The sequence below is a fragment of the Nicotiana sylvestris genome, chromosome 1 (genome assembly GCF_000393655.2).
Source record: "Nicotiana sylvestris chromosome 1, ASM39365v2, whole genome shotgun sequence".
In the NCBI taxonomy this organism is placed as follows: domain Eukaryota; kingdom Viridiplantae; phylum Streptophyta; class Magnoliopsida; order Solanales; family Solanaceae; genus Nicotiana; species Nicotiana sylvestris.
The window spans coordinates 110,957,930-111,102,108 of record NC_091057.1 but is presented as its reverse complement, the minus strand read 5'-3'; the positions used below and the strand labels follow the sequence as shown (position 1 = coordinate 111,102,108).

General features: G+C 35.7%; 10 protein-coding genes and 1 long non-coding RNA gene across 17 annotated transcripts; 4 read left to right on the top strand and 7 right to left on the bottom strand.

Moving 5' to 3' along the window:
- The first annotated feature begins 33,893 nt into the window (after nt 1-33,893).
- LOC104245085 (calmodulin-binding transcription activator 2) lies at nt 33,894-46,786 on the top strand. Of its 4 annotated transcripts, none has more exons than XM_009800647.2 (14): nt 33,894-34,055; nt 37,197-37,316; nt 38,010-38,125; nt 38,255-38,343; nt 38,720-38,762; nt 40,160-40,337; nt 40,485-40,607; nt 40,728-40,853; nt 40,927-40,985; nt 41,541-42,101; nt 42,419-43,110; nt 44,049-44,628; nt 44,926-45,249; nt 46,502-46,786. In XM_009800647.2, the coding sequence occupies exons 1-14, from the start codon at nt 34,016-34,018 to the stop codon at nt 46,514-46,516; spliced, it is 3,066 nt and encodes a 1,021-aa protein (XP_009798949.1). In that variant the 5' UTR covers nt 33,894-34,015; the 3' UTR covers nt 46,517-46,786. The 4 variants fall into 4 exon arrangements, with proteins under 4 accessions (XP_009798949.1, XP_009798950.1, XP_009798947.1 ...); XM_009800648.2 differs by having other exon boundaries at nt 46,487-46,786; XM_009800645.2 differs by lacking the exon at nt 46,502-46,786 and adding an exon at nt 46,117-46,434.
- A 428-nt stretch (nt 46,787-47,214) lies between these two features.
- On the bottom strand, nt 47,215-51,693 carry LOC104245084 (ubiquitin carboxyl-terminal hydrolase 3-like). Of its 2 annotated transcripts, XM_070166838.1 has the most exons (7): nt 51,441-51,693; nt 50,996-51,112; nt 50,069-50,167; nt 48,764-48,946; nt 48,033-48,214; nt 47,868-47,959; nt 47,215-47,762 (listed from the first exon to the last, which is right to left on the bottom strand). In XM_070166838.1, the coding sequence occupies exons 1-7, from the start codon at nt 51,555-51,557 to the stop codon at nt 47,557-47,559; spliced, it is 996 nt and encodes a 331-aa protein (XP_070022939.1). In that variant the 5' UTR covers nt 51,558-51,693; the 3' UTR covers nt 47,215-47,556. The 2 variants fall into 2 exon arrangements, with proteins under 2 accessions (XP_070022939.1, XP_009798946.1); XM_009800644.2 differs by having other exon boundaries at nt 47,215-47,959.
- A 4,275-nt stretch (nt 51,694-55,968) lies between these two features.
- LOC104245086 (leucine-rich repeat extensin-like protein 3) lies at nt 55,969-57,255 on the bottom strand. Its single transcript, XM_009800649.1, has one exon. The coding sequence runs from the start codon at nt 57,253-57,255 to the stop codon at nt 55,969-55,971; it is 1,287 nt and encodes a 428-aa protein (XP_009798951.1).
- Nucleotides 57,256-57,526: 271 nt separating this feature from the next.
- LOC104245083 (tobamovirus multiplication protein 1-like) lies at nt 57,527-64,673 on the bottom strand. Its single transcript, XM_009800643.2, has 11 exons — nt 64,438-64,673; nt 60,632-60,722; nt 60,487-60,539; nt 59,719-59,811; nt 59,476-59,547; nt 59,296-59,368; nt 59,166-59,211; nt 59,001-59,064; nt 58,313-58,366; nt 58,151-58,228; nt 57,527-57,723 (listed from the first exon to the last, which is right to left on the bottom strand). The coding sequence occupies exons 1-11, from the start codon at nt 64,564-64,566 to the stop codon at nt 57,631-57,633; spliced, it is 846 nt and encodes a 281-aa protein (XP_009798945.1). The 5' UTR covers nt 64,567-64,673; the 3' UTR covers nt 57,527-57,630.
- A 19,459-nt stretch (nt 64,674-84,132) lies between these two features.
- On the top strand, nt 84,133-92,996 carry LOC104237563 (probable protein phosphatase 2C 10). Its single transcript, XM_009791734.2, has 6 exons — nt 84,133-84,412; nt 84,561-84,679; nt 88,548-88,787; nt 89,305-89,581; nt 92,348-92,502; nt 92,597-92,996. The coding sequence occupies exons 2-6, from the start codon at nt 84,641-84,643 to the stop codon at nt 92,735-92,737; spliced, it is 852 nt and encodes a 283-aa protein (XP_009790036.1). The 5' UTR covers nt 84,133-84,412; nt 84,561-84,640; the 3' UTR covers nt 92,738-92,996.
- An 18,967-nt stretch (nt 92,997-111,963) lies between these two features.
- LOC104237564 (uncharacterized) lies at nt 111,964-114,170 on the top strand. Its single transcript, XM_009791735.2, has 2 exons — nt 111,964-112,846; nt 113,477-114,170. The coding sequence occupies exons 1-2, from the start codon at nt 111,997-111,999 to the stop codon at nt 113,821-113,823; spliced, it is 1,197 nt and encodes a 398-aa protein (XP_009790037.1). The 5' UTR covers nt 111,964-111,996; the 3' UTR covers nt 113,824-114,170.
- Nucleotides 114,171-114,889: 719 nt separating this feature from the next.
- LOC104237565 (metacaspase-3-like) lies at nt 114,890-117,011 on the bottom strand. Its single transcript, XM_009791736.2, has 5 exons — nt 116,515-117,011; nt 115,867-116,197; nt 115,663-115,777; nt 115,235-115,393; nt 114,890-115,151 (listed from the first exon to the last, which is right to left on the bottom strand). Exons 1-5 carry the CDS (start codon nt 116,936-116,938, stop codon nt 115,092-115,094), a joined length of 1,089 nt encoding a protein of 362 aa, XP_009790038.1. The 5' UTR covers nt 116,939-117,011; the 3' UTR covers nt 114,890-115,091.
- Nucleotides 117,012-121,277: 4,266 nt separating this feature from the next.
- LOC104237568 (metacaspase-3-like) lies at nt 121,278-123,974 on the bottom strand. The gene is made up of 5 exons (XM_009791739.2): nt 123,088-123,974; nt 122,415-122,745; nt 122,212-122,326; nt 121,653-121,811; nt 121,278-121,569 (listed from the first exon to the last, which is right to left on the bottom strand). Exons 1-5 carry the CDS (start codon nt 123,515-123,517, stop codon nt 121,510-121,512), a joined length of 1,095 nt encoding a protein of 364 aa, XP_009790041.1. The 5' UTR covers nt 123,518-123,974; the 3' UTR covers nt 121,278-121,509.
- Nucleotides 123,975-124,016: 42 nt separating this feature from the next.
- LOC104237567 (uncharacterized) lies at nt 124,017-129,943 on the top strand. 2 transcript variants are annotated; one of them, XR_011404925.1, is made up of 5 exons: nt 124,049-124,138; nt 124,221-124,297; nt 126,734-126,869; nt 129,101-129,259; nt 129,448-129,943. It is a non-coding gene; the product is annotated as an uncharacterized lncRNA (long non-coding RNA). The 2 variants fall into 2 exon arrangements; XR_011404924.1 differs by lacking the exon at nt 129,101-129,259 and having other exon boundaries at nt 124,017-124,138.
- Nucleotides 126,322-129,441, bottom strand: LOC104237566 (metacaspase-1-like). The gene is made up of 5 exons (XM_009791738.2): nt 128,809-129,441; nt 128,209-128,527; nt 127,121-127,232; nt 126,777-126,953; nt 126,322-126,633 (listed from the first exon to the last, which is right to left on the bottom strand). The coding sequence occupies exons 1-5, from the start codon at nt 129,212-129,214 to the stop codon at nt 126,577-126,579; spliced, it is 1,071 nt and encodes a 356-aa protein (XP_009790040.1). The 5' UTR covers nt 129,215-129,441; the 3' UTR covers nt 126,322-126,576.
- A 1,014-nt stretch (nt 129,944-130,957) lies between the features above and the next one.
- Nucleotides 130,958-136,428, bottom strand: LOC104237569 (uncharacterized). Of its 2 annotated transcripts, none has more exons than XM_009791741.2 (4): nt 135,494-136,428; nt 132,869-134,409; nt 131,450-131,894; nt 130,958-131,266 (listed from the first exon to the last, which is right to left on the bottom strand). In XM_009791741.2, the coding sequence occupies exons 1-3, from the start codon at nt 136,321-136,323 to the stop codon at nt 131,884-131,886; spliced, it is 2,382 nt and encodes a 793-aa protein (XP_009790043.1). In that variant the 5' UTR covers nt 136,324-136,428; the 3' UTR covers nt 130,958-131,266; nt 131,450-131,883. The 2 variants fall into 2 exon arrangements, with proteins under 2 accessions (XP_009790043.1, XP_009790042.1); XM_009791740.2 differs by having other exon boundaries at nt 132,864-134,409; nt 135,494-136,427.
- Nucleotides 136,429-144,179: the final 7,751 nt, after the last annotated feature.

Sequence of the window (144,179 nt, the reverse complement as noted above, 5' to 3'; positions counted from 1 at the left end):
ATCTCATATGTTGTTCACTTTTATCTTACTTACCTTAAAATCTCGCATCGTATCTTTTATCTCTTTCATGACCACCCTCCCACCTAGGTGTAATTCACGTTCATAACTTGAAGCTCTTGCACCTCTGGTGCATACACAATATAGTAGGAGCTTCGTACTGACTTCTTATGAGGCTGGTACTTTTCTAACCGGCTTTATCGTAGAGCCGTAATAGAATATGGTTGTTGTACTATCTCTCTTGTACCTCTAATATTAAGAGTGATCCTGTAATATGCTCAATCACGATTTCTATACTTTTCTGGGTCCAATAATCAGATTCCTGATTTACTTTGTTGATGTAACTCTTTAGTTTCCTCCTTCTTCTGATCAGCGTTTATGTAGGCTTATGCTATCTCATGATCTGTGGTTCATGGTATTAGTTATTATGTTTAGCCTTTTATGGGCGCTACGGAATACCCATGATATAATCCTTTAATAATTCAATCCTTCGTCTACGACCTGGGCTCAATTCTTTCTTTTAACTTATACCGGAATCTTCTACGGCCGTATATGTTGCATGTATAAAACTCCAAACTCTTAAGTGTGTTCATAACGTAACTAACTTTGGATCATGAATCGAATAATTCTTTTTGTTCCATCTCAACTTTCTTCAAACATAAGCAATTACTTTTTCTAGTCTTTCTGCCCCTTTTTTGCGTGCATACTTAGCTTATCTTGGTTCCCATGCATATTGAAATTCCACACAACTCATACGATCTTGAATATCACTTCTGATTTTTTTTCCCGTTTATTAGCCACAGTAGGTGCCATTTTCTTATGAAGTGCATACAATGTTATTGTGAGACTGTTGTTATAAGACCATTTCCTCCGTAGGTCACCTAGCTTAGGTTAAAGCTTCATTCCTTATTTTCTCAGCTAGTCTTTTAGTGTAATATTTAGGGAGGATTCTCTGACTCATGTAAAGCTGTGAGCTAATTACACCGAATACTTGACAATTTTGTTTTGATGTCCTTTTTCGCCTATAATTATTCGTAGTTTACACTCATGTGCTTGTAGGGTTGCTCCTGAACTTGATATTTTGACTGTCTTCCTAGTGGATTTCTTTTTTTTCAGTAACACTCATATGGTACTTTTAACTACCCCACATCCTATCCAAATATTTCTCAAGGATCATGATGTCATATCTGCGAGACTGAATTCACCATATTGGGTTTTACTATGTTTATCTTGCACGATCTGCTAACTCGTCTGTAACCTCCTATTTAGTCATAACTAGGCTCTTCCTGAATCAATTACTGACTACTCGTTGGCCCATTCTTATATCAATATTCCGCGTAATCTTTCTTGGGTTATATCCTTTGTCTTAACTTACGTCTCGCACTGACTCCTTATCTATCAATAACATCTTGGGAAGGGACCCTTACTTCCTTTCCTTGACGTCGTTCTTACATAATGTTCTTGAATTGTAGCATATCTGTAAGATTTGAATAAGTGCAATCTTTTCCCTTTTCTCAATCTTATCGCATTCTTCCTTTATTATTCCATAGTTACTACAACCACTTAATTCTGATTTGATGCCACATCACTCCATACTTCTCCCCTTTAGGGGAGTACTAAGATTTAGCGCTACAATGATCTACATATAGATGTTTTACCTCTTTATCTTTGGCGTCTTCTCGCATAATCGATGACCCTTACTCGCCTTGCGATAATCCTTCGAGGGTGACACTTAGTATAACTGGCACATACGGTCCCTTAAGCTTAACTTTGCTCACATTTCTTTCTTTAGGGAAGCGCCTTCCTAAATGGCCATTCTCGGATTTTTACACGAATCTTATTTTGTTGTCCATTCTACTATCGCCGGAACGAAATCTAAAATTCTCACGATACCAACTATTATCAAATCACTCAGCCCCTACTTCATATTTAGTTTATCTGGTTCATCAGCTCATATTGATTAATGTTAGGCAACCCGAAGAGCCAATATATGGAGAAAGAGGAGCTAAAAGCAAAAGAATGTCCTGTTGAAATTTTCAAAATAAAGTGTTAGACAGACGTGTTAGCAGGAAATGAGAAGAACATTAATGAAGCATTATGAGTAAGATGTGATGCAAGGATGACAACGGGAGAAAAAATAATAATGATATTATAGGATATATATTCAAGTTAAGGAAAAAATGAGAGGAGTTAGACCTTGAAACAACAAAAGAGTATAGGCCATAAAGTCATGTCCGCATTTCGAGAAATAAGTTCGTGACTCCAACGCAACTACCAGAAGGAACAGTTAATCCCTTGAGTAATTTCTTTACTAGGGACGGGAGTCATACTAAGGTAACATTTATCCTTTCAAGGCTTCCAGTTCCTATCTTTGTAGTACTCATATCCCGCTGTACTATTTTAGAGTGCACCATCTGGATGTTTCACAAGGAGATATATTAGCACATTTGCAATATCCTTCAGAAATGTCAATTAATGCAAACAATCCATTCACCATTTTAGGTTACTCTAAACCCAATCAGATCCTGCTATCATGTCCTTCCCTTAAACCATATCTGTTAGCTCCCATAGGGCATAACTGAGATAGGTATGGCCGATTGTACGTACATCTATTACTGTTCAAGGTAATTCAAAATGCGTATATCTCCCTTTCTAAATGGTAAATAATGATAATCTTTATTAACTGGGTACCTCGTACCCTTCTTTACCTTGTTTCTTTTACTTGCTGTAACTTGTGTCTAACTTTCGGTTCCGCTATTCCTTTTTACCGTAACAGTGGATAAGTATTCTTTCCTAAAAGCTCAATATCAAGAACCGTACACCTTTTAGTACACGTATGATCTGCTGAAAACCTCACATTTACTCATCATAAGAAAGATGCAGAATCAAGTTCCTCTAACTCAACACTTCCAAAGCTATATCTCTTATCAACCGTCTTACTAGATGTAGGCATCGTTGTATTATAAATAAGATAGAGTTTAGGAAATTGAGTTCTTACAATTGAGCTCTACCACACGATCTAGAGTAAGAAGAAAGAGTGACAATCCTAAATGCTCGTAGCCTCTTGCTTATAAGTGTGGTGCACGACACACCCATAAACAAGACTCTACTAGACACGGTGTATACTCCCTAGGACAGAGTTGCCTTGATACCACTTTTGTCACAACCCAAATCGATGGGCCGCGATGGGCACCCGTTACCTTACTCAACCGAGTACCAGCATAATGTATGTCTTCACGTCATACTTTATAGATAACTGAGCTGGAAGGCTGCCGTGAGATAAGTAGAATACAACATGTGATACCAACTTATACATAAAACATACAGGCCTATAAGACCAAAATAACCACTCGTATATTGAACATAGGCCGCCAAGGCTATATAATATTTTACGTACATGACATCTATCTACAAGCCTCTAAGAATACATAATTTTTATAAAGGTCAGGATAGAGTCCTGCCATACCAAACAATACACGTCTAAATCATACTAACCAAACAAGTAACTCCGAAGCAAATGGAGAGCACCAATATCTTCTACTGAGCTGATAGCCTATTTGGAGGGCTCTCGACGTGTCTATCGGGACATGCGGGCATGAAACACAACGTCCCCAGGTAAAAGGGATGTCAGTACGAATAATGTACCGAGTATGTAAGGCACATAAATAAGTACATAACAGACATGGAAGAAATATAGAGTAAATGACTCAACCTGTAAGTCTGGATAACTCTGTAAATCATGGAATAATTATAGTGCCATGCATATGCGTATGAATGTCATGTCGTGCATAGGTACATGTTTCATAACATCATCAGGCCTCTGAGGGCATCCCATCATATCATCTCGGCCACTGTGGGCAAAATCATCAAGGTATACCAGCTGATCAGGTGGTGGTGCGTATATGACGTCGTAACCTTTTCCCATATCCCATATACATATAATATACATATATACGCATATATAACGCCATCTGATCATGGGTCAATGTACATGTATAAATACATGAAATGCATAAGAAATACGTTAATAAGATTTTCTCGGAATGCCATAAAATCAATATGTCTTTCGGATAAACTTTATCAAATACGAATTTTTCTGAGACCCATGAACAGAAGATATAATAATAATTAACATTGGGAATCAAGAATATAGACACCTCTAGTATTTCTATGAATAGAGTCATTTATGAAAGTTGCGTATTTTGCTCATTTCATTTGTATTATTTGGATCATGCCAAAAAGAAAGAAGAGATAGCCTTAACATATCTTAACTGATTATCTTAGAATTTAGAATTCACGCTTTACAAAATCAATCAACCAACGTTATCAATTTTTTTGGTACGTATTTGTTTTGCTCTTTAAAGAGCTCACGATCAGCCTTCTCTATAAGATATTCAATTTGGTTAGTAAGAAACATGAATTTCCATTGCCAAAATGTGAAGTAAGTGATAGTCTTATTAATTATAGAATGCTTTTGGGGGTGTCCTACTTGTTGGATGACTAAGTTATCCTAATCCCTCTAACTATGCCATCTATCCAAGTTTTTAACGAGTCACTTAATTAGGATTGGGGTGCTGCCACATAACCTCTTAGTTGGGGGGGATGGTTTAATCATTATCCAATAATTCTTTAATTGTTTCCCATTACCCAATAATAAACTAATTACCCACATAATTAAGAATTATTTCAAATTATTTATAATACTACTCACTTTTAACATACCTTATACACCTTACTATCATGGACGTGTGGTACCTTGTATGGTACTAGTCCATAAATAATGGGTATTTTAGCTCAGGTAGTATTTTATCCCAAAATGTCAAACTTCGACCAAATTTATTTTCTTCGATTTGCTTACCCTCTCACTTTCACGAATTTACTCATTACTTATTTGAAATAGCATAAAATGCTTATAATCTTAAAATAATCTCATTCCCGAACTTACGTCGATTAACTTACGATGAAATATTAATGTACGAAAATGAGGAATGTAACATCTAATTTCCGAAAACATGGGATTAATAGTTTTGTGCCCGTAGGTCCCGATAGACAGGTCAAGAGACCTCCAATTAGGCTATCAGCTCAGCGGAAGATGTTGGTGCGCTCCATTTGCTTCGGAGTTACTTGTTTGGTTAATATGATTTAGACATGTATTGTTTGGTATGGTGGGACTGTATCCCGACCTTTATGAAAATTATGTATTCTTAGAGGCTTATAGACAGATGTCATGTACATAAAAGATTATATGGACTTGTCGGCCTATGTTCAGTATACAAGTGGTTATTTTGGTCTTATAGGCCTATATGCCTTATGTATAAGTTGGTATCATATGTTGTATTCTACTTATCTCACGGCAGCCTTCCGGCTCAGTTATCTATGATAGTATGATATGAAAAGATACGTTATATTGATACTCTATTAAGTAAGGTATCGGGTGCTCGTCGTGGCCCATCGGTTTGGGTCGTGATAAAGCATCATCTCTTCATCAGGACTCACTAAAGTAGTACTTTAACGCTCATTCAAAGGAGCTGAACTTGGAGGACGGGTAGCTTCATCATCTAAAATAACGTGTCTCCTAACATGAGGTCTACGAACTAGAGAACCTTCCTCTGGTTCTTCTTCTCCTTCCGAGCCGCGGGTTCCATCAACCTTCCTCTTTGAAGAAGAACTCAGAATCCTTTATTGAGCAAGACTCACCGTAAGTCTTGCAGATGAAATAGAAGCGGGACTAACACCACGAATGAGAAATCCCAACAAAAGAAAAGAGTCACGGTGAGAAACTCTTAAGTTAGCAAAAGAGAAAAAGAAGAAGACTAAGCGGGAAAAAGTACCGTGTGTTTTAACTTTCCACCCAAATCTCTGAGAGTGATACTTTCAAAATCTTCTCTCCATAGGGGCAACAGATAACAACTTTCCTACCCAAGCACGGAATTGGGGATTTCCTGAAAAACTTCCATAGTTGCTGAAAAAGTAGGAATGATAATACATGAGAATCAATTTTGAGAAAGGAAAAAGGTAAGATGCAAATACTTACATGCAAAAATTCATTTTTTGGAAAAGGCATCCTTTCTTTACCCACCAAAGCACTAGTGGGAACAGCAACAAAGCGAGCATACCAGTCTCGATCTCTATCATCCTCAGGGCTAACTAATACTCTCTTACTTTTGGCCACAAGAGAAAAAACTCCTTTACAAAATAGTTTGCGAGAGTAAAGATAGAGTAGGTGACAAAAATTAAAAGGCATAGAAGCCAAGTTTGATAAATAACGGAGGCATGCAACAGTTTTCCAAACAATAGGACCAATCTATCCTAAACACACATTGAAGTAACGATAGAACTCAATGATTACCGGGTCAATAGGAGGTTTAAAACCTAGGGTAAAAGGATATGTATAAACGAAGGAATAGCCAGTTTGGTATGAAGTTATCCTGTGGTTAGAACCAGGGACTAAAATTGGGAAGTCGGGTTTCCAATTACATTCTCTTAGAACCAGAGCGAGAAGACTAGTGGTAATCAGAGTTGGGTAACGATCAGCACGATCAAGGGAAGCATCCATGGAAGAGACTTGACTCTTCATGGATTCACTATCAGTCACAAAGGATGGCTCTAGAGGAACAACTCCATCAACAGTGGGTTCACGTAATGCTTCAGTTGAATTTTATCTTTAGAAGAAGATCTTGGGGTTACAGAAGCCCTAGGTCTAGAAGAAGATGGATTGGCAGTACTACTTTGATAGGGGGAACCACGCTTAGAAATAGAACCGAGGCTATGCAATCTACCACCTCTTCTACTTCTAGTAGGTACATTGGAGGAAGCAAATTCATCGATAATGATGACTTTGCGAGGATCAAGGGAAGCCATGATTAACCAAAGAAATACAAGAAAAACAAAAGTAAGACAAGAAGACGAAAAAGGAAAGGGTATTTATAAGAAGACACGACTATTGAGGTCATTATGAAGTGTCATAATGGAACCGTTACTTTGTGACTGATGCGGTTGCAGGAAAACCCTGAAAGACGCAAAAAACTGAAGGACCAGTTGATAAAATCCACGTGGCATGATCATTAAATGAAAGTGATGAATGTCATATCGGTTTAGAAAAGGGTATGATTATATTCGAAAAACGATAGCAAAGAATTCCCGCCATAAAAAAACTTTCCACTTCCCCGAATATTCAGTGGAGAATATTCAAGAAAGTGGGGAACTATCTGTATTGGTGGTGAAAAAGAACTACATGTGAAATGCTAGACCGCTGACATGGCATAACACGTGGAATAATAATACAACAATACGTGACAATCTTATTCGATGGAAAAAGAAAAGGCATGGGGAGAAATGCCCACGAAACGACACTGGGCCTAACAGTTGGCAAAGAATGAATAATTAGTACAAAGAAGGAAAGATACATGGACCGTAAAGAAATAAGAAAGGGGAATCATAACAGATGTAAGGCATTTATAACAATAAATGCATCGGTTATGAGAATCCAAAATAATGGGCAATCAATATCATTAATGCCGATAATTAGCCCAAATTATGTGAAAAATCCGTTACTATTGTATACTCCTATATAAGGGCGCAGAATTCTATTTGTAAGGACACATCTGAAACATTCAATATTGAAATATACACTTTACTTTTCTGTTTTCTCGAAATTCTCTACCTTGACTTTGCAATCAATTATTTCATTGGTTACTCTTGTTATTTTCCTTTGATATCATTGAGAAAGTAAAGCAAAACTTGATTATCAAGAGCCCATTTTCTTCTAAAATTAGACTTTGATAACTCCTTGGGATTTAGAGGAAACCAATAACTACTTCCCATTAGAGAAATCATACTTAAAACCAAGTTCCTAAATTCAAGCCTCTCTTTTGGCATTTGTTAGACACTTCCACTAACTAAAAGATATCTTCTTTCATTTTTGCCCTTTCCTAAAAGAATTCAAGTTAATGATTAATGTTATCGGTATTTACCTCTTTGCTTAATGAAAGAGGTATATGCTCAGCATAGTAATGATCATGTTTCCGCTCTCCTTTAATGGTTGAATTAGGTCATACTTATATGCGCTCTCGAAATATAATCAAATGTTGGTATCCTTTTTTCTTCTGAGATAAAGATGCTGACTTCTATACTTAAAGTTTGTATTATTGTTAATGTGCAGAACTGATTCTTGTTAACAGAGATATCGTCCAATAATTTTGCTTTTATCTAAACTGTAATGCTTGATTTTGCTTGAAATTCAACCGGATCAATGCAATCAAGTCAATTGCCTTGTGGTATTCTAGATATCCTACTTTGAACAAATGGAGAAATGATGTATTCATGACAAGTATTTCATGACATCACCCTACTTGTAATTTAGAGATTTTATGGTAACTCAAATGTATGGACAAGGCTCCATATAATATCCTATTTTCGTTATCTAGTTGCAGTATTGTGATGACAAGTCACACATTAAAGATGCAGTTAGGATGGCTGAGGTAACCATTACTTTTTATATTTAACCATTGCAGTGCTTGACCAGTACCTAATAGTTATGCTAAGCCGTCTCTGCTTTCAGATAGGACTGACATCAACCTCGACGCTTGAAAATTTTAAGGTTGCAATTGCAAAGGATATTAGCTCTCCACCGATATCAGATACCAACTTAAAGGTCTAATTATGGCTAAGACATTATATACTCTGTTCACATAATTAATAAAAAGATTATTTGTTTGTCCAAACCTATAGCTGAATTCGAGATTTCTATAGAATTAGTTTCAATAATAATCCAAAGAACTATTCTAGAACAAGCTATTAACCCCCCGTTTTTCTAATATGAAAATGTTTATCTAGCTCCAAAGGGTGTTAGGGACACCCGCTTTTTAGATTTTGACATGATATTGAGCCTGAATTTGTTGACTCGAAATATTTTTACGCTGTAAAAATTGCTTGGTAAACTCTTTTCAAGTTGACACAGTGGCATGCCATTTATCGGTATTGAAAGACTTGTCTCTAGATGATATTAACACCATATTCCTTTTTTCCTAAAATTAGCGATGTTAAAATTGCTATTTACAGTCTTAGTATTCGTCGGAATAATGTGGTGTCTATGAAAAAATTCTTATATCAACATAAATATTTATGACAAATTGGTAGGAGCAAACTAGCCAGAGATTTTTTTATATATATAATTATAATAATATGTAACATCTAAATAAAAACTGTTTGGAGCCACTAATAAATTACTTTTTTAAAGAAAGATAATAGTTGTATCAAAGTTGCTCTTGTACATACATATTTTTGCAGTACTCTTTTAGTCTTATTAAGATAACAAGCTAGAGTTGCATATATGAGATTTGAATATTTATATTAATTTATCGCATCAGATCAATTTGTACTGAAAATATTATATTATTAAAATAATACGCAGCAATGTGGTATATTTTATGAATAAAAAAATATTAGAGGCGTAAAATATGATCCTTTTTTTTTCCGGGCGTAAAATATGATCTTGGCCAAGCCAATTTACTTCTAGGCTCTAGTATTTTTTCAATTCCCATCCAACCTGACATAGTAATCATTGCATGATCGTGCCATATTAAGGGTGTGTTTGGTATGATTTTTCAATGTTTGGTTGGCTTAAATGTCTTAGAAAATATTTTTCTCGTGAACTCATTTTTCCTATCAAAAAAGATATACATGTTCCATAACTCTTTTTCAACCTTCTTCACCATATTTCCTATCCCCGCCAAATCACCCCTACCCCGCCCACCCCCAATCATCTCACCCGCTACCCTCATCACACCCCACCAGTGGCGAATCTAGAATTTATAGGTCGTGGGTGCTTTGCTGATTTTAGTTTAAATTCTAGATGGCCATATGTGGTCATAGTGGGTGCTCATGGTCAATTAGTGAAGTTTTTTAGGTATTATTTATGAATATATTATATAATTTGGCCAAAGCCAATGGGTGTTGATCAGCACCCATATGTCCAAAGGTGGATCCGCCACTGCACCCCACTCATCCCAACCTCGCACCACCCACGCTAAATAGAAATATTATTAAAAATACTTTCTTTTCATATTGTAAATAGAGTATTTTTTATTTCAACAAAATGAGTAAATTCTTTTCGTGGTGTAGAAAAAGTATTTTATTTCATTTTAGCAAAACGAGTATTTTCTTTTCCTGATGTAGAAAAAGTATTTCTTTTATTTCAACAAATTAAGTATTTTCTTTTCCTGAAATAGAAAAAGTATTTTTTTCAAACAAAATAAGTACTTTTTGTCATGACGTAGAAAAGTATTTTATTTCATTTCAACAAACTAAGTATTTTATATTCCTGATATTGAAAAAATATTTTCTTTCATTTTAAGAAAACGAGTACTTTCTTTTCATGATGCTGAAAAAGTATTTTCTTTCATTTCAACGAACTGAATATTTTCTTTTCATAATGTAGAAAAAATATTTTCTTTCATTTAATAAAATGAATAGTTTCTTTCCATGCCATAGAAAGGATACTTTCTTTTTTAACAAAAAAAATATTTTCTTTTCATGATGTAGAAAAAAGTGTTTTTTCATTCGACAAAATAAGTAAATTTTTTTCCTGTTGTAGAAAGGATACTTTCTTTTTCAACAAAAAATATTTTTTTTTTAGGTTATCGAGCTCAAATTTCAACGTTGTTCTTGTGTGAAAAAGTAAAGTAGCACATTAATTCCTTTAGTTTTGTGTGAATTTAAAAAAAAAGGTTAAATTCTTGAAGAAAATAGAGTCCAAGAGGATGAAGAGAGGGGGGCAGGGGTGAAGAGTCCAGGCAACATGAGGATTTTCTGGAAGGTGGGTTGATGTTTTGAAAAAAAAAAAATTCACTCACCAACCAAATATTAAAAAATAAGTGAACATTTTCCTTCGTGCCAAACACACCTTAAGTGTTATTTACGTATGTGAGGTTGTGTTTAGTTAACTTGTGATAACAAAGAATATATGGCTGGTAAATATTTTCCAAGCATGTCATTGACAAACCAAAAAGAATGTGTTTTATTTCAAGGTAAAACGGATTATGAATGTTTCTAAAATATAAATAGCATTAAATATAAATGGTTAACCCATCAATTGATGGATTATCTCAAATTAAATCCATATTTAGCAGAGCTATGAGTGTAAAGTGTTGTTAGTAATCTGACTTATTGGTAAAAATAGTACGAGCTAGCCAGTTTTTGGACTGATCATTCAAAAATAGTCAGCATTTGCAAAGTCATTGAGAAATAATCACTATTTTGTTGTAACACGAAAAGTTCCAGCATAAAATATTGGAGATCGGTGCACCTGTGTATGAACTTCTAGCATATTATGCTGGAACTCCAACACACAGAAAGTTTCAGTATATTATGCTGGGCGGGTATATTATACTGGAAATATTGCAGTATTTTTCAGGATTTTGAACAATATTTTCGTTCAGCTTTTTCTTTATATTAAAAATAACTAAATTTTAATTACTTTTAAAACTATGACTATTTTTGAATGATCCCTCGTAAATCTGATTATTTTTGAATTTCTCACCACTTATTGCTCATTAAGTTGTAATTTGTAAATGAAAAGGTATCCATAACTGGGACTCAAAAGTCAAAACCCCTGCACAATCACGTTGCATGCCACGTACTATTTAATTTTCAATTTCGTTATTACACTTGCACGATTTTTTTTTCTTTTCACTTTCTTTTTATATTTATTTAACTAAGTATTTAGTAGGGACAGCAGTAGAATACGTAGGGATGTGAGTCCGGAACCCAATTGTAGTTTTTTTGGACTCAAAATACATAAATAGGTGGAGAGAAAAAAAAGGTGATATTTTTATGTATAGCGCCACAATACTTGGTGCTATACAGTAACGTTAATTGTGTCGTTACTGTATAGCGCCAAGTATTGTGGCGCTATACTGAAAAAGCTAACACGCCCAAGTATAACGCCACAATACCTGGCTATATACATAAGTTTTATAATTCGAACCGTCTTCTTCATCTCCTCTGGTTCTCCTCTTCCTCAATTTTTTACTCCCTTGGTCCCCTCATACCCGCTGCCCCCAATTATTTTTAAAAAAAAAAAATTTGTGTCCCCCCGTTATATAATAGTTGAAGAACGTAGGTCCCACATTCGAGTAGAGCTTCGTATTATTGTTGATTCACACTTCCGGAGTCAAAATTTCAATCTATTTGCTTTCCGAAAATTCTAAATCGAGGTATTTCGGTTTATTTTAAGTTGAAACTTTGATAATAAGGCATATTATTTGATTTGTATGTGTTCTATTTTGGTTTGTGTTTTTTTTTTCAAAACTAGCATGTTAAATTTATCCGGATTTAATATTAATGTTTTATAAAAAAATATAAATTTGTCAAATAAATTTGTCTGTTAATATCCTGATTTATATATATGTGTTTACATGTCGTTTTGTGTTTTATATATATGTTTTCATGCCTTTTTGTGTTTTATTTGTTGTTTATGTTTAGTTTAGATTATTTTTTAGCGTAGTAAAATCTAGACCTTTTTAGCGTAGTAAAATTTAGAACCTTGTAGCGTAGTAATATGTAGTATTTCCCGGGCCTCAAAATATCGAGCCCTGAACCCATAAATATATTAAAAATGTGATACCATGTGAGAATGCACGAGAGAAAATATTATTGATTAATATTGACAATGATACAATGAGCCCTATATATATATATATATATATATATATATATATATATATATATATATATATAATTTGTACAATTAAGTTATTAAAAAATATGAATTTAAATTATAAAAAAATACATAATTATTAATGATAGTTTGGTGCCACTGGGCCTCAAAATATCGAGCCCGGAACCCATATATATATATATATATATATATATATATATAATTTGTACAATTAAGTTATTAAAAAATATGAATTTAAATTATAAAAAAATACATAATTATTAATGATAGTTTGGTGCCACTAGGCCTCAAAATATCGAGCTCTGGATATATATATATATATATATATATATATATATATATATATATATATATATATATATATATATATATATATAATATTTGTACAATTAAGTTATTAAAAATATGAATTTGCAGTTGACGACATGGACGCGACTATACATCCCGGCCCTCGGACGTCGGATCTATTAGCCCTACAGCCCCAGCATAGATCCGAGTATATATGGGACGGACATTTGCTTACGCAGACTTTCCGGGCCAGGAGAGTGGATCTATTGTGGGAGTTTTTGAGTCCTCCCCGCGTTCTACATCCCTGCGTGGTCCATTAGCTGGAGGAGATGAGATTATATAGGATTATAAGGATTGGCCGGATACAGCTCGACTATGCTTTGATCACTGCCTTGATTGAGCGGTGGCGACCGGAGACGCACACTTTCCATTTGCCCATCGGCGAGGCCACCATCACACTCCAGGACGCTGAGATTTTATATGGCTTGTCCGCTGATGGCTTGCCAGTTTTACTGCCTGCGACCATGAGATATTATTCGCGGCAGGCATATTGGGATATGCTGCACATGCTCACAGGTTCGGAGGACGAGGAGGTAGCGTCTGGGTCCAGCCGTATACAGTTGGTCCCCATTAGAGACCACCTGGTGCAGATCCACCATACTATCACCGACGAGTTAGCGGAGATGGATGTACAGTGATATAAGAGGTTGTTGTTGCTCCTTCTATTTGAGGGGGTCTTGTTCCCGAACACTTAGGGGAACCTAGTGAGCCTCCGTTTTCTGCACCATATTGCCCGGTTCGAGGATACAGCCATCTACAGCTGGGGTGGTGCTGTCATCTCATATCTGTACAGGCAGATGTGTCGGGCTTGCATCGGCACACAGAGAGACATTGGTGGCTTTCTGCCGCTTCTACAGGTGACAACATATTCAAATAATATGTCCATTAGTTACAATTCTACCTAGTTATAGTTAATCTTATACTTTACGTCAACTTTGTATGTTAGGTTTAGGTCTGGGAGCGATTTCTGCAGTTTCAGCCACCTCTACCATAGCTACCGGCTAATGTAGAAATTCCGCAACTCCATCTAGCTTATAGGTGGGTTATGTGTCATACTCTTGCACGAGAGTATGATGCCCATCATAATATCCCCCTCTGCAGGGATCTGTTGGATCTGCTGGAGGACGCACAGGTGACTATCTAACTAAACTTACCTGTTATAGATTAACTTAGTGTTGCGCATACTAATGGTTTGTGTTCTTATTTGATAGTTCATCTGGACGTCGTACATCGATGAGGTGATAGGTACCCTGCCAGCGTATTGCACGTTCGGTCGACATATTTGGAGGGCTTCTGTCCCGCTCATATGCCTCGATATTGTAGAGCATCATACCTCCGAGCGAGTATTTCGTCAGTTTGGCATGTCGCAGCCTATACCGACTCCGCCTGCATGGTATGCTTTGCATTATGAGAGGGATGATCGGTCCAGGGCGGACGACACATTTATGGCATGGCTTAACGAGCAGTTGGGTACTTGGGACAGGCGAGAGGACTTGACCCCACCTCCGCAACACTTTCCTATTCAACGTTATATGGAATGGTACCGCACTGTTTCCGGACTTTTTATCGGGAACCCAGTTCATCAGGCACACGGTCAGTACGTCCCATACGTCGGGAGACACGAGGCCCTGGTATGTTTTATGTTATTATTAATTATATACCTGTAATTTAGTGCCAAATATGTAGTTTATATTTTTTACTTTGTGCAGGCAATTGGATTGCATACCGTCTATCATATGGGGCAGCAGATGCAGAGTTATGTCCACGATCCTGTGGCCATGCAGGAGTATAGTCATCGATTCATGGATGTGGCTGCCCAGACATTGCAGTGAGCCTGATCGGATCAGCGTTTGGCACACGAGGCTGATTATATGGACCCAGCGCAGTACCATCGAGGTCGTGGTATCCCACGAGCTGGTGGTGCCCGACGAGCTGATGGTGTCGGACGACGTGGTCGTGGGCGGAGAGGAGGTGGTCCCCAGCAAGGGGGCATTGAGGCTCCTGCTGATGATGTTGCTGCTGATATGGCAGGTGGCATGCATGAGACGGACATGCCATCTTACAGCCTTAGAATTTATCGCACTCCAGTGCCATCGCAGGTGATCCCATCAGGTCAATTATTGATCACGGGCTCGGATATTCAAGGAGTGGATTGGGGTAGATACTTCCCAGGCCCGTCTACCACTGTTGAGGATCGACCGATGATGGTAAGACAATATAAATTGTTGTAAATTGTTATGTAGTTTTCTATATAACATTATTAATTTCCTTTTTAAGGCTTCATGCGATGCAACGACAGATGACTACATTCAGGATCTAGACACGATGATGGTAAGACAATATAAATTGTTGTGAATTGTTATGTAGTTTTCTATACTAAGCTTCATATTATTATGTAGCCTTCTACTGGAGCTGACAGCAGCACCGATACATGTCATCCTGCACCACATCCAGCTATAAGGAGACGACTTGATGATGATGATCCTGATAGCGTACCCGGGCGGGAGGGGATGTGCCTCAGGCCAACGACTGCATTGAGACACACCGGATGCGGGACACATTGACATGGTGTAAACAATATTTTTGTATATATTAACAACAATATTTAATCGAATATGCCCATTACTTTTTTTAGTTCTCCATTCGTTTGATAATTTCATAAAATAAAATTTAGAACAATACAAGCACTTAAACTTAACTTCCACTTCAAATAAAATAAAATTAGTACAACACAAGCACTTAAACTTAACTTCTACTTCAATTAAAATAAAATTTAGTACAACAAACAAGGAAAACATTACTACAACAGAAACACAAACACAAACACAAACAAAGCAGGCTAACATAATAAAAATACATGAAATATGAAAAATACACTAAACACATACATGCCAATGTTTAGCCCTAGTTGGCATTTATTCTCCGCTCCAACCACTTAAATCGTTCTTCCAGTTGTTCTTTTTCTTCTTCTACCTCTTTCAGTTTCGCCTTTACCTCCGCAAGTTCCAGTTTATATATTTTTTTACGTTCCTTTTGTGCTTCACAATTCCATTGTGTTTTCCATTTTTCTTCTCCCACCTCCTTCACTTTCGCCCTCAAGTCTGCAATAATTCTATTGCTTTCTTTTTCATGTTCACGTTGTCTTAAACACATATTATGAAGAAACTGCAGTTGTTCTCTGTAACATTCCTGACAACATGGTTCATCAATCCATTCCTCAAAATCACAAATAGGTTCGCGGGGAACCATGTAAAACGGGTTCATACAGTGCCAGTAGCAGTGTCCAACTTCACCACCGTCCCAATAATTTTGCATCAAGCATGCTTTTCCACAGTTTCACTTTGGTGGATGAAGAGGTTGAGCCATTTGTGAAATATTTGCTTTTAGTAAAAAAAAATCTTACTTTTAATGAAATATTTGCTTTTAGTAAATTTTGAGCACACAAAATAACTACAATGAGCCCGTTATTTATAGGCGAGACACACACATAACGTACTATCTAATGGCGTTATATTTTGCGTGTTAAATATCATGATGTTGACAAGACAACTTTATGTCAGCTGGTTAGCTTTTTCAGTTCGACAAGACAACACACATATAACGTACTATCTAATGGCGTTATATTTTGCGTGTTAAATATCATGATGTTGACAAGACAACTTTATGTCAGCTGGTCAGCTTTTTCAGTTCGACAAGACAACACACACATAACGTACTATCTAATGGCGCTATATTTTGCGTGTTAAATATCATGATGTTGACAAGACAACTTTATGTCAGTTGTTCAGCTTTTTCAGTTCGACAAGACACCACACACATAATGTACTATCTAATGGCGCTATATTTTGCGTGTTAAATATCATGATGTTGACAAGACAACTTTATATCAACTGGTCAGCTTTTTCAATTCGACAAGACAACACACACATAACGTACTATCTAATGGCGCTATATTTTGCGTGTTAAATATCATGATGTTGACAAGACAACTTTATGTCAGCTTTTCAGTTCGACAAGACAACACACACATAACGTACTATCTAATGGCGTTATATTTTGCGTGTTAAATATCATGATATTGACAAGACAACTTTATGTCAGTTGGTCAGCTTTTTCAGTTCGACAAGACAACACACACATAATAAATATGCAGATAATTTTATTAAAGTATTATTTAAATAGGTAAAATGGGAAAGTACAAATCATAATTAACAAGCATAATTTTATTTCATAAATCTTGCAACATAGACATAACAACTAATTATTACAACATCAACTCATGGGTAGTTAGGTACACTAGAAGAAGACCCACCACGAGCTTGATTAGTTTTGCCACCCAAACCAGCTGAAGGACATTTATGACGGTTGTGTTCTATTTGCGAGCATATACCACATTTGCGCGCATAAACGGTGTCACTAACATCCATTTGCTTCCGTATACGCGTTCTCTTCTGCACCTGTCTTTTACGCAAATAGGACTTGTTACACACCATTTTAAATAGTTCCGGAAGCCAATAATGCTCAGCACCCACTGGCTGCAACTGACCACTATATGTGTTTAGGTACTTGGAAACACTATATTGTTGATCAACATAGTTGGTCTCCGCATAACCAACACGTTGAAAACATTTGATGGCATGTGAGCAAGGCATGTGGTAGATGGACCATTTCCCACATGAGCATAACTTTGTAGATTCATTTAGGGTATGTACATTATTACCCCGATTATTATGGATAGCGGTGCGAACTTCAAAAACACCTCTTTTATTATCATACTGCAAAAATGAATGTCAATGTGCTCAAATCTCTTCATAGGCACGGGCATAAATTCAACACCCCTCTCCATTAATTCTGTTGCAGTTGTAGATCGTTCAACAAACCTCTCCGCCATCTGCTTGAACGACATCCGCACCATGGCTGTGGCGGGAAATCTTCTTGCCGACTTCAATAACCCGTTGAATGACTCTGACACATTTGTAGTAAGAATTCCCCATCGTCTGCTACCACCCGCATGCAACGTCCACTTTTCAGGGTCATGTCGCATTAACCAACGATAGGCTGCCTCGTTTTCTTGCTTGATAGAATCCATATGCCTCCGGAATTTATGTTGTTGGTGGTCTGTTGCTATCATCCACATTAAATCATGTAGATCCTTGTTGGGATGTGCCTTCTGGAAATTGGCCTTAAAGTGCCTTACACAGTAACAGTGGTATGCATAAGGTTCTTGCCATGCAGGCAAGTTCTCCACAGAACTTAATATACCACCGTGCCGATAAGATATTAGACAAATACCTGAACGTTGTTTGACAACGTGCTCTTTTAGGTGGTTCAAAAACAGCGTCCACGTCTATGTGCTTTCATTGGCACAAACAGCAAAAGCTAGAGGAAATATTTGTCCATTAGCATCCACTACCACGGCTATCAATAGCTTGATATCGTACTTTCCATAGACATGAGTTCCGTCTATGGATATTACGGACCGGTAATGCGAAAAACCATCAATTGATGGCTTAAATGCCCAGAACACGTAATTGAATATGTATTCTGGTGTTCCCGGACTCTGCTCAAGCTTCCATTCAATAATTGTCCCGGGGTTAAAGTGCTACAGTGCGGCCATATACTTTGGCAGAGATGCAAATGACTTATCCCAATTACCGTACACAATTTCAAACGCCCGTTTGCGCCCGAGAAATGCCTTTCTTTTCGTAATGGTATGGCCATATTCCTGGTGGGCTGATGTAATGCACTCTTTGATTGTATACCTTATGGACGCTTCGAGGTGCGGAATAAGTACAAGAGAAATCAAGTCAATATCCAAGTTGAAGTGATTCCCGTTGAATATGTCCATTTCGCATGTGTGGGTGGGAATGTATTTACCCATTTTCCACATACCTGTCCTCTTCTTGATCGCACGCAACATCCAATTACATGGCCAAAACCACCTGCGGAAAACAACCTTGTATACCATTGGACTTGACTCCCATACTTGCATTTCACGACATTTTTTACGTTGTGCATTTTACAAGCCCTGCTTAAGCGCGCTTTATCAGGAAAAAGCATCCCCTTTGCAAGCACCGTTGGTCTAGACTCATCCCATATTGCTGTCCGAATTTCATCAAAATCCCTTGTGAGAGCTTCCACATCCAGCACGGTTGGCAAGTTATCAATGTAAGGAATCTCCCTTGAATGAAACGACATTTCGGACTCGTACACTCTTCGTCTAGGGGGGTCTCTCTTCAAATCAGGTCCTTCCTCCTCATCCTGCTCATCACCATCCTCACAATAAAAGGGTGTCTCGTCTCCGGATTCATCGACATTGTTATCGTAATCACTGTTTTGTTCCTCACTCTGTGCATCTGCTAGATCCCGATCTAATACGTCGTTTTCGGTCAATTGAGTGAGTACGGGTGGTTCAACTTGCTCGTTTTCCCTGCATAACCAACAAAATACAAGCTACTGAAATTAATAAATGCTTTCCAAATGGCTATATCACTTCACTTACAAGTCGTAATGTAATGAAATTCTATGATGGACATTTTCAATTAGGTGATGACTACCGGATGGGCCACTTGTAAAATTCATATCTAGTCGGTACCTCCTATTAAATATATGAGCGTTAATACAAATTCAAAACGCCAAAAATATACATAATTAACACAAATGAAAATTGAAGTTTACCACTCGTCTTGTGAATTATGGAAAGCAGGGTATAAATTATTTTCTCGCTGCTCATTCGCCGGCGGTGATAAGTTTAAATCAAGGAAAACTCTTTCATCCGGAACCTGTCTGACAAAAATTGCTCCAGAATAACCACCCGATGACTGGGGGTTATCTCTACTATGCATAACCTCGTTTTTTGGAACGTCTTCGACCTTCACGTACATCTCCAACATTGTGATTACAAGAAATTCCCGGCATTCATCCGGAGTCCTCAGAAAATCACTCAAAGTTTCATCATCATCGATGTTAAACTCCGAGTAATAAGCAATCCCTTGAGGAGTGACGGAATACGGATATCTTCCGGTTACTTTAAGTATCACTGAACGTTTCCTCACACTCATTTTTTTGCATAACAACGATATCAATTTATCGTACTCTATTATAAGTGGCAATTTAACATGACACTGAGCAGGTAAACTGTAGCCCACAGAGTTATTCTCCATCACAACCTCACCCTCCCAATATAATGAAACTTTTATTCTACACTCTTCAGACATAATGAAAAAATGTTGGAGAAATTAACAACAATAAACATTTCAATAAGAGTTAAAAAAAATTTTGAATGAATTTTTATATAATCCTAACCTCTTTATATAGGAAATGGCTAGCCGAGAATTTATTTATATATATATATAGCGCCCAAAAAGTTGGCACTATACGCTTTTGAATTATTGAAGTCAGGAATTGTTGGTGGGGCTAGGAAAAAGGAGTATAGCGCCAAAATGCCAGGTGCTATATATAAAACTTATGTATAGCGCCAGGTATTGTGGCGCTATATCTGGGTGTGTCAGCTTTTTCAGTGTAGCGCCACAATACTTGGTGCTATACAGTAACATCACAGTTAACGTTACTGTATAGCACCAAGTATTATGGCGCTATATATAAAAATGTCACCTTTTTTCCCACCTATTTATGTATTTTGAGTCCAAAAGAACCACAATTGGGTTCCGGACTCGAGGGATATATGTCGCCTTGGTGTTTGAATTTATTTTTCGACTAAAAACATGCATTTACAGAAGTTAGCCATTTTTTTCCAATTTACTATTTTCAAAATTAGTTTTTTCAGAAGTCAAAACCAAAGTCAAATGACAATATGAGTAAGAACACCAAGTAAAAATTCTATATCTATTTGATATTGACAAAATCGGCGATTAGCGGAAGAGTTTGAGTTGAAGCTCAGCTACCATGGCTGAGATTCATCGAGCTTAGAGAGATTGAAGAAGCTTCGAAAAGAGAGAATTTAGACTGAGTTGAGAAAATGATCTTCATTAACTGAGAAGGGAAAATGATAGTGCTCCTACTTATACAAGTTGTTGTACAACTGTAACTAACTAAGCTACTCATCTAACTGCCACTAACTAACTACTAACAACTTAACTGACTGATTGCAACAATAGCCCTTCTTAACAAATGCGGCTATAAATTAAATATAATGCAATCCTAATCTTGATATCCCTCCCTCCCCCCGGTCAAGTTGGAAGGGAGGTACTCACTGCCAACTTGCGTAGTAAAGAAGAGTGCTTGATTCCTATTAAGGACTTGGTAAAGATGTCTGCCAAATGCTCTTTTGTGTGGACATAATGCAAAGAAATCAACCCTTCAAGTAACTTGTCCCTAAAATGGCAATCCACTTCTATGTATTTTGTTTGCTAATAAAATACTAGATTCTTTGCAATGTGTAAAACTGCTTGATTATCACCGTAGACTGGAATGGGAAGAGTTAAAGGCACTATCAATTCTTCAAGCAGCTTGGACAACCATACAAGTTCTGCAACCACCTTTCTTTCAGACTTGTACTCTGCTTCTGCAGAAGACAAAGACACAGTAGATTGTTTCTTCGACTTCCAACTAATTGGACTGTCCCCAAACAATATAATGTAACAACTAACTAACTTCTTAGTTTCAGGGCAGGCTACCCAATCTGAATCACAAAAAGCTCTCAACCTGAGTTGTCTGCATTGTTTCTATTTTTGAAGCTTTCTAGTATGCTGATGAGTCTTCCATATTGTTCCTTGCTCGATTGTTGCATAGCTCGACCTTGTTCCTAAAAGTTTCCTCCTTCATCTGCAGCACCCATCCTATCATTTGTCGTGTCAAACATATTTGCTGCTAATTTATTTTTCTTATTGCCATTATTGTACTTCAAGTTTTGAGGGTATCCATGAAGTTTGTAATATTTATCCTTGATGTGCCCCGACCTCATGCAAAAATCACAGAATGGTCTAGGTTTGTTTCCCATATAGCCTCTTCCATAGCTATTATTTCCACTAGAAGTGTTCATGTATTGGTTGTAGTTTGTCCTGAAATTGTTGTTCCTTGGACCATTTACATTTAGGGATGTGAACTCAATCATAAGTTGTTGATTATGTGGTTTGGCTTCCCTTTGCTTTTCTTCTTGTATGAGGATAGAGAAGGCTTGTGCAATATTAGGTAGATGATTCATCATCAATATACTTCCTCTCACCATTGTATATACTTTATTTAGCCCCATTAAGAACTGTATTAGTGTTCTATCTTGCTCAATCTTACGCATATTAGTTTCAGCTCCACAAATGCACTGACAACTACATTGTGTAAGTGCATTCATTGTGCAGCTTTGCACCATTCGTTTGATCATATATGTCCTCTAATTCCTGCCATAACTCCTTGACATCATTCACATATTGCAGACTATCTGCTAGATCCTTTGAAAGAGAATCAGGATCCCTGAAGTCACCATATCTTCACGTTCTCCCCACTAGTCAAAGTTGCATGTCCAATTGCTGGTTTTTGACATTTCCTTGTGATGAATCCAATCTTATTGTTCACTTAAAGAGATCTAAGCACACCTCTCCTCCAAGATATGTATCTGTATCATCGAAATCTACAGGCACCAATACTGAGTTGGCACTCTTGGATGGGTGCATGTACAGCGGACTGGTGGTGTTTAAGGTATCCTTATCCCCAGTACTTTCCTTATCTCCAGTCATTGCTCAAATTACGAATCACAGAATAAACGATCGAATCGTGAATTGAAAACAAGTGCAGAGTAGTAGAGACAACACAGAAACACACGATCCTTAGAGAATTGCAAATTGAATTGTTGTAAATCGATGATTTTAGACGAACTTATAGTAGAACACAACTTTGAATAAACCTCAAAAAAATATTGAATTACGATCTCGAAGAAAACCTAAATCCCCAAACTGAAATCATAGAGTTTTGAGGACGCAAATGAAGTAAACGATCGTGAGCTACCTCAATAGATAAAGCATATGCTCTAATACCATGACAAATTTGACGATTAGTGGAAGAGTTTGAGTTGAGCTCAACTGACATAGTTGAGATTCATCGAGCGGAAAGAATGAAGAAGCTTCGAGAAGAGAGAATTTGGACTGAGTTGAGAAAATGATCTTCACTAACTGAAAAGGAAAAATGATAGTACTTCTACTTATATAAGTTGTTGTACAACTGTAACTAACTAAGCTACTCATCTAACTGCCACTAACTAACTTAACCGACTGATTGCAACAATAGCCCTTCTTAAAAAATGTGGCTATAAATTAAATACAATACAATCCTAATCTTAACAGATATGAAGCAAATTATTTTTTAAAATGGTGCATCAAAAGCTGGTCAAAAAATAATCTCATAAATTCCAAATTTGAGCTTTAGCCAAAATGTTATAAATTTAAAATACTTTATATTTACCATATATAAGAAAAAAATTCACACGAAGAACACTAGGTATTTTTTGACGGAGAAAACTGGGTGTTCAGACACAAAGATTTGAGCTTTTGTGACTCCAAATTCAAGTTGGAGCTTTAGTAAATATGCCAGCTCTTATTTTGTTGATAAAACTTAACTATAAAAGCAAACATATTTTCTTTTAGGACACAAAATAATATTGTATTCCCTAAAAGTAAATATTTGAAAATTTTCAAGAATTTAATTACATAAAAACCTGCAATTACTATTGCACTTCTCTCTCTTTACTATTATGGTTATGCATACTTGCTTTTAAGAATGGCTTTTCTCATATTCTTGGCTGAGATAAATATTTCTCGATTCTCAAAGTGGAGTTGAATCAAACAAAAAATTCTCAACGAAAAGGATTTCTAGAAATTCTCTTCTCCTTGGCCGTCCAATTATTGTATACGTATATTTTTTTGGAACTATTACAATTACATTTAAAAAGTTAATTTTCCGTGCCCGTTGGGTTTAAATTAAATTCTAACAATTGCATGAGTTATCTCATTTTCTCTAAATCCAAATTGAAAAGTTTTACAAGATATTAATTATTTTAATTTAGTCGCAACAATTTGTATGTTGTAGCTTTTGTAATTTTCTAAATACAACTGAATTTGTTCATATCTTATTCTGTTAGGATAGAGAACCCGGGTAGTGCGGAATTTAGCCAAACAGTGTTATAATGACAATAATAAAGATAATGCAAGTTGATAAAACAGTAATTAAAGCAGATAAAGAAGACACAAATTTAACGTGGTTCGTTTAAGGAGACCTACATTCACAAGCGGAGAGAAGCAATTTCACTATACCAATAAAAGTACAAAAGAGAGTACAAAATTAGAGTAAATACTCTAACTAATCCCAAATACCCCAAGAGAATAACCTCACAACAATCGCTCCAAAGAAAGGGTTCACACAAGTATTTTCTACCACCCACTCTCTTGCTAAATACTCAAGGAAGACAAAATCTAGTAGAAATATTTCTACTTTTGTATCTCAAGGTGTGTTTGAAATGAGAGAGATGGCCTTCCTTTTATAGGACCCAAACTTGGGCTCCAAGAACTAAGAAAAAGAAAAAGGAAATTGATCAACCAATCTCTATCACACAATGATACTTTGGCTCCAAGTAAAAATATTGCCAGCCAACTCTTCTTCCAAATAAGCTTATGCCTATATAAAATGGACCCCACTACAAGATTGGTCATATTACAAATTTCCACCTTGGCCTAATTTTGACTGATATAGTAAATTTTCTCCGCCTTCTCATGAAAAGCCCTAGTGGGCGAAATCATTCTTCATAAATGCCAATCAAGTTCAGGCAAAGCTTGAACTTGGACACTAGCAGAGGTTTCGAGAACATGTCAGCATGATTGTCTCTAGTGTTGATCTTCTTAACAGAGACTTTTCCATCAACAATGATTTCCCGGATAAAATGGTACTTGATATCAATATGCTTCGACCTCTCATGATAAATTTGATCTTTAGTCAAGTGAATGGTGCTTTGACTATCACAAAAAATGATAATACCACATTGGTGCAAACTGAGTTCAGCAAAGAGACCCTTCAACCATAAGGCTTCTTTGATAGATTTATTATAAAACTTCTACATGTAGTAATGTAGCTTTCCAACTGATAGCACGACCACCAATGCAAAATACGTAGTCTATTAGTGATCTTCTTTTGTCAAGATCACTGACATAATCTGCGTCTACAAAACCAAACAAAGTATTAATATTTCTCCCAAACTCCAAACATGTGTTTGAAGTACCTCGCAAGTATCTGAGAATCCATTTCCCAGCCTGCCAATGTGCTTTACCAGGGCAAGCCATATATCGGCTCACCACACTTACTGCCTGCGAAATATCTGGGCGTGTGCACACCATTGCATACATAATACTGTCGACTGCACTGGAATAAGGTACTTGTGACATATATCTCTTTTCTTCCTCTGACTGCGATGATTGAGCAACTGATAACTTACAATGAGCAGAAAGAGGGGTACTTACTGGTTTAGCATCTTTCATGCCAAACCTCTCCAAGACTTTCTCCAAGTGCTTCTTCTGGGTCAGGAATAGCCTATTGGCTTCTCGATCTCTCTTGATCTCCATGCCAAGGATTTTCTTAGCTGCTCTCAAATCTTTTATCTCAAATTCACTCTTCAACTGACCTTTCAAATTGTGAATTTCTGTCAAATCCTTAGCAGCAATGAGCATGTCATCAACATATAATAATAGGTATACAAATGAACCATCATTTAACTTCCGGAAGTAAACATAACTATTATACATGCTCCTCGAATAACCATGACCCAACATAAACGAATCAAACCTTTTGTACCATTGTCTTGGAGACTGTTTTAATCCGTACAAGGATTTCTTCAACAAACAAACGTGATCTTCTTTTCTTTCAATTTCAAATCTTTGGGGTTGATGCATGTATATTTGTTCCTCAAGTTCGCCATGTAAGAAAGTTATCTTAACATCAAGTTGTTCCAATTCCAAATCATACATGGCAACTATAGCAAGCAAGACACGGATAGAGTTATGTTTAACAAAAGGTGAGAAAATATCATTAAAATAACCCCTTGTACCTGGCTATAGCCCTTTGCAACTAATCGTGCCTTATACCTCGCATCTTCAACTCCTGAAATGCCATTCTTTTTCTTGAAGACCCACTTGCAACCAACAATTCTCTTTCCTGATGGCGGCTTCACAAGAGACCACGTACCATTCTTGTGGAGAGACTCAATTTCTTCATTCATTGCAATTAGCCACTTGGCTGAATCAGCACCAGAAACTGCTTCTTAATATTTTGATGGTTCTCCAATTTCTTCAGTTTCTTGTGCAATCGAAAAGCAAATGAAACATAATCTCCTAACCTTAATGGTTGTTTACTTTTTCTTCTTGGTCTATGTTTGGCTATAGAATACTCCTCTTCTTCTGGTTCAACTTTAGGAGTCTCAACTTTAGAAATTTTAGCTCCTGGCTCAACTTCAGGAGTTTCAACTGTATCTTGCTCCAAAGTTGATGAGCTTGGCTCATAAGGAATGCCAATCTCAATCTCTACCCGCTTCTGTGTATTATTCCCTTTATCTGGATTAAAAGAACTAGTAGACTCTTTTCTAGAATGTAACATAGAGGATTCATCAAAGGTTACATCCCTGCTAATTATAAATTTTGGTGCCATGGGATCAGGATACCATAGTCGGTATCCTTTCACCCCAGATGCATACCCAAGGAAAATGCACTTTTTAGCCCTTGGCTCTAATTTTCCATCATTTACATGCATGTATGCAGGGCAACCAAATATCTTTAAATCAGAATAATTAGTAGGAGTACCTGACCACATTTCCTCTGGAGTCTTAAAGTTTTAGGGTGCAGAAGGAGCACGATTGACGATATAACAAGCTGTAGAGATAGTTTCTGCCCAAAAGGCATTTGTCAACCCAGCATTTGAAATCATGCAACGAGCCATTTCCAATAGAGTTCTATTCATCCTTTCTGTCACACCATTTTGCTGAGGTGTCATTCTCACAGTACGGTGTCGAGCAATTCCTTCATTCTTGCAAAATTCATTGAATTCATCATTACAAAATTCCAAGCCATTATCTGTTCTAAGCCGTTTAACCTATTTTCATGTTTGCTTCTCAATCAAAACTTTCCATTGTTTGAAAGTTAAGAAAACATTACTTTTATTTTTCAGGAAATAAACCCAAACTTTTCTTGAATAACCATCAATTAAAGTTAACATATACCTGGCATCACCTTTTGACGAGGTACGTGAAGGGCCCAAACATCTGAATGAATATAATCCAAAGTACCTTTTGTTCTATGAATTGCTGGAGATTTGAAGCTGACTCTTTTCTACTTCCCGACCACACAATATTGACAGAACTCCATATTTTCGGTATTTTGGCCACGCAAGAGACTTCTTTTGCTGAGGATAGAAAGACCTTTTCACTCATATGCCCCAATCGCATATGCCACAATTTGGTGATGTCAGAATCTGATTTATCTGATATCGAAACTGCAACAACACCTGTAACAGTAGATCCTAATAGAGTATACAACGTACCGGATCTGCGTACTTTCACGTTCATAAGAGCACCATGAGAAACTTTCAAAACTCTACCTTCACCTGTATACTTGCACCCAAGAGATTCTAGAGTGCCCAAAGAGATGAGATTTTTCTTCAAGTCGGGAACATGTCTAACGGTGAGAGTTCTCACCACACCGTTGTGCATTTTGATTCAGACTGTACCTTTTTTAATAACTTTGCAAGCAACATTGTTGCCCATCAAGATAACTCCACCTCCAATAGATTCATATGTGGTAAATAAATCCTGATCGGGACACATATGATAAGAACAACTCGAATCTAAAATTCACTCATTGTTAGATTTGAAACTATTATTAGTTGCTAAAAAAATAGTTCCCTCAGTCTCATCAGCAACTACACTTGCTTCGGCAATGTCAGTAATTTTGTGCTCATTTTTCTTTTTTGTATGCTTTTCTTTGTTTTCAACTTAAAGCATTCAGAAATAATGTGGCCTTTCGTATGACAGTATTTGCACATGACATTTCTGTATCTGGATTTTGACCTTGATTTAGGTCTCTCACTACTTGAATCTTTCTTATTGGATGAATCTCCTACAAACAAGCCTTCTCCTTGGTTCCCGCTCGTTTCCCCAGTAATATCTCTATCTATCTGTTCTTTTGATTTCAAAATAGATTTGATATCTTTATAAGAGATATTATCATTTCCATAAAACATAGTATCTCTAATATGCTTAAACGATTGGGGTAAAGAAACAAGCAATAATACAGCTTGATCCTCATCTTTGATTTCAACATCTATGTTACTTAAATCCATAAGAAGAAAATCAAAAGTATCAAGATGTGTAAGTATAGAGGTACCTTTAGCCATACGAATAGTGTAGAGTTTTTGCTTTAGGTAAAGCTTGTTTTCTATTGTTCTTTTCATATATAGGGTTTTCAGCTTTTCCCATATGCCTTTGGCTGAGCTTTCTGCAGCAACTTCACACAAAATCTCATTTGAGAGATTTAAAATGATACATGCTTTTGCCTTTTTGTCAATGATGGCAAACTCCTCGTCCGTCATTTTTTCCGGCTTCTTCTCCTTTCCTTGTAGTGATAAATCTAAGCCATCTTGAATTAGGATAGCTTCCATCTTTAATTTCCACATTCCAAAGTTTGCACTTCGATCAAATTTCTCAACATAAGTCTTTGCTAGAGTCATTTTGGCTATTTAAACTAACCTAGTTAGATCCAGCTCTGATATCAATTTGTTAGGATTGAGAACTCGGGTAGTACGGAATTTAGCCAAACAATGGTATAATGACAATAACAAAGACAATGCAAATTGATAATAACGGTAATTAAAACATATAAAGAAGGCATAAATTTAACATGGTTCAGTCAAGGAGACCTACATCCACAAGCAGAGAGAAACAATTTTACTATACCAATAAGAGTACAAAAAAGAGTATAAAATTAGAGTAAATATTCTAATTAGTCCCAAATACCACAAGAGAATAACCTCACAACAATCACTTCAAAGAAAGGGTTCACACAAGTGTTTTCCAACACTCACTCTCTTGCTAAATACTCAAGGAAGACAAAAGCTAGTAGAAATATTTCTACTTTTGTATCTGAATGTGTGTTTGAAATGAGAGAGATGACCCTCCTTTTATAGGACCCAAACTTGAACTCCAAGAACTAATAAAAAGAAAAAAGGAAATTGACCAACCAATCTCTACCACACAATGATACTTTGGCTCCAAGTAAAAATATTGCCAGCCAACTCTTCTTCTAAATAGGCTTATGCCTATATAAAATGGACAACACTAGCCAAAAAGATTGGCCATATTACATATTCCATAGTTAGTTAATTAGCGCAACATGAAATAGTGAAGGTGGGAATAACATGGCGATAATGATGATGAAGAAACGTTGAGTATGATGTCGGTGACATCATTCTACGGTAAAGAAAGAGAGAAAAAAGAAAGAAAAATTACGTCCCTTATCACTTGGTCCAACAACCCAATGAAAAATGGATCGGGTTTGAAGTCCTTACTAGATTTGACCCAAGTGTTGCAATGTGTGTGTGTGGGTTGTACGTGAAAATAGCACGGGCTAGCTAGTTTTTGGACCAATAATTGAAAAATAGCTAGCGTTTGCAAAGTCATTGAAAATAGTCATTATTTTGTTGCAACACGGAAAATTCCAGCATAATATACTGGAGATTGGAGCACCTGTGCATTAACTTCCAGCCTATTATGTTGGAACTCCAGTATATTATGCTGAAACCCAGTATGTTATGTTGCAACTCCAATATATTATGCTGAAAGTTCAAATATAAAAAATTCGAACTCCAGTATATTATGCTGGAATATTTTTCGGATTTTGAATAGTGTTTTATTTCAAATTTATCTTTACATGAAAAATGGCTAAATTTGTATTACTTTTGAAATTGTAGCTATTTTTTTATTATTACTTGTAAATCTGAGTATTTTTAAATTTCTATTGTATTTATGTGTAATTCTCTCGAAAAAGAAGTAGTTGTCGCCGTTGGCTCGTTGAGCAATTAGTGATTCGTGAGCATGTAGGTGCATTGTCATGTGCAAGGTATTTTTAATATCACGACCTTGATTAATCAATATTAAATCGTGTCATCTAGATAGATATACAAATATCAGATGCATTACTGAATGTATGTTTATCTTAAAATCAGAATTAAAATATATATGCGGAAGTGATCGATCATTGGTTTGTTTTTGTATTGTAATTAAATATCTTATTAATTAAATTCTGCAATGTTACTTGTTTCATTGATGGGAAGTAAACATATATTTAGGCTTAAGCGTTTCTATTTAAGTTAGAATTAGTAATAGAACTATCTGTAACCAGGACTTACAATCAATCATAGTAATCCGAAGAATATTCTGCAATGTTACTTGTTTCTTCGATTGGAAGTCAACATATATTTAGGCTTTAGCTTTTTTGTTAAGTTAGAGTTAGTAATGGAACTATCTGTAGCCAGGACGTACAATCAATCGTAGTAATCCAAAGAATTGGCGTTTTCAACTTTTTATCACCTCTTAGTCATCCCTTATATTTTCTAGAATATAGACAATTAACTAGATTAATTCGGAGTGAAATATCCTTCGTATGTAGTGAGGTAACCCAAGAGAAATTTTCATAAAGCACTATTTTCTAGTGGTAATTAGCTATCTATAGATATTATTTCCTATATTACGGATTGTAGATATCTTTTCTGTTGTTTTAGATGTATTTAAGCTACTGTATTCAGGAATACAATAGCAAAAATAGGCGTGAATCAGGGAAGTCCACCTAATCAATTGTTGTATTCGAGTGTATTCGACCATATTCAAGGCCTGAAACATGGGATTACAGCTGGACAGACTATTGTATTCAACTGTATTTGACTGTATTCACAGCATGAAACAAGGGATTAGATTGTTTTTAAATAGAAAGTGAATCAATTAACATAATAGACTCCTAGTATAACTCAACAAACTCAATTACAACACACAAATTTTGTATTTCCAGTTATAAAAAAGATTCTCAACCGAAAAATACCCCAAAAACATAGCAATCTTCAGAGAAATTATATAATACATATGAATACATAAATTATATTAATAAAAAAAATATATGAATACATTCATAGAATACAACGAGACAGTGAATACAATGAAATACATGGAATACGACGAGATACATTGAAATACAATGGAAAAAAAACAATGAATACAATGAAATACATGGAAATACAGCGAGATACATTGAAATATATTAACAGAAAATTCAAGTTGCTCAGTCCCAAACTTCGTCGTCTTTGTTCAAGAACAAACCCTAATTTCCGGTGAATCCACCGTCGAGCAATGGTGGCAGAATAAGGACTATGTTAAAACTTGAATCTTGTATTGAAGATGACGGAAGTTGAGAACCTCGAGTTTATCCAATATTAGGGCTCTTCTTTCTCCAGAAGATGAACCTCGAGAAGATGACGACGTCTACAAATAAAAAAAAAAAGATTTTAATTAAAGGCCCTAAAAGAATTTTGTTAATGTTAGATTGTTATACAGAAGCTTAAACTGGAAAACGAATTTAGGGACAAAATTTGAAAAGCATCTTGCGGTTGAGTGTGCAAAAAAAGATTTAAGCCAAAAGATTTAACATTCAAATTAATCCAATCCTCCCATTCAAGAATTTGACATACATCACACATTCAATTCCCATGCCAACAACTAGTTTTCTTCTTTTCTTAATTTGGATAGAACAATTTAGAGGATTTGAGACATTTTTAAGCCATTAAAATTTTGATTCTATTCCAGATTTATCCAATATTATGACTCTTCTTTCTCCAGAAGATGAACCTCGAGAAGATGACGTCGTCGAGCAATGGTGACAGAATAAGGACTCTTTTTTCTCCAATATTAACATACCTATAGCTTTAGTAACCTCGAGTTTATTAGCGAACCATTCTTCGTTAGCTTTAGTCATGTTCCAATTACAATGGCGAAGAAGAGCCAAAGGAACGTCCGATGGAATTGGAGAAATTGGGATCGGAGAGAACGTAGGTGATGTGGGTGAGAGGAATTTTGACATTGAGCATCGTGTTTTCAGGGAATGGGGGAAGAGAATGACATGTATCACAGTAGAGAGAGAAAGAAAATAGTGTAACTGAATAGCGTATTTAGTGGCTTAGGGGTAAGAGGTAACCAAAATTAGATATTTTGTTATAAACATTAAAAGGTATCTATAGAATATAATTTTTTAAAATGATATTTATTTAAAATAAATAAGGTGTTAACCTTTATGATACCTCTAGTGCTAAGTGGCTAGCATAAACGCGAAGGCTAGTATTATTATATTATTTATATTTATAATATATAATGCTAATTATTTCATATATTTTAGAATTATTTTATTTGAGGGAACGAAATAGTTAAGTGTAAGTTGAATGGAAAGTTCCAACCATGACAAAATACATTTTAGGAAGTTCTTGTTCGTAATTCGTTCCTTTTTATTAGTTTCAAGTTCGACACCTCTTGTCCTATGTTGGATTTTGTCATGCCATCTATCTATTTTAATCTTCTGTGATGAACCCTTTTTTCTTCTCAGTTTTCATTTTTAATTAGTTGATCAATTTGGACAGATGACGTCTTATTATCTATTTTTAACCCATTTCTAAAGATAGTCTTATTTTTCCAATTGTAGTTACTTTAGTATTTTTGATAAAGTTTTATATGGTATACCAATTACCAAAAGTTAAGAAACAAAAACCTTAGGAGACAGAATTGGCATGGGGGAACGAAATTAATAGCTTTGGGAAGTGGAATAATAATACATTAGTAATTACACAAAAAACAGAAAAAGTTGAAATTTTGAAACTTAATATTACTCCCTCGGTCTCAAATTATTTATCGTAATTTCTAAAAATAGTTATCTCAAAGTATTTGTCATTTTAAAAATTCAAGACAAAATTAATTATTTATTTCTCATTTTAGATGATACATAAATAGAATAAATATTTAATGAAAAAAATTATATTTTAAGACATAAGTAAGAATAAAATAGTCAAAAAAATATTCTCATTAATGTTTTTTAAAGGTTGTGTAAAAAAGAAACAGAATAAACAATTTAAAACGAAAGGAGTACGGAGGTTTTTTCGGCCTTTTCTCTGTACTCAGAGAAATTGAGTTCATACTTCATAGACCTCCCTTTTATATGACTTTCATGGAACCATTTGGCAGTTGAAAGTTTCAACATGAAACTAGAAAGAATTTACTTCAGACTAAGCTAGCGTTTGATCATATATTTTCAATTTTTTTAAAAAAAATTAGATTTGGGTAAAGTTTGATTTGAAAATAAAATTGTGTTTGAACATATGTTTTCAAACACATATTTTCCAAAATTATTTTGGAAAAACATGTATATTATTAGTGTTTGTAAATATTTAGCCCAAAACAAGCTATTGAGCTGGTTTTGGGATTTGGAACTTGGAATTTTGCCAAAATATAAATAAACTTTATGACCAAACATGTGTTTGACAAATAAAACTTAAGTTTATCTTGACAAAATCTACGGCCAAACGGGTCCTAAAAATAATTGAGGACGTACCATGTAAATTTGGGGAAAAGAAATTGAAAACCGGAAAAGAGCAGTGAACCGAAGGGCGCTGAAGGTGGAGAACCGGACGGTTTTCTATTCGGTCCACGCGTCGACAAGTCATGCTAATATTTGAGTGGGGTCAATTTGCCTCCGACTGCTGTATCGATGACACATGTCGCAATACAATTGGTTAAGACATGTCCCACTACTTTATGAGAATTGATAGCCGTCTCAAGTCTGAAGTCTTAAATTAATTTAATGGAGAAGTAAAAATCCGCAATATTCAAATCTAATCCATCACATTCACACCAAACTTTCTCGATTCTCATTTTCATTCCCATTCATCTTCGGTCAAGTCGGTCTTGTGATCAAGTCATCATCAATGGCGGATTGTGGATCGGATCCTCCTGGATTTCGATTAGGTAAAGTAAATTTGTGTTTTCCTCTTTCCCGTCACCTAATTGTTTGTTGTTCATGCAGTTATGCTTTAAGAATTAGATGACTATTGATTGATTAATAATATAGCTCACTGGTATAACCTTAGTCGACTTCGATTGAACTGTGAACGCAAATGCACAACGGAGAGGATACAGTGATTTTAGTTTTTCTTTGAATTGATTGAATTTTCAATTAATTAAATTTCGTAAATAACTGGAGAATTAGCTACTTTTGTTGGTTCCGACGCAATTTGGTTTGCACGTCAGTATTCTCTTTCTCTGCTCTGATAATTCATGGTCAACAATATAAAAGTGTGAGTTTTATATATTCTTTATGACATTATTTGGGTGAAAGAGTTATTGCTAACTGTGATGGACTATACATGTTATGAAAACGGCTAAATATAGGAGTTTTAGCTTTTTTATTTCTCTACCTTTTGGGTGCAAACAGGCAGTTAGTACAGACTCTGAAGTTAGATTCTGGGTTTAACATGTAGCCACAAAACCTTGGGAACTTGTGATATGGAGTATATTGTAAATCATGGGGAATTGAGATGGTTAGAGCGTGTCTGATTTATCCGCAAAATTTGTAATTCAGTTTCATTTTATAGTTTCAAATGGTGTGCAGCTGTGGTGAAGCCAGGAAATTCAATAAGGGTGTTCAAATTTTGAACACCCTTTGCCACTGGGCTATGCAATGATGTTCAAAGTCTGTTTTTAATCAATAACAAGTAAAAAAATTTACGTTATAGTCTTATACGTAGTATAATTTTTCGGCGAAACCACCCTTGGGCCAACATAGCTTTGCCCCGGTGTGCAGAGTATTTGTATTGTAGCTCTAATCTCTCTCTGTAGATCAGACTTCATAGTTTGGCTTGCCCATTTCAAAACCTCAATCGTGTTTCTTAAATTTTTGTGTCATATTATAGTACCAAAGGTTGACTACATGCTAAGAAGAAATATGCATAAGAAGAAATAAAACCACGTAGAAGTTGATAACCACTGCACCCAAGGGTATGACCCATTGGTCAATGAAGTGGGTGAGAACCATGAGGTATCATGTTCAAATTCAGCGGAGGCAAAAAACACTAGGTGATTTTTTTCCTTCTATCAAGCCTTGGTGGATAGAGTCACTTAGGCCTTATTTCTTTTTTTTTTTAAGATTAAGACGCCTGAATCTGAATACACATCTGAATATTAAGATGTGTATTAAGATCTGAATATTAAATGATTTAGACTGTTCGTTTTTTAACATCTGAATGTACAAAATTTATCTTTATTTGAAAATTAATGAACACAAAATTCTAATAAAATACTAATTAATGTGATATATATATATATATATATATATATATATATATATATATTATTGATAGAATATGGTATTTGGTGGTGGTGATGGCTAACGGTGGTGCTTGTGAATGCCGACTAGAGGCGGTGGTTGATGGTAGTGGTTCTGGGTAATAGCTAGTGGTGATTGGTATTGATAGTGATTATGGTTGAGGATGGTAGTGGTGGGTGGTAATAATTAATAATGGGGGGTGGTAGTGGTGGTTGTGCTTGTGATTGAGGAAGGTGATGGTGGTAGTTTGTAATGGTGGACGGTATCGGCTATGATTGTTGATGGTGATGGGGTGGTTAGTTGTGGTAGTTGAGGTGGATAAGTATGTGGTTGAGAATGATGGTGGTTGAGTATGATGATGGTGGGTGACATAGTAGTAGTTGATAATGGTAACCGGTGGCGGCAATTAATAATAAATGTGGATGATAATATCTTAATGAAATTAAATTTTTATTATAGATCTTAAATCTTAATCATACATACCTATTCAGACCTATTAAGTGGTTGTGAAGAAAAAAAAAAAACACACTTAACGATTAAGATCCAGACTTTAAAAACAACCGCATTTAATGTCCGAGATCTGAATAATTAAGATTGAGACTTCCATTAAGTGCAAACAAATGAAGCCTTAGTACCTGTTGCTAGTGGGAGGTGGCAGGTACCCCGTGGAATTAGTTGAAGTGCGCGCAAGTTAGCTTGGTCACCACGGTTATTAGAAAAAAAATTGATAACCACCACTTGAGGGTAAATAAGGGGAATTCATTTAAAATTGAGGTATAATTGTTCTTAGCAATATTGCTCCTCATTTCTTAGATATTCTTTCTTTTGATAAGAATTACAAAGTAAATCTACTGCTCCATACCAGAACGTTAAGAGAAGATTTCACAAGATATTGCTGACCTTCCGCAAAACACTGTTGCCATAGTGGAACCAACTAAAGTGTTTTAATCTAATTGCCGGTGGTTCCATAAATACGCAGGATACTTACCCACCTGAGAGAAACTTAATGTGTTGTTTGTGTTAGTAGTTTTAGTTGGAGAAAGAAACTGTTCATATGTTGGTATAAAATAGTAGAGGATGGGTGTTTGAGAGCCAAGTCAACTTTTCTTTGGCTCATCTCTCAAATTGAAAACTTCTTAGCTTGAGTGGGCTCAAGTGTAACCATGCCCAAGTTAGTTGTTTGAGCTTGGCTTGCTGGAGCAATTAAAAAGCTCAAGACTTTTGTGACATGACGTTGCAAATAAAATGCATAAGCCAGGGAGAAGCAATCTATTTGCATAACAGCTTCATCTTGAGAAATTTAAAGCAAAGAATTGAATGAAAATGAGACCTCGTCATTAGCTTTCCTTAGCTATAATAATATTGTTGACATCTCACAGATATAATTTCAAACCCAAACACCTTCACCGATGTGTCACTAGTGATCTTTCAAGTCCAACATTATCCAAATCCATCTTATTAAAGTATGTGGAAATGAGATTTGTAGTTTATGCCACAGATCTAGAAGAGAAACTGGTTTTCAGCTATGGCTTAGCTGGAGTCTCTTTCTTATGCCTTTCTCTCAGAAAACACACAATTATTAACTATATAAAATGTATAAGGCATTGGCAAGAGTGTTTCAAGTGTTGATCCATAGCATTGGCTGATGTTACATTTGCATGTTTTGAATTAAAGGTGCTACAATGAGGTTTATTATGTCTGACTGACTCTACATAAAACTTCTTCCGAAAGTTGGACTATGTATCTTTGTAAATATAATATTTTTTGTTGATTTTGAGTTGCAGACATAACACAGATATTATCAGAAGTACAACACCGTTGGCTGAGACCTGCAGAGATTTGTGAAATCCTGCGGAACTACAGGAAGTTTCATATAACCCCAGAGGCTCCACACAGGCCAGTTAGTATGTCTTCTTCATTTTTATCCATCTATTTTCTAAACTTGTGATATTTGTTTGACTTCAGAGCAACTATGCCACTTAGTTCATCCTAACAGACACTTCTACAAAAGAAAACTTTCTGGTTCCTTGGTTTTGATGGGAATTCTTAAAGTTTGTGCATGTATGCCCTAACGTCAATGAGTACTTTAGTTGTAAGACTTACTGTCTCAATTTAAGCTAAATTAAAGAGGATTTGAGTTTTGACAAAGCAGCAGTTTCCTTTCTGTACGAGGAATCTAATTAAATTTCTTTTATTATAGTTTTCAATGAAATGATAAATATTCATTTAATAACATGCTGCTTCTCTATCTAAAAACACATAGTCTTTATGTTTATTGGTTTTCATTCTCAGTGAGACCCTAATTTGTTTAGACATTATAAATGACTTTTCTGCAGTCCTGCAAAACTCTCATCTAAGTAGGGAAATAGAAGATCCTCTGAGAATAATTGTAGATTTTGTTTTCAAAGTGACTAAAGAATATACATTATCCTCCATGTTAGACTAGCAACTCTAAATGACTGTTGATGATTGGGGCAGTCTGTTGTAGATCCATTTTATTAGCATTGTTACCTGCATTTCCTAAAAAGGAAATGATTTGATTTTCCCTCTATTCGTGCTTTTAGATGTTTGTTCTTAATGTGTGCTTTACTCTTCAGGTGGTTCTGTTTTTCTTTTCGATAGGAAGGTGCTAAGATACTTTAGGAAGGATGGGCATAACTGGAGGAAGAAGAAGGACGGGAAGACAGTTAAAGAAGCTCATGAGAAGTTGAAGGTCCGTGTTGATAGTTTGGGCATCAGTACCGTCTTTTTGGGTTGGCTAGACGAGTCTAATTTTTCTTAGCTAAAGCTAGCGAACTTTTTTATATACTTCATACTATCTGTTGATAAAATCCTTCTGCAGGTCGGAAGTATTGATGTGCTACACTGCTACTATGCCCATGGAGAAGAAGATGATAATTTTCAAAGGCGTAGTTATTGGATGCTTGAACAGTGAGTATGGACCAATAGATGTGGCATCATTGTTTCGTTTTGTATTTTCTTTTTGGACCTCTTCTCCTTTTACTTTTGTGTCCAAAAGAAGCTCAAAATAAGAAACTAAAGAACTTATTGATTGGTTAAAATACCTTCATAAAGGAGGTATTAAGCAAAAGTAGATTAGAATAAGTACTATGTCTATTTCATAGGAATTCAGTAAATAAGGGACTATACAAGAGTTCATAAGAACATACTGTTCATTCGGTCTACTAGTCCTACAAAGAGAGATTAAGCTGTTTGCACGTTCTTGTTTACTCTTTCAATCTGTTTTTTCGTCATCTCTAACCACCTCTGCACTAAAAGTTCTTTCTTTTCATTTAATTTGGTGCAGGGATCTCATGCACATAGTTTTTGTTCACTACTTGGAAGTCAAGGTTAGACTCTACTGTTTTCTTTCATTATTAGGTCATTAATCAGTTTGGTTAACTGTTACACATTCACAAGGGATTAAATCAAATTACTATCACTAAGCCGGATGTGAGAGTTCAGTTTGAGCATGATCTCCGCATCCTTCTTTCTGATCACTCTTTAGGTAATTGGAGAACCTTGGAAAATCACCGACCCCAAACTCCCACCTTTTAGGGAAAAACGGGAGGAGGAAAGGAGAAAAAGTACAGTGATAACTGGAAATTTCCAGCATCAGTTTTTCTAGTTCCATACTTTTGGTTTTGTTTGAACTAAGAAAATCTGCACCATGCCTGTTGCACATCCCTTTAACCAGACTCTGGGTCTATGACATACAACAACAACAAAGACCCAGTGAAATCTCACTAGTGTGGTTTGGGGAGGGTAGTGTGTGCGCAGACCTTACCCCTACGCCGAGGGGGTAGAGAGGCTATTTTCGAAAGACCCTCGGATCAAGAAGACGAAAAGAGGCAATATATCAGTGCCATCAATAGAAACCATAGAAGAAGAAAAAAAATAACAGCATCACCAGAATCACAAAATAGATGAAAAGCAAAACAATAACCGGTAGATAAAGCCCGTCACTAAGAGGAACGAAAGAGTAGTGTGAACTCAACATAAACCACTAACTGTCTAAATAAGACTAAGTCCTAACAGACTAGCCTCACTCTAGAGTGTCGTAGAAATATGCACAACTACCTCCTAACAAACAACCTTAATACTCGACCCCCACAACTTCCCGTCTAGGGCCACGTCCTCGGTAATCTGAAGTCATGTCATGTCCTGCCTGATCACCTCTCCTCAATACTTCTTAGGCCGCCCTCAACCTCTCCTCGTAACCACCAAAGCCAGTCGCTCACACCTCCTCACCGGTGCGTCTGGGCTTCTCCTTTGAACGTGCCTGAACTATCTGGGCCTTGCTTCCCGCAACTTGTTTTCCATGGGGGCCATGCCCACCTTCTCCCGAATATCTTCATTCCTAATCTATCCATCTTAGTGTGCTCGCACATCCACCTCAACATTCTCATTTCAGCTACTTTCATCTTCTAGGTATGTGAGTTTTTAACTGGCCAACACTCAGCCCCATACAACATGGCCGGTCTAACCACCGCTCTATAAAATTTACCTTTGAGTATCGGTGGCACTTTCTTGTCACACAGGACTTTCTGGGTCTATGACATATCTATGGAAATAGCATGTTTTTTAAAGCAAGACTGCTATATTCATTTTGAGCTGAATGCTATTTGGCTGATGATGTAATTCCCTTTATGTACTTTTCCAGTACCTTCTTGGTACTAGTTATCTTATCAAAAAGATCCATAGACTGCCACTTTTATTATAATTCTTTGTTATTTCTCCTTGACAGGGTAACAAGGCGAATGTCGGTTGCGTCAGAAGCATTAAATCAGCTCACTCAAACTATCTGAACGATTGCTCATTGTCCGATAGTTTTCCTCGGAGTCTCAAGAAACTAGCTTCAGTAAATGCTGACTCAACAAGTGTAGCAAGCACTTTAACTTCAGCACATGAAGAAGCTGAATCGGGTAATGTTGTCTGCGGTTGGTTTTAATGTGATTTCTTCAGCTGTCTTGTAGAAATATTATGGCTATAGCCTTTACTTGATTACCTAGTTGGTAAGTGCCGAGCACTAAATCTGTTGCAAAAGGTCTCATACTGAAATTTTATTGCAGAAGATAGTCACCAAGCGTGTTCTAAATTTCAGTCATATCCAGAGCGAGCATCTGGAATGGACAGGCATCTGGTGGAAAATAGGGATGCCATCTATAGTTCATATGGTTCACCTCAATCTTCAGGTGCCTTTGATGAGTTTTTGTATGAAGTTATTGCATTTTTTCATCACTGTGGTTTCTTCAAGACTTTCATATTCTTTGATTGTTTATTTTATGTTTAAAAGTTTTTAATTATTGTTGCAGTGGAGTATACATCACTTTCCAGTATAGATGGAGGTGGAAAGTGTGGTCGTGGTAATTTTGCATCTGGTCCTCAAAGAACAATTGATTTGGGATCTCAGGAACCAGTTTCTCAGCATTGTTCAAATGGTACTAAATCGCTTCAGAGCCTTTCTGGTATCATTTTCGGAAATGAATTGGGCTTTAACCAAGTATTTTGTAGGTGAGATGGTATGCCAAGATGATTTTAAGAACAATTTGTCAGTCCAAAGAAATTGGCAGGTAAAGCTGTTTAAGGTCCTTTTTTTACATTATTACATTATATTATTGATCAACATTATTGGTTTAAGTACAAAACCAATACCTATCCTCATTCTCACTCTTTTGAGCTGCTCTTTTGGAGTCATTCCACTGTTAGCTGACATCTCCAGTCAACTCATAGGTTTGTAAATCTGGATCTACTAAGCACTTGTATTTTAGAAATTAACGGAATCTTCCAGGATTCTTATGCATCCATTTTGTTTAAATTTAGAAGATTTCTATTTTGCTTTCTTAAAAAATAAATTTTTCTAATAACCAAGACTCGCATGTATGATATTTTCTTGCGTTAAATTGAATGCTGCCCGTTTCTTGTGGCAAATAAGTACCTATTTTAGACAATTTAAGAATGTGTTCATGAGCATGTGTCTCGGCAACTCCAATCTTTTACTTAGAGTCTGAATTTGGAAATTATTTATTTTATCTTCTCCTTGCCCTTGTTTCTCATCCTTTTATTTACCAGGCTTCCTTATTCTTCAATGATGTGCTAAACTTTGCTTCTTTGTTTTAATTTATCAGTATTCTTTTGGAGACTCTGCATCGCAGTTTCATGGACAAATTGTCAATCAGGATTTGATTGGAGATTCGAGCTATGATTTGGTAAATAGTTTTCACAACAAAAACCTATCTTCAGACCTATATACTGGTAGGGGGCAATCGTACTTGTATCCTGATGAGCAAGAAGAGCAGCTAACACAATTGAATATTCAATATCTGAATTCACTCGTGGAAGTTCAAGGTGACTTCAATCAAGAAAATAGTATGGATATGCTAGGGCTTGGAGACTATTATACGATCAAACAACCTCATTTGAACAGTGTAAAAATGGAAGAGGGCCTGAAAAAAGTTGACAGTTTCTCCCGATGGGTTGTGAAAGAGCTTGAGGATGTTGAGGAGTTGCATATGCAGCCTACTAATCGAATTTCATGGAATGTTATAGATACTTTGGATGATGGTTCCTGTCTACCCACCCAACTGCACGTGGATTCAGATTCACTGAATCCCTCACTTTCCCAGGAGCAGGTCTTCAGTATCATTGATTTTTCGCCTAATTGGGCTTATTCAAACTTGGAAACGAAGGTAAATTATGAAGCATTTGGCTTTTATGTTCTCTAGCGTGAGTGCTAGATTGCCACTGCTTGCGCCTGTTGTCTGAAATCTCTATTGATTTGCAGTAGTTTCATGACTTAGTATCCACTTTTTCTATCAAATGCAATTACCTCTCTTGACCTTCCTGCGTACTGTTTATTGCCACCCAAGCTTTCACAATCATGCAACCAATTATTCAATAGCCTAGATTATGCATAATCTCATTATTTTAGCTAAGGAATTGAAATTTACTTACTGAAAGATATTAGATGACTTTTCAAATTCTGATTTTTCGACACACAAAGCAGGTATTGATTACTGGTAGATTTCTTAAGAGTGAAGGCGAGCTGATAGAGTGCAAGTGGTCATGTATGTTTGGGGAAATAGAGGTCCCCGCAGAGGTTTTAGCAGATGGGGTACTTCGTTGTCATGCTCCCCCCCACAAACCAGGAGTACTCCCTTTTTATGTGACATGTTCAAATAGATTGGCTTGTAGTGAAGTCAGAGAATTCGAATACAGACTTGGAGCTTATCAGGAATTTGGTGCTGCCAATGTTTCTGCAACTGAGATGCATCTCCTTGAACGAATTGAAAGTTTATTGTCCTTGGAACCTCTTAGTAGTTGTCACAGTTCTGATAGTATGGAGGCTGCTAAGGAGAAACAAAGTACAGTGAATAGAATCATCTGTATGATGGAGGAAGAGAATCAGCAGATGATAGAGAGAGCGTCAGACCATGATACATCCCAATGCGGAGTGAAAGAGGATCTATTTCTTGAAAGAAAGCAGAAGCAGAATTTCTATGCATGGCTGGTTCGCCAAGTTACTGATGATGGCAGGGGGCGAACTGCTATTGATGATGAAGGTCAAGGTGTACTTCATTTGGCAGCTGCACTTGGTTATGATTGGGCCTTAAAGCCAATTTTAGCATCAGGGGTAAGTGTGGATTTTCGTGACATGAATGGATGGACTGCACTTCATTGGGCTGCATTCTATGGCAGGTAAATACTCCATAGATTGATTTTTCAGTTCCTCATTTATGCTTCACTTAGCAAGTCAGTGGCCAATTCTCACTGTTCTGTGTTGATTGTCCTGTGATTTTTGTTTCATAACTGAAATTTTGATAGTTAACATTTAACAAAAAGAGATCTTTGGCCGATAGAACTGGCCTAAGTTTTGTTGAGATCCTAACACTTTTGAATATGTCTTGGTAGTTACCTTAGAGTTCAATACAAAAAAGAAAAAAGACTAGTGCCATCCTAAAGCAATTAAGCAAACATCAATAAAGTCCATTTCCTTTTGTTTGTAGTCCAAGCAATGTAGAGTCCGCTTTTTACCAGATAAAAAGAATGTAGATTAGCTGGATTTCATTGTGATGATTGGTGGCATGGCAATCAAAACTGATTTTCTTTAATGAATTCTGCTATAGCTGTAGAAATACCCAAGTCTAAAGGATCTATTCCATATCTGCTATTGACAAGTCGGAAAGCTGAAAGCAAATTTAAATCTAAAGACTAAGTGGGCGTTTGGACATAAGAATTGTAAAATTCAAAAAAAAATTTCAAGTGAATATGGTATTTGAAAATTAGAGTTGTGTTTGGACATGAATATAATTTTGGGTTGTATTTGAAGTTTTGTGAGTGATCTGAGTGAAAATTTTGAAAAACTGCTTTTTGGAGTTTTTCAAATTTTCGAAAAATTCCAAAATGCATCTTCTAAGTGAAATTTGAAAAATTTATGACCAAACGCTGATTTAAAAGAAAAAATTTCGAAAAAAAGTGAAAAATTTCTTATGTCCAAACAGGCTCTAAGTAACTTCTTACTTTCATTTTATCTTGGGTGACATTAGTAATCTTATTAAGTAGTGCAATCATCATTTAATTCCCGTAAAAAGCTTCCAACAGAATGAGCAGCTTGCTAATAGGCTTTTATCTTACAGGGAGAAGACTGTTGTTGGTCTTGTCTCTTTAGGTGCATCTCCTGGAGCGTTGACAGACCCATCTGCTGAATTTCCCTTGGGTAGAACCCCCGCTGATCTGGCATCTGCCAATGGACACAAGGGAATATCTGGATTTCTTGCTGAATCCTCTTTGACCACTCACCTTTCTAAGCTTACTGTGACTGATGCAAAGGAAGAGCTTGCTTCAGAAGTTTCTGGAGCAAAAGTTGGAGAAACAGTTACAGAGCGCGTGGCTGTTACAACTACTGGAGATGATATGCCAGATGTACTTTCACTTAAGGATTCTCTGGCTGCTATACGCAATGCTACTCAAGCAGCTGCTAGGATACATCAAATTTTCAGGGTTCAGTCATTTCAGAGGAAGCAAATTATTGAGTGTAGCGACAATGAGTTATCATCTGATGAGAATGCTCTTTCCATTGTTGCTTCTAGAGCTTGTAAGCTGGGACAAAACAATGGTATAGCTCATGCAGCTGCCACTCAAATCCAGAAAAAGTTCCGTGGCTGGAATAAGAGAAAAGAGTTTCTTTTAATCCGGCAAAAAATCGTTAAAATTCAGGTGCATTGCTTCCTTCAAATCACAATATTTTTATACACGGGAAGTTACATATGTTTTTGTTTCTGTTGATGCCGAGGTTATCTTGCCTTTATGTTGCTTAACCGACCTCCACATGCAAAATTTTATTCATGAGTCAGATTGTGTTACATGTGATAAATGATAATCAGATTTTCATATATGGGTCCTTGTCTTTAAGCTGATACATTACAATATTACATTTGAACTATAGCTCAAGTGCTCAACATCTATTAATCCTTTTCTTTCTTCACGCTGACATTTTCACTGTTCATGGTGAAGGCTCATGTAAGGGGGCATCAGGTGAGGAAGAAATATAAACCAATTATCTGGTCAGTAGGAATTTTGGAGAAGGTGATATTGCGCTGGAGACGTAAAAGAAGTGGTTTGAGGGGATTTAGATCAGAAGTGGTCATGAATAAGCCAATCATACAAGATGACTCATTACCAGAGGATGATTATGATTTTCTGAAGGAAGGAAGAAAACAGACTGAAGTAAGGATGCAAAAAGCCCTCGCTAGGGTGAAGTCCATGACTCAGTATCCTGAGGGCCGTGCTCAATATCGTAGGCTGCTTACTGCTGCTGAAGGACTTCGTGAAGTAAAGGTATAACATTGATGTCACCAAGTATGCTTCAATATGATTGCTATTATCATAGAGTTGTTGAATGGCTTTTTATGCAATACTAGGATGTTTAGAGAAAAGGGAGAGAACTGTAGCTTCTTTTTTTTTTGGACTGGGGTTTTTGACTGAGCAGAAAATAACAACTGCTCCTTTTCCCATTATCTGGCATGCACATCTACTTAATGATTTGATCTATGGTTGTTGCTCTTAAGTTGCAAAACATAAACTATGGGTTAAGGCGAGTTCCTAGATCAAAATTTGACTGACCTTTGTAGGGAAACAACTTGGAAAAGGTCTTTTTTTTCCGGGGAAAAGTAGATGAAAAAAAAGAAAAATAGGATACTACATCTCGTTGTGGAAAGTCTAAATCTTTTCTTAGGTTGATAAGCTTGGTTTATTTTTCATGGCCAAATGCGTCTTATGAACTGTGTTAGTTGAAGTTACCCTCTTATGATATACTTACGTAATATAAAAGCAGAAAAAAATGTTTAGGACAGGTCTCTGTGTTGCAGAGAGATCTTGTGGTTGGTTGCATAGTTGGATTAGTGTACCTTGACTTTCTGAACTTAGTCTGATGGGTTGAGTATTTCAAATTGTTGATATCCTAAGCTGAACATATCTGTGACTCCTCAATTCCGCATCTGAATGTGTATTTGTCAGTATTTTTCTTGTTACCACTGCAGAGTTTTAGAAAATTACAGCCAATTCTATCGGGTTGTAGATATTGGCTCTACCTTGAACTTGAGCATTACCATTGACCATGTTTTGGTGAATCAAAGTTTCAGCTGCCTAACTGAACTCATGGTTTTGATTGGCTTTTTGTGTAATTCGTTTCTTCTTCACCTTCAGCCGGATGGTCCAACTTGTATTCTGGAGAGCCCAGAAGATACCAGCTATCCTGAAGAGGAGTTGTTTGATGTTGAAAATTTGTTGGATGATGATACTTTCATGTCTATAGCATTTGAATAAGCTTCTTTTGCCTTGATTAGCCCAATTAATAGTTGATTCATTGTATATACATAGAAAATAGTAGCTAGCTAATTCTGCACTTTTAGCTTACTTGAGGGAAACTCGATACAATGTAGATTCTTATGATTTTTGTTAACATAAAAGAAATGCTAATATGTGCAGCCATTAACTTTTACCAAAATAAGTTTTCCTTTTCAATTTTTGCTTCTGGAAACTTGTTTTCCATTTCTAAGAATTTATACTATCTTAGTAAATGGATTGGCAGGTATTAACTTGTTGATAGCATCGCTGCTCACGCCTGGGAAAACTCTTTGTTCTCAGAACCAGTTAATAAGCAGAAATCTGGGTGAACTGTTGGGAGATGACTGCTTGTAAAAAGACTAAAGCAATCTACGAGTCTAATCGTTGTACCTGTCTTTCATAAATTGAAACTCTAGCTCTAATCTTTTCTAATCCTGCTGATGGGAATATCTGCTGCTATTCTTATTTCCCCTGTTTCGTTCTTTAACCACTAAAGAGGTCTATATTTCCACTTTTCCTTTTTATATTATATCGCCGTTCCGCCTTGATCTTATATAAAGGGTCATCATTTATATTCATTTAAAGAACTGGTCTGCGAGCATCCAGGTACAGACTGCTACACAGATTTCTCAAGGATAATAAGGTAACTGATTGAATATACAAGGTCTTCAGTTCATAATCAAGAATTCCTAGAAAGGACTGCTAAGCGCAAACCACCCAACTCAAAATTCAGTATAGTCGAGACGGATGATGAGATAAGAGAGTTATGTGGTTTTTAATTAACTTTATAGCGCTAAATTCGATTTACTTCATACTCACATAGTATAAGAGAAGGGAATCAGGTACTAGGCTCAACTTATCTCAGGAAAATTTGTCAGAAAAAATTTATACCCACATAGTTGTAAGTAAAAGAATATAGTACTAGAGCCAAGGTCCATCAGTGTTCGTCTCAACCACTTGAAAACAAAGCTACACAGCAGCAGTCTATACTTTCAAATTGAAATTACACAAAGGAGACACTTATTCCTGCTTTTGGAGTTCTGCCAACGAAATGCATTGGTACTCCTTGCAGTTTGATATCTAATAATACAATATCAACATCTCGTTTGAAGTTTCTGTACCAGGATTTACATCTCTTTATTGTTAAAACAAGTCAAATGCTAGAAAACCCTCGTATGTTGTACATGGAACCATAAACATTTGTTAAGCAAGTCCAGTAAACCATGGGAAAGCTGAACATGACAGAAGTTAAGCAGAGAGAGGCAAAATAGTTAGGTCTCGACATGTGAGAACTCTTTATCAGCTCTTGCTAGCAGCAAGGCTCTCATAGAAGAGAATATAGCCATGATCTGTATTGCTCGAGTACTCTTGAGCTGAGCCAAAAAAGGTCTGAACAGCAGACTCATCAATGATCTCAGCATTCTCATCATCAAAGAACAACCAGTGGTTGTGGCTTTTCACAAGACTAACATAATGCCCATGGTTTGGCCCACTCCCAACATGAACTACAACAGCAAATAGAGAATACTCAGAGTCTGTGTTTTCAATGGTGTTGCTGAGTTTCAGCTCCAGAGGAAACACTACACGGTAAGACAATTTTTTGTAACGACCTAGTTGTTCCATATACTTGAAACGCTTCAAATGAATGACCAGGATGTGTGGCGGTTTCTTTATCTTCATCCGTTTTTGTGCTTCTTGCAAGCTGAATTCATAAAAAGAACGTAACTTTCCCTGTCATTTTAATTGCTTAAAAAGGAAAGGGTGAAGGCACCTACCTACAGCACTTGTCGCAGAAAAATTTGTCCTCCGCATTGAGGGTCTCTGTCGAACTGAAATTTTTTAGGCAGCTTGTAATTGAACTGTTCTGTTCAATATCAAGGCTCAAATCAAAAAATGTCTCATCCCTTGCTGTGACTGTCTCACACCTCAAACATCTTGTTTCATTGGTTAATATACCCTGCATTCATATGAAATAATAACCCGGTTAAGCAGCCTCTAGATCTAGAAAGTAGTAAACCATTTGCTAAGCTCTAGGATCCAAAATTTGCATCACAAGTGGAGTAAAGTAAGCACTTCTAATTTATACATATATGATTCTGTTCACTGATCCATGAGCATCAGATATAAATTCAGAAGACCAACATAGACCTTGCCTCTTATTCTTTCCAATGACAGAATAAAAGAATTTCATAGACAGATCTTTCTGATAACCTTCATTGACAGAATTTTAAGAGACAACTTCAGATTTTCCTCCTTGTCCTCCTCTAACTACTCTGAGAAACGAAGTCGAAAGACCCAATATAGAACCTTCCTCTTATCCTCTCAAATGACAATATAAAGAAGTTCATTGGCAGAAATTTAAGAGATAACTTGAAATTTTCTTCCCTGTCTTCTACTTTTACCTCCTGTGAAGCTGCAACATGGATGCTAAACTGACTGCTGTGGTTAAATTATGTATAGACAAGAATGATGAAATTTTAAATGAGTGAAGACACAGATAGTTTACCTGAAAGTTTTTGTGCACCCAGGTAACGAGTGGCTCCTTCTTAACACCATTGCTCTTACCATTACATGATCCATTTGCGACTTTTTCAGGAGAACTTGCCGTTAAACTTTTTGATGCATGTGACTCTTTCTCCAAGATATCAACAAGTTCATTTAACAAGAAGTTCAAAAACTCATGGGCATCCTAAGCAAAAGCATGAATCAACTGTATCAAAACCAAGATGAACTAGGAATTTATTTTGCATTATAAGCAGTGTTCTAATAATTCTGGATAGCACATGGAGTGTAGATCGTATACGATAATTTGCCACTTTGCTTCTTAAACCATTTTCCATGGCAGTTAAACCCTTTAGCTTTAAAAAGAATAGTCACTTAACCTTCTGTAAGTTTAACTGACATCTCTTATTTTTAAGGTCAAAATAGGACTTACAACTATCGTTCCTTCCTAACTATTTCTTTCTCCTTCTCATAGCCATTTCCCTGTGCCATTAGGCAGATGAGCATCTCAACAGTAACTCTTCTTTTTCATCCTCCTTTTTCTTCTTCTCCTCACGCAACCAACCACCCCATAAACCCCAGCGAAACTCGTTTTCCACCTCTACGTAAATGATCACAGAAAGATGGTAATCGTTTTAACAATAAAGTAGTGTGGTTTTAGCATGTAAAGCACAACATGGGTGAGTTGGATGAGTCAGAAGGTAAAAACTTCCTCTGCCTTGTCGTGAAAATAGTTAAAAGGACTAGGTATGTCTCCCAGAATAAAATACAATGTATAAGGGCAATGGATCACTACACCTTGAAGATGCTTCAAAATACAAGATAGATAACATCAATGTAACACGAAGAGTGCATTCTTTCGATGCTAAAGCACATAAGATGACTTAGGATGGACATCCGACCTGTCTCTTGTTTCAAACTGATCTAGATTAGTTAAAAATTATACATCTAAAGTAAACGTAAACATGGCACATCTCTTTGTTTGACATTTTTAAGGTATTCCCTCACTTGTTTTTTTTTTTTTTTTTGAAAAGGTAACAGATTCCAATATATTCCAATATAAAAGGTATTCCCTCACTTGCTTCAGATGATCTTTCTTTCATGTTCTTATTCTCTTTCAAAACAGGTCTCTTTCTATATGTCACCACTATGAACTAATATTTCAATTCTTAAAATACAGTGATTGCGCCTTCAAGATTCTTTTGAAGCCATCAAGAAGTTCATGTGACTTGTTCCTTTGTGATCTAACCAAAAAATGATTCTTACATAGATGTAGCAAACATACAAAAATGTACAAGGAAACACGTACCTGATGCATGTAACCTCGGAAAAGTTCATTTTGCTTCCTGACTCTTTGCACAAAGCGTCGTGGAGCAATAACACCGGTTTTCTTCTTCTGTGAACTTATCTGCATGACAACAACAAGTTTACGTGCCTACAATCTGTCAACAATCATCGACAAAGAAAAACTTTTCTCACGGATAGAAATTTTATTTCCTGATGGTAATTCTTAAATTATCAACTTTCAACAAAAAATTTAACTTGTAGACTTCATGTTGTTGAGACTGACCTGGTGGTAGACAAAAATTCCTGGTTATCGCAAAACTGGTAATACCAAATCCTCATATTCAGGCTAAAATTTGAAAACCACTACTACACGACGAAACATAACCAAGTTAAAGTTCAAGGAAGGGGAGTTTAGAAGAGAAAGCTTAAAGTTCTTATTTGTTTCTCTTATACTATCATGTTATCTTGATTTTCTTACTTCCCAAGCACTTTAGAATGACTCTTCAGTTAAAGACGCAGATCGGTCATGCTACCTCAGGTTATCAAATCTTTTGGCCTTCTCAATTGGGAAAACTAGAAAATCTCATGCTACAAAATGCTCATTCCTTCAATTTCCTCTAACCAAAATTAAGATAATAGGAATAAGGTTGCTTAACATACTGAACTAGCACTTGATTGAATTAAGTCCACAACAGTCAAATATCTTCTACTATATGTAATCCTTTTCCACTTTTCGGTTGAACGACACAGAGATAGCTGGCATTTAAAGCTAGACTTGCCAAATCCCACAATAAACTTGACACATGGAGGACATCAGACTTTTCACACGGATTCTTTTGATCAAGTAAAGAATCATAAATTCATACCAAATGGAGCAGAATATTAGTATCAAACATCAAAATACCACTTATTATACAGAAAGATCACACACTTAGATTGTATCTGGTACCTGTGAGAACAATTCAGCCAAACAAGTTAAGAGATTCTCCTCCGGTTCTGCAGGGCTTTTATTATTTGCATAATAGTCTAGCAGTTGCTCACGGAATGGTACACAAAAGTACAGCGCCTGTTTCAGAACACAACAAATTTAATCACATCGGAAAAGGCAGCAATTACTCCTAAAATAGAAGTGTTTATTGAACCTAAATTACACATAATACTGACTTAATCTGATAACGAAATCCATCATCGAAACACTAATCAAATTGCAAAACTATGTATGCATCCAGACAATCCTGACTAAACCTATAATTCGTAAACAGATAGTGAATACAAAATTCATCATAAGAAACCGTAAAAACACATAACAATTCATCGAAGCTAAACCCAGATTTTATAAAGTCAAAAGAAGGGGAAAAAATGGGAACTTTAAGAGTAAAAGAAGTAAAGGCGACCTGCAAGACGCTGTTGCAGTAACAAGTATTGCCAAAGTTTTCGAGGCCAAAGTAGCGTTCGCCTTCGGGAAATTGGTCGCCGAGGGCCTTCTCCAGCTTGGAACCCGTTGCACCCATCGCCCCTTCCTCTACAAATGGGGTCTACAGTAAGTAAACATATTACGAATTTATAGACCAGGAGCTGAATTTCAATTTGTCCTTCCTTTCAATTCTCTTGCTCTCTCCCACCTTTCACCCAAACCTCTTGCTTCTCATTTTTCTATTATTATTTATTTTTCTATTATTAGGTTGAGACACCAATTTACTTTTTTATTTTTGTCCAAAAAATTCAATTTGTTTTTTCAAAATTACTCTTATGTATGTATACCTAAAAAGTCAAGAGAACAATAACTATGCTGCAACATTTAATTAAAGATAGTTTCGTCACACTAACTATTTTTGTCTATAATTTAGTATTTTCTTAATGGATGTGTCCAAAGCAAATTGGTCACTTATTGTGGACCGGAGGGAGTATAAGACGGAGAGAATCCGTAGGCGATGGTACGAATTGAACTCATACTTATTGTGTCACTCGCGATATTTATCTAAAATTTATGACCTAATTATAATTAAGTGATATTCTTTTTTTAATTTATAATTATTATGGTTAAATATTTGGTGCGGCTAGGTATTTACCATGTGAGATGCTTCTATCATACTATTAGATTGAAGGTTTTTGTTGTGTGTTTAATCTATTAAAAGTATAGATACATTTTTTTTCATAATTAAAAGTATCTTAAAATACTCTAGTTAAAGAAAATTATTTGACTCTCCAAATTACACCAGTGTCATATAAAATAGAATATAGGAGTACTAATTTAGAAGAAAGTAACACATTTTGTGATAATTCAAGTGTTAAAATTACTAAAAATAATGTTATATTTCTAGAATAAATTTTTTTATACTAATAACATTACTAAAATAGCATTAATGGCTTCATAGCATTTATATAAAGGATAAAAAATTGATATTCCATGCCTTCTTATCCGTATATAGCTACTAACTATAGTACACAAGTATCATTTTTGTAGAGAGGCTTTTTTTGCTTGTGAGATGTTTGAGTCCAAAAAAGTCAACTTGTACATATCATTATACTCAGTTTAACCAAAAAAGGAATGATCGTTAATCTATTGTTGAACATCTTTTTTCTTTATAATATATTTGGATATCAATTTGTTCTTAGATAGACAGAGGCGTATCTAAGCCTTACGGTATGGGTTCACGTGAACCCATACTCCTTTTCCTAAACCATGTATAATAATGTTATATTTCTTGAGAATTACATAATTATACGCTTGTGAACTCGTACTCAAAGACTCCTATGGTGCAATAATCATTGGGTGCACCTCTACGAGTGAAATTGGTGGTTCAAATCTCACTCCGGACGGTCTTGTTTTCGGCACGGAGTATAAATATATATGTAAAAATCACTAAAAAATTTAAAAAAAATATACTTTTCAACCTATAATTTCAAAAGTGTAGTGGGTATATGGTAGATACTAAAGTTAAACTCGTCAAATATAAATTCTAAATTCGCATCTTCACAATAGTGCACTCATCCTCTTGAAATCCTGGATCCGCCTCTGTAGATAGATGGTGAAATAAAGTCTTTTGTACATTTATAATAAAGTTGATTAGCATTTTATTTGTTCTTTTTACACGAAACATAAGTTTTGATTATTCCTTCCGAAGTTTGGCAAATTTTCATATTTCGAGATTTGGTGAGCTTCGCATTCTTCCCTAATATATGTAGAACATTTATACATGTTAATTTTGACCTTACAAACCAACTAACTGCATTATAGATCATTTAGGAAAAGTTATATTTGGTTGTTTATCTGAGAAAAGTGGCAAAGATAGGTGACTACTACGAATAAATAAAGAGGACCGATAAATTGTCCTAAAATAATAATAATAATAATAATAATACATTTTGTTGAGAATGGGATGATGCTTAATGGTACACACGCTATTTTCCTGAAATAATTTAAAATACGTATTTTCCTTTTCTCATTGGTGACTATTGATAGCCCTTGCCTGCTTTGGCAAATAAATAATTAAACATGAAGTCAATGTAGATTTGGTGCAATGTATCTCTCTTGAAAAAAAAAATAAGCATGATGTCAAGTCCTTATAATTAAATATTACTTTCATTATTCTAAATCTTTTATTGTGGCCAAATCCATTATGATCTTCTATATAAAGGAGATAAACAAGAATGAAGAAATCTCCGTGCAACGCAAAATAACTAAAAAAAAATCCGAAATATGCCAAATTAAAAGGCATTAAAAAGTATCCTATAGTTTTTATGCATTAATAGCATTATAATTAGGCTAATGTAGAAATTTGTGGTCAAAATGTGTTATTTAACTCGTCTCAATCCGTTAGGGTTGAATTCCATAAGCCATGGTTAATTAACATTGTATACGGTCAAAATTGGACTGCTCCAATTTTGTATGGCTAACTGAAACCGGGGTGGTAGACCAAGGTTCGGCCTCGCATTGCATCGGAACATGGCACAGAGATGGATCGCTAAGCTCGTGAGCCGATGATCGATCAAGATCGAGACGAGCCGTGATCGAAACCACAACGAGATAGGGACCGAGCGTGATCGAAGAACGCCTGCTAAACCGAATAACAGAAAGTCGAGATATTCGTGACCGGGCAATCGTGGTAAAAATCTCGGCACGTATCAAGTCAAGACCGGACATTTAGTCAATCATGGGATTTCCTTTTGTATTTAAAATTGTACCATAAGTAGTATTACTCTACTATATAAAGAGGGTTCTAATCAATTTGTGATCATCATATTCACGCATAACAAAGTACTACATTACATTTTCTCTCAAGCTTTGTTGTTCAATTCATACTTTTTATAGCATACTCTGTTGGTTCGAGGGCGATCTAGCTCGAAGGCCATAACCGCTCATTATATTGGTTTGCTTTATTTTACAATTAATTTCTAATATTAATTCTCATATTTCTCAATTTGTGCCAAGTGAAATCACATATCCTTAAAAATACTTATAAGTTTAATTGTTATTCAAGGGTAAATAAACATACAGTTTCACCTTTTCAAATCACTAAATTATAATAACTTAATACAGTTTGGTATAAATACTCAGTATAGGTAAATTTTTACCATTATCCTACCTCTAGTCTCTTCCTATCCCACCGTCCTATAAATTCTCCAATATAAGCATATCTTATATAAAAAAAATAGCCTTAAAGATTATATTGCATTATATGTAACAAGGTCATTATTTGAACTTTTTTGTTATCATTATTTCCTGTTCTTATTTTTTTACTAGCTTCTCAGCTCGTTATATAATTGATTACGTTCTCCTCTATTAATGAACCTAGCAATAGTGACGAACCCAAAATTTTGTATAAGCAGATTCAGTCAAAGATGATGATATTTGTTTGTATACGGGTGTCAAATAGGACAAGCCAGGTTTGATCACTTTTTTTTTCTTCCTTTTTGCTCTTAGCATAATAGCAAAATGAAGTCATTTTAAGTCGGCATTCTAAAGTTTTAACAAAGTTGAAAATATTTTTTAAAACGATACAAGAAAATTATTTAATACTACTTATACCAATTTTCTATTTAATTTAACAAATTTTAATACAAGAAATCCAATTTAACAAAATTTATTTAACTCTAGAATGTTTCTTGTTATTACTGAGAAGTTGTTATTTGCAGAGGAAAGGGCATAATTTTTTTGTTTCATAAATACTAAATTAATTCCAATAATTAGAAAAAAGAGCTATACACCAAATCAGAAAGTTCAGTACAGTATAAAACAAAAAAACATTTCAAGATAGACTAAATAATTTAAACAAATATCTTTGCATGCTTCATCGAATTTTAAGAAAGGAAGAATCTGAATTCACTTCGTGGTGAGGAAATTTTTTGAAGCAGATTAAACTATAGAATAATTTTATTGAATTCAAGTAAAGAAAATTAATAGAATTAGAAAAATGAGAAAAGAAGAGGATACCAAAGTAATAAATTTAGAAGGGCAAGTTGGGGTTAATTTTGAAAAAGCAATTAGTCTTGGCGTACGGTAAAATAGCAATTTGAACCCTCTCTACCTAGCATCCAAAACATCTGTAAAACGGTGTATGATCCAAATAGTGATGATAAATAAATACTTTACTATTTCTCTCCTTCTTCTTCGTTTTGCTAATTAAAGGCTAGCAAAATCTACTTTTGCCTTGCAGTCACTATTGCTGAAATGTAATATCGACATGAATCAACTACATAAAGAAATTTAAGTAAAAGGTAAAGAAAGTATTTAACTCAACCACTCTTAATTGTCATTAAGCAAACTACATGAATATTTTGGTCATTTTTCTTCAGAATCCTATCAAGTAAACTAAATTTACTATAAAAAAAATACACATTAATTATCCGCTTTTTCTTTTCTATTAGGAATGGACTCGCCCAGGAAACATGAAATATGTGTTGTTAAGATCTGCTCATGCTTCAGCCTTGGTGGCTGCAATAATCCCTCACTTTTGTTTGGAAAACTGGTACCCTAAAGTGCGTGAACGCTCTCTCAAAGCAATCATCTGAAATTCTTGAAATAATTCTGCAGCAATCTGCGGATAACGAAACTTGATCCTTGAAAAAGGAAGTGATTAAATCTGATACACACCCATCCACATTGATCAGAACCGTCGAGCAATCGCTTGTTTCATCACCCCGAGGAGTCAATGAAGGTGGTGGTGACACTATAGGAGCCATGTTATCATGAACTGGTGGTGGAGATGGAGGTAGTTGAGGTGGTAGTGATGGAGCCGCGTGTGGTGGCATAAGTGGTGGTGCAGCCGGGTGCAATGGCGAATGTGAAGGAGGTGGTGGTGTAGGTGGATTAACCACCGGTGAGTGAAACGCTAGACGTGATGGTGGTAGTATAGGAGCCACATTATCAACTGGGGGCCAGGACGGAGGTAGTTGTGGAGGTAGTAATGGAGACACATGCGGCGGCAGAGGTAGAGCCGCGTGTTGTGGTGGAGGTGACGGCGAGACAGCATTATCATCAACTGAGGGCGGAGGTGGAGGCAATGGTGGAAGTGATGTCGGGTGGTGACTGCAATAGTCCCTCACTTTTGTTAGGAAAACGGGCACCCTGAAGTGTGTGAACCCTGCGTCAAAGCAATCATCTGAAATTCTTGAAATGACTCTGCAGCAATCAATGGATAATGAAACTTGATCATTGAAAAAGGAAGTGATCAAATTTGATACACACCCATCCACGTTTATCAAAACCATCGAACAATCACTTGGCTCATCACCCCGAGTTGAAGGAGGTTTATTAACCACCGGTGAATGAAATGCTGGAGCCGGTGGTGGCAGAATAGGAGCCACATTATCAATTGGGGGAAGAGAAGGAGATGGTTGCGGAGGTAGTGATGTAGCAGCGTGTGGTGGCAGAGGGGAAGGTGGAGCCATGTGCGGTGGTGGAGATGGTGGCGGAACTGCATTAGTAATAGGGGGCAGAGACGGTGGCGGACGAGCCGTGTGCGATTGCGGAGGTGGGGCCATGTGCACCGGTGGCGGAATCACATTAGCAACCGCGGGCGGAGGCGGAGGCAATGGCGGGTAGTTTGGGTGGTATACCCGCCATGGTAGTCTCCACCAAGGAATAGGCGGCCATCTTCGACCAAATAACTCCACGTTTTCACTTTTAGGTTCCCTTGCAGTGGCAGTAACCATGCCCATGCAAATACCCAAGAAAAGAACTACCCATAATGTACCACTTCTCGACATGTTTCAACAAAGAACATTAGCTTTGAGGTTTTACAAGAGAAACGATATAAATTGAAATAACCAAAGAATTTAACCTCAGGTAGTACGTTTGAGTCCCATTAAACTTATAACTGCTACTCTCTTAGGTGTATCAAAATTCTTCTCTATCTATGACACTCCGAATAGCTAATAATTTCAGGACTTCTAACAATTATGAGTTGCAGTCAAACTAGAACTCTTTTCCATAACACAATTGAACAAACGCCAACACCCACACACCCACCCACCCCACCCAAAAAAAAAGATTGTGAATATTTTTAATGACTTCGCTGCATGGAAAAGGCTTCACCCAACAAAACCTATGAAGCATTAATATCAGTGTTGCTCTTTTATCAGTTATTGAATAGGATGATATTGCTCTGATACGCGTCGTGGAGGCAATTTCCGCAGGATAAAGAGCACTAATATAGAAGGCAATATCTCCACCACCTGAATAAAATGGAGAAGAAAAAAAGGGATCTTCGTGAAAGATCTTTTACGCCTAAAAAAAAGCTTTAAGGGAGCATGAAAAGTATGAGAAGACAAATAAAAAAAAAAAAAAAAACCTAAGAATGGACTTGAAAATGGAAAAATAAAGTTACAGATGCAAATGTTCCACAAGGGCTGAATTTGGTTATAACAATGTAAAGAACATTTATAGAGTATTAAATTCAATTTCGTAAATAGAGTATTAAATTCAATTTCAGACATAACAATGTAAAGAACTTTTACGTTGTCAATTGAATTTTAATCAGTTATAGAATGGTTATTACTCTATTTACTAGATTATCATGGCTTCCCAAGAGTTGGTGTAGGTAAATTTAACCTAATGGTGTAAAAAATCTAGAAACTGAACTCTTAAAATAACTTAAATTACCATGTAATAGATGAGAATGAGAACAGGATGGTCAATGACATCAACATCAGCACTCCCGTCAAAAGCAGAAATAGCAACCTGCAAATAAATAACATGGAAATATGCATTTTCTTAATCATGCTAAGGCCGAATATGTGTATCCTGGATTTGGTGGAAACTTACCACTATACATCTGATCAAGAAACAAGTGCAGCAAATACCAGTCACAAAGCCAACCTGCACAACGATAGACATTAAAGACCAAAATAGATCACATTCTCATTGCACAGGAATAATTATCTTTCCCCTTATAATTATACAAACTACATTTAAACGCTCAAAATTTGTTACGCTATCCTTTAAGTACAATGAAACCATTTGGATTTGGTATAATACAGAACGAATCATGCACCTGAAGAGCTGACCCCCGAGATTGAGGCTCAATAGATTGATTGGCTAATATCGAGTACACGATAAATCATTTTTCCTTTATCTTTTGCGGAAAAAATAAATCAGTATATTTTGATTATTTCAGCATTTCACCAGGTACCCCATATCCTCTCATGATAACTTTGTCTACCAAAAATTAGACAGTTTCATGCTAGAAGATAGCACCTACTGTCTACACTATCAACCAAAACAAAGATGGATGGAGCTGGGAACTACATTTCTAGTTTTTAATTGGTCAAGATACTATTATGATGGCCGGAAAGACAAGGTAGGACTTGGCACCAAAGCTTCAATGAAGATGGATTTGTTTCTCTCAAGGCAAAAATAAGCACCAAAATGAATGTAGTCTTGCATCTAATTGCCATGTACACGGCAAGAGAATGACAAAATGAAGATGAAGGCAGTTACAACAGGTACAAACCTCATGAAGCTTCTTCTGACGGCCTCTAGATTCAATAGGAAAGCGCCGAAGCATTGCGAATAACCTTAAGGGAGATTAAAAAAGGAAAAGAAAAAAGATCAATTTCATGAAATGAATATAGGAAAGAGAATATGGGCACTTGTACAATACTGGGGCACCAATTACCTTCCACCATACATGACAAATCCCAGAGCAGCACAAAACGAAATAACTGCAGAAAGTGCAGACTCAGATTTTTTAAATTAAGATTGTAGACAACAATATTTTAGTAACAATTAGCATATATGTAGCCTACCTGCGAAAAAAAGTTTAGCAGTTTCAACACCAGTCGAAGTCGGGCCAAGCCTGATGAAGATCCAGATGCATATCTGCAGTCATATTACGGTTCTATAAATAGCAAGAAACTTAGAGAGGCTTCCATTGCTTATACATGGGATATATTATCTGTGAAGTGAATAGAGCTTTGATGCACTACCTGTATAAGATACACGACTGCATTAACTGCATAATATGCAGGTCGAAGTTTATCAATGGGAAGGTTTCTTGCCTGAGAAAAAATTAATAAAAAAAGAGTAAGGCCTGATCCATGATGAAAATAATTATAATAGGTAAGGCTTCTTCCACAACGAATATATTAAGGAATATTTTAACATGATTCCCTTGAAACTATCTTGTCTGAGTGATTCCTTAAAAACTTTTGAGAATCAAATAGCATTACCTGATGGTATATTTCAGCCCAAAATAGAACTAGCAGCGTATATGTGGAAAAGAATAGAAGACCAGGGAGATCCAGAAGCATCATCTCAAGTGCCTGTTTAAATGTTGATTGGTGTTAGCTAAATTGACAAAGTAAATGCCATAATGCCTGTTCTTTAAAGAAAATATGAAAACTTGGATCCCAGTTCTGATGCATGGTATGGTTAAAAATAAAAAATAAAAACACTACTGTTCTAATATGTAAACTGCAATCAAATTCAGCAAGAGTTGGAAATATCAATCTGTTAAGGTCAGAAACTTTCATATCAACTACAAAGTCATGGAATAAGAAGAGAGACAGAAGAAAGCCGAGAGTAGAAGGAACGGACGATTTGACTATTTTTGCTCTGGGACTGGGAATTGCTCACAAGACAGTTCAAACAGACAGTAAATTGATGTTAAACAAGGCGAAGTTAAGTCCATAGGTTATACACTAACCACAGGCTTGCAGCTACTGATACAGTTCTGTGATATCTACTAGGTTGGTGATGAGTTGATGCTAAACAAGGATAAATTGTTCTCAGTTCAGGCTCAAAGAATTGGAAATGATTGTTTCATCAAAATGAGACAAATGCTTCTTAAACGGTGACATTCATGAGTTAAATTCCTTCTCTTGCAGTGTAATTCCCTTGAGAGTACATTCTAGAATTTTAGGAGACAGCAGCCTACTCTGCAAGTTATTCACCGGCAAAGTGGATATTAGAATAGTTAAGGGAAAGAAAAGACTTACTTTTGGTCTTAGATAAAACACACTCCTGTAGACGCCAAATAAAATCGCTCTCACTGCCAACAAATCATGTGGTCCTTGTGAGCATCAGAATAACTTGATGCGAACAGTTTCTAGCAGAACTTTTAGAAAGTAAAGGAAATCTTACATCCACAGACAACAAAATTCATCAAGTGAAAAACCTTTTGTGTTGTCCAACCAATTCCTGAAAGACGCAATTGGATGCGGATCAGTTGTACCTGCAATACAACATGTGGAAACTTGCTGAGATGATAAATTCCGAGAATTTGGAGTAGGCCTAATCAAGACAAGCTAGTGAGATAAAGATGGAAATTTGGATAAATTTCCAAGTTTTTCAAATCCCACTGTAGTATTAAAAAAACTGCAGTGTCATCATTACTACTAGTGCCCAGACCATTAAAATAGTACAACACAAGCTTGCAATAAACAAGTGTCACCCCTTTCCACACACCCTCTCCTGCTGAGCAACATGACATACAAACACGCACATAGTCCTTCAACAGGAAAGCATAAAAACAATAATTAAAAATCACATGCAAAAGAAAAGGCGGAGATATATAATTGGGTGGCAGACCTTTTAATAAATTCCTCTTTTTTTCATCTGATGGAGTTACAATCACTGTAAAACTCTTTTGTCTACATTGTCCCTTTTGGTTTTGTGCAGGCGTACCGGGTTAGATAAAATTAGGAATGAAGTTATTCGGGATAAGGTGGGAGTGGCTCCCGTGGAGGATAAGATGCTGGAGGCGAGGTTGAGATGGTTCGGGCATGTGAAGAGGAGAAGCACAGATGCCCCAGTTGGGAGGTGTGAGAAGTTGGCCTTGGTGGGTATGAGGAAGGGTAGAGGTAGGCCTATGAAATATTGCGGAGATGTGATTAGGCAGGACATGGCGTAACTGGAGCTTGCCGAGGACATGGCCCTTGATAGGAGGGTGTGGAGGTCGAAGATTAAGGTAGAAGGTTAGTAGGTAGGCGAGCGTGTTCCCTTGATTTTCTCAAGCCGGTAGCATTTGTGTTAATATGGTATCCTTTTATCCTTAGATTGCTAGTACTATCTATTGTTTGATTGTTATCTTCACTTCGTTACCTTAATATCTTGTTGTAGTTGTTACTTGTTGCCACTACTTCTTTTCTTCTTTTCCTTAGTCGAGGGTCTTTTAGAAACAACTTCTCTACCTTCCAGGGTAGGGGTAAGGCTACGTACACTCTACCCTCCCCAGACCCTACTTGTGGGAATTCACTGGGTTATTGTTGTTGTTGTTCTTATCCCTTTAGGTTTTGTCGGATGAACTATTTGTTTTCCATTTGATTAAATTATCCTTAAAAAATGAATGAGGAATACAAGACAGTCATTGCAATGCTTAGGTCAATTATACAGAATTTAATAGACTACTACCAATAGATGTGTTAATCTTTCTTTTGTTTCGAGCCTAGAAATGCGTTTACCACTTCATGATCGTGAGTCAAAATTAAATATGTCTTGTGTTAACAAGTCTGCTTCCCTTGCATGTTGTCATTTACTTTAAGCTCATTTTTTATGGCTCTTAACCTCTTGTGAATATCTGTTGCAAAGAGTAAAGAGAGGACTGCAACTGTGTGACCTTTTTTATGATCTGCTGTCAATGCATACGATAAGTTGCTTATTCAGGCTAGGCAAAAAATCTCAGTTAAGTTGAATTCAACATATTTGAGAATATAGTTCCTGATTAGGTAAAGATATGAAGTTAAGGGGGAAACAAATACCTCAAAAGCACTTTAGAGTGGTAGCTCGACAGTTCATAAATAAAACTTAGGCAACCAAATGTCAACCCTTCAGTTTGGTAATAGTGAATAGCAGGAAAATAAGAGTATTCTGACTTCCGCAAATTGTATCTTTGAACATAACTCCTGTGTTTCCTTACCTGCCAACTAATTTATTACCCTAGCAGTAAAAAGTCTAGTGTTACTAAAAGCGATCACCTTATCTTTTAAAGCAATGGAGCAGCACAAAACGAGGGTCCATCACTTTTTATGTGTAAGGCAATGTAACTTCAAAGAAGTATTCTCAGACAGTGAGGTAAAGTGAGAGAAAAAAGCAGTACTCCTCCCTCTGTTCCATTGTATGTGCCACTTTTCCTTATTAGTTCGTTCAAAAAATAATGACACCTTTCTATATTTAAAAGCAATACAACTATAAATTTCTCATTTTACCTTTAGCATTTTTATTTTATCGTGGTGTCCGGACCAGCTTATGTGCACCTCGACTAATTTCACGGACTGCTACCTCCCACCAGCAACAGGAAGCAAGTAACTCTATCCACCAGGGCTTGGACAAATGAGAAGAAATTATCTAGTGTTTTTCTCTCCGTTGAGATTTGAACCTAAGATTTCATCATTCTCAACTCACTTAATTGACCACTAGACCACACCCCTGGGTGTTATCCTTAGCATACTTTTACCGCCACAAAAATGTAATGTCAATTTTAAGATCATAAGTTTCAACAATCTTTCTTTTTCTCTTAAACTCTGCATGGAGTCAAACTCCGCCACATAAATTGGAACGGACGGAGTAGCTTATCCAAAATTAATACGGATGTGTTTGGTATGATACAAAATCTTTTCTAGAAATGTAGTGATTGATCAAATCATTTCTCGGTATCTGATTTGATTTGTCTTGAATTATGGAAAATGCTTTTTCTCTGGAGAAGTATTTTTCACCTAAAGCCGATAAATGACTTCCGTTACTTATATGAACATGAATTGCATTCTTTTATAAAATAAAATAAAATTTACTTTACATCACTTGCCTTAACCAATCTGGATGTTGTTGTCAACATCACAAAACCGCTTTTCTGCCTATCTTATACTTAACAATAACCATAAATTGTTTACTATATAGCCAATCAAGCACGGGAAGAATGATTCAGAAAATAGTATCCGAGGTGAAACATTTCCCCACGACAAAATATTTTCTCCATACCTTTGGTTGGTGTCAACTTCAACTCCTCTTTACCTTTCTCCTAATCCTAGCAAGACTAAAACCCATGGTTTGACAAGCGTGGAGCTCTTGCCCGAGCATGCCTAGCCCATGGTTACCAACAGAGAATCAACTAACCCTTTCTTAGTGAGCATTAACACAAGTCCACTAAGCCCATGAGATAGGCCTATGGTATGCACTCGACATAATCACTAAAATTTTCTCATCATTGGTCACTGCCACGCCTTATCCACCTGCAAATCAAATGATCCCTTTGCTAAAATAAGTCAATGTCTTAACCTTAATGTACCATTTGGTTGCCATGATTCAGGAGAAAAATGGTTGAAAAGTTGATTTTCTTGCATTTTTGCATTTGATCGGAAGGGGACGTGTAGGTAAAGCCTTCTACAAATTTTCAAAATAAAAAAATCCCAACCTTAAGTCCTGCAAAAATATATAAACCTGAAGGAAAATTATTTTTATCTTATTTTGAACTTCCTTTTCCTTTCGAACAAGGGCATCCAAGAAAATAATCTCCTATGCTTCACGATATTATGCTGCAATTTTTATGAACAGGCAAATTTTCCTCCAGACATCCAAACGAAGCCAAAGGCAAATTCAACGACAAAATCCTAGATCTAAGAAATAGACCTAGGGGCATACCCCAAAACAACGTGCCCAGAAATTTTAAACAACCCAGCGTAAGTTAGGAGCTCATATTAACTCTGAATGGATGAAATAAATCCGAAGAAATTGCCCTAATAAAAAACGAGGTTAAGTAGTGATTTGGTATTATAGTAAATGTGGGTATTACAACACTTAATCAACTAGCAATAATGGTCAATCCAAATGGTAGGCAATAAATCTCGTGTCATAAAATATGGTAAAAAAGTACTACTTGGAGTTGAATTTTATAGCATAAAGTGGAAACAGAAGTATAATCCAAGAAACGTAAGTAATGATTCAAATTAGTGTACCAGGGCAATGAAGGAGACAAACGCGTAGGCAGCACAAAGAGTATAAAAAATGCCTTCTTTCCCATTATTCGAGACCTCAAGCACTCCATTAAACCAATCAAAGATGGGAACTTCAAGAAAAAAGCGCATTGAGATTAGCAGAAAAGATGAACTCAAAATCAAGCTGCGTTTGAACTGTAAAGGAAGAAAATCAGTGTTTAGTGACCAAGTGAGAAAGAAGGGGTGGAGGGGTTGGAGGGGGCGCACGTGGATGGATGGACACGTGGGAAGTTTACTATGTCTGACTTTTGATTCTCCTATTGTTTATCTCATGGTTTGTTACGATGCACGAACTTAGAAAGTTTCAAATTTAATAAAGGAAAATGTATAAAGTATTTATTAAATTTGTCCGGAAAAATTATTTATGCACTTAAATTTTATGGGGACCTTTTACTCTCTTATTCTTGATTGAAGTTTATTAATTATCCCCTTAACGATGGGCTGGGAGAAAAAGTGTTTACACTTTCTTGAAAGAGTGGCTGGCAAAACAAAATGTTAAAATGAATTAACTTTCACAAATATTATTTAAATTAAATTTAAGTTTTTCTAAATCTTTTCGTTTTATTTTTTGTTCTTTTTTCTTCTCTGCTCTTTCACTTTCTTCCTTTTCTTCTTCCCTCCAATAAAAATGATCTGACTTTATGAACCAACAAGGCAACAACAAAAATCACCTCTATCATTTTTTTTCAAAAAAGACATTTTATTGTTCTGGATCTATTTGGAACTCCCTTTTCAATAGTATTTGAGTAGATGAAAAGAAGTTAGAGTAGCAATAAAAACGGGTACGACATTTAAATGGTGAAAACTACAAAATTCTATTGTTAATGCAACCACTATATTCGGCAGCATCTTTGATGCTAAGTTAATTAGAAGGTTTTGACAGAAAAAAGAGGAAGAGAGAAAACGGGAAGGAAAAGGAAAAAAAATAAAGCAATTGGGTTTTGCGGAAAAAAAATTCGCTAAAAGACTGTCAGCAAATAAAATTCCGATGAAATAGTCTCACATAAAATCATTTACGAAGATTAAAATTTAAGATATAGAAAGAAAAATCAAGTGGATCTTGATTTGAGATTTGACCATGGATGAATGTCAAAGGATATGTGTTGATCGTGTGATGAAAAATCCCACTACTTGTGTATATTAATATGTTTCGTAATGGTCAAATTAATTTAGAGAAATGGAAAATGATGAGACGCTGGAGATTAAGAACATGAAGAAACATAAGAATTCTCAGATGGTATGGAATGACGGGGCAGTTGGGTAACTAAATTTGACATTCAAGTTTAATAATTTTAATATCTTTATGTAATAAATTATATTAGAAAAAAAAAGAAAGTCAAGAAATAAAGTTTTCTTGGGCAGTTTGAGCCTTGATGTTTCATGACGGAATATGGATGTTTGTGGGTACTATAGAAAATGAAGGAAGGTGGTGGAAGATAAACTGGAAAAATTTCAAAAGAAAAAAAAAAGGAAAACGAGTAAAAAAAGTTAGATGGCATTTATGCAATTCTGACGTGGCAGGGGCGTGTAATGCTGTATTTTGTCCCGGGCCCGGGCCTTAGTGGGCCTAACGGGCCGGGCCTCACGGTCCCGGGCTTCGTGGTCCTGGGCTCTGGCGGTCCCGGTCTTCGTAGGCTCAATGGGTGGAACCAGCCCGTGACGGGCCTAAGCCCACATGGTCCTGTGCTTAACGGGTCGGGCTCGTGGGCTTTGCGGGCCTAGCGGTTTTTTTTTTTAAGACAATTTCTTGTAGTATCATGGCTATATTAAAAATATATATGTAGTATATATGTATATCTAATTATTAAAGTGCTTGACGAAAAAGAAAATAACAAAACAATAGTAAAACACTAAATTGTCATGCATAATATATTTTCTTGTAGTATATTATATTGTATCTTATGTATATATATTCTCTTATATATTTTCTTGTAGTATATATATTGTATCTTATGTATATATATTCGCATAATATATTGTATCTTATGTATATATGTTCGCATAATATATTTTCTTGTAGTATATATATTGTATATTATGTATATATTTTCGCATAATATATTTTCTTGTAGTATATTATATTGTATCTTATGTATATATATTCTCTTATATATTTTCTTGTAGTATATATATTGTATATTATGTATATATTGTAGCATAATATATTTTCTTGTAGTATATTATATTGTATCTTATGTATATATATTCTCTTATATATTTTCTTGTAGTATATATATTGTATCTTATGTATATATGTTCGCATAATATATTTTCTTGTAGTATATATATTGTATATTATGTATATATTGTAGCATAATATATTTTCTTGTAGTATATATATTGTATATTATGTATATATATTCGCATAATATATTGTCTTGTAGTATATATATTGTATATTATGTATATATTTTCGCATAATATATTTTCTTGTAGTATATTATATTGTATCTTATGTATATATATTCTCTTATATATTTTCTTGTAGTATATATATTGTATATTATGTATATATTGTAGCTTATAAATAATTCTAAGTATAGACAAAGAAATATTGCGAAAAGAAGCTCATGGGTAGAAGCAATAAATTTTATTACCAAAAAATGGCATATCTTTCTTAGTCATCCTTCCCCCAATGGAATGAGCACAACAAGGTACTAATACCACCATTAGAAGGAAAAAAACTAAGGAAGATGTGCCAAAATACAAGTTACATATTATTCTATGTATTATCTCTAACAAATCTCATAAATCCTTCAAGGTTCGGAGGAGGTTGCGTTGGTGGTGGTGGAAAAGAAGCTTGTTCATCACCACTTCCGGGCGAAGCCGAATCCTCCGCAAGTTCCGCTATCATTTCTTCATAAGCTTCATCTATCGCCGGTTGTGCTTTTGCAATTCCAAAGTTTCTTCTTTCCGAGCGGATCCAATCTCTAAACAATACTGATTTTTAATTTTTTTTTTTTTAAAAAAAAAAAATAGCCGTTGGGCCCGCCAGGACCGGCCCAGGCCCACCTGCCGGTCCCGGGCTAAACGGTCCCGGGCTCGTGGGCTCAACCTTGAAGACCAGCCCGTGACGGGCTCAGGAGGCCCACCCAGGACCGGCCCACCAGGCCCGTTAGGACCGCGGGCCCGGTCCGGTCCGGTTCAGGCCCGGCCCACCGAGCAGCCCTATTGGCGTGTGTAACACGTTCTAGTACAAAAGTAGTTCTTTAATTTTAGGGAGATAATTAATACATTTCGATCAAGAATGAGGGGGTAAAAGATCGCCCGTAAAGTTTAGGCGTGTAAATAATTTTTTCGGACAAGTTTAAGGGGTACTTTATGCATTTTTCTCAATTTAATAGCACAAACTTTTATCCAAACTATAAAAAGGATAGAGAGGAATTCTTCGTTTTAGAAGGTGCTTTGCTTGAAGTGTTTCCATCTAACGTGAAGTAATGAGGCTATTGTATACTTTACGATTTTCACACATAATTTGTGATTTTACTTATTATCAGGTGACTAAAATAAATAATAGACTAGATAATATCTTTATTTACCTCATGCCACTTGAACTTCTCACTTTATCAATTGCAAAAACATTAATTTATCCTATTTTCTTTGCTAGCAATGTACAATGATTATAATTCCAAAAACAATATTTACCGATTAAGGATATTTTGCTTTTTTTTATTCTGCAAGACGGATTAAACAATGGGTGTACCGCTACAATCCATCTCCTAGTGTTGAAATAGAGATAAAACGAGAATAAAACTAAAATAATTTCCACGTTAACCTTATGTCATAAAACTAATATCATCAAATGTAGATATTATTTAATTAAATGAGGATTATTTATGATTTCAATTTTAGAATTTATATATTCCATTATATATTTTTGGAATTTTCTATTCTCTCCGTCTCATAATATGCGTCGTAGTTACTAAAAATAGTTGTCTCGAATTATTTGTCATTTTAGAAGTTCAAGACAAAATTGATTATATTTTTCCTTTTCTAACCTTAATAATCAATTGCATTCACATTTAGTAAAAATATGCATAATGTCATTCATAGAGATGACACATAAATTGAGAAAATATTTATAAGGGTAAAGTAATAAAAAATATCCTTTTTTAAGGAGCGTGTATAAAAGAATCACGCGAAAACGGAGGGAGTAGTCCTTTACGGTTTGAAAATTAGAGATTCATATCGTCAATCGCAGTAACTTTAAGATAGAGACATAGTCGTCGTTGTACTCTTGAAGAATCATTGGGTCCTTTTTATTTGATTTATGACAGAAGTGTACTTTTTATAAAAAATAAAAATGTATATTTGATTAGGTGTAACCATTTTTATTTATAGTTGGAAAAGGAATGTATCGGTCATCGTTCGAAATTCGATTGGCGCATAAATTACTGTTATTTAGAAATTAGCCAGTACATCCTTAATTTCAGTTTTTCAGTTCAAATTGTGTCCTGAAAGTAAGATTTTTAGTTTAAAATTTTATGACACAATAAGTACCTGTTAATCTCTAAACAGCATCTCTAAGAATGACTATTGGTCTGTGACTTATGGCTACAGCCCACTCCTTCCAACGTGGGCCTTAAACTTTATTTTGGGCCAAAAGTGTTTTTCTGATTGTCGGAAAGTACGCACTGTTAAACATATTGCTCGGAGAATATCAATCCAAGACGGAGATAAAATTGATTTGATAAATCAATACTTAGAAGGATTGAAAAGAAATCTGCTCCAATCACTAGATCAGTGCGAAAAATCAGACACTTCGATGAGAAGTGAAACGAGTGGTGATGACCTCGTAGAAGATACACAACCTATACAGCCAGAAATGATATTATCTGACAGAGATATCGACAAGGTGGAAGAATTCCTCCAACAAATGCACAATTTGGACAAAAAGAAGACTTGACAGCTTATCAGCCGCCAGGACCCACTTAAACAGTAGATACACTGTTCATCCACAGTAGAAACACTGTTTATCTACAGTAAAAACACTGTGTAGGGACCCAGATGTGGGACCCATTTTACTATTCAAGATTCTTTTTTTTGTTATATAAGGATGCTTCTTCATTTGAAGAAGGAGAGCCGAAAACCCCCCTCTCTCTCTACTTTCTCTCTCTCTCTCTCAACCAACCCCCTTTGTAAACACTTAGTTCATAGCTTAGTTTATAGTTTGTAAATCAAGTTCAAGAATTAATAAAAGTTTTGAAGTTCATCTTCAGGGCCTTGCTTCTCGGCCTACAAGGTACATATTTTTTCTTCTTTTTAGTATTTTTAGTCTCTCTCCCTAGCCGTGACTATGTCCGGCTAAACAGATTCATATCTATGTTGAAGAACTAATTTCTCTTGCATATTAACCATGAAGAATCCAGACTCTTTCAAAATATAAAAGAAATTTTAATATAGTTTCTTGATTTGGTTCCAAGATGGTGGTACAGTCGGTTCTGGTACTACTCCTATTGGCTTTGCCTTAGTGGCTACGTCTAGCCAGCTGTGACATTAAAGCCCGCTGAAGTTGTCAAAAGGGCTACCTCTTTCACAGTTAGAACTGCTAGACACATGGGCTCAGTAAGAGTATGTATCGGGCTTAGACAGGCCCCTTGCTTGGGTAAAAGGATATAGATCCTTCCATACAGTCATTAAACTATAATAGAATTTTCGTATATTTCGAATCCTTATTGGTAAAATATACTGGACCATAGGCCACTGTAGATTCTATCGAACCCATTAGAGACTGTCTGAAATTCAGATTTCTAGCATCTCTAAGAGCTGCTAAAAAGGTCTCTGGTAATCCTTTAAGGGTTAAAGGTTTAAATGCAATTTGAACCATACCAATATGCACATAATGGTAATGATGTTTATATAAATCTATATCATGCTTGTTTAACAAACGAATAGTTTGTTCAGACGAATTTAATGCTAAAGACTGTTCAGTCGTTTTTATCAATTGTTTAGAAGAAAGTTTATCAAACCAACCATAATCATAAATGGTTTTTATAGAAACTTTAGGAATTGTCCATTTATTTAATAAATCAAGGTTTTGAGGTATATCTACCTCTTCAAGTCTAGTACTTTTAGTACTTGTTTCTCCCAGATCCATTCCAAAGCTTCACATCTATGTTGAATCTTTCATATCTATTACACATTTACCATGAAAATTCCTAGGCTCTGATACCATTTTGCACCAGGATCTAGGTAGGCGGGCGGTAGTCCGCACGGCCATCCAGATCCTGGTGTAAAATGGTATCAGAGCCTAGGAATTTTCATGGTAATTGTGTAATAGATATGAAAGATTCAACATAGATATGAAGCTTTTGGAATGGATCTGGGAGAAACAAGTACTAAAAGTACTAGACTTGAAGAGGTAGATATACCTCAAAACCTTGATTTATTAAATAAATGGACAATTCCTAAAGTTTCTATAAAAACCATTTATGATTATGGTTGGTTTGATAAACTTTCTTCTAAACAATTGATAAAAACGACTGAACAGTCTTTAGCATTAAATTCGTCTGAACAAACTATTCGTTTGTTAAACAAGCATGATATAGATTTATATAAACATCATTACCATTATGTGCATATTGGTATGGTTCAAATTGCATTTAAACCTTTAACCCTTAAAGGATTACCAGAGACCTTTTTAGCAGCTCTTAGAGATGCTAGAAATCTGAATTTCAGACAGTCTCTAATGGGTTCGATAGAATCTACAGTGGCCTATGGTCCAGTATATTTTAATACTCAACCCAATCTGCAACTATCTCTTTCTGATGTTAATATTCTTGATGCTTTGACTTTAAATGTGAAAACGCATGGTTATAATTATGCGCCTGGTTCTGAACTTATATGTCTGTCCTATAGGATTTATTTCAAACTATTATCTACTTTGAATCCTAGATGTAAGTTATACGATACTTCGGATCAGACCATATTGGTCGAAACCAATTTTGCAAAGTCCAAGGTTACCACTAGGAGACCTATCAGGTGGGAGGAAATTAATTTTCCAACTACATGGACTTTAAATTCAGTCATATCCCCAAGTCAGATTACTAACGACTTGTCAAATACTGAATTTTCGCATGTTACTCAAAATCCAGATGGTAGGATTTGTATTCAATTTGATGATAAGTCTACTATTTATAATAGACATTCATTTTCTAATCATAGACTTCTACCTGCTATTCAACATATTTCCCCTGTTGAACCAGTTTACGGTCCAGCTCGCAATCGTGCGGCTTCTTTACACACTATTGCTAGTGATAAGCCTGATCAAAAGGTTAAAAGGGTTGAAAGGGTTAAGATTAACCCTCAAACAAATATTGTTCAAGATAATGACAATATTTCAGATAAGGATATTCCTTCTTTATCCGAGATGGATTTCGACCCCAATAATATTTAATGATTCCACACCAAATTGATTTTAGCCCCGGTTCTCGGGCCCGTATTTATATTCAAAAGGAATTTTTTAGTGAAAAATGGAACCAGTTTAAAATATGGTTTTTTGATACTTATAGTAAAGATGATTTAAATAATATATCTCAAGAATTTTATGAAGCTTGTGCTTTGCATAATCAAATTATGTATTTTGTTCCTTGGTTTATAACAACTTATTTACCTCTTTATATAAAGGTATTAGAAAGATCTTATAAAGACGGGAGTGGTAATATTACTAAAGCAATTTATCCTCCTCAGGCTCCCTTTATTTTACCTAATAATACTGGTATTACTTTCACTGCCTTTCAAAAATTTATTGATGATAATGTGGCAGCTATTAGTATTGCAGAAATTAATAAATTGATTTCTCAAAACAATTATTTGGGTTTATATGTTAAAATTTTAGGAGAACATATTGGTTCTCTTGATAAAAAACTTGATGATTTGACTATTTTAATAAAAGAAATGGGTACTAAGAAAGGACCAACTGATATTGCCTCCACTTCAGGAAGTAAAACAGTTGATCAAAACATTCTTACTCATATTCAAAGACCTCCTGAGATTCAGGATTTTAAATTTAAATCTCTTGATGACTTAGCTCAGCTTTTAGATAAAAAGCTTTCTGGTTTAAATATTAGACCTATTGATTTATCAAAAAAATTTGCTGATAAAATGGAGACCATTTCTGATTATAAAACTGAGACTTGGTCAGAGTTTAATAAACTCAAAGGGATTGTTAAACAAAATCATAGGTATGCTGATAAACCAAGAATGCAGACCTATTATTATCCTCGTCCTACTCCTCAAGATGTGTTGATTGAGGAACGAGACTGGAATCAGACTAATACGTCTTATAACGGTTCCGAAATTTATGAATGGAATCTTGATGGTCTAACTGATAGACAATTAACCATTCTCGTACACAGAATGCTTATGTATTCGACTATCTGTAAAAGTGTTAAAAATACAGATAGAACTATTTGCAAAATGATTATTGCAGGATTTACTGGCCAACTTCGTGGCTGGTGGGATAATCATTTATCTGTAGAGGAAAAGGCTTTCGTCATAAATGCTACTGCAACCGACGAAGGTGTTGATAACATAGGAATGGCTCTAGTAGTGGGTAGAGAAGATGCAGTTTATACCCTTATACTTACAATTTTAGAGCATTTCAATGGTAGATTTACCTCAAATCATCAGACCGTCCGAACTTTACTTAATGGACTTAGATGTAAGACCCTTAGTGAATTTAGATGGTATAAAGATACTTTTATGAGTAGAGTTATGGAACTACCCGAGAATAGATATGAACACTGGAAAGCCAAGTTTATAGACGGCCTCCCTTCCTTATTTGCTGAAAGAGTAAGGAATGTGTTAAAGGGTAGTTGCGGAGAGATTCTGTATAATAATTATACCTATGGTAAGCTTATAGGTGTTTGTACAGAAGAAGGTCTTAAATTATGTAATGAGCTAAGACTTTCTAGACAGCTTAAGATAGATAAGCTTAAAGAAAGGTCCCAAGTAGGTGACTTTTGTACCCAGTTTGGTTTACCCGGAACTTCCACTCAAAATAGGAAGAAGAAAACCAAATATCATAGGTACCCTAACCCGGATAGCCCGTATAAGAAAAAGAGGTCTAGATATAGGCCTAAGGAAGAACGTGATACTAGAAAAGCGAACAGGAAATCTACTCGATTTGCGAAGAATAGATCCAAACGTGATCTCGCTGATATTAAGTGTTATAAGTGTGGAAAGTTTGGTCATATTTCTCCAAACTGCAAGCTTCAAAAGCTAAAAACCTTAGAACTCGATGATGAGTTACACGATAAGGTTTATGGCTTGTTATACACTTCGGGATCAGAATCTGACTATTACTCAGAGACTGAATCTGAAGCTGAAGTTGAGTTAATTGATTTTTCTGATAATAATAAAAATGTAGATATTTCTTGCACTACATGCAAAAATGATATTTGTGCTTGTGATAGTGATGAATTTTATAAATTGAAATCACAATTTGATGATCTTAATATAAAAACTATTACATCTGACAATGTAATAGAACTTTTAAAAGAAGTTACTGATGAAAAACTTCGTGAAAAAATTATTACTTTAGCTGCAAGTTCAAGTTCTAGTAGTTCAAAATCTGTTGAAAAATACAAAAACGAATTTGAACACTTTGCACCATATTCTTTATCTGAAATAAATAGAAGACTTCAAAAGTCCACTACTCCTAGTCGAGATACTTCTTTTGATGATTTAAAAGAAGAAATAGAAAATTTGAAAAGAGATATTAAGTCTCTTAAGCAAAATCAAATGATTTGTGATCACCGTATTACTCAAATTGAGACAAATAATTCTCTACCTGAATCTTCGACTAAAGGATTTTCTGATTTTTCTAATGATAAAGGAAAAGAAATTTCTGATGAAAAATCTGATTTATTTTTAGGTATGATGCAAATTATTACTGCACACAAATGGTATATTAAATGTACTATTTTGATTGATAATAATTTTTCTATAACTGATATAGCTATGATTGATAGTGGTGCAGATGTAAGCTGCATTCAGGAAGGATTGATTCCTACTAGATATTTTCAAAAGACTACTCATTTGGTGAAATCCGCTTCTGGTCATGCTTTAGATATAGAGTACAAATTGCCTAATACTCATATTTGCCAGAATAAAGTCTGTATTCCACATTTCTTCTTTTTGGTAAAAAACCAGTTATACCCTCCAATCATACTTGGAACACCTTTTATTAATGCTATTTATCCGTTTAATAATATAGATAAACATAGTTTTTCTGCTAATTATCAAGATAAAAAGATAAGCTATTCCTTTGTTACAGATCCCGTAACTAGAGATATTAATGCCTTGATTAATATGAAACAAAGGCATGTTGATTCATTACAATTAGAAATTCTTAGTATGAATATATTCGATACTATACAATCTGCAAAAGTTCAGCAGAAGATTAAATTGATTGCTGAAAAAATGGCCGTTGATGTTTGCGCCGATCACCCTAGTGCCTTTTGGAACAGGAAAAGGCATATTGTAACTCTTCCATACGAAGAAACCTTCTCTGAGGATGATATTCCTACTAAATCTCGACCTTGCCAGATGAATGCTGAGCTAGTTGAATTCTGCAAAAACGAGATTGATAGTTTGTTACAAAAGGGTTTGATAAAACCCTCAAAATCTCCTTGGTCATGTTCTGCCTTTTATGTTAATAATGCGGCAGAAAAGGAACGAGGTATTCCTCGCTTAGTTATAAATTATAAACCATTAAATAAACATCTAAAATGGATTAGGTATCCTATCCCTAATAAAAGGGACTTGCTATCTAGGTTATATGACGCCAATATATTTTCAAAATTTGATTTAAAATCTGGTTATTGGCAAATTCAAATATTTAAAGAGCATACTTATAGAACTGCTTTCAATGTTCCATTTGGACAATATGAATGGAATGTTATGCCATTTGGTTTAAAAAATGCCCCTTCTGAATTTCAAAAAATTATGAATGATATTTTTAACCCATATTTGAATTTTATCATCGTTTATATTGACGACATATTAGTGTTTTCCAAAACTTTGGAGATGCATATCAAGCATCTTGATATTTTCAAGAAAATTGTTATACAAAACGGTTTAGTAATTTCTAAATCTAAGATGAGTCTATTCCAAACAAATGTTCGTTTTCTAGGTCATAATATTTGCCAGGGAAAAATTACCCCAATACAAAGATCTATTGATTTTGCCTCAAAATTTCCTGACGTTATCACTGACAGGACTCAATTACAAAGATTTTTGGGAAGTCTGAATTATATATCCCCTTTTTATAAAAGTTTGTCACGAGATCTAGCCCCTCTATACGATCGGCTGAAGAAAGATCATAAACACCCTTGGACTAACCAACATACTGAGTTAGTCAAAAGTATTAAAGGGCGTGTTAAATCTTTACCTTGTTTAACCCTTGCCAATCCTACTTGGCAAAAGATTATCGAGACAGATGCGTCTAATGTTGGATATGGAGGGATTTTGAAACAAGTAAATCCCAATAATAAGAGTGAATACTTAATAAGATTTCACTCTGGTAAATGGACCGAAGCCCAGAAGAAATACGCTACTGTGGCGCATGAAATGTTAACAATTGTTAAGTGTGTATTAAAATTTCAAGACGACTTATACAACCAAAAGTTTTTGATAAAAACTGATGCTCAATCTGTTAAATACATGTTTGACAAAGATTTTAAGCACGATGCTTCAAAATTAATATTTGCTAGATGGCAGGCTCAGCTAGCACCTTTCGATTTTGAAATACAATACAAAAAAGGAATTGATAATTCCCTTCCGGATTTTCTATCCCGGGAATATTTAGAATAGATTATGAATTATTATACCATGTTTTTTGATGATAAGGTACTGATCACTATTCTTAAAGTGATTAAATTAAATAGAGACTTACAAGAAGTTATACTTGATATTATTATGGCTGACATTATTAAAACAAGGGAAGAAGAACACTCTAATTTTCAAGAAGTTATTGATATTCTTCAGTTAATTGAAAATGTGTGTCCCTTCGGTCAAGATGATATCAGCACTAGAATTATGCTATCCTTTTTAATTAATAATGATTTGCAATCACTTTTTTAATAATGATTTGCAATTTCCGCAGAATGGACCCTTCATGGGTCACCAGGGGCAGAGGTAGGGGAAGATCTTCCCCTAGTAGGACTTATTCTCAGGGATCGTCATACGGATCCTCATCAAACTCTCCAGTAATACAAAGAGGAAAAAAGAGTTTGATAAACTCAAAGGTGCCGCATACAGGAGAATCCTCAGGACATTCTATACATCTGGAAGATATTCCAGAAGATAGTCCGTTATATGGACATCTGCAGGCTTATTTAGCATCCAAAAAGCAAAGTGATACTTTTGCTTCAATTGCTAAAGAGGAAGACAATGACGATATCAAGTCATATGAAAAGTTACCAAAGAGAGAAATGATATTTCTCCTTGAAAACTCTGAGATTCAGAGAAAAGAAGAACCGTGGAAAATATTTCAGAGATATCTGATTAATGGATTATACTATCCGGGTGAATCATATAAAACCCGCACCTATTATGAAACTATCCTGATCAGTACAGGTAGTGCAGAATTCCAGCACTTTTCGGGTTATAACACGAATGAAAATGTTTATAACTTTTCAAAAGTCATTATCAAACAGATTATATCTGTTGAAGAATGGGGTATTTCAACAATGAAAGAAAGGCAGATAAGCCTTAATAAATCACCTATGAATTTCACTTATTGGGATTATATTCAAGCATTTGATAGGGTGCTTTATTATAACAATGAGAGACATAAGCATACTTGGTTTATCAAAGTATGCGCAAAGGTATTTACAGGACCTATCCCTAACTGGTTTTTAAACTGGTGGTCATACCACGGTCCTACTACCAAGATTTTGCCCGAACCATTTCTAAAGTTATACAAAGAATGGACAAAAGCTTCGCCGTTCTTAACAGAGTTATACCACGCAGATCATATCTGCTACCTAGAAAAAATTGATCAAATCTACTTCTTTATTGAATTTTCAATCCCCTGGATCCATAAATGGACTCCGGAATTAGGTTATACGGAAGAACAAATCCCTTGTTTATATAGGGTATTCTACAATAATTTTTGGGACAAATTGATGAAGACTGATCCCAAAACAAAGACGTTATATGGACAAGAATTATTAGATTCTATTAAAACACAAGTCCATTTATATGTAACGGCCCCTCAAAAGAGGATAATAGAAGAAAGCACTGTTAAACATATTGCTCGGAGAATATCAATCCAAGACGGAGATAAAATTGATTTGATAAATCAATACTTAGAAGGATTGAAAAGAAATCTGCTCCAATCACTAGATCAGTGCGAAAAATCAGACACTTCGATGAGAAGTGAAACGAGTGGTGATGACCTCGTAGAAGATACACAACCTATACAGCCAGAAATGATATTATCTGACAGAGATATCGACAAGGTGGAAGAATTCCTCCAACAAATGCACAATTTGGACAAAAAGAAGACTTGACAGCTTATCAGCCGCCAGGACCCACTTAAACAGTAGATACACTGTTCATCCACAGTAGAAACACTGTTTATCTACAGTAAAAACACTGTGTAGGGACCCAGATGTGGGACCCATTTTACTATTCAAGATTCTTTTTTTTGTTTGTTATATAAGGATGCTTCTTCATTTGAAGAAGGAGAGCCGAAAAACCCCCCTCTCTCTCTACTTTCTCTCTCTCTCTCAACCAACCCCCTTTGTAAACACTTAGTTCATAGCTTAGTTTATAGTTTGTAAATCAAGTTCAAGAATTAATAAAAGTTTTGAAGTTCATCTTCAGGGCCTTGCTTCTCGGCCTACAAGGTACATATTTTTTCTTCTTTTTAGTATTTTTAGTCTCTCTCCCTAGCCGTGACTATGTCCGGCTAAACAGATTCATATCTATGTTGAAGAACTAATTTCTCTTTGCATATTAACCATGAAGAATCCAGACTCTTTCAAAATATAAAGAAATATATATATATATATATATACACACACACACACAAGATTCCAAAAATCTAAGCAAAAAAAGGACTTTTTTCAGTGGGTATGGTTGAAATTCATTGAAAACATATAGATGAGTCAATCTATAAAATTTGAGGAAGATTCGAGGTGATTTGGACTGATTTGGTATCAAAATTCGTAGCTAAAATTAAGTTCAAAAAATTCTTCAGCGACACATGTATCAAACATGTATGACGTCATTCGCAATTTCACAGTCTAAATATGTTCATACTTACACATGCATGGCTTAACCTTTGAGACAAACATATGAGATCACAAAGAATTTGTTTGGGATTCAGGCTTTTTGGGCACAACTGTTTATCCTGCCAACAAAGGTGATTAAATTGGTAGAGGGGATATGCAGGTCTTATGTCTGGTCTGGGGCAAATGAGATCACAAAGAAGGCTTTGATAGCCTCGGCTAGAGTTTGTTTACACAAGGCAAGAGGTGGACTTAATATAGTTAATCTAAAATTGTGGAACAAGGCAACTATTACCGAAACCTGCTGGGATCTAACTCATAAATAAGACAAGTTGTGGATCCGCTGGATTCATACTTACTATATCAAGAATCAGTAAATGAGTACAATGTCAATACCACAACAACCATGTTGGATGGTAAGGAAAGTAATTGAGGCACATGGTGTACTGGAAGTTAGGCAGTTTTTACCAAACCAGAAAAAAGCATGATCAGACAAATATACCTTCATTTGCTTGGTGACTACATAAGGATGGAATGGAAGTCATTGATGTTTCACAATGCAGCAAGGCCAAAGGTAAAGTTTATAATGTGGCTCATGATACAGGAGAAGATTTATGACATGTGACAGGTAGGGGTGTACATAGGTTGGATTGGTTCGGATTTTGCAATTACCAAACCAAACCAATTGTGTCAGGTTATTAAATCTAAAGTCCAAACCAAACCAATAAAACCCGAGTTTTTCAATCTCGAGTTTTCGGGTTATTCGGGTTTTTTCAGATTTTTTCTATTAAAATCTTCATAGCACAAAACATATAACTTGTGCTCAAAATATTTCCTTAATCCTAATAAGATACAACTATATAAGGAATTTTTCAAGAAAATAATACAAAATATGAGATGTGTCATGACATTATCCTAAAATATTCAACGATAAAGACAATAAAATTATGTAATATAAATATTGCTAATTAAAAAGCCATAATAAAAACAAACATAATCTAAAAGTTCTAAATCATGCTAAAATAAGTAGACTAATAAGAGCGTATTAATTACATGACTAAACGCTAAAGAAAAATAAAAATCGATTATGCATTTTTATCTAAATTATTGCAAAAATAAAAATAAAAATAGATATTCATTACATTGATGTTTGTAGTATTGAATTGAATGTCTTTTATTAGCATTAGTATTGATTTGATTTTGGTTTGGGCTTTTGTTAGCATTATTTAAGTTACTAATGTTAATGGCTATAAAACTTATTGGAACATTCAAAAGTTCTAAGTCCAACCTTGAAATAATATCTTAAAAGATAAAATTATGAAAAAGTTTAAGAAATATTTATAAATTACATCACAATAAGTATATTTATATATTAAATATATCTAAAATTTCTATATATGTAATGTCGGGTTGGTTTGGTTTCGGTTTGACTTTCTTTAGTTAAAACCAAACCAAACCAATTATGGTCGAGTTTTTTTTCCAACACCAAACCAAATCAAATCAAACCATAGTCGGATTTTTTCTCCATGATTATCGGGTTGGTGCGGTTTGTCGGTTTCGCTTGTACACCCCTAGTGACAGGCTAGCAAGTTAGAAGATTATATTGATACAGAATGTTTAATGTGCAGAAAAGCAGTGGAAACAAGAGACCATTTGTTTGGGCAGTGTGAATATATTACTCAAGTATGGAGTAAAATGTGTAGATGGCTTGGTAGGCAATTGGCAGCAGTTCCTAAAATGGTCAATTTCTGAAGCTAAAGGGAAAACTCAACATGCGCTGGTGTTTAGAGTGATATATGCAGAAGTAGCTTACCACATATGGATAGAGAGAAATAGACGTATTTTTGAGAAGAAAAACAGAATATGAGAGCAGATTTCAAAGGAAATAGCCTATATAGTTAGTGTTAGAGTCACTCCTAAAAATAAATCTTTTGTGTATAGCCTATGTTTCTAGGTAGTATAGTAAGATGAGTATATAGAGAAGAATAACAAGCTGTGTTAGTTATGCCATAGTTTTATAATTGCTACTTGGTGATTAATAAAATAATTTTGTTACCAAAAACAAAATATGTATGACGCATGTATCTCACACGCAGGTATACATGTGATACACATTTGATACAAATATGATATATATGTGATACACAAGTGAAACGCAATGTATTACACCAATCATTTTTTTCATGTTCATCTTCTACTTCAAATTTTCAATTCAAACCACCTCAAAACTCCACCAAATCATCCCAAAACTGATATTAAAGTTCCTTAAGATGTACCCAATCTATTACTATAATAAAACTCACTCAAAAGAAAGTAAAAATTTGACCTTTTTGGCTACACATAGTTAATTAGCTAATATTAGTAATATTTTATGAATTGGCCAATTTTTGTAATAAGCTACTTATAAATGGACATAAGTGGTATTTTCAATTTTTTAAGTTAAGGTGTTTGGCCAAGCTCTTGGAAGTAAAAAAAAAGTGTTTTTAGTAGAAGCAAAAAAAAAAAAAAATAGCTTCCTCCCAAAAATATTTGTTTGAAAAGTACTTTTGAAAAAAATACACTTAGAAGCACTTTTTGAAAACTTTGCCAAATACTAATTACTACTCAAAAGTGTTATTTAAGTTAATTAGCCAAAACACAAATTGTTTCTCACAAAAAATATTTTTTTAAGTACTTTTTGAAAAAGAACCTTTCAAAATAAACTGATTTTAAAAACTTGGCCAAACAGACTATTTGTATAGATTTCGTAACCTCCACTTTATAACTATATTTTCATTCTACTCTATTTTTCCGCTGTGTTTAGTTTTATTTATGAATTTTTCTTGTTCACATAGTTAAGAAAATAGTTTGAACTATAACTATAAGGTCGGTAAACAAAATATTTCAATTGGGAATTCTTGGTCCAATTTGTGGATTTGGTAGTTTTCAATTTGATAAATGTGAAAATTAAATGTTGTTGTCTTCATAGGATGTGAAGGCATTATTTGTCAATGGTCTTCCTAATGAAGTAAATAAATTTAATGAACAAAATCGTTCTACAATGCGCGTAGAGACAGGGCCCTCTTTTGACGTACGACTGCATTTATTTCAATGGATTTTTGACCTTCATTCAACATGCTAATCCAATTCTATTTTTGGTCATCATCACATTTTTGGCCAATTAAGACTTAAGACAACCTTAATTATTTCTTGGGTGCCCCTTTACGTGTATTTATACAATTCCTTAAGAGATGACCCCGTAAACACGTAAAAACTTGAGTAAAGCAAGTTTCTCGAACATTCAACAACTCTTTCCGAAGGCAAAACAAAGATTGTGAGACATTTAAACATGATCCATCTAATTTTGTATCGTGTAAAGCTCACTATGCAAAGTTTTAGCTCCTATGAATTTTTTTTATTTTTAGAGTTCAAACTCAACACACTAGGAAGCATATAATATTCTCTCATGAAAACTTATATTAGACTAATCCTTATTAGGAATGAGATGATGGACATAGGTCGGCAAAGCTCGACTCCATGCAATTTGAATTATTCAAAGAAAGTGTTCTTGGGTGAGATTTCAATTACTTGATCTCTAAATTAATAATTTTTCCTTTATGTATATCAACCCTTTAGAGTTGAACTTCACATTAATCGAATCTATTATTTGTCTTCCTTTTATTTTCTCTATATATAAGATAAGATATTGTTCTAGTTAACATGTACTAAATCTTTGTTAAAACTGCTAGAGAATACCAACCATCGTTCAATTAATTAAAATTATCGCTTAAAAAACATTCCAAGTGCCCAATGCCAACTCGTCAAAAAGGTGTCAGTGTGTAGTTCAAGAATCAAACTAAGATTTTCACATTAGAGAACATGTGTGACGCCCAAACTTTTGATAATTTATTCGAAATGCAATTTCATTTGGAACGCATTAATATGCATTACGCACACTATTAAACCAATTGAAGTATAAAACTGGTCTTTGGTCTATTAGTTGATTGCTAATATCAGTTGTCCTTTGAATAGCCAGTACTCAATTTGGTTGCCCAAAATTTTATTTTCATCCCTAATCCTATTCCTATTGCATGTAGTAAAAACAAAAAAAATACGGTGGAAGTAAAAGGCCAATTTTCTTGACATTTCCTATATCCTTTTTTCTTAATTTCTCACGTTTCATAGGAGTGATGGGTAAGATATGATATGCTTTAACCACCCAACGATGTACCCTAGTGATTAATAAAATGGTAATAACTTATGAAGTTTCGAGTTTAAATTTTAGTGCGGAAGAAAAAAATTACTGTAGGCGATTATTTCATATCTGCCTAAGCCTTTGGCAAAGTTATCGGTGCCGAAAGAAGATAACATGTACCTAATGCAATACTTGTCAAGATGTATGCGAGCGGTCCATACACTACTATCATGAAAAAAATATAAAATACTTAGCTTTCGTTTGGCCATGACTTTGGCTACCTTTTTTTTCAAAAAAATTAAAAATATTATTTGTTTATGAAATATGATCAATTTTGAAAAACCAATTAAGATTTTTTTTTTCAAATTAAACCAGTTTTTGGGTGATTTTTTTTTTCTTCCACTCACAAACTTTAACTTTTTTTTTCTTCAAATAAAATACATATTCAAACACAACTTCAACTGTCAAAAATTATTTTTAAATATAATTTTAAAATCTTCTTTTTAATGTTTTAACCAAATCTATATTCAAACAATAGCTTAGTGCACTTGTATAATATGCTTGGACTTTCTTGGTATAATTCAGGCCAACTCATCAAATCACGTAAACTGCAGATTCTAATTCCGTTGACAATCCTTTTGTACTTTACTTTTTGCTACAGTGATTGCAAGTGTGTAACACTACAGTAAATATTTTTTTTTGATTTCTATATTGGTCCCGACTAAATTCAGATTCGCTTCGTGAAATCCCACATTAGGGGTAAATCGCTCCCTAACAAACTCGACTCCATACCCAGGGGCTCAAACTCGAGATCTCTGGTTAAGGATGAAAAAATACTTACCACTCCACCACAACCTTTATTGGTTCACTACAGTAAATCTTGTTATAAGAAAAAGAGGTTTCAATAAAAGATCGATAAGGGTAGTGGTAAAAACTGGTGATAAACAGTGGAAAAGCAAGGTTCTTTATTAAGTCGAAATAGATTTAAAAAGTACAAGTGCTGACCAAAAAACATGGTCACAAAGTTGATGATCAGTTTTAGTACTACTTTTTGTGTTAATAAAATAAATTATAGTACTAATTCCTTAAACTGCTTTTTCATTTTACCACTTAAATTAAATATTTTCACTGTTAGAAAAGGAAACAAAACGGAAACACAGCTGTACTATAAGAAAGAAAAAAACAAGTAGTCCCCTCTGACTGGCTGTAACATTAGTACAAACAATAATGAAAGAAAATATAATAAAGACAGCAAAGTCAATAAGGGAAGCCCAAAAACCCAAGGCAAAAAGTCTTTTGACAGCCATTCTTGCCTCCACAGCAAATCCAACACTTTCACAAACTCCATTTAATTCCATCTCCAAAACTTTTCAAACTTCTAAAATTTCTTTGTTAATTTCTGATTTTGCTTCTGTTTAATTATACATCTTGCATATTTAAGTTTTGGTCAAGCCAAAAGTCAAATCTTATTGGCTATATCAATATTTATCTCTTTGGAATTTTGGAGACTGGTGGATCGGTAAGTTGAGAATTTTTTGCAATACCCAAATCTTGATTTTTGAAAAATTTGGTTATTTTTGAAGAAAGATGGATTCTTGGATATGTTTTGGTTGTTGGTTTTTTACCCCATCTATTTGACGATCAAGATTCTTTCTTTGATTTTGTAGGTTGTGAATTTCAGGAATTTAAGAGGGGTTATGGTACATGTTGCTTACTATAGTAGGCGGCTGAGGAGTGATTGAATTATATGGGTAATTTGTGTTGCTTCAATTCTCTCTTCTCGCAGGTGAGGTTTAATTGGCAGCTAAATCTTTTAGGTTTTGCTAGATGCATATTTGTTTTTCTTTTTAGTATTATCCTTAATTGTTTAGCTGTTACTTTAATTAGGTTATGTATGATAAGGCTGATGATCCTTTAGCTTTTATGATGGAAGTCCTTAAATGATGCTTTAGAAAAAAAACAAGTAGCCCGGTGCACAAAGCGTCCCGCGTTCACGCCAAAGGGGGTGTAAATGATGCTTTTCCATAGAAAACTAAAATTCATTCTTAAGCAATTATTTTAGGGGTTTAGCTAAATTATGCAGGTCTTATTGAGTTATGTCCTGGGGAAGAATGAGGAGTCTTTAATTTATCTTAATATCTACGGCTTAGGCGAAAGGGGGCTTTTGCTTTTTGTGAAAATAAGCTAACATGTATTGCTCTATTATGAAATATTTTGGATTAAATGTTGTCCTTTTCCTATGCAGTCTCTAGGATTGGCTGCAGGAAAGTGCCATCTTAGTGTCAGAGTGTCATGACTTCGCTGCCTTAACAGTTTTTACTAGTTCCTACGTATGCGCGATGCACGTAAATCTTTAGTCAACATGATACTTAAATTTAAAATGATTAGATATTGTTCGAACCTGCAAAAATGATCAACTTAATTAGGTTAGTTAAATGTTCTCGTTTATTGCTTTGGTTACTTTGCCATATTCAGAAATACGTTCTCTACTGAGAAAACATGCCGTCACAAGTATAATTCAACATTGAGGATCGTTTGAACATTTGTCATTGAAAAAGTAAGTGTACTTATTTTTATATAAATTTAAAGGATATCTTTTAGTTTTTGGAGGGAAAAGTTAAATTCATAAAATAAGCACATGTTTGTAGCCATATTGGCCCCGATCTGTATGTACATACATATGTCGTCAAAACCTCTACATACTACTATCCTTGTATGATTACTTAAGTAATTTTATTTCATAAACAATACACCTATCATGGCCATTATGTATAACTCGTAAAGATACTTTATTATATTTACTCATAAAGCAAGCTTCTACATTAATGTTACAATTGTATCTCAGCTCGTTAGTAAATAAGGACTATATATGACTCAACCCACTGATTATTCATTATCATGCTATGAACATTTTTCATTTTCCCATAAATTTTTCTCCTATAAATAAAGTATTCATTATTTTACATTGATTTATTATTACATAGTAGAGGTTTTGAGGATGGTAATTCTTACATTTATCCTTCATGGTTGACTTGTTTCACAAACTAATCTCACTTTAATTTTGAGGCTACATTGAATGTCACAAAATAACTTCATAAAGCTAAACATTTGTAGGTAAATTAATAATGAAATTAGTTCATGAAATTTGGATGACTTATCACTTTTTATTACCCTTGTTTCAAAGTACATGTAACTTATTAAAAATCTCCATACTTAGCATTATCATACATAGGATATACTTGGTCGTCTTTCTGGTGTGGATGAATCCCCTTCCTTACTTTTAGCTCTTCCAAAAAATACACATATATAGTTGCAAAACATAAATTGAGGGGAACATATAATAAAATTTAAAAACTTATTACAATTATGTCTTGGAGTGTTGGATAATACTAGGTATGTTGTTGCTGTTGTCTTGGAGTGTTGGCTTCAAAGAAATTCAAAATTTTTTACCGATTCAAAACTTCACTACTTAAAATAAGGAGGAAGCATATGGATTGGATAGTAACTTACAGAATTGTATAGCAATTTGCTTTTGTTGATTCTTGCACGGAATTATTTTTATGAGTTCGTGCAAACGCCTTACTGTAGCATAAATATTGAGTTGACTTTTCATACGGTCATTCAACTAATGAAAATTATGTAAGAAAGTCACTTTTCTTTGGTTTGTAATTGAAAAGTTACTCTATTTTGCTATTTCACTTATAAAGTCGCTTTTCTTTATTTTGAAATAGAAAAATAACTACTCCCGCTGTCCCATTATGTAAAGTGTACGGATTTCAAGAGTCAAACCAATTCTTCGTTGACCGAGATTCTTTTATATGCCTTTAAATATTTTGAGTTGTTAATTATTGTGACTTATAGTACTTTTTATGTACTTTCCAAATATATAAGTTTTATTTCCAAAATTTTAAAGATTTTATGTTCAAATTCAAGGTCAAAATTAAGAAATTTGAATTTCGATAAGCGAAAAATGTCACATAAATGGAGACGGAGGAAGTATATTTTTACTTTTTCACCTACAAAGTCACGCAGCATATTTAAGTGATATTTTTGCCTGAAATTTTCAGGTGGCTTTAGCTCTTATGGTAGCGTTTTAAGCCAAAGTTTAAAACATAAAAAGCCAACTATTAACCATTTTGCTGACATGCTCTAATGTCAAACCCACTAGCTTTTATTTTTACATGACAGAGCCTTATTTTGATAAAATAAAGTAACAATGGCTTCCTCTCCTTTTCTCCTTTTAGGTGATTTTGTGCTTTTTCTCAGTCTAGTCCGAATCTTTATTTTTGAAGATGAAATTTGATAGTGGATCGAGAAGAAAAATCAAGGAATTTAAAATAAACTCTAACCCCACATGTCGTTCTTTAATTCAAACAATAGATAGTAAAAAAGCCAAAATAAACCCTAGATGAGAATGCGGGCTCTCTTATGTAAAATTTAATAAAGCCTAGTAGGTCGAGTCACTGGAGCGAGTTAGTAAAACGATTACAATATGACTTTTTATGTTTAAACTTTGGATTCAAAAAGAATTGCCACATCAGGAGCTTAGAGCTGCTACAAAACAAAGAAACTGACTTTCTTGCACAATTTTGAGTGATATTTAAAGAAATCAACTCCATAAAAATCTACATGTAAACCCCTCCCCCCCAAAAAAAATATCAGAAAATATGACGCTTCTGAATTCAAGAATAAAGGCGCTTTTAATACTAAGTAAGCCTTGTATGAATAAGATAGGCTACAAATTTAGTTTCAAAGTCCTAACTCCTAAATATTAGTTATCCGAAATATTAATCCTTGTATAATTTAGGGTTCAATGTATAGTTCCAATAAATTAAATTACTTGTTTGCTTACTTTTTTTCGTTGTTTATATATTTCACATTAGTTATGACATTATTGTGATTCAACATCATATAGAATATTTTCGTCTCCTTTTTTTGAATGAAGTGCTGCAATTAATTGGACTCATTTAAGTTTTTGGATGATGTTTACAATTTGGTTTCAACAATGAAAGAAGACCATATTTAGAGTACGTATTTATTTAAAACTCCATATTTATCTCAATATGTTTTTTAACCAATATAACCTATTGATTTAATGGAAAGCTTGATGTAATTAAGGCTATTTTTGTCTACTAACATTATATTCGTGCTTTTATAATAATATAGATATAGATTAACCATCTTTGAACGACTGACCTTTGGCCCTTCGTAGAACACATGTTTCTAGAAGCCCTTGGGAACCTTAATCTGTTTATTTTCTTCTCAGTTGGCCTCCTAAAGTTCTGGCTTCGTCTGTTTGTCCTACCTGCATATAGTGTTTTTGATGAAATTTCCGCAATGAGAGCGTATTTGATGGGGAGTAATTCTCTGATATTTAGCATTCTATCCTCTGGTTTTGTTGGTACATGTAGTATTACAACTTTACCCCTCTCCCGCTGCAGGAATTACTATTGACATTTTTCATGATTGGTGTTCTGTTGGTCCTCTTTCTAAGAAAGCCTGATTAATGACTTCAAGAATTTTACTTCCATATCATCTGGAATTTAGTTGTTATAGTAAATTTTGGTGGGGTGATTGTTCAGTCTCAATTTATGGTTTGTCTGCATTACATATTTGGCTGGGTTCAGAAAGCTGATGTATCATTTTGTGTTTAGCTTGCAGGAGGACGGTCATTATGTAGTTCGGGAAAAGGAAGAAGCAATCAAGGGCCTACAAAGTATGGTTTCAGCCTGGTTAAGGGGAAAGCTAGTCATCCCATGGAGGATTTCCATGTTGCTAAGTTCGTCCAGTTGCAAGGGCGTGAACTAGGACTTTTTGCTATTTATGATGGCCATTTGGGAGATAGTGTTCCTGCCTATTTACAGAAGCATTTGTTTTCCAATATCTTAAATGAGGTAAATTGTGGTTTTAGGTAGATCAGCAAAAATAAACTTCTACGATTTGTGAGAATTGCTTGGCTCGTTGTGTTATCTGTGTTTTAAGTAAGATAATTTACTTGGGGCATACAATGATGGCTATGTCGTCGATTTTCATTCAAACATAGTCTAAACATGCTTCCTATTTCTCCCCTTTCTATACCTTGCATATGGTGGTTTTTATTGAAAAATGCTATTGGTGCTCTAGCTAGATCATTCAGCTCAAAATTGGTCATGGAACAATCGCAGAAGCTAAAGTTTTGTTTAGAGATCAACTCAGAATAAGGGTGTCATGCCAAGAACAAAATCCTAATGCGTTACTTTTGACATTAAATGCATCAAATGCGTGATAATTTAATCTTGGGCAGCTTTATTTCTTTACTTTCAAATAAAATGTTGGGGTTATTGTTTTACTTTTGGGTGTTAGTGGGTGGGTGGTGGGTGGGTGGGCGGTTTGCTTTGAGTTTCTCTCACCTTTTACATTTAAAACTTCTAGGAGGATTTTCGGAATGACCCTCATAGGGCAATCTTAAAAGCATATGAGAGAACAGATCAAGCTATTCTTTCACACAGTCCTGATCTTGGAAGAGGTGGCTCTACTGCTGTGACTGCAATTCTTATAAATGGTCGTAAGTTATGGGTAGCAAATGTTGGAGATTCCAGAGCAGTACTTTCTAGGAGGGGTCAGGCCATCCAGCTATCAATTGATCATGAACCAAACACTGAGCGAGGCGACATTGAAAACAGAGGTGGTTTTGTCTCCAACATGCCAGGTGCTTCTCATATGCTGTGTTTTTCTTTTCCTTTTATAAGTGCTGACATGATTTGCTCCTGTGGATATAATAGTGTTGTTGTTTTCTCTATTCAATGTATCTTTTAGTACAAATTGAAAATGGCTTGTATCAATTAGTTCTTTAAGTCGTCCTAACTTGGTTCATACATATATAGTACCTTAGTCATAGGCCTGTATGGTCCCTCTTCACTTTTTCTTAATAAAATAGATAATACCATTTTTTTTTGTAATAAGATTTCCTTTTTTTGGGGGGGTTTAACTTTCTGTTATTCCGGAATCCACTGGACTGACTAATCCAGATTCGTGCTCTAAGGCCCATTTAAGGGTGAAACGCTCCCTACTAGGAAATTCTCCATTCTTAGGGGCTCGAAACAGAGACCTGAGTGGATTAGTGCCAATTATATGCTTCTAATAAAACCAATGATATCTAGTTTAATATCTTACACCTAATTTATGTGATACTTCATCTTACGTTGTTAGGGCTCAGGATTAGGAGTCCAAATTTTGTGGTTTTATGTGATTGCAGATATTTGCTAGTGTTTTCGAGGTTAATGTGGAAAAGTCAGAGTTCTACAAATGTAATGCAAACTGTTTGGGGTTTTTCCTGAAAATTGCTTTAATAATTGTAGTTAGGATGATGTTTGAGAATTTACCTGCTATTAACTCACTTTTGAACGTGAATATTTCTGATGATAAAAAACACTTCATACGGTTTTGTTAGAAGAGGAGGAATAGACAATCTTATTAGTTGGACTAACTGTACCCAATCTTTCTGGGACAAAAAGCAGAGGAAATGGCAGCTGTGCTCAAGGACTAACCGAGTAAAGGGTAAAGGGTAAAGGGACAGGAGAACTGGATTCTGGATAATAACAATTTTTTCTGCAGAGTAAATGAAAAATGCTTCATGAGTTGGACTGTGAATTGCATGTTAAGCTTTCTTTGATGCACTGTTTCTCCAAACATTATACGAGCTAATAAAAACATAGAAGTGTGTTAACGATAGATGTTTGCCGAAGTCCATTTACCAAAATTTAGAAATAGTTGTTTACAGCCCGTTAATGAAGTCTCTATTTGGGTCAAGATCTCTAGCTAGGAAGGACTCTCCCTGCCGAATTTGACGACCAAGTTTGAAGCCTTCTTTCACTCCTTCCAGTTTTCTCCACCCCTCACCAAGCACCACCAAAGTAAAGACACCAGTTTCAAAATGGAAGTGTCTACTTCTTGAGTGTGAGGTGTCGGGTTAAAGCCGATTTTTCTGTGCTCTTTGTGGGTGTGTGGACTATGTGTTGATTGTGGAAACTACATTTGCATTTTCAACATCCACATGTCTGGTTCGGTTACATTACCTGATGAATATACCATGATCAAAACTATTTGTGAAGATGAGCCAGTGACATGAATTTGTGTCGAACAAACATGATTTTTTTTTTTTTTGCACAAGTTAGGTAATTGGGAAATAAATTAGATGAAATAATTGGTGGTTGATGTTTTTATTCTAGAGAATGATTAGTAGGTTTTTTTACAGAAAAATTCTTTTAATAGGTTCTGTAGGTTGTACACTGTGAAGTTCATTTGCAAACATTGTGTTTGATTAAAAAAAATGGATCTGCCTGTCCTTTGAGTGTTGGAGTGCGGAAGCGGGCTACAGACTTTGATTGTCAAATTTTTTAGGTGGTTTATTATGTGTTAGTGCACGAAGGATCTGAGACTATCTTTGACATGGATTGAGGAACTAATAGTGAATAGAGCAGAAGTTCTTTACTAACAAGAGCAGAAGAACCACATCCGACTAATTGCAATAAGTTTTCTTCCAAGAAGAAATATTCCAACTGCAGTGCTTGAAGCAGAAGGTGGTGGAAAGGAGTTTAAATTTTTTAATTAATTGGAATGACAAGAGAGTGTTGGCCTCGTGGAAGGAATCTCCACCTCTAACCAGGAGGTTGAGAGTTAGAATCACCAATCACTACTGTTGTTCCTGAGGGGGTCTCGGCGAGTGGTCCTTATCAATAAAAAAAGAATAAGAAGAAGAATGATTTAATTAATCAGAAAGCCCCACATTTGCTTCTCTTCACTAGACATGTGGTTTAGAGGCTATCAAAAAGATTAGAAAAATGGGAGAAGGCTTGAAATATTTAAGATCTTCTGATACCATGTAAAAAGAAATGGACATTGGACCTAACTTAACCTCAAAGAAGCTAGCAGATGAGGTGAGGTGCCGAAGACCATTAAATGAGACAACTGCCCTTTCCTTCAAATTCTTGAGAAAGTCTTTTCCTCTCGTTTTTACAACCTTTATAACACCAGGTGCTTGTTCTGATTAATGATTTGATATCTACCGCTTGTGGCTCACCAAAAATATTCTTTTTGATCGATAGACTTCCTTTTTATAGTTGCATAAGCTGGTCAGTCGTTCTTTTTTTTTTTTTGGTAGAACTTAACCATGTGTCAACTATCCTTTTTCGTTTATCTGATATGATGTTCTGATCTAAAATATCTCATTTCACTGTTGCTGGTTCACTTGTGCTTTGTGGTGAAAGGGAGAAAAAAGAAAGAAAGAAGATAGTGATCTAATATCTTTGTTTAAAAATCTACTCGTAGCTAGAGTTAGAAACCACAAGAGTCCTTCGGGGTGCCTTACATCCAAACTAAACGGATTTGATCTAGACTTAAAAGGTGTCTCAAGTATTGTTGTATTTGGAGATTGTTAATGACCTGCTTATTATATATATACTCTGTATAATCTCAGGAGATGTTGCTAGAGTGAACGGCCAACTAGCTGTATCTCGCGCTTTTGGGGACAAGAATCTGAAATCGCACCTGAGCTCTGATCCTGATGTAACAAATGCTGATGTCGATGGGGATACAGATCTCCTCATACTTGCAAGCGATGGTCTATGGAAGGTGCGGTTTGCTCCAACATTCTCCCTATTCCCTTCCCATTCTGGCACTCTGGTGCAACTTCTTGTTTTCTTGCTTCTGATTTCGGATTCTTCAGGTAATGTCTAATCAAGAGGCAGTTGACATTGTGAGGAAAGTCAAGGACCCACAGAAGGCAGCCAAGCAGTTAGCGATCGAAGCACTGATCAGAGAAAGTAAAGATGATATCTCATGCATTGTTGTCCGATTTAAGGGGTAAATCCATGGGATTTATCACCGTGTGCAGTATATATATTTATTAGAGGGGTATTTGTTAGACGAAGCGTGATTTATAGACTGACAGAAGCTCGAAGTCTCGGATAATCCCGCATAAAGTATTAAAGTGTTACCTGGAAAGAGATTATATCTGTTCCTCTTCCCCCCCACCCTTTTGTAATATTCATGTTCTTTACTTGGGCTGTGTGGTTGTTATATGTTGATTTATTCAGCTAGTAGATTCTCAGCATCATTTTTCTTCACTTGCTTGAACACTCCATTGTTGCATTTGTAATGGTGAAAATGAGTAAGTTTTTTGATGGTATAGCTGGGACATTCTAATTTTGCAGAAAGCCAATTACTGGGGGAGAAATTCAAAAATAGTCAGATTTACAAGTGGTCATTCAAAAATAGCCACAGTTTCAAAAGTAATGGAAATTTAACCATTTTTCATGTAAAGATAAATCTAAACGAAAACGCTGTTCAAAATTCGAAAAAATACTCCAGTATAAGTTCCAACATAAGTATATTGGAACTCTAGTATATTATATTGGAGTTCCAGTATAATATACCGGTCCAACATAATATACTAGAACTTTCCGCGTGTTGGAGTTCTAGCATAATATGCTGGAAGTTATACACAGGTGCATCGATCTCCAGTATATTATGCTGGAACTTTCTGTGTTGCAGCACTATATTTTAATGACTTTGCAAACACCGGTATTTTTGAATGACCAGTCCGAAAACTGGCTAGCCCGTGCTATTTTTACAATTACTGGTCACCGGTTTTGTCAAACACCAGAGCGAATAGGGAATGGGACTCAAACGACAATTTGGTAAGCTTTGTACGCGCCGTTTATGAGCCATGTTGGCCACTCTAACCGGGAATTGAGAACTAGCACCTGAATGAACACCTCAGGTTAGAAAAAGTTTACCTGCACTCGATGCTTATACGGAATCAATAAATACACGATATGTGTTTGCACATGCGAGTGTACAATGGTGAAGAATGAAGACATGCAGGTTTCATAATCATAGTATGACGTTTCCAAGTTGGAAGTCAACTAGTAATAGGTTATGAAGTTTCTGATCTTAATGAAAACATTTTTTCTTGGTGAGCCTTATAGCTTATGGTTTTTCATGATTGACTTCGACAACTATCTCCTTGTTGATATAGCGCTGATATTGTCGTCACCCTGGAAAACAGAAAAAACACTTTTCGATTTCAAGTTTTCTGGTTGACATATATATATCTACAAATTATTCTAATCACATATGTTAAAAAGGGGGGGGGGGGGATACTGCCATAGTTACACACTATCAAGAGACCGGTAATAGCTAAATTTCTTTGCCTTTTTTATTGGCTTCGTTATGTAACAACATATTGGATTTCGAAAATGGCACCAATTAAGTGAAAAAAGTTTGTTTAAGTAATACATGACTGCATTTATTGTTTTGATACTGACATAGACATAGAGTGCGCTGAAATATCCATCCTCACTCAGGCATAGTAGACTTTCTGTGTTACTTCATGTTAACATTGTAGAAGTAAATGACTGAGAGGCTAGTTCATAAAAATCTCAGACTGTACATTTACAAATGAGATGAGTCAGGATAACTAGACTGAGTATATATTGTCACTCTTGATGAAGTGGTTAAATTTTATTTACCTAATGTCACTTTTGCCATAGCCGTGTTCAGGGTGAAGTCACAAAAGAAGTTAAGGGTTCGATAAAATTCAGTAACTTTGGCATATGTATTTGTATTAAAAAATTCATTTTATACATATGCGTAATAGATTCGGGGGTCCAAGTTTACCTTGTGATATAGCAAATAAACTAGCTACTTCACCAACTCCAACATGTTTACCTTTGATTTAGTTCTATAAACAAAAACAACAACAACAACAACCAAGTAAAATCCCTCTAATGGGATCTGAGGAGGGTAGTGTGTATGCAGACCTTACCCCTACTATGAAGGAGTAGAAAGGTTGTTTCTGAAAGACCCTCAGCTCAAGAAAACAAAAAGACAAAAGGAGACAATATTAGTAATCCACATAAATCGTAAGAAAAATAAGAACAATATGAAATGTAGAAAAAAAATGCAAAGCTAAAGGAAAAGCTAATAAAAAGGTCTGCAGTGAAAAGTGAGATAGTAAGATACAACATTACCATTAACTAACTATCTTAGACTAAAAACCATACTAAACTATGACTTCCTCCAGGCTGGATTCATTGGAACAATAATCATCATAGTCAAGGCTGAGATTGGATTGTCAAATATATCATATTTAATTGAAAGTCTAGCTTTTTAAGAACACTAAAAAGAGAATAGATAGTGAAAATTCGAAAAAGAGTTCGGCACAAAGTGGAAAAGTAAATAAAGCTTTTTTCTTTATGAAACAAATAAAAGGCTGATATTAGGTAATTTAGTCAATGCTTTTCCGATAGAAGTTGCCTTATTTACCTCCATATATTATCAAGTTTGGATGGTATCAACAAAGATCGATATAAAGATTGATTAATGTAATTTATTATGTTTTTCGTTTCGTCTTTTGTGATAATGTTTGACTAGATACAAAGTACATTATAAATAAAGTTGTTTAAAAAGTTTATGATTCTAAGCACATTATAATGTTTTTGTGATTATAAGAACATATCATTAGGAATAAAATGAGAAGTTCTACACTAAATTATTTTCAAATAAAAAAAATATTATTCTTTTTTAAATAGACAAAAAAAAAAAGTGCACATGAAATATCCATATTTTCAATGTGTTGCTAATGTTATTTTTGAAAATTAAAAATAAAAAAAGAAAAAAGAAAAGAAAAGAAAAGAAAAGAAAAGAAAAGAGAGAGACAAGTTAGCTTACTACAATCATATACTAATAGTAGAGTAGTTAAAAATTAAAATCATATAGACATGCACGTGACCGTATATTTTATAGGAAAAATAAAAATGTTGATGTATGAGTTATTATTTTATCTAGCTTTAGTTCCTATGATATTTGACTTATTGCATCTAACCTTTAATTAAACAGAAAGTGTGATTTTACTTATGTCGAAATATTTTGTCATTTAAGGGGAATTGTGTCGAAATATTCTGTCATTTAAGGGGACTTATGTCGAAATATTTTGTGAAAATTCATATGACCTAAAAAAAAAATACTTTTCGTATGATTTTCTGAATATTTATCAGACAACACAAACTAAAAAATTAAATATTTTAGTCTTTTAAAGATTGGGAATGAAAAGATTGGCCATGCACCTTAAAAAAATTGATAGTGATAATGTAAAGTGTAAAAATGAGTATTAATGTTAAGTTAATATTTTACTGCGAATAACTTAATATAACAAATAATATAATGAGATATTATCATTTATTGGACTAAATGCAAATAAAAAATAATAATTCATTTATAATATATTTATCTTATACTATTTTATCCTAATTGCTTCAAATTAATCAATTTGACTCTTAGTATACTACACTATAATCGATTTTTCTCAATATTCTCTAAGAGTTTTCTCAACTTGACAAATAATTTTATTTGTATAATGAATTTTGAAAAGAATTAAATAAAATTCTTTTGCTAATTAGTTAACTGAAAGACGTAATTATTTATTTCACAATTAAAGATAGTAGTTTAATTTTGTTGATTCAAATTCTTAATGTTAGCTCATCCCAAGTTTTAAGTCTTCAAACTCGGGGGAGACATTTCAAATTTTAAGACAAGAGGGGTTGCTCTGATGGTAAGCAACCTCCACTTCCAACCGAGAGGTTGCGAGTTCGAGTCTCCCCAAGAGCAAGGTGGGAAGTTCTTGGAGGGAAGGATGCCGAGGGTCTATTTGGAAACAGCCTCTCTACCCCAAGGTAGGGGTAAGGTCTGCGTACACACTACCCTCCCCAGACCCCACTAAGTGGGATTATACTGGGTTGTTGTTGTTGTTGTTGTTGTTGTTGTTGTTGTTGATCAATGGGACTATCCTCAAAAAGACCCTTGTACAGCGAGAAAAGGATCATTTATATTTATACGCAAAAATACCCCTCCTCCCTTGAGGCCCTCCAACATGGCCACAATCATATGGCATGCCATGTCACCATCCCAACCCCATTTTATCCTCCTCCTCCTTCTTCTTCGACCACCATCTCCTCCCTCACTCAATCACCGCTGCCACATTTTTCTTTTTCTCTCTTTGAATTCAAAAAGAAATCACAAAGACCACTACCTTATTTCCATAGTTCCATTGCTGCTGCCGCATCTCACATTAATTTTGAACATTTGGCGTCTATCATATTGAAGGAAAAACAAAAACAAAAACAAAAACAAAATGCCAGCCACCGTTCTCTTACTCTATTAGCTATCAACAAATTATCCATTGGTACCACATTAAGAACCATTAAACTAGAACTAGATCCGACTATTACAAAAAGTTCCATATACTAACATAGAATAATTGTACGCAAATCCTAAATAGTAAAAAGCTAAAACCTTTCATACCTGGCTATAGTCACAGCCAAACCATGGATAAAAAGTACAATCATAGTACCAGTGTACCCACAACTTTGGCATACTGAAAAACTATGAATCACACGCAAAATGGAAAGTTAAATTCGAACCGTAGAAAACAAGAAGAATTTCTGACACAAATTAGTATAAGTTGGCATGAAAAATAAAATGCCTCTAAGAATCAGCAGAAATTAGTAATCAACAAATCTTACGTTTTCATTTAAATATTTATTTTTGGGTGAAGGGGGTGATAGTGGTGGAAGATGAAAACGTGGAGGGAGGGGTAAAATGGAGTTTGAATGGTGAGATGGCATTCCACGTGGCGTCTACCTAAGCTAAATGTCAGTATACGTGGGATGATGATGGCCATGGTGGAGGGCCCTAATGGAGGAGGGGTATTTTTGCACCACTTTTGTAACGTGAGGGTAAGGGTGGACCAAAGTATAACGGAGGGTATAAACGATCTTTTCGCATGGTAAAGAAATATTTTTGACCCATTTTTCTTTATTTTATGAGCGAATTTCCTTACCTTGATGATGTCTCTACACTTGACAGGTGACGTGTACTGAATGTGAATGAGAAAAAAGAACTGACCCAAATCATATTAAAAGACAGATGATCGACTTCTCAATCTTCCTAAGATTTTGAATGGCCTAAAACTAATCACTTACAATCTCATATTTTCTAATGGTGTCTGTTGAACCTTTCTCTGAGGTAGAAGGCAACATACACCTTACATTTTTCCTTTCAAGATACTAGAACTTTGTGAGGAATAAATAAGATCACTTGTGTGTCAAAATGTATATAGAAGATTTTGTTTTTCCTTTTGATAGGAGCAAACTTGTTGTTGCATGTGAAAGAAAGAAAAGTAGATAAAATAAAACAAAGAAAAGTCAAAGAGAGAAGAAAAATGATAGGCGAGAGAATTTATTTTTGAATTCTTTTTTTATGACGTAAGTGCTTACGTCGGCAGGTTGAATCTTTTCTTATGACGTAAGCGCTTACGTCGGCAGGGCATTCAAATGCCTATAAAAGGGGTCTGCATTTTCATTTGCATATCATGTTTCAACTTCTTCTTTCTCTTTAAATAATAAAGAGATATTCTTTGTGTAGTTGTAAAGTAAGAAAAAATTGCCGAACCACATAAATTTTGTCTTGTTTTATTTTGTGCAATTTATTGCTTTTCTCTTTTAAATATTTTTACCTTTTTATTAGTCTGACACATTTCCCAACACCTTTTACTTGCAAATCTATAAACTAGTTGTGTTGGACATTGAATTTGGGTCGCGGGTCGCCCATATGGACTGACCCGACCTGTTTTTTAAAGGAGATATAATTAAGGGAAGTTACCTAGGGAAGGTTTAACTCCTAAAATAAAACTATCGCACGTTGAGAAGTAAGGGGGAGCGTGGAGATCAACGTGGGTTAGTTTTTTACGGTGGTTTTATTTTCTCTGAGAACTTCTCCTCTCTATAAATCAACGATCCCCTTCTTCAGAGAAAAAACACTCGATAATAATCTCCCTACAAAGATAGAAACACAGTAAAATAAAAGAAAAAAGTATTTAGTTCGTGAACAAGAATTTCATTTCCAAGAGAGACGAAAACGGATTCGGGCAATTGATTGGAACAGATTCTGCAAATATCTTCCGTTGTTGTTAACAGGTACACAAATTCTATGTCTCTGTTACTCAAATTTAACTATCAATGGTATCAGAGCCAGGTTGTATTTAATTGATTCCTAGTTTGTGACAGAAAGACTGAAGAATTAAATCTGCATAAAAAAGGTTACAATATTAGGTGATCAATTTTTCTTGTGTATATTGTTAGAACAAGAATCGAGTAACGAAGATATTAGAATATTTCTCTGTTATGTACTTTCTATGGAATAACCCACTGTTAACAAACGTTGCTCTTTGTTCAATTTGTCTTTTGTCTCATTCTGACGGGAATTCTCTTAATGGGAATCAAGAGGAAACCCGATGAAACTAATTGTGTTTTCTGCTAAAATAGACAAATATTTTGTTGCGGTGGACAAGTTTAAAATAACCTAGATGCTTATCAAAGTAAACCCAGATTCCTTCTTGGTCCATGTTATTACCAATTTTTTTTGAAAAACAAAAGGGGCCATGTAAATAGCACTCCACTGAAAGGGTATATACAAAGAGGAATAGTTGTATATGGGGTGTAAACAAGGGATCATCACTTTACTGTGCAAGCAATTACTACATTTTTTTATTAAAAAAAAAGCATTATGAAAGTTTTATGTAGTATCATCAAGTTGTCACGTGCAGACATATCTTGTTGTTCAGTAATATCAGACATATGTGTTGGTTATATTCGTGGGTGTAAAGAAACCTACATATGCTAAATCAATTTTCTTGTATGTGCTACTGGTTTAGTGAAGTACATATTTTTGCCATAATGCTTGGTATAACAGTAACTGTGTTCCAGCTTTACTAAGATCATTAATAAATATATTAAGAATTGGCCAGAGGAATACGCTTGATTTCTTAAATAGAAACTTCGGTTAGACTTAATCCCTTAAATTAATATCCTTCTATAAGTAATTGTGATATATGTTGTCACATTGAATGGTTGAAGCCATTCTTATTGTTTCCTTGGTCCCATTTCAGATATGGCTGAACAAAGACAAGTTCGAATTACTCCAAGTAAGAGTTCTTGAAGTCAAGGAAGGGGACAACGTAGAAGGGTATATCGTCGCAGGACTTATTTCTATAATGATTCAGACTCGGAGCCTGAAGTCATCAGGAATGTCCCAAGGGCAAGACAAAATGCGTTAAGGGATCGAAGGACTGAATGAAGGGAAAGAGAAAAGAAATTTAGGGAGTTTAAGGAATTTAAGATGGGCCCTGATGTTTCCGTTCCTGAAAATGTACACCTCTTTAAGATAAAAAGAGTTGAATTGGATAATTACGTAGAAATTACTGATTGGGAAGCATTAGCTATTTTAGCGGACTTTCTTCGAGAGCCTTAGGGTAAAATTTTAACTGAGATTTATCATGATGTTTGGCCTAGTGCACCTTTTAGCGTATATGAGCAAGAGTTAGTGTTCGATTGGTATATGGATGTCCTAGCAAACATGTAAATTGTTATTATATATTTTATTTTAATGAAATTTATATTATGTTATTTGTCTCACTAGTTACATACATTGTTTATTATATTTTTTTGTAATGGATTGAGACTTGAAATATGTACACACTAAGAAGTGATTTTAATATTAATTAAAAATATTTAGATATAAATGATGAATGGAAACGTAGTGACCGTTCGATTCTATACTAAATATAGAATTAATATTATAATTAATTTTCTTGAGTGTGTAATCACATGCATAAATTAACTGAAGTATATATTGATGAGTTAAATTTGTAATATTGTCTCTAATAACAGACATGACATCAAAAAGTATCATTGCTGACTTGAACAAGGGTGACAAACTGAATGATGAAAATTAAGATATTTGGAGTCGTAAGATGTGGTATGTACTCGAAGAGAAAGATGCACTTGAAAGTATTAACCATGTAATGAGTTACCCAGAGGAGGGTAACACTGCCCAACACATGAGGGATCTAGAACTTACAATGTTTGGAAAAAGAAAGATTCCACTACACGTGGAATCATTGTAAGTTCAGTTGCTGATGATCTCATCCACGAATGCGAGCAATATCCTACTGCTCAAGCCATGTGGGCACATTTAAGGGAGGCATATGGGGGTACGACTGTGACTCGCCTTCGACAGCTAACAATCAAGTTTGACATGTACAAAAATCGTCATGATCACGGTGTCAAGCAACATCTAAGGGTGATGTGAAATATGATTGCTCAACTCAAAAGTGCTGGCCATGTTCTCTTTGATGAGCAGCAGGTTCAGGCAGTGATTCGGTTTCTTCCCAATAATTGGGAACATTTGAAAGTAAACTTGACCCATAATGATAGCATCAAAACTTTTGCCGATATTGCCCATCATGTGGAGATTGAAGACGAGCGACTTGGTGCTGCTAAAGCTGTACCTAATGCCTTTATGGCAGAATCAAGTGGTACAAAGAGATCAAGCTTCAAGCGCAAGAGAAACTGGAAAAATGACGAAAAGGGTAAGGAGACCGGAGAAGGACCCTCCAAGAAAAGAAACAAGCCAAATTCCAAAAGGAAAACGGTTCTACAAGAAGAAAGACAAGAGCAAGATGAAGTGTTACAATTTCCAAGTTCCAGGGCATTTTGCTCGTGAGTGCACTGAGCCGAAAAAGGTAGCATTTCAAAACACATCTCTTAGTGCTATATATGTTTCTAGCACTGTTTTACTAACTGAACCTTATCCTATGTGGATTGTAGACTCAGGGGCCACCGACCATGTGAGCCGCGATAGAGAAGCGTTTATAGAGTTTCGTCGAGTTCCACCTGAATCAAAACATGTATATGTGGGAAATAATGCTAAGCTTGAAGTCAAAGGAATAGGCACTTGCAGAATGGACATGCGTGGTTGACGATCTTTGATGTTGCATGATGTCCTATATGTTCCAGAGATTCGACGAAACTTAGTATCTGTGTCTGTTCTTCTAGATTTAGATTTCAATTTGAACTTTAGTGGCAGTGGTCTTAGAATTACTCAAGACAATGTTTTTTTTATAGTTTTGGACATCGTTATGATGATTTTATTATGTTAGATTGTAATCTTTCTACGCACAACTATTATGTTGACCGTTGTGTTATGGCATGTTATTCTAGTAACAATGATGTTGATGTTATTACATGGCATGCAAGATTAGGTCAGAATCGAATGATTAGATTGGCTAAGGAAGGATATCTAGGTCCTTTCTCTAAAATTGAAATGCCAACTTGTGAAAATTGTCTTGCCGGAAAGATTACACATAAACCATTTGGAAAGGCTAAGAGAGCTCATTTTCCATTGCAATTAATCCATTCTGATATCTGTGGTCCAATGAATGTGAGGGCTAGGTCTGGTGCTTTATATTTCATTACGTTCATTGATGATTTCACACGCTTTGGTTATGTCTATTTGATCTCTCATAAATCTGAAGCACTTAAATGCTTTAAGAAATATGTTAATGAAGTTGAGAACCAATTAGACAAAAGGATTAAGACCTTAAGAACCGACAGAGGGTGTGAATATCTTTCAAAAGAATTTGAAGGATTGTGCAATGAAAAGGGAATCACCAGACGGTTAACTATTTCATACATACCTCAACAAAATGGTATAGCAGAAAGGAGGAATTAAACACTATTGGGCATGATAAGGTCCATGATGGCGCATGCAAATTTACCTATCTCTTTTTGGGGAGATGCATTATTGACTGCAACTTATATATTGAACAAAGTCCTTCTAAATCAGTTTCTTCCACTCCTTATGAGCTATGGACTGGTCATAAACCAAACTTAAAGGATTTACGACCTTTGGGTTGTGCTGCATATGTAAAAGATTCTTTTAGCAAGTTTGGTAAATTAGGTCCAAAAGGCAAGAAATGTATCTTTATAAGATATTCAAAACACTCCAAAGGGTATGTGTTCATTGGTGAATTAGAGGATGGAAGTGTTACTGAGATTGAATCGCGAGATGTCACATTTTTGGAAAATGATTTTACAAAGAACGGCGAGGTAAAGAATGGAGAGCCTCTTTATGAAACGTTGAACTCAGATAGTCAGCAAGTGTCTTCTGACACAATTGATAATCAAATTGATCAAGATCTTATTCTTGATCCGAGTGGGAGTGGGAGTGGGAGTGGGAACTTTCAATCCCAAAATCCATCTGACGAACCTGAATTTCAACTACGAAAGAGTGCAAGAAAAAATATACCCAAACATACTTATGAAATTGAAGATTATATTTTCTTGGTATCTCCCACAGAAATGGATGAGCCAAAGTCTGTGACTGAGGCTTTATCGAGCCCTGGAAAAGATGAGTGGATGAAAGCAATGAAAGAAGAATTAGAGTCCATGAAAACCAACAAAGTCTGGGATCTAGTTGATCTTCCGCCTGGGCATAGAGCCATTGGGAACAAATGGGTTCTCAAAGTTAAACACAAAGCGGATGGGTCAATAGAAAGATACAAGGCACGATTGGTGGCAAAAGGATTTACTCAAGAAACTGGAATAGATTATGAGGAAACATTTTCACCAGTTGTGAAGTTTACCTCAATTCGCTTACTTTTGGCTACTGTTGCACGTTTGGATTTGGAATTACATCAAATGGACGTGAAGACAACTTTTCTCAATGGAGAAATAAACTAAGAGATCTACATGGAACAACCTGTAGGCTTCATCGTTAAAGGCCAAGAAAAGAAGGTCTGTAAATTGAAAAGATCTATTTATGGCCTGAAGCAATCTTCAAGGCAATGGTATTTGAGATTTCACAAGGAGGTGATCTCATATGATTTCACCATGATCAATGAAGATCATTGCATTTATGTGAAGAAGTCCAATGGGATGTTTGTAATTCTTTCTCTTTATGTGGATGATATTTTATTGGCCGGAAATAATTTGGAGTATTTAAAAACTATCAAGTCATGACTTTCAAAGTCATTTGACATGAAAGATATGGGCGAGGCTGACTATATCATTGGAGTTAAGATCCAAAGAGACCGTTCCAAAAAGTTATTGAGTCTATCTCAAGAAACTTATATAAAGAAAATTTGGGAGCATTTTCGCATGAATGGTTGCAAATCCATGGATACTCCTATAGCGAGAGGTGAAAATTTAAGCCTTGAAATGTGTCCCAAGACTGAAAATGAAAAGGAAGACATGTCTCGAGTTCCATATTCAAGTGCTGTCGGGAGCTTGATGTATGCTATGATGTGTACTCGCCCAGACATTTGTTATGCCGTAGGTCTGGTTAGCAGGTATTAATCCAATCCTGGAAGAGATCATTGGAAAGTTGTGAAGAGAATTTCAGATACCCGAAGGGAACTGCAGATTATTCACTATGTTATAGTGGAAATGATTTATACTTGAGAGGATATACAGATGTTGATTGGGCTGGTGATTGGAATGATAGAAAATCAACATTCGGTTATGCTTTCTTACTTAATGGTGGTGCTATATCATGGAAAAGTAAGAAACAAACATGTACAACCCTTTCAATGATGGAAGTTGAGTTCGTGGCTTGTGCGTCTGCAGTACAAGAAGCTGTTTGGTTGAAGAGATTCTTTGAGAATTTGGATATTACAAAGAACTCTCAGGGTCCCATGACTCTATATTGTTATAGTCAAGCGGCTATTGCATATACAAAAGATCCAAAGTGTCATAGCAAGACCAAACACATTGACATCAAGTATAACTTTGTAAGAGACATGGTAGCAAGTGGAGAGATAAATTTATAGTACATTCCTACGCGAAGCATGATAGCTGATCCTTTTACGAAAGCGATATCTAGAGACCTTTTTGAGAAACATGTTATGGCTCTAGGTTTACGAAGGATATAAATATATTTATGTATTGTAAAACAACTTAAGTATTATAATACACTCATCAATATTTGACTCTTGAATTTGTGCTTATATCTCGTATGCATGTGATGAGTATTTTGTTGATAAAGTGTGTCGAACAAGTCGCGAGATTGACTCTCTCACACGAGCAATCGCCTCTTACGTTAAGAATCATGAAGATATGAGACCTTATAGAATCTTGAATAATGTGAGGTTATATTCACTTGTAAAGGTCGGTCATGACAACTAATTAGACTTACAAATTTTACAATTCGATTATGACTTGTTTTGTAAGCCAGATGGAAGTTTCTCTAAGATGATGGTTTGAGGATTATTGAAGTGAGAAACTCAGGTTAGACATTTGGAGGTGTCTAGACCAAAATCTATATGGTGTTGAATGATTAAAAGAATAAGACACACGCGCCAATATAAGGTGAGAACACCGTAACATGTGTTTCATACCATGTGTGCTATCGACCATGGGATAATGGAAGAATGAATCCTTGCTTCTTAATTGTGTGAGATCTCAAAGAAGTTATATCAAATTTTATAAGAATACCCTTTGACCTTTTACTACACTTGAAGTACCAATTAGTGTTGCTACTTTAGCATGTCACTAATAGCCATGAGTGATTCGGCAATGCAGTGTATGTCTAGGAAAGCAGCTGATTTGGAATGGAAAGATCCAAGTAGAAAGGGAAGATGACTAAAATTTAGTAATTTAACATGTATTTATAGGTCGACCATTACAGTTACCATGAGGGTATTGGGTGTAATTGTAGATACAAAGTTAAACATGAACTCGAGTTCGCCTCTTTTCGAGGATGAGGGATCGGATAATTAGCTACTAGAATAGCCAACAATGTCTGGGGTATTGTGAGTAATAATAAGATCCTCATGGTAGTAGTGAATCCTTTCCGCATGTGATTGGATTTCTACGTAGAGATATTAAACAACCTTAAAGGGTGTAAGAATAATGTAGCTCTTAATGCTCGCAGGTCGCACGATCTATTTACCAGTATGAATTACGTGTGTTTGGGTCTAGCCCATCATGTACGAAGTGGGTGATGTTGGACATTGAATTTAGGTCGCGGGTTGCCCATATGGACTGGCCCAGCTTGTTTTTAAAGGAGATATAATTAAGGGAAGTTACCTAAGGAAGGTTTAACTCCTAAAATAAAACTACCGCATGTTGAGAAGTAAGGGGGAGCGTGGGGATCAACGTGAGTTAGTTTTTCACGGTGATTTTATTTTCTCTGAGAACTTTTCCTCTCTATAAATCAACGATCCCCTTCTTCAGAGAAAAAACACTCGATGATAATCTCCCTACAAAGATAGAAATACAGTAAAACAAAAGAAAAAGATATTTAGTTCGTGAACAAGAATTTCGCAAGAGAGACGAAATCGGATTTGGGCAATTGATTGGAACATATTCTACAAATATCTTCCGCCGTTGTTAACAAGGTGTTACTTAAATTTAACTATCAAGTTGATATGAAGGTAGCCAGCAGACAGAGAGAACGAGTTGAAAACTTGTTATGCCTTTTGCCCTTTACAAAAATTAAAAACTAAATAAAGTTTAAAATCCTAACATCAGGACGTATTATAGAGGCCATTAAAAGCAATAACAACGGAATGAATTACAACTATTCCGAATCTAGTAAGTTTCTTCTTTTTTTTCCCTTTTAAGAAACCAAATCCATTAAATTGAAGAACAATAACATTATACTCATGAATGCAAATGCTTGGACGACAGACAAACATGTGTTGGCTCATAGACCTGAGAGGTGAGTGAAACCACGAGAGACCTGCCAATAACAATTGAAAAAACTATTACAGTAAAACCTTTCTATAACAACTTTGTTTGTTCCGAATATTTTTAAATATTATAGCGAAGAGTTGTTATAAAAAACATATATTATAACATAACATAAAGATTGATTCTGGAAAAGCTTGATTTTTATAGTAAAGTGTTGATATATAAGAATATTATTATAAAGAGATCTAACTATATGGTAAAACAAAGTCATGATATAAAAATAGACTCAGAATGTGCGGTCGAATCCGCTATATATAAATTGTCTTCTCCACATATATAGGATTTGACCTCAATAACAGCTGCAATTGTTTTATGTGGCTAACTATATTTCAAAATAAGAGAATGATGTCTTTAACGTGCCAACTTGTCATAGGCCGAAACTCACGTAATAAATCGCTGTAAAGGTAAAGATCTGTCACAACTCGGATTTCTCACCCTAAGAAGTTGTGATGTCGCCTACTCATGAAAGCTAGGCAAGCCAAGTTTTACAGATTTTTATTACCCTTTTTCCTTAACCTTTTAACATTTACGAATTAACATGTGATCAACAGCGGAATAATCATAATAAACAGAAATACGGAAGACGAAGTCTAATAGTTTAACCAAATGCTAACACGAAAATTCAAAATACAACTCTACCCAGAATTGGTGTCACAATGTCATGGATGGTCTATGAATACTACATATAGTGGTCTTAATGGGAAATACAAATCTGTCTCTGAAATTCATAAAAACAGAATGGAAAGATAGAAGGGGACGCCAAGGCCTGCGGACGTCTGCAGGACTACCTCGGGTCTCCGATGGACTGAAGGCAGCAACCTCCCTATAGTCCAAATGCTCCAGAACCGGGATTTGCACACAGTGCAGAGTATAGTATCAACACAATCGACCCCATGTGCTGGTAAGTGTCGAGCCTAACCTCGGCGAAGTAGTGACGAGGTTAGGACAAGACTACTAATTAAACTTGTGCAGTTAAATCATATATGACAAGTAATAATAACAGAAACTAGCAGTTAAAGATGGGAAGTGAAACATGATGCGGGGAATATCAAGTACAAACAAAATTTCAGTAAAGAAGCATAAAGAACACCATAATTCAACTATAAGCAGGAATAAGGAGAACAATAACAAGTGCACGACATCACCCTTCGTGCTTTTACTCTCGTTCTCACCATAAGAATCAATAGATTCGGCACGGCATCACCCTTCGTGCTTTTACCTCACATAATCATGGCTCGACATTATCCTTCGTGCTTTATCACTCATATCATGGCACGGCATCAACCTTCGTGCTTTTACATTCACAATATTGGCACGACATCACCCTTCGTGCATTAACACCCACTCACAAATATCAGGCACGACATCACCCTTCGTGCTTTCCACTCATTCATACCCAAGCAACAATCACAAGCAATTCGGGCAACAGAATCAATAAAAAAATCACAATGGAATCCCGGCAAGGGAATAATGATATAACAATAATATTCCGGGAAGGGAAACAATATCATAAGCAATACATCCCGGCAAGGGAAACAATATCATAGGCAATAACATCTCGGCAAGGGCAACAATATCATAAACCTCTCCTCATTTCCACAATCACTTCACAACATAAATTTCAACTTGAGCCAATGCTCTACAATGTTCAATTACCAAGAATACTTCCATAAGCCTTGTTCCATATTGAAAATTATCATATTAAGCACGGACAATACATAACGGAGTCACAATAATCATAGTATAAGACTCACGGGCATGCTTGACACCAACGTATAGATACTCGTCACCACACCTATACGTCGTACTCAACAATTAACACATAGCAAATAAGACCACAACTCCTATTCCCTCAAGCTAATGTTAGACCAAACACTTACCTTAATGCAACAAACACAATCAAGCCTTAACTACCGCTTTACCTCTTGATTCCACCACCAACCCGCTTGTATCTAGTCACAATTTACTTAATAACATTAATAAATGCTAAATAAACCAATTTTAATGCATGAAAATAGATTTTCTAATGATTTCCCCAAAAGGTCAAAAATCGACCCCGGACCCGCATGGTCAAAACCCGAGGTTCGAACCAAAACCCGATCACCCATTCCCCCACGAACTCAAATATATAATTTATTTTGAAATCGGACCTCAAATCGAGATCTAAATCCCCAAAATTTGAAAATCCTAAGTTCTACCCAAAATCACCTAATTTACTCTTGATTTTGAAATGAAATCATTTAAAAAGATGGATTAAATTGAAAGAAATAAGTTAAAAATGACTTACTAATGATTTGGAAGAGTTGGTGCCTTTGAAAAATCGCCCAAAAATATTTTAGGGTTTGAAAAGTTGTAAAATAAATGAAATCCCGTCTGAAATTCCACTTAACAGGCCTCTAATATCGCAATTGCGAGCAGGGGTTCGCAATCAGGGGTTCGCAATTGCGAACCCTAGGAGTTTCTACTATCCTCGCAATTGCGAAGAAATAGTCACATTTGCGACCCTGTCCCCTTTCGCATTTGCGACCAAAATGTCGCATTTGTGATTATGGCTTGCCCAGGCTTAATTCGCATTTGCGACGCCTGGGTCGCATTTCCCAAGCCCGAGAACTTCGCATTTGCGAAACCTGATCTCGCAATTGTGAGATCAGAGGCCTGGGCAAACATACCAGATATCAACAATTTTTCCTAAGTCCAATTTCACTCTGTGGCTTATCCAAAACTCACTCGAGCTCTCGGGGCTCCAAACCAAACATGCACGCAAGTCCAAAAATATCATACGGACTTGCTCGTGCGATCAAATCATCAAAATAACATCAACAACCATGAATTAAACCTCAAATTCATAAAATTACTCAAGAACATCAAAATTTTTATTTTCTCAACTATACGTCCGATTTATATCAAATCAATTCCGATTTTTACCAAATTTCACAGATTCAACTTAATTATTATTTTAAACTTGTGCCGGGCTTCGGAACCAAGATACGGGCCCGATATCATCAACAATTTCATCAATTCACTTCTAAAAACCTTTATACTTTCCAGCAAATAATTTTCTTTAAAAATTCTTTTCTAGGGCTAGGGACCTCGGAATTCGATTCCGGACATACTTTCAAGTCCCATATTTTACTACGGACCCTACGAGACCATCGGATCACGGGTCCGAGTCAATTTACCAAGGATGTTGACCAAAGTCAATTTTAATTAATTTTAAAGACTAATTTCCTTATTTTATTTAGATTTCACATAAAAAATTTCCGGAAATGCGTCCGGATTGGGCACGCAAATTGAGATGAGACAAAAAGAGGATTTTAAGGGCTCGGAACACAGAATTTACTTTCAAACAAGTGATGACGCAAATAGTTTTTGCTGTAATGATTAGTTTGCTACCTATCACCGCCAATGTAAGTTTACCAAAAAGATAGGCAACATGCGTTGAATTTAATTTGTCGTAGTTTCCTTCTTTTATTTCTGCATAAGTGTATTTTAAAGGGTTATTTGGTGTATTTATCATTAATGAGCCTCACGGGGATCAAATTAAGAATCCAATATCCAGAGTGAATTTAGCATCGGTTCTTTATTCTAAAAAAATAAATAAAAAATTCACAGTTTTAAAAGCTACATAAAATGTTACTATAAAATACAAAATTTCATAATTAAAAAATAAAAAGTATATTTAAAATCAAAGTTAAATTAAATTGTCTGACTCTCTAATTAGTGTGCAATGTCGTATAAACAGGATTGGGGGAGTATATATAAGATTGTTTTAGCACGATTTTTTTTATTATTGGCAATGAAAAGTACTAAGAACTTACAACTAGCCGGCCAATGTGCAATCCGGCTGTTTTAATACTCCCTCGTTCACTTTTACTTGACACGTTTTGACTTTTTATATTTCTTAAGAAATAATAAATGAAGTGCATAATTTACCATGATATTCATATTAATTGATACATACTCCTCTGTTCACTTTTACTTGACACGTTTTGACTTTTCACGCCCCTCAAGAAATAATAAATGAAGTGCATAATTTACGATGATACCCATATTAATTGATGCATATTTTATTGGATTTGAGAAAATGATTTGAAATGAGTAATAAATACTGTGAATATAATAAGAAAAAAAATAAATACTGTGAATATAATAAGAAAAAAAAATTTGTCTTCTCTTGATATACGTAAAGTGACAAGTAAAAATGAAAATCTATTTTTAATATACTTGTCAAGTACAAGTGAACGGAGATAAAAATTGCACGGGGCGCCCTATTTGGTCGCCCCATTTAACCTATACTCATTTTTTAAAAAGTTTTAACTTATACCCATTTTTAAACAACTTCAGCCCCCTTTCTCCTCCTCAAAATTTTATCTTTTCTTTTTTCAGAAGTAAAGTTCATCCCTATTTGCTTCTTCTTATTTCTCCTTTCAATCATTTTTTCCTTTTCGCCGACACCCTCAGCTGTAAAGGTTCTATCTTGGTTTTACAACTTGAATCTTATGCACAATTTTGATGTAAAAATGGGACAGAGAAATTAATTATTAATTTTATATTGTTGTTTGTGAATTGGGTATGGCGGAAATTGGATATTTCAGTTGTCGATTGGATTGGTAATGTGTTGATGTTTCTTTGTTCCTGTTAATGTTGTTTTAAGTTACTTCGTGTGGGTACAACATGCCCCCTAGAGCTCTAGAGCTGAAGTTCGCTAGTTACAAACAAAAGTTTCAGCTCTAGAGCTTAAGTTCGTTAGTTACAAAACAAAAATTTCAGCAAATAGAGAACAAAACTTCAGCTACTATGCTTAAGTTCAGCAATTACAAACAAAAACTTCAGCACAGTTGCTACTTCAGTCCCGTCTACTAGAATACTGAAGTTTTGCGTGATTGCCTTTGATACTTCAGCCACATATGCTTAAGTTACGTGAAAAGTAGGTACGCTTGTGCACAAATTAAAATGTGACCCAAAAAACGGGTATAAATGTAACCGTCCATAAACCAATTTTGAGCACAGCTGTAGGGCCTAGCGTGTTATGTCTGTCAAGTGGTTAGTGTAAGTTGAATATTTACTATTCAGAAGAATCTCCTAGCATGAACATGGATGTAGCCCGATTCTTTGACCAATAACAAAGACAAAATCATAGGCGCTAGCCTTTTTTGGTAACAACCAACATAAATATAGACAATATTGATTACCAATTAAAGGTGGGGAGATTTACTCTCATTATTCTTCCAAATTTTGACCATTACGCTAAAATCTCGTTGCCCTTAAAAATAGCAAATAATCGACTCTATTATTCATTTAGTTTTTACCCAACTCCAAGCGCCAAGTATTCCTTTTTAACCCTCTTGGTACCATCCGCCGTTTGAAATAATTAAATTAACTGCTGACAACGACTGCAGAAAGATTTGCATGCAATGCGTGAGATGTACATTGTTTTTATGGTCCAAAATTAGTCTCCCATGATTTGTCTATAATGCGTTTTCTTGGCCCTCAAATTTCTCATTATTGTCATTTACCACCCAGCAGTTCAGGCGAATTTTCCGCCATGACGGAGAGCAGTTCTTCCTCCATAGCCCCTTTGCTTTTGAGAAACATATTAACATCTGCTTTTTTCTTCGCTGATAAACCCTTCTTCCTCTTAGCAGAAAAATACAAACTTCTCGAATTTATACGTTGGTTCCTTATTCAATCTTTTCTCTTCTTTCTTAAACTTTTTCCATCTGGAGAATATGACAACAGCTACCCTTTGAAGCCTCAAAAGGGGGAGATTTATTCTCCGGCAGCCGTGGGAGGCGGCGGTGGAGAGTCGGGGATATCGAGAGCGTTGACGCAAGTGTTGTCAATTGTGAATGATATTCCGGTGAGTTCAAGGAAATATGAGGTCGTGAGATCACTGGCCGAGAGGCTAATTGATGAGAATCTGTTGGAGGGTAACGAAGCATTAAGGGAAGTGAATTGCGCCGCCTTGTCGGCGGCTTTTACGAGGACACTTGGTCAGCTTGAATCCGCCGTGGCGGCGGAAGAAGGCGGAATTGCGTCCGGTGGGGATGGTGGCGATTACATCGGTAAGTTGGGCCGCGGATTGAGGGCGATTAGGTATTATGGTGACGTTGTGTGGCAGCGGCGTAGGGCGAGGAACCAGCTGAGACAATTCGGATGCTCGGCTGAGAAGTTGGCGGCGGAGTTGCTGTGGTTGGCTCAGAAGATGGCAGCTTGTGGTTGTGTTGATGAAGCTGTTTATATGTGGGCTTCGGCTTCACAGTTGGCTTGGCTTTCTCTTTCTGCTGAGGCGCGGCTTCAGGGGTCTCTTGTTAAACTTTCAGGTATATTTTCTATGGAATATTCTTTGATCATTTTCTAATTTTCGCAATTTTTTTACTACACATGTTTGGAAAAAATATGTATAGAACTCATCTTATGCAATCTTTTAGCGATCCATCAAAACAATACAACACAATATAATACTATATTTTACGAAACATATGTAAAAACAATCCAAAGCCGAATGCTTTTACTACAGTAGGATATTTAGATTGTAGTAGCAACTTAATAAGCCCTGGTCTAGCCCTTCCTGACCCGTGCATAGCGGGAACTTAGTGCACCGAGCTCTCTTTTTTTTAGCAACTTCATAAGCCTGAATGCTTTCCTATGCATGAGATTAAGTGTTGGTTCTACCAGTTAACTTTTTCAGTGCAGTTGGATCCAATACACTGCAATAATTCGTTCCATTCCCAACCTTAAGCGGCTACACTATTAATCTTTCATTACACAGAGAAAACTTTTATTACCTATTCTCAGAGTTTTATTGTGTACTACATCTCATCTTGAATTGCTATTCTATTTGATATTTGGTTGGCATAAAATAATCACCATCTCTCTTCTTTAATTGCATTTTGGGATAGTAAAAGTGCCATGTTCTGAATTTCTCTTTATGGTCTTGTGCTCCTTTCTAGCTTTCTTATTCAAGAAAGCCAGAGAAATAGGAAAAGATGCAGAGGATGAAGAAAGTACGAAAGAACATCTAAGGCGGACAAACATGAACATGTTGATGTCATGGCTGCCATTGCTATGCCGAGCAAGCAATGGCACAGACACTCCAGTCTTGAGCATTAGCGAAAGGGCTGAGCTTGAAAGAGTATTGGAGCAGATCATTGGAACATTGGAACAAGAAGAGGAGCAAGAAAAGGTCTTGTCCCTCTGGCTTCACCATTTTACCTATTGCCCTTCTTCTGACTGGCCAAACCTCCATGATTGCTACACCCGCTGGTGCACAGCTTCTCGTAAGCTCTTGCTTCACTGAATTTTCTAAAAAGAACTTTCAACTTGAAAATGGAGTCCCATCTTTCTGCCAAGGAAGGGGTCTCTAGGGTGGCGCAAAATGTGAAGTGGAGGAAAAGATTATATTGCTGTGTTTATTCCTCTATCTGGTCCTTTGGTTTCTGCGTTGTACCTATCGCTCTTAGCAGAAAAATGCCTATGAAGGCCCAAAGTAACATTTGTATCAGTTAGCTATGTTTTGTGATTATTTTAGTTTTTCTAGTGGTTTAATTTACAAGTCGAAAGCACACTTACATGCATATGCACGTTTGGCTGTGTTTATATAGTGCTTGAATTCACAGCAAATTGAGCAGAGTAGTTTACTTTTAATTTCAGGCCTCATTTTCTTTCATGTAGATTATATTTGACCTCTCTTTTGGTTTTCGAAGATTTCAATGTTGATCTTTTTCGAGTTCACTTTGTATCGTAAAATATCGATATAGAAACTTTCATCATAATTCTTTCAATAAAATTGATAGGATAATTACTATTGTCTGTGATCACACACAATAGTAATTAGCAGAAACATTAGCAGCAGAAACAACATAAGTCAAGACTTTGTGTTAGTTCATATATCATTTATCTAAGTGTCAAGTGCCCTTTAACTGTTATTTTCTTAGTTCTTATACAGAAATGTGACATTTGATTTCACTATTTATCCCTTTTATGTACATCGTCATTCATCAACATTAGAATCCTGCCTGGTTTAATCCAATATGGATCTTACTGCAATATCTTCCATTGGAGATTTTGACAGATAATGCTCATTTCTGATCTATCAGTTTAAGTGTGAAGTACCCTATCAAATTTATCTGATTATACAGAAATGCGACTTTAAGCTATCCATTTTAAGTACGTCAACAATAGAATCAGGATTATGTGATCCAGTAAGGATCATTTTGAACATTATTTATAGGAGCTTTTGACAGAATCTTGTGATATGGTTGTAGTATTGATATACATGGAATTAGAAAACAAATCGATATATGAAGTCTGACGAATGTGACAACATGTACAAGTAGACAATCTATTCTGAGCAAATTACCATCTGGAAGTATTGTCAGTGTTATTAAAGTTTATAGGAAAATATATGACAATGATTCACTTGAAAACATCATTATAAGAGTGAATCTACACGCAACTGAAGCTAAGTAACACATTACTTAACCAAATATAGTTAAAAGAAGTTCTGAGATTTATTATAACAAGATTATGCCAGGGAAGTTGTAGTCGGACTGGTACTTTATGTTCCTATAAAGCCACCATCTTCGAGTGAATATCAAACTGCTCAGATGCGGATAGTTGAGGCTCCTGGCAAGACCAATAAAATGCATGAGACGATGATGATGCAATGCTGCACTGATTTTTTTTTTGACAATATCATAAAAGCGTACCTGAGTTTCATTTGCACCATTCATGCCTACTCCTTTCTGTGCTTCATGAATCTTATTGTGCATACTCATAAGTAAGCGTCCATAAGTCAATTTAGTCTCTTGCTCCAATGTTTTGATGAAACTATATGTCAGGGCACCTGTCGGAAATCCTGTGAAAGCCTGCAGAAATCCAAGGTGCGGTAATTTGATGAGTGAAGGTGTTAGAAGTGAACATATCTATAATCTCTCGAAATCTGTGGTTTAGCACATAGCGGAACACAATAGAAATAAAAGACCTATACAGGCAACACAAACTAGTTATGATAACGGCTTAATCGTGTTAGTATACTTACATTAGTTTGGTGTTTACCAGGAGTCTTTTTAATTTGTTTAGAGATTTTAGTGTCAATATAAGAGTAGGTGTGCAATTTGTATATACGGATACTAACCGTTGTATCTCCAGAATTTTGATGATCATCACAGGCACTGATAGAGATTGCTGTTCCTCCTCTGGTGCCTTTGTATGTGCTGATACGATGGTCTTCCCACATAAAGTATCCCGCCCTGCTTGAAAACATTTTGACATAGTACTTTTACGATAACTTAGGATAAAGTTTCATTGCATCAAACATGAAAAAAGAAGTTCATGTAACCTGTTTATTCTGCACATAAATGGCAAATCAAGGAAGGTTCCGCTGAAGCAAGTATCAATTATGCCATGAAGTGTGGCTCCACGGGGTAAAGGCCTAACAATGGTATGATTAATCTCATCATCTAGTATTCTTCCTTCAGTCTCAAAATCGACAGGGCATAGTGATTCATCATGCCCATCAACCTCATCACCATCACGGTCACGTACTCGTGTACCATGGCCAGAGTAGTGGAACACCAGTGAATCTCCTGGCTGACAACCATGAACAAGCCAACGTAGAGCTGATCTGATATTGCCCTTGGTTGGGATTTTGCATGGATCTTTCTCATCCTCTGTAAATTTGATGTATTATATGTCAGTAACCTGATAAAGAAAGAATGAAGAATATAGGAAACAATATCTGGGAGCGGAGGGAGTAGTAACATAAACATTTATTTTCTAGACGTGAATCAGGTGAAAAGGAGCCTTGGAGCAACGGTAAAGTTGTCTCCGTATGACTTATAGGTCACGGGTTCGAGCCGTGAAAGCAACCAATATTAGGTTAGATTGTCTATATCACACTTCTTGGGGGTACGGCCCTTCCTTGGACCCTGCATGAACGCGAGATCCTTTGTGCACCAGGCTGCCCCTTTTGAACTGTAGGAGATACCTGTAAGGACAAGTACAGATGCATTGGGAAAACCCAACTTCTGAACCAGAAGATATCTCATGGATAAAACGTCGTTAATGCTTCCTTTCAGACTCTTGGAATGCCCCCGGTAGGTAATCCCACAGAGTACTGCTCGTTTTCGTCCATGCACTGCTGGAGGTCGCATACTAATCTGTGGTGACATGTTGAACTGTTGAGGCCGAGAATTATTGGCATTTGGATTCATCCTTCCTGGCCTAGCTGAAAACCCTGTGTTTACTGCGGTCATAACATTGTTAATAACCCCATTGGCAAAGCCGTTGTTATTTCTTGGAGGTTGGAGTTGTGTAACAGATTGGCACCTTGGGCAGGAAATGGTTTGTGCTCCAATGGGAGCTGACATTTTCATGCCGCAGTACTTGCATTGGCATCTCCTGCTGTCCATTATGAAAGAGCAGGGTGTCAAGAGATACGAAAGTGGTTTTTCCTTGTTCTTTAATACTATTGAGTGGATTGATCAAGATATATATATATATAGGAGGCATATAAATTTGGCGTAGTTTCACGGCATCCAAAAACTAATTTTCTGTAATGAAAAAGTAACTCAATTATGCTTATATGTTACAGAAAATAAAAATGTCCGAAATTAATGCTAAATTTAGTCTCGAAAGACACACTAGGCTGCTGTATTTACAAAATAGCCATGTTAAGTATAACTATTTCAGCAACTCACTATATGTAATATTCACTTGATATTATTTAAAAAATGAAAAAGAAACTTATTTTCTAACACAACCTAATATTCGATTCTTTTATTTTTTTTAAAGTGGTGTCATATGAAAAAGTGGGCAGCCTACTTGTGTTTCCCTTATTTTTTGGCTTTTGTTTTATAATTATTTTTGTGATGTATATAGACATAATTGAGTTACTTTTTCATTTCAAATATTAGTTTATGACTTAAATGCAATAAAATGAAAGTTGGATGACTATCATGAAACTTAACCTATAATAAGAGCCTGTTTGGCCAGGCTTTTGGGAGGCCAAAAGTACTTTTTTCTTCCAAAAAAATATTTTTTAAAAATTTAAGCTGTTTGACAAATACAGAGAAGTACTTTTGGCCAGCAGCAGAAGCAATTTTTCCGCTTTTGGGAAGAAGCAGAAAATTCTAGCTTCTTCCAAGAAGCACAAGTGGAAAATTAATTTATTCAAGACAAAACTACCCTCACCATAAATTTATATTTTCAAAATTATCCCTTACTAATTTAAGTTTTTTCTTTTCATTTTTGTTTCTAGTTTTTATCATTTTTTTAAAATTAAAGATATCATATACATGAATCATATTGTAACTTTCTAAATTCTTTATTGGCTTTTCTTGTTTTTGAATTTTTTTTGGTGTAATGTCTTGTAACTTTCCAAATTATCTTCTTATTTTTTCACACTAAAGCAAATTATCTACATCTTTATTTGGATTATCAATTCTCTTCCTACAAATAATCATTTATAATTTCTTTTGTTATATGTTATTAGTTCCCGAATCTTTAAAACAATTATCAAATCTAATTTGTGAAAATTACCATACAAATAGGTAATAAATTCACAATTGCATCATATAATCTATTTATATATTATTAAAAGAAGAATAAAACGCAACACACATTAAGCCAAGTGGCAGCCTGACAATAGGCCACTTGGCAATTTAGGACAAAGTTAGTAAGGTTAGGTAATACTAATTAGTTTTTTTCTTAATTTAAATTTTTAAAAAAAATTAAATTATACATTATGTGTTGTTAATAATTAGTTACTCTTTTTGATTTGAATTTAAACATACTTAAACTATTTTTTTTTTACAAAAAACTTTATTTTTATATATTTAAAATTATTTCTATTTTACGCTCAATGCCATCTTTCAAATTTGACACTCAGAATCATCTAATTACAATTATCATGGCTATACATAATTTTATCCGACGACATTCTTTTACGGATAAGGAATTCAATTATTATACTAATGGAAGACATTACTGCAGAGATTGAGGACGGAGTTGGGCCTTCCGATATTCCTTTAGAAATACAAGGGAAGTCTTCTACTAATATGGAGGCGTTGTGTGATAGACGTAGAGATGAAATTATTGAGAAATATTATTATGTGTGTGTGACTTTACTTATTATTTCATGCTAGATTATCAATATATAGTAATTTATGGAATAGACTTCTAATTCATACTAAATGGTGTATTTTGATTATTCAAATCATCATGTAACAATAATTAATTATACTAGATAATAATATATGCTTTGGTATAACTATATATGTAAAATTGATTTAAATCTTTAATATGTTTGTTTACTTTATGTTTTATAATTTAATTAAATAAAATAAAAAATAATAAAAGTATCTTATTATAATATTTGAGTTTATTTTTCTCTTTAAAAGAATTATAAAACATTGGTACTATTCTTTTTGGTAATTTGACACTCAAAAGTACTTTTAAAAAGATTGGCCAAATATAATTTATTTATCAAATATTGTAAAAAGTACTTCTTAATTGAATTGGCCAAACACAAACTATTTTTTTCCAAAAGTACTTTTGAAAAAATATTTCCCGAAAAAAGTACAATTTCAAAATAAGCATATTTTGGCGGCTTGGCCAAACGCACTCTAATTAAGCACTTCCAAGAGAACTAATCTACGACTTTACTCATTAGTTTATCTCCTTATTATTCTTTGTATAAAGCTTTTTATTCTCTTCCAGATGTGGTGATGGAGAAACAAGAATCAATCTATTTTGCGTCTTTCGGCATAGTAGATTCTATCTTTTATATTCTGAAAGGTATGATCCTTTATCATGATTGAGTTTTATATTCTTTCAGAACCGTGAGATTTGAGAAAAAAATCTACCCTAAACAAGACTCTTTATAACTACATTTTGGATGCTATTATTGTTATTGTTTTGAGAATCAGAAATCCTCAATTTATAAAAGTGTAAGACTTCTTTTCAAAAAAAGGATAAGGCATCCTCTTAGGAGTCTTTTCCCTTTGTTCAAGAAAGAGAGTCCTACTAGAATAGAAATTCAGAACAAAATAAAGTTTCTATGACTTTTAGTACCTTTTATGTAATTTCTAGATACGTAAATTTTATTTCAAAAACTTAAAGAATCTACAGCCCAATTCATATAGAAAATTAGTCAATTTGGCCCCTTGTACTCCAAAAAGATTCAAACAAATTGAAATGGAGGGAGTATACCTCAACCGTGTTGTATCTTTCTTTTTAGGATATTGGAACAACATAGAATGCCAGCTTGCTGGTTGCATGTAAAGAATGGAATATATGCTAATTTTTCGTGGGATGGGCATTAATTCACTACTTCTGTAGTCAAAGAATCATCTTAGTGTTATCACGAAGAATTAATATTTTCGAGAATCCGAATTTCGCTAGACAATTTATGTATATCACGTTGCCTGAGGAATTGTTACATTAAGAGAAAATAATCTTCTTTAATGATCTTGTTTCGTCCTTGGTTGTAGAAAATTAATATTGGCAGCCACTAAGAAAATGAATATGTGGTCTACGTCTTCGTTAATCTGGATTGATTAATGTGCACTAGTTTGAGCATCATCTAGTCCTTCTAGATGTATCGTTCTCTCTTCATGTGATCTTGCGATATTTAACAAAACAAAAGTTTGTCTTGATGTCCAAATGCTATAGTCGATAGATTTCTTTTCCCCTGTCTGCTCCGGTTTCTTTATTTTGGCCTTGCAGGAGGGGTTAGCTGGATTAATTGGAACTTGAAACTGGATTTTATCATCTTATCAAAGTGCTTCTCGGCCAATGGCCTCCACTAGATTATACAGAGTAATATTTATGGATTACTAGCATAAGAGATTGAGGAGCTCATGGATGGCAAACATATTTTTGAATACTAGTTGCATGAACTTGTCAAATGAATTCTTTCTGCATAGTATGCTTGGTTGATCAATCATGTAACTTTGAGATTTCAACTTAGGTTTTCGTCTTATGAATAAGCACAATTCGACCTTGTGAATGAGAAGTTCTTTTAATTGTCTATGTGTAGTTGATCTCCTTTACATGCTGCTAGAGCTATCCCAACTATCTGATATATAGTCAGTATGAATTTGAATGCAGCCTTAAGGGACGCAAATCTGCATTTCACTTTTAATGAGTCGCAATACATTTGGACACTTTTGTGAGTTTAACTAGTTTTCGTTGCAGAATCTTTACCAATTCAAAATAATAATTGCACCATCCAAGGCCAAAAATGTTTTTGATATAGATGAGACTCATCTGCAAGAGGAATGCCAATTGCATAAAAGATTCGTAAGCTAACCAAACTAGGAAGAGTGCAGGAGAATCTATTTTTATTGACTTTAAGAGAGGAAGAAATTTGTGTTTCATTTAAAAGAGGAGGGGATAAAGAATAACGGAGGACCTCAGTGCCAGGCGGGCTCAGGGAAAGGCGAATATAGACAGTCTTACTTCCTCATGAGAGAAGCTGGTTTCAAGATTCAAAATGACTTCTAATCCATAACCTATGATGTACGTAGATTCTTTTGCTGCTCTTATCATTTTATCGCAAACTTATTCTCATTTATCTAAGAATCTGCTTTCTGTTAAAAGCTTGTGCTTGAGATGTCTCTTGATATTATCTGAAAGGCTGCAAAAAATTGTGTGCTGACTGCCATTTAATACGCTTGAGAGTCAGACTTGATCAAACTTGGCTTACAGGTCTACTGCCAAAAGCTCACTTTGACAGGGGCCAGTAAATAACAAGACAATAACACATCTTAGGGGCTTTATTTTAATATTATTAAAGTTTATAGGAAAATATATGACAATGATTCACTTCCAAACATTAGTATAAGAGTGAATCTATACGCAACTGAAGCCTTAGTCACACAGTACTTAACCAAATATGGTAAAAGAAGTTCTGAGATTTATTATAACAAGATTATGCCAGGGAAGTTGTACTCTTGCTGGAGTTGGATATTTTAAGTTCCTACAAAGCCACCATCTTCGAGTGAATATCAAACTGCTCAGACGCGGATAATTGAGGCTCCTGGGCAAGACCAATAAAATGCATTAGACGATGGTGATGCAATGCTGCACTGACTTTTTTTTGACAATATCATAAAAGCGTACCTGAGTTTCATTTGCACCATTCATGCCTACTCCTTCCTGTGCTTCATGAATCTTATTGTGCATACTCATAAGTAAGCGTCCGTAAGTCAATTTGGTCTCTTGCTCCAATGTTTTGATGAAACTATATGTCAGGGCACCTGTCGGAAAGCCTGTGAAAGCCTGCAGAAATCCAAGGTGCGACAGTTTGATGATTGAAGGTGTTAGAGGTGAACATATCTATAATCTCTCGAAATAATTGTGTTTTAGTATATAGCAGAACACAATAGAAATAAAAGACCTATACAGGCAATTCAAACTAGTTATGATAACGGCTCAATCGTGTTAGTATACTTACATTAGTTGTTTAGCAGGGGTCTCTTTAATTTGCTTAGAGCATTTAGTGTTAACAGAGGCAGAGCCAGGATTTGAACCTTATGCGTTGGGGATTATATTCCTTTTAAGTTACTAGGTTCTAAATTAATAATTTGTACATATTTAATGTATTTCTTAGGACAAATACAGGGTTTGAAAAAAGCTACTAGGTTCGGTAAGTGTGCTATTTGTATATACGAATACTAACCGTTGTATCTCCAGAATTTTGATGATCATCACAGGCACTGATAGAGATTGCTGTTCCTCCTCTAGTACCTTTGTATGTGCTGATACGATGGTCTTCCCACATGAAGTGTCCCGCCCTGCTTGAAAACATTTAGACATAGTACTTTTACGATAACTCAATATAAAGTTTCGTTGCATAAAGTATTAAAAGGGGAATTCAATAACCTGTTTATTCTGCACATGAACGGCAAATCCAGGAAAGTTCCACTGAAGCAAGTATCAATTATGCCATGAAGTGTGGCTCCACAGGGTAAAGGCCTAACAATGGTATTATTAATCTCATCATCTAGTATTCTTCCTTCAGTCTCAAAATCAACAGGGCATAGTGATTCATCATTCCCATCAACCTCATCGCCATCACGGTCTCTTACTCGTGTGCCATGGCCAGAGTAGTGGAACACTAGTGAATCTCCTGGCTGACAACCATGAACAAGCCAACGTAGGGCTGATCTGATATTGCCCTTGGTTGGGATTTTGTATGGATCTTTCTCATCCTCTGCAACATTTTATGTATTATATGTTAGAAATCTGATCATATCTGATAAAGAAAGAATGAAGAATATAGGAAACAATATCATGGGAGTGGAGGGAGTAGTAACATAAGCATTTATGTTCTAGACATGAACTGTAGCAGATGAAGAGGAGCCTTGGAGAAACGGTAAAGTTGTCTCCGTATGATTAATAGGTCACGGGTTCGAGCCGTGGAAGCAACCACTAATGCTTGCATTAGGTTAGGCTGTCTACATCACACCCTTGGAGGTGCGGCCTTTCCCTTGACCCTGCGTGAATGCAGGATGCTTTGTGCACCGAGTTGTCCCTTTTGAACTGTAGGAGATACCTGTAAGGACAAGTACAGATGCATTGGGGAAACCCAACTTCTGAACCAGAAGATATCTCATGGATAAAACGTCGTTAATGCTTCCTTTCAGACTCTTGGAATGCCCACGGTATGTTATTCCACAGAGTACCGCTCGTTTTCGTCCATGAACCGCTGGAGGTTGCATAGTAATCTGTGGTGACATGTTGAACAGTTGAGGCTGACAATTATTGGCATTTGTTGGATTCATCCTTCCCAGCCTTGCTGGAAACCCTGTGTTAACTACTGCACCCATAATATTGTTAATAACCCCAGCGGCAAAGCCGTTGTTGTTTCTTGGAGGTTGGAGTTGTGTAACAGATTGGCACCTTGGGCAGGAAATGGTTTGTGCTCCAATGGGAGCTGACATTTTCGTGCCGCACCACTTGCATTTACATCTCCTGCTGTCCATTATGAAAGAGCAGGCTGTCAAGAGATATGAAAGTGGTTTGTTCCTTGTTTTTTAATACTACTGAGTGGATTGATCAAGATATATATGTAGGAGGCATATAAATATGGGGTAGTTTCACGGCATCCAACTTTCAGCTTATTCCATTAAAGTTATTAAACTGATTTTTTGTAACAAAAAAGTAACTCAATTGTGCTTATATATTATAAAATATAATATCGGGAAATGCAAAATTTAGCCCCGGAAAACACATGTAGGCTGCTGTATTTACAAAATAGCCATGTAAGTATAGCTATTTCAGCAACTCACCGTACATAATATTCACATGAACTCATTTTCTAACGCAACCTAATACTCAATTCTTTTTATTTTTGTAATTGGTGTCACATGGATATTATGTAAGGTGAGCTGCTAAAGTGGCCAACCTACTTGTGTTTCCTAGATCGAATTTAGCATTTTCGGCTTTTGTTTTATAATTTCTTTTGTGATATATATAGACACAATTGAGTTACTTTTTCATTTGAAAAATGAGTCTATAACTTTAGTGCAATAAAATGAAAGTTGGATGACTATCATGAAATTTAACCCATACAAGTATCTATCGAAGTGGGAAATCTAAGAGAAGTAATACGCGTATCTAGCTTAGTTTATCTACTTACTATTCTTTGTATATCAAATCATCAAAAAGCTTTTTATTCTCTTCCAGATGTGGTGATGAAGAGACAAGAATCAATCTATTTTGCATCTTTCGGCATGATAGAATCATCTTTTATCTTATGAAAGGTATGATCTGTTATCACGATTGAGTTTTATATTCTTTCAGAACCTTGAGATTTGCTTTTTCCCGGTGTACTTTGCCCTTCTGAATGCATTGTATGCCCTTTCTGGCAGATCTAGGATTTCTAGAATGAGTGCACCACTAAAAAGAGAGGAAAAAAAAGTATTAAGCAGGAATCAATCCTTATTCCTCTAGGTAAATAACTCAATATTCGACCAAGTGTATCATTCAGCCTTTTTGGAGCATGGAAGCCAGCAGATAATATTATATCAACTCTAGGAAATATATACATAAAATGCCTAGTTTGACAAGAAGACCATGAGTTCACGTGCACCATACCCTTCCCGGAAGTCTACGTTTTCAGAATTTATATACCGCAACTGTGTCATATCATTTGTTTTAGGATATTGGAACAGTATAGGAAGAGAAAGTTTTTCCAAGTCTTTGAGAAGATAAATGCCAACTTGCTGGTTGCTTATAGAAGATGGAATATAGGCTAATTTTTCGTGGGATGGGCATTAATTCACTACTTTTGTAGTCAAAGAATCATCTTAGTGTTATCATGAAGAATTAATATTTTCAAGAATCCGAAATTTTGCTAGACAATTGTTAAATTTAGAGAACATAATCTTCTTTAATGATCTTGTTTCGTCTTTGGTTGTAGAAAATTAGTATTGGCAGCCACTAAGAAAATGAATCTGTGGTCTTCGTCTAATCCAAAGAAACAAGAACTCCGAGTTAATATAGACTAGTTTGATAAAGCGATAATACTAGACTGATTAATATGCACTGGTTTGAGCTTCATCTAGTCCTTCTAGATGTATCATACTCTCTTCATGTTATCTTGTGATATACAAGTAAAATTTTCCCCTTTTACCAAAATAAAAGTTTGTCTTGATATCCAAATGCTATAGTCGATAGATTTCTTTTCCCCTGTCTGCTCCGGTTTCTTTATTTTGGCCGTGCAGGAGGGGGTTAGCTGGATTATTTGGAACTTAAAACTGTATTTTATCAACTTATCAAAGTGCTTCTTGGCCAATGGCCTCCACCAGATTATACGGAGTAATATTTATGGATTACGAACAGAAGAGATTGAGGAGCTCGTGGATGGCAGAATGAGATAACATATTTTTGAATACTAGTTGCATGAACTTGTCAAATGAACTCTTCTACATAGTATGCTTGGTTGATCAATCATGTAACGTTGAGATTTCAATTTAGGTTTTCATCTTATGAATAAGCAGAACTCGAACTAGTGAATGAGAAATTCGTTAAATTGTCTGTGTGTAGTTGATCTCCTTTACGTGCTTCTAGAGCTATCCCATCTATCCGAATTTAAATGAAGTCTGAAGGGACGAAAATCTGCATCTCATTTTTAGTGAGTCGCAGTACATTTGGCATTTTTGTGAGTTTTCCTTGAAGAATCTTCAAACAAGTAATTGCACCATCTAAGGCCAAAAATGTTTTCGAAATAGATGAGACTCATCTGCAAGAGGAATGCCAATTGCATAAAAGATTCGTAAGCTAACCAAACTAGGAAGAGTGCAGGAGAATCTATTTTTATTGACTTTAAGAGGAAGAAGCTTGCTTCCTCATTTATGAGGAGAGGGCATAAAGATCGAATAATGGAGGACCTCAGTGCAGTTGCCTCTTTTGATTAATGCAGAAATGAAAAGTTTAGAACAATTTTTTGATCAGAAAAGTTCACTTTGTATTTGAACCGTGCATCAAGTGCAGTATTTTTGGAAAGATACAGTTAAAGGAAATTTCCATTACATATACTGATAGGCAAAGAAGGGAGCCTTGAAGCAACGGTTAAGTTGTTTCTTTGTAACCTAAAGGTCACGGGTTCGAACCGTGGAATCAGCCACTACCCCTTGCGGTAGGATAGACTTCCTACATTAAACCCCTTGGGATGCGATTCTTCCCCGGACTTTGCATAAACGCAGGATATACTGATAGGCAAAAGCTTAGAAACAGGAAATTTCATATACTGAGAAAAAAGCTATGATATAAATTGGAAAGGGTGCCATCAAAACACGATTCTTTATTTGAAAACTGTCATTTATTATCTCAGAGCTCACAAATAATATTTGGATATAGTCAGCATAGAAAAATGCCAAATAGAGTTTTGATACAAGATGTTGGATTGGCTTTTCTAAAAAATATAGGAAGGATAAATAAAATGGAAACAACATAAGAGAGAAGAATGAAACAAGCAGCAGCCTCCTTTTATCATGGAACTGAAAACATATAGGTTCACATTCATCTTTCTGCTGCAGAATTAGAGCTTGAACTTTGTATTAGTGTCAAATTTGTCAGAAGATGATAACACTGGTTCCTGCAAGGTTTAAATGTGACAATACAATATCATATCAGAGAAATAGATATAAGCAAAATATTCTGTAAACCTTACAAATAATTAATGCTTATTGATGCAGGATAACATTGAGATGGAGCATCTCGGACAAGGAGATGAGATACCTGGTCTATCTTGCGTTGGAATACCTTCAGCAGTGGACATCTAGCATTGTTGACCTTTTCGATGGCCGTGCGCATATAATCAAGTAACCCTTGGTATGATATATCTGGCTTTTCCCTGAGAGCTCTAATAAATGTGCAAGTCATAGCACCAGTCATAGTTTTTTCAGCAGAGAAAGCCTGCATACATGAAGGGAAAGGATATTTACATATATATCGACTGTCTAAGGATAACAATATGTAGAATCTGGGGCCATAATATTCATGTTATGGTAGTTGAGGATAGGATATATAGATCAATGATCAATCATATAAAAACCAATTAAAGGGGTGGAAACAAATATTACAGAGGTATCTGCGGCTAGTTGATTATCCTTGCAAGCACTGAAACTAATGGCCCTTCCACCACTCGTGCTCTTATTAGCGCCGGATCGGGGTCTGTTATCAGCCCATCCATTCCTGTTAAGAGTCAAATAACTGATATAGACAACAACAACAACAACAACAACCCAGTATAATCCCACTTAGTGGGGTCTGGGGAGGGTAGTGTGTACGCAGACCTTACCCCTATCCTGGGGTAGAGAGACTGTTTCCAAATAGACCTCCGGCATCCTTCCCTCCAAGAACTTCCCACCTTGCTCTTGGGGAGACTCGAACTCACAACCTCTTGGTTGGAAGTGGAGGTTGCTTACCATCAGAGCAACCCCTCTTGTCAAAACTGATATAGACAGTGCCTCTGAATAATGCTACTGATTATCAGAATAGTGCTAAAATATTAGTTCATCTGAGCTTTGTAATTGTTGGACAATGCATACCATTAATTACTCTCATTTTTATTGTTAAACTAGTGGAAGATTATAGTTTAAACTTTAAACTCATTCCCAAGAAAAAGGTTGTAAAACACATAATAAATCGTAGCTAAAAGTATGAGAAAAGATATGCTTATGTGACAAGACAATCACAGACACAGACATGGAATCTGGAGCCAGTGACTGGACAGACTATTTCCAGGTGAAAAAGATGTCATGATTAGATTTTTTTCAATATACAGTTTTGATAATTAGTTTACATTGTGAAGAGTAATTTTACTAACATATCACACAGTAACATTATTAGCGGATTAAAATGCATACAAAGGTGTCTTATATTCCTTGAGCTAAGGGTCTATCGGAAATAGCCTCTCTACCTTCACAAGATTGGGTAAGTTCTGCGTACACACTACCTTCCCTAATCCCACTAAGGTGTCTTATATTTTGAACTTATGGGCTAGAAGTTCAGGCAATACATATCTGTGTTTAACTTTTATATATTGATAGTGTAAAAGAATTTTTACATTATTAGGTCTCCTAAAAGATAGCTACAGTTAACTGCCATAATAAATACATTTAGTTACTTGAGAAATAAAGCAGCTAACTTTGGGAAGGTAAGAACATACTCTTTGTAGACCCAAGGTAAGTCGAGAACAGTTCCACTATGACAAGAGTCAATGATAGCATGAAGTGTGACACCAGAAATGAGAGGCTTAACAAGAATATCATTGATGGCATTATCAATGATCATGCCTTTAGTCCTAAAGTCAAGAGGACATATTGTTTCATCAAAACCATCTGTTTCATCGTCATTAAAATCAGGTTGTCGTAAGCCATGTCCTGAGAAGTAGAACACCAACGAGTCACCTGATTTAAGGTCTGCCATCAGCCACTTGAAAGCCTCTAATATGTTTCTCCTGGTTGGAGGTTTATACGCCTCTTCTTCTGCAAGTTATTTCCATTCAAAAGTAAGATATAAAAATGTTTCTTACTCATCATCGTAGGCAACCGGGTGCACTAAGTTCCCGCTATGCGTAGGGTGCCGGCAAGGACCGGACCACAAGGGTCTATCGTACGCAGCCTTACCCTGCACTTCTGCAAGAGGCTGTTTCCACGATTCGAATCTGTGACCTCCTGGTCACATGGCAGCAACTTTACCAGTTATGCCAAGGCTGCCCTTCTTACTCATCATCGTATATTCATAGTAAATAGAGAAACTAGAATACCTGCTAGAATGAGAATAGATTCATCTGAAAAGTTAAATTTTTGGACCAGCAAGTCCCTCATGCTGTTTACATCATGCAATGTTCCTCTGAGCCTGAACTTCTCCTTCTTGTAAGTCACTCCACAAAGGAATGCGCGCTTCCCGCTCGGTGGTGGCTTTGTGAAAATGAGAGATAAACGAGGACTAACACTAGGAGAAGGGGATAGACTTTTAGTTCTTGATCTATTTCTCCTAAATTTATCCTGAAATCTTCTCACTCTAGAACTGATCCTACCGCGTTCTTGGACCTGCAGTGACCTATCACTATTGCCTAGATGAATCAAATTGCTACACTCACAACGAAGCCGTTGACTATGTGGTGGCTGTGTCAGTGGCAGACGACATTTTTGACATGCCATAGACATCATTTGTACAGTAAACTAGTTCTGCTCAGTAACTAAAGTTAGCAGACAGTAAGTAATTAGCACTAGGACAAAGTCGCTTCAATTCGACTAATTCTTGAAAGTATGTGAATTGATCAATCTAATTATTATATATAAGCAGGAAAATATTCATATGTTTTTTTATCAAAATGTGAACATGAGCTGTTCCACTTCACCAAAAGAAAGACATTTCTAATTGTTTTTTGGTTGATTCACAGTTAAGATTGTCCCTTCATTTCCATATCGTTGATATTCAAATGGCAATGTGCTGGTTTAGAAGAAGATGCCGCTACAGAAGCAGAAGATGAAACTGGCTTTGCCTTTTCCATCGCTCTTTTTGGAAAGTGAAAATTCGTATATATAGTGGCTGAACACAATAGCATATTCGGAACCTTGTCTTGATCAGTAACCCCCCAAAAAATCTGTGACTTGATTTTTCTTCTAGATCGATCAATTAATTGGATTGAAGTACAAAGGAATTGATTGAAGTTTGATGTCAAGTTACGCGCAAGCTAGTACCTTAGGATTATATTCCGCCCCGAGGATGTGTGCTTGTGGGCCGGGGTGAATATTGCAGGCTAGCGGACCTGGTGGTTGACAACTTGGTAAAGGTTGTCGCAGCCCCTGTCGTACAACTAGTTGCTGTAAAATTGGACGTCTATCTATCTTACTACGTTCCCTATTCCAAAAAGGGCGGGGGAATAAGTTCCATTCTATATTTGCTCCTGATAAAATGAAAAAGGAACTACTTTATTCCGTTACATATAGTATATGATAAAATATCAAATTCGCTCTCTTTTGGGATTCTAAATATGCTTATAAATAAATAAATAAACTGTTGTACAAATCCACCCAACGGATTTTATTCAGTATATATATCAAGTTTGGAGGGAATGGTTAGCAATATAACGTGTAGAATGAAGGAATCGTCCACAAAAGCGACTTTATTCTTGCTTATATAAAAGTACATAAAAAGTACAAGCGTTGCATGCTGGTTATAACTTAATGACCAACAAGAGCAAATGAGCTATAAGAACCAAAATCTAGTTTTGTAAACGCTTCGATATGTTGTTCCAAACAAATAACGAAAACCAGTTCTCACAGGCCACAACGTATCAAATAATAATTCCGCAAAATTAAATTTCACATAATTAACAAACAAAAATAACCAATCTAAAAGTCTCGTGTAATGAGAAGAGCGCGGATCTTTCTATAGCCACCACCAGGCCACGTTTTAATGTTCCTTTTCCCATTTTGAAATGAAGGATAAGGAACAAGATGCTTATCTTCACTAAATAGAAAGCATGAATCTAAACCATCGGTCATGGATAACCCACAACAAAAGGCTATATTTAATGGCATTGACTGACTCATTACTTAACCAGAAAGCATGTTACATCAACAGTATTCAAGCTGGCAGAATAGGTGCTTCAGACATGATTAACAAAGGAAGGGGCAAAAACCGTCACGTCTTATGCTTCCTTGAGGAGAAAATATGCAATTTGCATCTGATATACATCCTTGTTATTGAACCCAAGGGCGAAGCTACACTTTAGGACCATCCTTTGTCGCAATTTTTTTGTATTTCACGGCGTATATAGGTAAAATATCAGGTTTTAGAGGTACAAAACATATATGGAACACCCTTTGTATTAATATGAATCTTAAAAGCTTGGCAGAGGCTCGCAACACAAGATTAACAGGTAAACAGACTCAGAAAACAAGTAGAAAGTAGAAGGGGTATAACCCTCTCAGATACAACTAGATTCTAAAGGGGCTCATAGAGCTAATCCGTAAACAGATACATACATACGTACATCTACATAATCAGAACAGACACTATTCACTTTATGCATAGAGACACATCTATTGCCTTCTGTAATTTACATACCGGAATGAGGAATATTACAAACTACAGTATTCCATAGCTGAATTTACAGCAAACCGAGGATACCAGCGAAAACTCCATCTCCAAGAAAGAGCACATGCATGCTTTGTAACAACCATCTCTTTAGACGGAAAGGAGACCTGCAACTTCTGCAATTTAAGATGATAAATGCTGATAAGCTCGCCAAAGAATAAACTATAATGGAGTGGTAGTTTAGCAAGAATCACTAGCCAATTTTTCATAGTTGAGACATGACGAAGGAAAGAAGTGGCAGAAAGATTTTGTTTGTTACTCATTATAGCAGCTATAACTTCAGCAAGTCAAGGAATTACCACATGTATCAGGACATTGAGCAACAGCAGCACGAGACAGCCCAGTGGAAAATTAGAAATTGTGAGGACTCATGGAAAGACCACCCTCCAGATGTCCGGATATTTTAGCCTTGCAGTCTGGACACATAAATCCAATTGAATCCGAATGAGCTTCTGTATCATAAGCTTCAAGCTGGAACTCTGCTCTGCACCACACACATACTGTTGAGAGCTGATCTGGTTCTTCCATGTTTAAGATGATTCCTCCAGAATCAAATTCAACTGATGCAAAAACCTCTTCCATCCTTGCATCATTACCCAACCCAATAGAAACAGATGGTAAAGATGAAGATGCATGACCAATATCAAAGCTATATTTGAAGTGTTCTATCTCATCCAGCCTAAGCTCGTCAAACCCTGTTTCACTATCCAGATTCTGACCAATAGCAGAAAATTCACCATTGTCCTACAGAGGTTGTAGCAAATAGATTACGAACTTGTGAAATTAGGGAATTATTTGAACAAGAGTTAATAGGAGATAGTATCTATCAAACAGAATGATTGTGAAATAACCTATATTCCAAAACCTCAACGCATAAAATCCAACACGCAGAAATCTGCACATTTGTCACATAATAATAGCAATAGTTCTCAAAGAATTAAAGCCTTTCCAAAAGTCAGGATAGATGGAGCTAAGAAAAACAGGTTAGATTAATGTAAGCGAAACAAGAGGATAGAAACAGGTTCACCACTCAAGTAGATGCTACAATGAGTGGGATAAAAAGTTATAGCATCTTTAAGATTCCTAATGATTATAAACTGACGGATAAAAACGTTCATCCTGGGTGCATCAGGTAGGTTGGGCTATCGATAAGCTGTAGAAACAATCTCCTACATTGATCAGTATCAACATAGAAATGCCCAGGGGTTCCCTGCTTGATGCTGGACTGTAGGCAGATTGAAGTGCTTATCAAACCAGGTATGTATTTAGAGCCTTGATAAACCCTGAGAGTAGAGGAGTCTCTTAACATTAAAATCTTTTCTGAATGCAGTAGTTGTCTGCCTGCAAATACATATTTTGGGCACTCTTATCTAAGTCTATATATTCAGTTTCCAGACAGATTGGCCAAATTGACCTGAAATAGTCATCATAATCAATTCATAGTCTTCTTTGTTCTCACCTATGTTGGAGATGAACAAAAGAGGCCCTAATACAAAAACTCCCAGGCAAGATAAACCATTTTAAATTTGGAACAGTCCACAATCATCAAGAATCAACAAAGTTGATCATTTGTCAGAAACCCAGAAAAAGGAGGAAAATTTTGTAGAGGGTTGCTTGATACATTTTTTAGAAGACAAAGACAAAGACAAACTCGTCCTCATCATCAATGAGATAAATGTATGACCTGTATAGATGCAGAAAATGCATCTTTACCTTACTTGATCCTGAAAGAATGCCAGTAAAGTTGTGGAATGATTGCACCATAGGCTCTGAAAAGCTAGCTAACCCATCTTGACTAGCATTTTGCTGAAGAGTGAATTCCATAGTCTCGGATTCAACTTCATTATTTGCTTTAGTCAGGTTGTTTCCAAGACCAATTGCTAGCTTATTCTCATCCTTCTTCATGTCATCACTCTCAGAGTGCTCAGAATCACTACGAAATAGTTGCGCCATAGACACTGAGGAGCTTGTTATCCTATTCAGAGTAGCATTTTCCTGAAAAGTCAGTTCCATAGTTTCTGATTCAACATCATTTGCTTTAGTCAGGCTGTTTCCATTACCCGCTGCTACCTTATCAGTGCCATCCTTCTTTATGCCAGCATCCTCAGAGTGCTCTGAATCATTATGCAATGACTGCACCATAGACACTGAAGAGCTGGTTAACGCATTCTGACTAGCAATTTCCTGAAAAGTTAGTTCCATGGTCCCTGATAGAAGATCATCATTTTCTTCCATCTGCTTTTTTCCCAGGCCCACCATTGGCTTGTCACTTCCAGCCTCCTTTGCTTCATCACTCTCAGGCTGCTCAGAATCATTGGTTGAAATCACTCTCGGATAGAAGTTGTTGGCCAAAATCTCACCACTCTTATCTTTATCTACTTCCATGCAGGTTTTATCAGGCTGATTTCTGCCTTGTTCATGACATGTTTCAGCTTTAAAATCCCTGGCATCTGACAATCCAGTATCAGCGGTTGGCCTCACAACTTGGTCAATGTTGGTAGGCATACTTCCATCGAAGTTCATTGTCGTACTAGATGGCATGCTGCTGACCTTCGTCGCAGCTCTAGCACTAGAAGTTTCTACAACTGAATTTTGGGCAATTTCAATTAAAGAATCCATTTTACATGTCCCTAAAAGCAACCCATCTTGATGTGGAGACTGAACACGCTTGTCTGCTGCAACAGCAGCAGATACATCCACCACGGTACCTCTTGCATTGTTTCTCACATGGACTCCAACATGACCATTGTAACTACGCCTTTCTTCAAATACCTTATGGCAGAACTGGCATTCATATTTTCCATCTCTAATTATGACTCCATCACCTACAGATGGCCCAACCCTATACCTTCTTGTAGTCCGCTGGTGAAATGAGAACAGATGCTGCAAATATGCATTCTTTTCTTCAAATGTCAAGTTGCATTTATAACATTCAAAAATGTCTTGAACTTTAACCTCAGGGAGATTATCCATATCCATCAAGGAAATTTCATTGCCACGTAGGTCTAGAGTAGATGAACTGGGTACAACTGAATGTGCAACTATGCCATGCTTCGCCAAATCACCTTCTTGAAGAGAATGTGAATTTTCTTGAATGTCTGTTGACAACACCAAACTGGTGTTACTACGGAAGTTACTTACACTTTTAAAAACAGTGTCATCAGCCTGCTGAGTAAGCTGGTTTGCTTCACCAGACGAAAAATGGGACCGCAAGTATGATGAAGCCTCTTTGCATGATATAAACTGCTGGCTAGTAGGGCTAGAAAAGAAAATGCCAAGTAAGAAAAAATTATTGGACTTAGCACACAAAACAAGAGAGAGGCAGTAAATATCGTCAAAATTTAGGACATAACACTGTTTCAAATCGATCAAGCACAGCCTATCAAGTGAATTATCGTCATGAATAAAAGGTGCTGTTAAGTCATTTAACAAATTAGTAAATTCGAATATACATAACGAGCAGTGGTTCCAGCCCCGTGTCCTAATCGTCTGAGCTAAAAAAACCCGACTCCAACTGGATCTATTCATAAGGAGTACCCTCAGCAAAAGAATCCAAGAGACTTACCCAAAGAAAGCAAAAGGAATCCAAGACTAAGGTAGCTGGTGCAAGTTTTGCCTATATTTCATTCTTCATAAAATTTTGGAGAAGGAATTCTGGGGGACAAAGGTTCCTTTATTTGCACCAAGCTGCACAGGAGCTTGTTCAAGGTCGTTTCGAGATTTCAAGTTCAAACTAGATTTCCGCTTATCAGCTAAAATGAGTTTCTTGTGCAATTGACTGATTATTTATATCTACGTAATTATGCTAAATCTGGTAATAATTCCCTCTCAACTAACGTTTGCATCCACTAACTTGAAAATTCTGATCTTCAAGATACAACAGAATCATTTTACCTACTTCACCAATCCAAGAAAATTCAAACAAGTGGATTTGTCCAAATCATTCCTACATGTAGGCTGCAATATGCTAAGGATTGGGAGTCCATGAGCTATGATACCCGGTTCTTGAGGGAAAACCTCGTGGGAGCCATCCCATCCCAGTAGCATGCATTGAATCAATGCATACAGTTTCGGGAAGCAAATATAAAATATGCACAAACTCATCAACGAGCTAACCATTTTTCAGAACAAAGCACACAAATTCATCATGCTTCAACAAACACATGAGATGACATTGCAACACAAACTCTACATAGATCATGATTGTGTTTAATGAACATGCAACAGAATACTGACTAGCAATATTCGAAGTAAGCGACAATGTGCCACATAACACGAATGCATAAAATCTTTTAAACATGTAATCAACAAGCAAAAGTAAAGAATGGAAAAAACATAACAACCTGACATATCTACGGCAGTAAACCCAGACACGACCATCGCGTCTTCGCAGGGCTAACAAGAGCTTCCAACCAACAGGCAATGTATCGCCAAATCCACTAGCATCAACATATTTCCTCCTCTTCCTTCTGCTACACCACGCCCCCTCCAAATCCCTTACAAACCCAAGTACCTCTTCTTCACTCTGTAATCCAGCTGTCCTTTTCTCCAATTCTCCGCTGTACAATTCATCCCCGTTATTCTCCAATTTTTTTAAATCCACCACCTCGCCATTTTTATTTACAATTTCCACTTCAACCCCAACATCATTCTCTTTCAATTTCATTTTATCCTTAGCTTTACGTCCTCTCTTCCTATTTTTCTCACGATCATTCATTAAAAGTAGGGTTTTTTCTTGAACCCCAGAAATAGCCGGCTGTGTTATCGGAGGAGGAAGAGGTGGTGGCGGAAGCGGTGGCGGAGGAGGTGGTGGAGTGTCAGAATTAGGATTGTGGATGAAGAATTTAAGGAAATGCATAATTGAGTGATTTTCAGGGTCAGAAGAAGAAGGGGGTTTGGGTTTAGAAGTGGAAGGGTGAAGACCAGGCACGCGAGAACGGTGGTGCTGGTGGCGGAGACGGGAGTAGGTTTGACGGCGACTTCCGGCGGATTCATTGAAGAGGGAACGATCAAGCTGAGGAATAACGACGTCGTTTGTACGCCGGAGGTCGTAAGCTGAGTCGGAGCAAAGGGAAAGTGCGTGGAGCTCGGATTGGGAAAGTTTGCTGATGTCTATGTGGGATAGTGATTCTAGCTTGGGCCCACAAGTGGGTGCGGGTGCAACTGTCGTCATTTCCGATGAGAATTCCGACAAGGGACAATAAGGTGGTTTGGTGTTGTAGTTATGGACTTACAGTTCTCTCCATTGTGTGAAGGCCATAACTAAACGAGAAAGGAAAGTTGTTTACTAATAATAATTTATGATTTTAAAGATTGATTTAGTTCAATACTAATTAATAATCAAGAAAATTTACTTATAAATAAAGGAAATAAGCAAAATCAAACGAGTGTGCAAGACAGTCTCGACCTCGAGCTAAGGTGGCCTCGAGATTGGGTAAGAACAGTAAAGCAAGAAGAATTAACTAAAAAGAGATTCTATGAAGTATGAGCCAAAAAGTAAGAGAGTATATTCTTTGACAATGATTGATTATGTTTATAAATGATTGGGGTCCCCTTTATATAATAGGGAACCCTAAATAAGGTACAATTCTATTTACAGTAAAGAATCTTATTGGGACAGTTGTCTAACCGCCTAGTACGGATTAGTACTAACTCGCACAAATCTATTCCGGAATTTATGCCACGGTCTTGGGGACGTGGCAGGAATCTTGTTCATTCTATTACAAATCCATAAAGACATTATCTCGAGATTGGTCATATTAGGCTCCGACGTTCTTCGAACACTTAGACCTTCGAGCTTCGTCTTCTGTCCTTAGGCTCGAACTCGATCCATAGTGAGTCTATTTCTCGGCGTGAGCTTTCTGTTCCTTGATGTGAGCCTTCGAGCCCACAAAATCGGGGCACCTAATTTTACCGTATATAAAAGTATACTATACTGTACTGTAATACTTTGTATTTGGGTTGGTTTCGTTCACATACTAATTAGGCAGAATTTTAATGTTGGGAGAGAGTGTTATATGATAATTAATAATGAAGTAATTACCATATTATAATTAATAGTGAATTAATTTTTATTTTATATGAAATTACTAAATTGTTCAGTCCCACTCTGCATAATGTAATTTGATATCGCCAACCAAACATTATATATTTAAGATTATACTCATTTTATGCGTGATTTTGTGATGACGTTATACATTAACCAAGCTACATATTAAGATTTCTAAAGAGACATGAGAAAATTACTGTGTCCAAAAAAGTGAAATGAAAATAGTATCGATATTAAATAAAAATTACATCTTTAAGATCTACTTATAAGAGTATACTTTGAATCACAATTTTTATACCTACATTTTTCTAGATTTCTTTAAATCTTTGTCAATTAAGAGATTATTTTACTTTTTAAATTATGTAATATAAAATAAGATGTAGATATAAAATTTAAAGTAAGAAACTTTATAAGAAAATTAAAAAAATAGCACTGAATTAGTAGTAAAATATGCATTACTATCCGGAAATCAAAGAAATAAATCAAATCTTACCCTTTGTAGCTAGGTACCACAAGAATGCTATCCTAGGCGCTGCTCAAACCTCAATTGGTTGCAAATATAAATTTCACAACTGACCATATAACTTTTATTTAAATTTCCGAAGTGGTAACTATAACATGGATGCTTTATTTGAGAAGGATAAAATTTTAAGTAAATAAAAATTGCTAAAGAAAGCATTTTATTTATTGATAACTAAACTATTACAGATAGAGGGCCCGAATGAAATAGAGCACATCCTGAGTCCTGAGTATGCTGATTAGTCATATTTGTGGCAATTTTGGCCAAAGCGTCTGCCACTCCATTACTCTCCCGGAAGGTGTGGTGCATTTGTATTTCAAGGGGCATATGCAGTGAACAGATGTGAGTATTTAATAGGAGTAGTATATATTTCCAGTAGGTAAGAAATTAAAGCAAGCAGTACCTGTACGAGTATAGGTGGGCGGAAAATACAAAGGCCATTAGAGTCCCACCTGCACCTTCATGCTTTGAGGAGGCATTCTATGTTTAGCTTGTAATAGCCAGGAGAGGTGTTGTCCAGCTAACAAGAATAGTCGTACGAGGGGGTGGCTTGGGAAGTGTATTTGGTTAGGTAGATATATTCAGAGTATGTATGGTTAGAATGGCCACAACACGAGTAGAGTAGAGTTGTGGAAAATATTATACTTGCGATTGAGCCAGAAACGCCATATAGTGAATCGAATGAGTACAGAAAGAGGAATGGTAAGGTTAGAATGGAGATTGATAGTAGAGGTGGAGGAGCCAAGCATATGGACCCACGATAGAAAGTTTTCAGAGGGTGGTGTAAGACCAAAATGCTCGGTGTTTAACCAAAAATTGGGATTTCGATCAAAGTTTATTTTAGAAGAACTCGGATTACTAATAATCGAATAGAAATAAGAATAATTGACAAATAAAAACTGAATATAATGCAAAGTATATCAATGTATTTCAAAAGTATTTTCGTGTCCTTACAAATGACCAGTCTTCTAATTTTATAGCTACCTCTAGGTAATACGTTTTGTTTTTGTCATAATTGAGACATTATTGACAATTAATGGCATTTAAAGTAACGTTACAATTGGTAATCATATTTGATTCAATACTGATTCTCTAACGTTTTTCCGTATTTAATGCCTAACAATACGTATCTATACCTTTTTTGCTATCAGATTCATTCTCTTAGATAGTAAAGAAGTTCGAGCATTTATCTTTCTTGTTTTCCCTGAATATCTGCCAGTACCTGTTGAAGCTCGTGCCTCTTTGATTATTCTTTGCCAGCTATCATCCTTTGACCGGTCCACGTGTTATGATGTGTCATCTTACAATAAATTCCATATATGAACTTAATTTTTCTCAATATAGATAGTCCCCCCACTTGTCATTTATTCATCAATAGAATATTTGGGAAATGGATCTAATTTAAAGCGGGAATATTTGCCGCCATTAACTCTTCTCTGGAACTGTCGCTTCATCTGTCACTTCCATTTAATACCCATGACACGTGGCGTCTCCTGGTTGATTCTACAATCTTTCAGCGTCTTTTAAGGCTTTTTTACAGCTTCACCAATTATGACGTTTCCATCATTACGCCTTTTCCTTTGACGGTTGCTTCTGACTATAAATATAACTTTTTATTTGTCTTTTTCACAAAAGGTTTAGAGTATTCAGTTCTGTTTTTCTTCTTCCTCGTACTACTATGTCTTCTTCAAACCCTAACCTCCGGAGAGTCCCCATCGTTGACAACTTTTCTCTTGCTCCTATTAGAAGTAGGAGAGGAGGAAGACTTCGTAGTTTAGGGTCTTCATCTTCTCGAGGTCCTTCTGTTCCTTCGACGAGTTCTACTCCACCTTCTAGAACCAGAGGTTCTTTTTCTCAAAGATGTTCATCTAGGACTAAAGAACCCACTGAACCTCTTCGTGAACCTTTAGTGGATGAAATTGTTCCTGCTGAATTATCTTTTTACAATGATAGAGAGTCCATCAGAAACCAAATGTCTTCATTAGATCGTGCTGACATTTACCCGACTCAGATCACTGAAGGTCTGATTTCTGTAGTTCGTAGAGATTGTCATTGGAGTCATGACTTTCCCATTATAATCCCCAATGCCAACCAAATAATCACTTCTTATCTAACTGGGTTTTCTTTTGTTTATACATACCCTTTCACGTTGAATTTTAAACCTGCTATTGACCATGTTATCATCGAATTCTGTCGCTTTTTTTATGTTTGCTTAGGACAAATTGGCCCCATCGTGTGGAGGGTTTTTCTTGCTTGAGGCATTTGGCCAACATGGCTGGAATGCCTTTTACGTTCTTTCATTTGATCCATCTCTATTCTCCCAAACATTTTTGTCAAGGAATCTTTACTTTAGTAGCGAGAAGTAAAAGAGTTCTGGTCAGTCAAGAAGACGATAAGGACCGTGGTTGGTAAGCCAGATTTATTGCTGCCCCCACTGTTGGTTTAGTGGGTGACGAGAATGTTCCCTTTCCTGAGAAGTGGAATTTTGCACGTGAGTTTTCTTTTTTATAACTTTCTCATACCTCTTTCTCAATTTTGATGGTCGTCATTTTAATTTCCTCTTCTTTTTCAGCAACCATGAGAGTTGTTGATGAAATTTCCAATTTCCGTGGTTGGGTAGGAAAATTGTTAAGTGTTGCTCCGATGGAAGGTAGATCCTGGAAAAAACTTTCTCATCGGTTTGGTTGGAAAGTGAAAACTCACTGTAAGTGCTTTCTATATCTTTGTATTTCCGTTCACTTCTTTCCTTAGAAATTATTTTGATCCTTCTTTTTGTTAGGGTTTCCCATTCGAGGCATAACCGCTGAGGACGTCGTAGCTTCCAGAATTTCTTTGGAAAGGGCCCAAGAAATAATTTTGGGTTCTTCATCGAAAAGGAAAGCTTCTTCTGGTCAAGACTCTGAAGAAGAGGAAGAACAAGATGGGGGTTCTTTGTTAAAAAGACCATGTGCTAGAAGACGCATTATTTAAGATAATGAAGTATCCACCCTCATTCTGTTCCTCTAACCGAGCCTGTTGAGGCTACCTTGGTGATTTTCGATGACGATCCCCCCGCGGCTGTTTGTGCTTCTGTTGATCAACTTTTTGCTCGTGGGTTTGATAATGATAGTTTGGGTCCAAAATCTGATGAAGTGCCCTTTGCCTCATTTTCCATGTCTGTCCCTGTGACATCTTCTCTACCAGCCATGACTGTTGCCGTTGCTGCTCTACCCCAGGCTGTTTTGACTCCTTCTACAGTTTCTCCTACAACTGTTCAACACACTGAGGTTGGTTCCTCAAGTGGAAGTGGAGCTATGAAACAAGTTATCATCGAGGTTCCTGCCGATTGTAATCTTTTCAGAAAATCAGGTTGGGCTGATGTGTGGTTGAAAACCCTAATTGGTCCAATCGAGAGAGCCAAGCTTGAGAGCCACAACTCTTTGACTTGGATGAACGACATAATACAATCATCATTAAAGGTATTCATTTTAATGATTTACTATTCCTTTCTTCCATTATGGTTCTTACCCTTTCTCTATATATTTTTTTAGATCAACCTCGTTGGTACAAAAATGATGAAGAGGGTTTCCCACACGGAGCAATTAATGCATGAGTATCAAATTGAAGAGGACAACTGGAGAGAACAATATGAAAGCCTTCAAATTGACATGGAAGTGTTAGAAGAAAGCAAGTGCACCTTAGAGCAGCAGTTGAGGGTTTTAACTTCAGAGTTGGCGGTTTAAGAAGCTTCCTCAAACCAAACTGGTAAAGACAAAAATCTTCTCGAAATATCTTTTTCCGAGCAACTCTCCAAGGCTAGTAAAGAGATCAGAGAGTTGAAGGCTCTCTTAAGTGAGAAAGAAGTGTATGCCGGTGAACTTGTGCAAACTCAGACTCAGACTCAAGAAGACCTACGAGAGTCTTCTGATAAGGTTCGTTCCTTAGAAAGTTCACGTGCTTCTCTTCAAACTTCTTATGATTCTGCCTTGGCTGAGAATGAGAAGCTTAAAAGTGAAATTACTGAATGGGAGAAAGATTACGAGATTCTTGAGGATAAGACCACAATCGAAGTGATTTGGGCATTTTTAAATACTCGCCATGATACCTTTGTGGAAGTTAGCCAATAGAGCTTTAACTTTGAAGCTGAGTTAGCGATATTAAGAGAAACTGTTGACAAGACTCAGCAAGGCCAAGACTTTCCCTCTCCCGTGGCTGAAACTTCTGAACAAATTGAAGATGATATGGGTACGGTGAGTGTTCCAACTCCTTCAATTCAACTTGAGTCTACTGCTGCTGGTGACCCTGCTTTGGTTCCTTCTTCAACTCCTCAGTGACAAGTTTATTATATGTGACTCTTTTGTTTTCTTTTTTTGGTGGAATGTGGTTATAACCCTTGGTCCCATTTGAGGGTTTGTTGAAAACATCAAGTCCCCAGACCTTTTTTGAGGCATTTTGTATAAGTGACTCATAGTTTATGACTAAGTTCATACTTAGTCTAAACTTTTCAATATTAAGAAGTTTTCTATTTTAACTTAGTTATTTTGAACTTCTGTTTTGCTCATTCTTACCTTTATATTTAAGGACTTATTGAATAATTTGCACTTTTATTTCATAAAATGCTTTCTTAACTTCACGAATGTTTAAATTAATCATGAATTTTATAAAAGAGGGCCCTTTTATATTCGACACTTAATGAAGAAGACGTTTAAACTTCATAATGGTGTAAATGTACGATAAAAGAAATAGGAATACACATGTTTCTTGAAATAACTTTGATAAAGTTTTCATTTGAACTTTGTCAAGTTTTAAATAACATCTTTACATGTATTTAAATAACTTATGTAACTTTCTCATAACTGTTTTCTTTACAACAGATTTGAAAAAAGAAAACAAAACACAACGTTTTTATTTATAACCCTTTTTTGTACATTGCCTTTAACCTAACTACGATAAGGTTTTCTTTGGCTTTATGTTATTGGCTCGTAACTTTGCTCTACACTTGACTTATTCAATGAGTAAACTTCTCGGGCTTTGACTTGAACTTTGATTATTTCTCAATCTTCTTTGCCTTCTTTATACATATGTCTATGTATATTATATAGTCCCCCAAGTGTTTGAGCTTTGAAGTATGAAGTCTGGCGCACTTGATTGCTCCTCTTATTTGGTCCTTTTCCTGAAAAGAATTAAACATACGGGACTCGGAGGTACGATTATAGATGAAGACTGCTTAACCCATCTTAATTTCTATCAGAATAGTTGTAACCCTAGACCGAGAATTTATTCTCTTCCACGTGCCTTGCAGGTCGTGATTCATCATTTAGTATGGGTTAGCTTTTTGCCTATCATCTAAAATCGTTAGTAAAATTTTAAAATGAGGATACATGACTGTGGGTACTCCTTAGAAATAGTATCTCTTCAGGTGAACACCATTCCAATGTGAAGGTAATATCTTGCCATCCATTGTTTCTAGCTCGTATGCTCCTTTTCCTGTGATACCATGAATCTTGTAAGGTCTTTCCCAAGTTGGACTTAATTTTCCCGCATTAGCCGCTCTTGTGGACTGAAAAACCTTGTTGAGTACGAAGTCCCCAGTCTTGAAATATCTTAGGCGAGCTTTCCGATTATAATATCGTTCCATGACTTGTTTTTGTGCTGCCATCCTTCTTAATGCAGCTTCCCTTTTTCCTTCAAGTAGATCAAGGTTTAGTCACATTTCTTCTTCATTGGATTCCTCAGTCGCTTGTGTATATCTCATGCTAGGTTCCCCTATCTCCACTGGGATCAATGCTTCAGCTCCGTACACCAATGAAAACGGTGTTTCACCCGTGCTTGTTTTTACTGTTGTGCGGTATGCTCACAAAACACTAGGTAGCAATTCCGGCCAATTACCTTTGGATTCTTCCAATCATTTCTTCAAGTTGTTTATAATGACTTTATTCGTCGATTCAGCTTGTCCATTACCCACCGGATGGTAATGCGTTGAAGTAATCCTTTTGATCTGCCAACTTTGAAAAAAATCTGTGATTTGAGCGCCTATAAATTGCGGGCCATTATCACATACAATTTCCTTTGGTACACTGAATCGACATATGATATTTCGCCAAATGAAATCTCTGACATCCTTTTCTTGTACCTATTTAAAAGCACCTGCTTCTACCTATTTAGTAAAGTAATCAGTAACTACTAGCAGAAATTTTACCTTGCCTTTTGCTTGTGGTAATAGACCTACAATGTCCATCCCCTATTTCATAAAAGGCTACGATGCAACAACCGAATGTAGCAACTCTATAGGTCTATGAATGTTGTTACCGTATCTTTGACACTTATCACATTTAGCCACGAAATTTCTGCTTCTTCTTCCATTTTGGGCCAATAATAGCCTGCTCTAATCATGGTTTTTACTAATGATCTTCCTCCTGCGTGATTTTCACAATGTCCCTCGTGTATTTCTCTCATTACATATTCTGTTTGAGAAGGCTCG

Excerpts from the sequence above, each read along its gene's own strand:
- LOC104245085 (XM_009800645.2), top strand. The coding sequence starts at position 34,016 with ATGGCGGATTGTGGATCGGATCCTCCTGGATTTCGATTAG. Across the intron at positions 37,317-38,009 it reads GGCTCCACACAGGCCAGTTA|GTGGTTCTGTTTTTCTTTTC; the intron begins GTATGTCTTCTT and ends TTTACTCTTCAG. Across the intron at positions 45,250-46,116 it reads AAGGACTTCGTGAAGTAAAG|CCGGATGGTCCAACTTGTAT; the intron begins GTATAACATTGA and ends CTTCACCTTCAG.
- LOC104245084 (XM_009800644.2), bottom strand. The coding sequence starts at position 51,557 with ATGGGTGCAACGGGTTCCAAGCTGGAGAAGGCCCTCGGCGACCAATTT. Across the intron at positions 51,113-51,440 it reads ACTGCAACAGCGTCTTGCAG|GCGCTGTACTTTTGTGTACC; the intron begins GTCGCCTTTACT and ends GTTCTGAAACAG. Across the intron at positions 48,947-50,068 it reads TCCGAGGTTACATGCATCAG|GATGCCCATGAGTTTTTGAA; the intron begins GTACGTGTTTCC and ends GCTTTTGCTTAG.
- LOC104245086 (XM_009800649.1), bottom strand. The coding sequence starts at position 57,255 with ATGTCGAGAAGTGGTACATTATGGGTAGTTCTTTTCTTGGGTATTTGC.
- LOC104245083 (XM_009800643.2), bottom strand. The coding sequence starts at position 64,566 with ATGCGCTTTTTTCTTGAAGTTCCCATCTTTGATTGGTTTAATGGAGTG. Across the intron at positions 59,548-59,718 it reads GGGCTGAAATATACCATCAG|GCAAGAAACCTTCCCATTGA; the intron begins GTAATGCTATTT and ends ATTTTTTCTCAG. Across the intron at positions 59,212-59,295 it reads TGCTAAACTTTTTTTCGCAG|TTATTTCGTTTTGTGCTGCT; the intron begins GTAGGCTACATA and ends CACTTTCTGCAG.
- LOC104237563 (XM_009791734.2), top strand. The coding sequence starts at position 84,641 with ATGGGTAATTTGTGTTGCTTCAATTCTCTCTTCTCGCAG. Across the intron at positions 88,788-89,304 it reads TTTCCAATATCTTAAATGAG|GAGGATTTTCGGAATGACCC; the intron begins GTAAATTGTGGT and ends TAAAACTTCTAG. Across the intron at positions 89,582-92,347 it reads TTTTGTCTCCAACATGCCAG|GAGATGTTGCTAGAGTGAAC; the intron begins GTGCTTCTCATA and ends GTATAATCTCAG.
- LOC104237564 (XM_009791735.2), top strand. The coding sequence starts at position 111,997 with ATGCGTTTTCTTGGCCCTCAAATTTCTCATTATTGTCATTTACCACCC. Across the intron at positions 112,847-113,476 it reads GTCTCTTGTTAAACTTTCAG|CTTTCTTATTCAAGAAAGCC; the intron begins GTATATTTTCTA and ends GCTCCTTTCTAG.
- LOC104237565 (XM_009791736.2), bottom strand. The coding sequence starts at position 116,938 with ATGGACAGCAGGAGATGCCAATGCAAGTACTGCGGCATGAAAATGTCA. Across the intron at positions 116,198-116,514 it reads ATCTGTACTTGTCCTTACAG|AGGATGAGAAAGATCCATGC; the intron begins GTATCTCCTACA and ends TCAAATTTACAG. Across the intron at positions 115,778-115,866 it reads TTTATGTGCAGAATAAACAG|GGCGGGATACTTTATGTGGG; the intron begins GTTACATGAACT and ends GTTTTCAAGCAG.
- LOC104237568 (XM_009791739.2), bottom strand. The coding sequence starts at position 123,517 with ATGGACAGCAGGAGATGTAAATGCAAGTGGTGCGGCACGAAAATGTCA. Across the intron at positions 122,327-122,414 it reads TTCATGTGCAGAATAAACAG|GGCGGGACACTTCATGTGGG; the intron begins GTTATTGAATTC and ends GTTTTCAAGCAG. Across the intron at positions 121,812-122,211 it reads AAAATTCTGGAGATACAACG|GCTTTCACAGGCTTTCCGAC; the intron begins GTTAGTATTCGT and ends GGATTTCTGCAG.
- LOC104237566 (XM_009791738.2), bottom strand. The coding sequence starts at position 129,214 with ATGATGTCTATGGCATGTCAAAAATGTCGTCTGCCACTGACACAGCCA. Across the intron at positions 126,954-127,120 it reads AACTAGCCGCAGATACCTCT|GCTTTCTCTGCTGAAAAAAC; the intron begins GTAATATTTGTT and ends TCATGTATGCAG. Across the intron at positions 126,634-126,776 it reads TCCAACGCAAGATAGACCAG|GAACCAGTGTTATCATCTTC; the intron begins GTATCTCATCTC and ends TAAACCTTGCAG.
- LOC104237569 (XM_009791740.2), bottom strand. The coding sequence starts at position 136,323 with ATGACGACAGTTGCACCCGCACCCACTTGTGGGCCCAAGCTAGAATCA. Across the intron at positions 134,410-135,493 it reads TACTGCCGTAGATATGTCAG|CCCTACTAGCCAGCAGTTTA; the intron begins GTTGTTATGTTT and ends TTTCTTTTCTAG. Across the intron at positions 131,895-132,863 it reads TTCTTTCAGGATCAAGTAAG|GACAATGGTGAATTTTCTGC; the intron begins GTAAAGATGCAT and ends CAACCTCTGTAG.